This window comes from Oncorhynchus masou, chromosome 31 (genome assembly GCF_036934945.1).
Source record: "Oncorhynchus masou masou isolate Uvic2021 chromosome 31, UVic_Omas_1.1, whole genome shotgun sequence".
In the NCBI taxonomy this organism is placed as follows: domain Eukaryota; kingdom Metazoa; phylum Chordata; class Actinopteri; order Salmoniformes; family Salmonidae; genus Oncorhynchus; species Oncorhynchus masou.
In genome coordinates, this window is record NC_088242.1 from 68,641,128 (window position 1) to 68,785,306 (window position 144,179).

Consider the following 144,179-nt stretch of genomic DNA (forward strand, 5'->3'; position numbering starts at 1 on the left):
GTCCAGTTTGCTGCTCAGTCTTTGAGGACGTCCAGTTTGCTGCTCAGTCTTTGAGGACGTCCAGTTTGCTCCTCAGTCTTTGAGGACGTCCAGTTTGCTGCTCAGTCTTTGAGGACATCCAGTTTGCTGCTCAGTCTTTGAGGACGTCCAGTTTTCTGCACAGTCTTTGAGGACGTCCAGTTTGCTCCTCAGTCTTCTGCTCAGGGGACGTCCAGTTTGCTGCTCAGTCTTTGAGGACGTCCAGTTTGCTGCTCAGTCTTTGAGGACGTCCAGTTTTCTGCTCAGTCTTTGAGGACGTCCAGTTTGCTGCTAAAGTATTTTGTAATATTGCAATAACTGTTATAACATCCATGATGCAGTTTATAACCTGATCTTTAATTCTGATGTTATCAAAGAGATTCTTGGGGCTCCAGTATTTACTCATTAATGAATTACTATGTGACAGTGGTTTCTAAACAAATCTACAAAGAAAATACTTCTATACTAAAGATCCTGCATAGCTATGCTTTGCAGGTTAGATTGTATCTAGCCCTAAACCTTCCACAGGTCTGTGTACCAGTCTGTTTCTGCTCTTGTGTCACTGGCTTGTTTAGTCATGTAGCTAGCCATGTTTGTCTCTGCTTTAGGCCAGGCAACAATGTAGCCATGTAGTGACATAGACACGTATCCATGCAGCCATGTAGCTGAGTAGCGACATAGTCATGTAGCCACATAGATTGTAACAATGTAGCCATGCAGTGGAACTGGACACAGAAACCAGGCTAATCTTCCAAAGGATGCTAACTAACCCAGTTTTAGCTCTAAAACCAACCACAATACCAATGATCTTTTTCTGTACTGAAATTCCAAATACTGTACTACATGGCAGTTATGTACATATTGTTGTTTTGTTCCTTTTCCTCAGTTTATCATTTAACTGTAAGATGTAAATATTGTTTTTTATTGTTCCCGGAGGCTGTTGCCATAGTGATAACCAAAATATACCTGTGTTGTGCACCTGTCCCAGTCTCTTGCTGAAAAAAATATATGATGAATATTAATGACCTCGCATGAACTGCTGCTAACGCTGGGATGGGTATGGAGAGGGTATATGTGTGTGTGTGTAGGATATATAATGTTTATTACCTACTTGTGTATGCATATTTGATGCTGTGGGTTTACAGGGAGGAGGTTTAAGGAGGGGGGATAGTAGGATGTAATGTCATGCACTGGAGTATCAGCGATCCTGGGGGAGGGGTCAGGGAGAGAGAGTAGAGAGGGGGGGAGAGACCAAAAGGGTTATAATGTCATTGGCATTGTTGTGTATGTAGGCTCATTTAGATTTAAATTGGTTCTGTGTGAGCAGAGGAGAAAAGCCAGTTCATGTTTATTCATGAGTCTCTTGGCTCAGCCACCAGTTAAAGACACAGGACTCTGTTTTCACTGATAACACCCCCACTCCAGCCTCAACCCCCGCACAAGCAGATTATTTTTCATGATTTATCTGTAAGTGTATGTGTTTTTGTTTGTGTATTTCACATTATCAAGGTATCAGGTTTTTATTCATCTCTAGGGATCCCAGTACAGTCACTGTCCTGATGGTGAGCTGATTGATGGAATACTACACTGCAATAGGAATACTACACTGCAATGGTGTACAGTATTAATAGTACACACACACACACACACACACACACACACACACACACACACACACACACACACACACACACACACACACACACACACACACACACACACACACACACACACACACACACACACACACACACACACAGTGGATGTCATTGAGGGAGAGTTTACTCAGAACTTCAACAGGTATAGAGTAGTGTTTATTAGAAGATGTGCTCTATATCCATCTTCTTGAGGATTTCATAATGGTCGCTAGGCGAGAGAGATTGCCTGGTAACAGTCTATTTACAATGTGAATGTTCTGAAACAAAACCACATTCTCTCCACAACATCTGAAGGCTATATATTGTAAGAGTGGCAGAAATGTCTGCTTTACAGGAGCATCTTAAAGGTGTAGTTCACATAGATAGAATTACACATATGTATCTACCTACCAACAGTTGAAGTCGGAAGTTTACATACACTTAGGTCGAAGTCATTAAAACTTGTTTTTCAACTACTCCACACATTTCTTGTTAACAAACTATGGTTTTGGCAAGTCGGTTAGGACATCTACTTTGTCCATGACACAAGTCATTTTTCCAACAGTTTTTTACAGACAGATTATTTCCCTTATAATTCACTGTATCATAATTCCAGTGGGTCAGACGTTTACATACTCTAAGTTTTCTGTGCCTTTAAACAGCTTGGAAAATTCCAGAAAATGATGTCATAGCTTTAGAAGCTTTTGTTGGGCTAATTGACATCATTCGAGTCAATTGGAGGTGTACCTGTGGATATATTTCAAGGCTGACCTTCAAACTCAGTGCCTCTTTGCTTGACATCCTGGGAAAATCAAAAGAAATCAGACAAGACCTCAGAATTGTTTTTAGACCTCCACAAGTCTGGTTCATCCTTGGGAGACATTTCCAAACGCCTGAAGGTACCATGTTCATCTGTACAGACAATAGTACACAACTATAAACACCATGGGACCATGCAGCCGTCAAACCGCTCAGGAAGGAGACTCGTTCTGTGTCCTAGAGATGAACATATTTTGGTGCGAGAAGTGCAAATCAATCCCAGAACAACAGCAAAGGACCTTGTGAAGATGCTGGAGGAAACAGGTACAAAAGTATCAATATCCACAGTAAAACAAGTCCCATATCGATGCTTTGTTGCAATATAGGAAGCCGATTCTAGATTTAATTTTTGATTGGAGATGCTTAATGTGAGTCTGGAAGGAGAGTTTACAGTCTAACCAGATACCTAGGTATGCTGGACGGGCGGGCTGGTGCGGGCAGTGATCGATTGAAGAATATGCATTTAGTTTTACTTGCATGTAAGAGCAGTTGGAGGCCACGGAAGGAGAGTTGTATGGCATTGAAGTTCGTCTGGAGGTTAGTTAACACAGTGTCCAAAGAGGTGCCAGAAGTATACAGAATGGTGTTGTCTGCGTAGAGGTGGATCAGAGAATCACCAGCAGCAAGAGCGACATCATTGATGTATACAGAGAAGAGAGTCGGCCCGAGAATTGAACCCTGTGGTAACCCCCATAGAGACTGCCAGAGGTCCGGACAACAGGCCCTCCGATTTGACACACTGAACTCTATTAGAGAAGTTGTTGGTAAACCAGGCAAGGCAATCATTTGAGAAACCAAGGCTGTCGAGTCTGCTAATAAGAATGTGTTGTTTGACAGAGTCGAAAGCCTTGGCCAGGTCGATGAATATGGCTGCACAGTAATGTCTCTTATTGATGGCGGTTATAATATCGTATAGGACCTTGAGCGTGGCTGAAGTGCACCCATGACCAGTTCTGAAACCAGATTGCATAGCGGAGAAGGTATGGTGGGATTCTAAATGGTCAGTAATCTGTTTAGAAATACCGGGTAGGATAGATATAGGTCTGTAGAAGTTTGGGTCTAGAGTGTCACAACCTTTGAAGAGGGAGATGACCGCAGCAGCTTTCCAGTCTTTAGGAATCTCAGACGATATGAAAGAAAGGTTAAACAGGCTAGTAATAGGGGTGGCAGCAATTTCGGCAGATCATTTTAGACAGAGAGGTTCCAGATTGTCTAGCCCGGCTGATTTGTAGGGGTCCAGATTTTGCAGCTCTTTCAGAACATCAGCTATCTGGATTTGGGTGAAGGAGAAATGGTGGGGGCTTGGGCGGGTTGCTGTGGAGGGTGCCGGGCAGTTGACCGGGGTAGGGTTAGCCAGGTGGAAAGCATGGCCAGCCGTAGAGAAATGCTTATTGAAATTCTCAATTATAGTGGATTTATCGGTGGTAACAGTGTTTCCTAGCCTCAGAGCAGTGGGCAGCTGGGAGGAGGTGCTCTTATTCTCCATGGACTTTACAGTGTCCCAGAACATTTTGGAGTTTATGTTACAGGCCACAAATTTCTGTTTGAAAAAGCTAGCCTTAGCTTTCCTAACTGCCTGTGTATATTTGTTCCTAACTTCCCTGAAACGTTGCATATCACGGGGGCTATTCGATGCTAATGCATTGAGTAATGATGAGAGAGATATAGTCTCTAGAGACGTTTAAACCAGGTGATGTCATTGCATATGTAGGAGGTGGAACAACATGGTTGGTTAAGGCATATTGAGCAGGGCTAGAGGCTCTACAGTGAAATAAGACAGTAATCACTAACCAGGACAGTAATGGATGAGGCATATTGATATTAAAGAGAGGCATGTGTCGCCAAGTGATCATATTGGTCCAGTGAGTGGTTGGGCTGGCTGGGGAAATGGCGATTCAGACATTTAGCAGGCCGGGGCTAACAAGCTAGCAGTTCGTAGGCCGGGGATAAACAAGCTAGCAGTTAGCAGACCGGGGCTAGCAAGCTAGTAGGAGGGCGTTTGTGGGACATTGCGATGGAGGTAAGTCTGTTTTTGCATCCTCGTGTGGTGACGTCAATAGGCCAGTCATGGATTAGTAGGGTTCCAAGTAGCTCTAGGTAGCTAGCAGGCCTAGCAGGTTAGCAAATGGGCCTTCAGCGGACGTCGCGCCTGAGGGGCCTGTTGGAATCCTCGGGCAGATTGTGTCGGCATTCCAGTTGTAGAGGATCGGCGGGGTTCCGTGCCCCATACCGGCAGTAGAAGGGGTCCGGATATTGTGATATTCGGTGGTAGCCCAGGTACCCTAGCCGGGCTAGCTTCAGGCTAATTGCTGCTTGCTCCGGAATGGAAACGCTAGCCAGGAGTAGTCACCTGGGATTGCGGTTAGCTAGTTGCGAAGATCCAGATGAAAAGGTTCAGAGTTTGCGGTAGGAATCCGGGGATATGATTGGTCCGTTATGCTCTGGTTTGAGTCACGTTGTACGAACTGGCGAGAGCTTTCTGAGCTAAAGGTTAGCTGATGACCGCTAGCAGTGGTTTGCTGACTGATAGTTGGTAGCTAGTTGGCTGTCTAGCTTCAGATGAGGCGATTCCAGATCCGAAGTAAATAGAAATACTTTAGAAAAAACAGATCCACGCCACATTGGGTGAGGCGGGTTACAGGAGAGTATTTAGAAGTTGAGGTTTAGGAAAATATTTTAAAAAGATATGCGAAGAAAATATATAAAAAGATACATACAAGGGACACGACAGGACAACGACAAAGTTGTCTGACTGCTACGCCATCTTGTGTGTTTTTGTTCTACTTTACTTTTTACTTTTTTTATTGAAGAGGACTGGGGAGAGGAATTTTCCTGTCTTCTGTTCTATCTTCCACTATTACACACCTCTTCTTTCTCCTTTCCTTCATCCTCCATTCTTTATCCTTTTATCTATCCTCCATTTTATCACACACACCTCCTTTTTGTTTTCTCAAGCCTCAATACTATCTTCCTTCATTCCCTTTTCCTCTACTATCCTCTTTCTCTTCCCCACCACGCATTCCTTCTCTCAAAGCATCCAGAAGGGGATGGTCTCTCATCTCCAACCTGTCTGTTCTGTTCTCCTCACCTCTATTCTCATTTCTTCTCTGCCCTCTCTCCATTTCTGCTCTATAAACATCCCTGCAGTGGTCCACAAAACCAACAACTGAGTGTTTGATCAGGCACTGGAATATGAACACTGAATTATCTACCCAACCTCCACTGTGTGTTTCTGAGTATATATCTTAATGTTCTGCTATTCATGTAGATGGCAGTGTGGGGCTATGCGGTTGCTATAGGGCTAGGTGGTCCCATCAAGCACACATCACAGCTAGATTTCGTCTGTGATACCTGCCAATGAAGTGACGTGGTCTCCCAGAGGAGAGAGACGAGAGATCGAGAGAGGGAGAAGGAAGGAGAGAGGAGAGGGGGAGAGAGAGGGAGAAGGAAGGAGAGGGAGAAGGAAGGGGAGAGAGAGGAGAGTGGGAAAAGGAAGGAGAGAGGAGAGGGGGAGAGAGGGAGAAGGAAGGAGCAGGAGAAGGAAGGGGAGAGAGAGAGGGAATGTGTGTGTGTGTGAGAGAGAGAGAGAGTGAATGATTTATGAGTTGCATATATCTATTCCAGTCTATTCCGTTATGTTTCTCCTCAATTGAGTTTTGAATCTCTTTCCATTCATTCTCCTGGAGATGTTATGGTTATATAGGAGTCTGCATGTGTGTGTTAAGGAGACAGACCTGTGGCCACGTGCCTTGTATGCAGGACAAAGACAAAGACTACAGAGTAACACTATTGTCTGCTCCTTTACTCTCTCTCTCTCTCTCCCTTCCTTGTCTTTTGCTCAAATCAAAGTTTATTGGTCATGTGCACAGATTTGCAGATGGTTCAGCAAAATGCTTGCGTTTCTAGTTCCAACCGTGCAGTAATAATACCTAGCAATACAAAACAATGCACACATATTCAAAAAAGTAAAAAGAAAGTAAAAAGAAATTAAGAAAGTTTGGACACACCTCATCATGCAAGTGTTTTTCTTTATTTTGACTTTGTTCTACATTTTAGAATAATAGTGAAGACATCAAAACTATGAAAGAACACATATGGAATCATGTAGTAACCAAATAAGTGTTAAATAAATCAAAATATTTTTGAGGTTCTTTGAAGTAGTCACCCTTTTCCTTGATGACAGCTTTGCACACTATTGGCATTCTCTCAACCAGCTTCATGAGGATGTCACCTGGAATGCATTTCAATTAACAGGTGTGCCTTGTTAAAAGTTAATTTGTGGAATTTTTTTCCTTCTTAATGCGTTTGAGCCAATCAGTTGTGTTGTGACAAGGTAGGGTTGGTATACAGAAGATAGCCCTATTTGGTAAAACACCAAGTCCATATTATGGAAAGAACAGCTTAAATAAGCAAAGCGAAACTACAGTCTATCATTACTTTAAGACATGAAGGTCAGTCTATGCAGAAAAGTGCAGTTGCAAAAAGCATTGAGTGCTATGATGAAACTGGCTCTCATGAGGACCGTCACAGGAAAGGAAGACTCAGAGTTACCTCTGTTGCAGAGGATAAGTTCATCAGTTACCAGCCTCAGAAATTGCAGCCCAAATAAATGCTTCACAGAGTTCAAGTAACAGACACATCTCGACATCAGCTGTTCAGAGGAGACTGTGTGAGACTATGTGAATCAGGCCTTCATGGTTGAATAGCTGCAAAGAAACCACGACTTCAGGACACCAATAAGAAGAAGAGACTTGCTTGGGCCAAGAAACACAGGCAATGGTCATTAGACCGGTGGAAATATGTTATTTTGTCTGATGAGTGCAAATTTGATATTTTTGGTTCCATCCACTGTCTTTGTGAGATGCAGAGTATGTGAACGGATGATCTCCGCATGTGTGGTTCCCACCGGGAAACATAAAGGTGGTGTGATGGTGCTTTGCTGGTGATTTATTTAGAATTCAAGGCACACTTAACCAGCATGGCTACCACAGCATTCTGCAGTGATACACCATCCCACCTGGTTTGCGCTTAGTGGGATTATCATTTGTTTTTCAACAGGACAATGACCCTATTTGACCAGGAAGGAGTGTAATGGAGTGCTGCATCAGATGACCCGATCTCAACCCAATTGAGATGGTTTGGGATGAGTTGGACTGCAGAGTGAAGGAAAAGTAGACAACAAGTGCTCAGCATATGTGGGAACTCCTTCGAGACTGTTGGCATTGCATTCCAGGTGAAGCTGGTTGAGTGAATGCCCAGTGTGCAAAGCTGTCATCAAGGCAAATATAAAATATATTTTGATTTGTTTAACACTTTTTTGGTTACTACATGATTCCTTATGTGTTATTTCATAGTTTTGATATCTTCACTATTATTCTACAATGTAGAAAATAGTCAAAATAAAGAAAACCATTGAATGAGTAGGTATGTCCAAACTTTTGTTTGGTACTGTATATGAACACCTGCTCTTTCCATGACATAGACTGACCAGGTGAGAGCTATGATCCCTTATTGATGTCAGTATAGATGAAGGGGAGGAGACAGGTTAAAGAATGATTTTTAAGCCTTGAGACAATCGACGCATGAATTGTCTATGTGTGCCATTCAGAGAGTGAATGGGCAAGACAAAAGACTTTGTGCCTTCGGGGTATGTAGTGGTTTCCAGGTTCACCGGTTTGTGTCATGAACTGCAATGCTGCTGGGTTTTTCACGCTCAACAGTTTCCTGTGTGTATCAAGCATGGCCCATCACCCAAAGGACATCCAGCCAACTTGACACTATTGTGGTAAGCATTGGAGTCAACATGGGCCAGCATCCCTGTGGAATGCTTTCAAAATGCTTTTTTTGGTGTGTATAGGGAGTATGGACAGTATATGAATAGAATAGGTGTGTACAGCAGTAGTTGTATAAGATGAGCCAGGACTAGAATACAATATATCCATATAAAGTGGATAAAACAGTATGTAACCATGAATAAAGGGACCAGTGTTCAATGTCTCTATGTACATAGGGCAGCAGTCACTAAGGCTCAGCCTAGAGTACCGGAAAGTGGCCGGCTAGTAACACTGACTAAGGCTCAGCCTAGAGTACCGGAAGGTGGCCGGCTAGTAACACTGACTAAGGCTCAGCCTAGAGTACCGGAAGGTGGCCGGCTAGTAACACTGACTAAGGCTCAGCCTAGAGTACCGGAAGGTGGCCGGCTAGTAACACTGACTAAGGCTCAGCCTAGAGTACCGGAAGGTGGCCGGCTAGTAACACTGACTAAGGCTCAGCCTAGAGTACCGGAAGGTGGCCGGCTAGTAACACTAAGGTTCAGCCTAGAGTACCGGAAGGTGGCCGGCTAGTAACACTGACTAAGGTTCAGGGCAAGTTACTGGGAGGAGGTCAGCTGGTGATGGATAAACTGTCTGATGGCCTGGAGATAAAAGCTGTTTATCAGTCATGGCTCGGGTTGCTGATGTCCTTGATGTTCTTCTTGGCCTTCCTGTGACACCGGGTGCTGTATATGTCCTGGAAGGCAGGCAGTGTGCCCTGATGATGCGTTGGGCTGACCACACCACCCTCTGGAGAGCCCTCATCTCTTCTCCTGGCACATCTTTTTCTCTCTTTGATCTCTTAGGTATACATTCAAAACAGATCTTTATTGATAGTATGTGACGGCAGACAGATGTGTTTAGGCTTATGGAAGATTGGTCCATTCACTGATCTGTCTGTTAGTGAGAGACAGCAAGAAGCCAGCTAATCTCACTGTTCTCTATTGATCACACACTTAGAGACTACATACTTTGTCTAAACACTATTGATCTCCCTCTCTCTCATATAGCATGAGGATCAAGAGAATAAATTAAGGGTATAAAAGACACTTGGTGGGAGAGGGATGATGATTTTATTTGTCTTTAGTCTGGAGAGGGAAGCTGTGAGTGTTTCTCAGGAGCACCATGAGCATAGGAAGTGAGACGAATGACTGTAATATTGTAGACTTGGGTGCCCTCTACTGGTCACAATGTTACATTGCATCACATCCGATGTAATTACAAAACAGTGTGGGATTGAGCTTGTGTAACTGGCTATCAGCTGTTGAGTAACTCATTCAAGTTGCAGCATACTCGATCCTCTCTGTCCCACTATCACCACTAATTGAAAACTATCGAAAAATGCAAAAGAAATCAACAACCTTTAACATTGTCTTCTCATGGATGATTACGACCTAATCTGGATTCTTTGGGGTATTTGGAATTTTAAGAGAGACTGACAGTTTCAGTAGGGAACTCCTCTCAGTTTTATTGCTTTTCCATCACCAGCAATAGACCATGCCTGTATCGGGTGGTGAGGACCCCATGTCCCAGGTTCGTCAGATGCTGAGAGAGTTGCTTGTGGGGAGAGAGAACGCCGAGGGCTTCTTCTGTCTGTGTGTGTCTGTACTGGGACACAACGATACACGGACACATTTCTTGCCGCTCATCCAGCTCCTAGCCACCGATCACAACAGGCTTCACACCACCCTCACCTCCATCTATTTGGAATACTTCTCCAAGGTACGACTGTTTGTATGTATATATGTGTATGTATGTATGTATGTATGTATGTATGTATGTATGTATGTATGTATATGTGTGTGTATATGTGTATGTGTGTGTGTGTGTGTGTGTAGTCCAGTCATATTCTAAAATTATTATAGATACTCTGTCTCAACACAATGACATTTGTTAGTTTGATAGTTGTGTGTGTTTTGTTAGTGTTGTAGGCCTAACCTACCCTACTGGAAAATCCAGTTTAGACCAGATCGGATTTTGAGCTGTTCACTGGCTTGAGCTGGTACAGCTGGATTTTCCAGCAGAGTTGTATTTGTCAAGAAGGTAATTCATGTTAGAAGTTCACTATTTTGAACCTCTAACACATTGTAAATTTGTATATATGACTAAAGCTGTATACATGACCATAACCGTCTGTTACAGGATGAGGATGATGAGTTGGCAGTAGCTCTGGCTCTGTCCCTATTAGAGGTCAAAGGGCAACAGCAGACCAATACCAAGCCCCTCTTCCCAGACCCTAAACTCCAGGGTCAAACAGACACCCAGGCTACGGCAACCTACAGACCCCAGAATAGCTCCATTCAGAGTCAGTCAGTTTCTCCTAATGGTAGCTCCAGCCAGCCTCCGCCAGCCCCTCTTCCCACGGGTGCGAGCTACGCCCAGCTAGCAGCAGTAGGAGGAAGGAGACAGACTCAGGCTCAACACCAAGACTCCACATCACCCAGAAGATCATCTGGACATGGCAGCTCTCCTCAGACAGAGAGACAGAGAGGCCCGACCCAGACCCAGAAACAGACAGACATAAAGTGGTCTAACGTCACTCAGGATGTGTGTGCCTCTATTGCCACTTTGACATCCAATCTCAACCAAACCAAAGATGACGTCACTGTGGTGGAGTGCAAAGTGGACCAATCTGAGAAGCCAAAGCGCTCAAAGAACAGACGTCAGCGGAGGAAGGGGTATGGCCAGCAGGTGGTAGGTATGCCTCGATGCCCCTCGGCTCCACCCCCTGTGCTGCTGTGGTTCCGCAGGGACCTGCGTCTCCATGACAACCCAGCTGTGATTGGCTCGTTGGAGGCTGGAGGGCCGGTCATCCCCGTCTTTATCTGGTGCCCAGAGGAGGAGGAGGGTCCCGGGGTAACCGTGGCTATGGGAGGGGCCTGTAAGTATAAACATATACATATGTCATTATTTCTTTACCTCGGCTTCTGTGTCTCCTGATCTGTGTCTAATCCTTCTCTGTCTCATACCAGGTAAATTCTGGCTGCACCAGGCCCTGTCCTGTCTCAGATCTGCTCTGGAACACATCGGCAGTCATCTTGTTTTCCTTCGGCCGGATGAGGAGAGAGAGGGGATTGGTTCTTCACTGCTTGCCCTGAGGAGTCTGGTGAGAGAGACGGGGGCTCAGACGGTGCTGGCTAGCGCCCTCTATGAGCCGTGGCTGAGAGAGCGGGACCAGGTCGTGGTGTCAGCGCTGCAGAAAGACAGGGTGGAGGTTAACATGGTCCACTCCTACTGTCTCAGAGACCCTTATACTGTTACTACTGAGGGGGTGGGACTCAGAGGTATGGTAATACTACTGTTACAACCACTACTACTGTTATTAACATTTAATATGACACAGCAGTAACTCTCTCTCACACACTTTCCCTCCCTCAGGTATTGGTTCTGTATCCCACTTCATGAGTTGCTGTCAGATGAACCCTGGCCCAGGGTTAGGGGTTCCCCTGGACCCCCCCATATCGCTCCCCTCACCCTCTGTCTGGCCCAGAGGCTGCCCTCTGGAGGGGCTAGGACTGGCACGAATGCCCTGCAGGAAGGATGGAACCACGGTCAGTATCCCCTTGGACTGGAGCACATGGGGGTCTGGGTTATTGTTGGTTGTATGTTAATGTGAGTGTCTGTTCCAGATTGACTGGGCGGCTAACATCAGGAGTTCATGGGACTTTAGTGAGGAGGGGGCCCAGTCACGTCTAGAGGCATTTCTAAATGATGGTGAGACACATATTTCCCTTTCTCTACTTGTACTCAGAATTAAACCACCCTACAGAATAGATATGTTATGTGTGTGTATGTATTCCAGGTGTGTACAGATATGAGAAGGAATCAGGGCGTGCGGATGCCCCCAACACCAGCTGTCTGTCTCCTTACCTGCACTTTGGCCAGCTGAGTGCTCGCTGGCTGCTGTGGGACACTAAAGGGGCGCGCTGCCGATCCCCCAAGTTCATACGAAAACTGGCCTGGAGGGACCTGGCCTACTGGCAGCTAACATTGTTCCCAGACCTGCCCTGGGAATCACTCAGACCACCATACAAGGCAAGGACAGGGTTAACACTAGCTCTAGCACTCTCTTCCTAGTTTGTATCCAATGAAAGCAGGACACTCACTCTCTTCTTGGTTTCTGTCCAATCAGGCCCTTCGGTGGAGCAATGAGAGGGGTCATCTGAAGGCGTGGCAGAAGGGCAGGACAGGTTATCCTCTAGTAGACGCTGCAATGAGACAGCTGTGGCTGACTGGATGGATGAACAACTATATGAGACACGTAGTGGCTTCTTTCCTCATAGCTTACCTCCATCTACCATGGCAGGAAGGATATCGCTGGTTCCAGGTGAGACTCACACACACACAGACATACACACCAGACTATAGAGCTTTGTCTGTTTAATGAAAATGTCTACTGCAGTGAATCGGCAGCTCTGGATGTTCAGCTTACTCGGGACCAGGCCCCTAGTCCCTGGGATTCGAAAGAGGAAGCGGCACCGAAAGGCAAGCGAGGCGGCATCCTGACAAAAATACGTTGGGCTGCAAATAGACCTACATTGCCCTCTGTTCTATTGGCGAACGTGCAGTCACTAGTGCAGTCACTAGTGCAGTCACGAGACTATTCTATCAACAGGAACTGAAAAACTGTAATATCCTATGTTTCTCAAAATCGTGGTTGAACGAGAACATGGATTATATACACTGAGTGTACAAAACATTAAGAACACCTGCTCTTTCCATGACGTAGACTGACCAGGTGAACCCAGGTGAAAGCTATGATCCCTTATTGATGTCACTTGTTAAATCCATCTTTTTTAATGCTTCGTTCAAAACAACTGGGAACTCAGAGCTGGGAAATTGCTGACTCCCGACTTCAGGGCAACTGGAAAATTGAGGGAAAAAAACTAGCTCCAACTGGGAAAATTAGTTGTGACCGGTCATCCAACTCAGAATCCCATGTGGGGAACTGGCCTCTTTCTAGAGCTCCGACTTTCTGACCTGAAGATCACTGACATCATGATCTAGTTTTTTTTCGAGATCCCAGTTGTCTTGAAAGCACCATAATACTGCACAAATGATCGAAATGACCGGCTACTTTGACACTGACAAACTGAGAATCTGAGATGAATCAATGAAAACGACCTTGTCTTGAATCCATCAATAGCCTAGGCCATGTTGTGTGGAGACACATTATTATAGGCTACAATATCAGGGAATTATAGTCCTAAAAAAGCTTTCCAGTTTCGCTGACTCACAATGATGCACAGTTCACTCACTGGTGAAGGACTATGTGCTCGTGCCTCTCTCGTTTTTTTGCTTTGGAAAACAATATTTGGAAGTTGATCAAATGTTTTGGTAGCCTAAAGCTGACATATTAGAGTATTCTCTTTTCAGCATTAGCCATTTGCTTTCCAACCTGTGTTTTCCTACGATTGTAGGCTATTTCAAATATTGAGAAAGGCCAGTTTTGTCTGCATGTTTCTTCACTGACATATTTGCCACTGTTCTCGACTGTAGGCTATGCCTTGTATTGGGCTACATTCCACAGCTTGGCTATTTTGAAAATAAACAATTTATCATCTGTGGCAAAGTGTGTAGGCTCTCTCATAGTGTAATAGGCTATTCTGAATTATTTCATTTCTTACTGAACAGAGCAGTAACTCTACCTTTGGTAAATGTATTAATTTCTCATGTGTGCCGCAGTTCCTCTCGAACCCTTTGCACAGCTATAATTTTATAAGGAAAAAAAGTATGAAGTGCAATGCTGGAGAGATGAGAGTTGCAGGCTCATGTCTATCAGAGCAGAGGGAGAGAGATCATAGAAAGTGAATCTCATTCTATTTCTGTGAGAGATAGGAGGGGGGGGGGGGCAGGAGAATTAACCAAGAGGCAACTCGAATTAATTTTGAACGCGTTCACTATAATTTTAACATTGCAAAAGTGAAAATTATTTTTCACACCACGTGAGGTAGCGTGGATCCGGCTCAAATTAAGCACTGCTCAGAGTACAGCTCGCTGGTTCTATGCTTTGTCAAGACCGGGTTGTAGACGAAAGGAGGAGGGGTGTGTCTTTTTGTTAACAGCTTATTTGCGATCTCTAATGTTAAGTCTCGAGTTGTTGCTCGCCCTAGTTAGAATACCTAATGATAAGCTGCAGACCATAATATTGACCATGATATTTATTTTTCATAGCTGTATATTTACCACCATAAACTGATGCTGGTAATAAGACCACACTCAACAAGCTGTATAGAGTCATAAGTAAACATCCACACTGAGCTAAAGGCTAGAGCTGCCGCTTTCAAGGAGCGGTACACCAATCCGGATGCTTATAAGAAATCCTGCTATGACCTCCAACAAGCCATCAAACAGGCAAATCATCAATACAGGACTGAGACCGATGCGTACCAGGCCGGCTCTGATGCTTGACGGATGTGGCAGGGCTTGCAAACGATCATGGATTACAATAGGAAACCCAGCAGCGAGCTGCCCAGCGACGCTAGCCTAACAGATGATCTAAGTGCCGTTTATGCTCACTTCGAGGCAAGCAACACTGAACCATGTATGAGAGCACTAGCTGTTCCGGACAACTGTGTGATCTCTCTCTCTGTAGCTGATGTAAGTGGGACCAGATGCGTGCTCTTCCCCCTTTAGGAGGCTTAAAAAATTTGGCACGGGCCCTCAGATCCTCAAAAAGTTCTCCAGCTACACAATTGAGATCATCTTGACTAACTGCATCACTGCTTGGTACGGCAACTGCAAGGCACCTGACCACAAGGCACTACAGATGGTGGTAAGTACAGCCCAGTACATCACTCGGGCCAAGCTCCCTGTCATCCAGGACCTCTATACCAGGAGGTGTCAGAGGAAGGCCCAGATAATGGTCAAAGACTCCAGCCACCCAAGTCATAGACTTTTTTTCTCTGCAAGCGGTACCAGTGCACCAAGTCTGGAACCAACAGGACCCTGAACAGTTTATAACCCCAAGCCATAAGACTGCTAAAAAAGACTGCAAAATAGCTGATCAAATGGCTACCCGGACTACCTGCATTGACCCTTTTTTGCACTAACTCTATGCACACACAGTGGACTCACTCACACTGACACCCCAACACACACACACACTACAAATGCCCACACATGGATACTGATGCCACGCACTCACCACACACTGCTGCTGCCTATTATCTATCCTGTTGCTTTGTCACTTTACCCCTACCTATATGTACATAGTGTCTACTGCAATAACCTCATACCCGTGGACCTCGACTCGATTCTGGTGCTAACTGTATATAGTCATGTTATTTTTACTTGTTATTGTTATTCACAGTGTCGCTATTTCTATAATTTAATTTTTTACTTTGTCTTTAACTCTGCATTGTTGGTAAAGGACCTTTAAGCAAGCATTTCATAGTTAGTCTACACCTGTTGTTTACAAAAGCATGTGACAAATAACATTTGATTTGATAATAACGTTGAACTGTGTGTGTGTAGGACACTCTTGTGGATGCTGACGTGGCCATAGATGCCATGATGTGGCAGAATGGAGGCATGTGTGGTCTCGACCACTGGAACTTTGTCATGCACCCTGTTGACGCAGCCATGACCTGTGACCCTTACGGAAGCTATGTCAGGAAGTGGTGCTCTGAGCTGGCGGTGCTGCCTGATGACCTCATACACAAACCCTGGAAGTGCCCAGCCTCCATGCTGCGCCGTGCCGGTGAGAGACAACAGAACCAGCCTTATCCTCCTAATCTTAACTTAAACCAGAATTTACCCGAACATTATTGTAATAATAATACCATAGCCTTACCCTTATCAAACTGTCGAGTTACCATAACCTTACAATAGCCATACTACTGTAGCTTTTACCACTAACCCAACTCTCATGTATAGACTTGTTGGTGTTTAACTCCCCATCTACACTTTAACTAAACCTCAGCACTCTCCCTCTAGGTGTAGTCCTAGGCCAGTCCTACCCAGAGCGTGTGGTGACAGATCTGGAGGAGAGGAGGAGCCAGTCTTTGCAGGACGTGGCATTGGTGAGGCGGCGTTTTGGGGAGTACGTGGACCCCTGCTCGGGGTGCGACCTGGTCCCCCTGCCCCCCCGCCTGGTCTCGGAGGCCATGGGTGTACGTCAACTCACTGCTTCTAATCGTATTGTCTCATGAGTGGTCCTCAGTACTGTCTTTCCTGTTTGATTTCTTTCTTTGGCCACATGACTTTTGTCTGCCTTGAGACAATTTTTTTATATACAAATGTCACACTGTGAACTAAATTGAGTGAGTGACAGCTTCTCTCCCTTTGTCAGGGAGGTATGGTCAACACAGGTGGGCAGTTCCTCCTGCCTGTTATCACCCGTATGGAGTTCAAGCACCAATCAGACGATCCAGACGCGGACGCTGACTCTAACCCCTATAACGCCGTTCTGAAGGGCTACGTGAGCCGCAGGCGGAATGAGACCATCGCCTTCCTGAACCAGACAGACTTCACAGCCAGCGTGATAAACGAGGGAGCAGAGAGGAGGGAAAGACAGGAGCAAGACCAGAGGAGGATGGAGGGACTTCCACGCCCCCTTGCAGTTGAACGAAGGGGAAAGAGGACCCCCGCTGCCAAGGACAGCTTCTCCACAGTGCCTGGGGGAGTGGCTACTTCTCACAGATGACCATAAGGATAGGGGCTAAAGGTTCGATAGAGCCACTGTGGTGCCCAATGGCCTTTCCTCAATTGATTTGCTTAACTTCTGCATCCTTCCTCACCTACTTTTGAAAATGGTTAAAGGTAAATCAAGGAGACACGGAAGTGAGGGAACGTGGACTAAAACGTGCTTGTATCAATTGTCTCTCCTTCATTCACATGTCATCAGGCAAATTGTTTACAGTGGATCACAAAAAATAAATGTGTAAAGTGATCAAAACAAATTAAGTTAGTTGTGCAAGACATTTTCTTGAAACAATATGCTACTTACCATTTTTAAACGTATGCATGCTTTTCTGCTCCGACAAAACAAAAGCTGATTCAACTGGGGTGTGGCAGATTTAAAACTCCAGTAGGATACATGACTATCCCCCATTATTATTTTTTATTTCACCTTTATTTAACCAGGTAGGTCGGTTGAGAACAAGTTCTCATTTATAACTGTGACTTGGCCAAGATAAAGCAAAGCAGTGCGACACAAACAACAGAGTTACACATTGAATAAACAAACATGCAGTCAATAATACAATAGAAAAAGTCTACATAGTGTGTGTGTAAATGAGGTAGGATAAGGGAGGTAAGGCAATAAATAGGCCATAGTGGTGAAATAATTAATATAGCAATTAAACACTGGAGTAATGGATGTGCAGAAGATGAATGTGCAAGTAGAGATACTGGGGTGCAAAGGAATAACTATGGGAATGAGGTAGTTGGGTGGGCTATGTACAGGTGCAATGATCAGTAAGCTGCTCTGGCAGCTGATGCTTAAAGTTAGTGAGGGAGATGTAAGACTCCAGTTTCAGTGATGTTTGCAATTCGTTCCAGTCATTAGCAGCAGAGAACTGGAAAGAAAGACGGCTAAAGGAGGAGTTGGCTTTGGGCATTGACCAGTGAAATATACCTGCTGGAGCGTGTGCTATGGGTGGGTGTTGCTATGGTGACCAGTGAGCTGAGATAAGGCAGGGCTTTGCCTAGCAAAGACAGATTACCTGGAGCCATTGGGATATGAAGCGAGGGCCACCCAACGGGGGCATACAGGTCGCAGTGGTGGGTAGTATATGGGGCTTTGGTGACAACACGGATGGCACTGTGATAGACTGCATCCAATTTGCTGAGTAGAGTGTTTGAGGCTATTTTGTAAATGACATCGCCGAAGTCAAGGATCAGTAGGATAGTCAGTTTTACGAGGGTGTTTGGCAGCATGAGTGAAGGACGCTTTGTTGCGAAATAGGAAGCCAATTCAAGATTTAATTTTGGATTGGAGATGGCTAATGTGAGTCTGGAAGGAGAGTTTACAGTCTAACCAGATTTGACACACTGAACTCTGAGTAGTAGTTGGTGAACCAGGCGAGGCAGTCATTTGAGAAACCAAGGGTGTTGAGTCTGCCGATTAAGAATGTGGTCATTGACAGAGTCGAAAGCCTTGGCCAGGTCGATGAAGACGGCTGCACAGTATCGTCTTTTATCAATGGCAGTTATGAAATTGTTTAGGACCTTGAGCATGGCTGAGGTGCACCCATGACCAGCACGGAAACCAGATTGCCTAGCGGAGAAGGTATGGTGGGATTCGAAATGGTTGGTGATCTGTTTGTTAACTTGGCTTTCAAAGATTTTAGAAAAGATTGGGCAGGATGGATATAGGTCTATAACCGTTTGGGTAAAAAGTGTCTCCCCCTTTGCAGTGGGGGATGACTGAGGCAGCTTTCCAATCTTTAGGGATCTCAGACGATACGAAAGAGAGGTTGAACAGGCTAGTAATACGGGGTGCGGCGGATCATTTTAGAAAAAGGGTCCAGATTGTCCGGTCCAGCTGATTTGCAGCCCTTTCAAAACATCAGCTATCTGGATTTGGGTGAAGGAGAAATGGGGGAGGCTTGGGCAAGTTGCTGTGGGAGGGGGTGCAGAGCTGTTGACCGGGGTAGGGGTAGCCAGGTAGAAAGCATGGCCAGCCGTAGAAAAATGCTTAATAAAATTCTCAATTATCGTAGATTTATCCGTGGTGACAGTGTTTCTTAGCCTCAGTGCAGTGGGCAGCTGGGAGGAGGTGCTCTTATTCTCCATGGACTTTAGTGTCCCAGAACTTTTTGGAGTTTGTGCTACAGAATGCAAATTTCTGTTTGAAAAAGCTAGCCTTAGCTTTCCTAACTGCCTGTGTATATTGGTTCCTAACGTCCCTGAAAAGTTCCATATTGCGGGTGCTATTCAATGCTAATGCAGTATGCCACATGACATTTTTGTGCTGGTCAAGGTCACTCAGGTCTGGAGTGAACCAAGGGCTATATCTATTTTCACTTCTACTTTTAAAGAATCACGAGGCATCCTCTACTGGCGGGATTAGGTCAATATCCTTCCAGGATATCCGGGCCAGGTCGATTAGAAAGGCCTGGTCGCAGAAGTGTTTTACGGAGCGCTTGACAGTGATGGGTGGTCTTTTAACCGCGGACCCATTACGGACGCAGGCAATGAGGCAGTGATCGCTGAGATTCTGGTTGAAGACAGCAGAGGTGTATTTAGAGGGCAGATTGGTCAGGATAATACCTATGAGGGTGCCCTTGTTTACGGATTTAGGGATGTACCTGGTAGGTTCCTTGATAATTTGTGTGATATTGAGGGCATCTATCTTAGATTGTAAGACAGCCAGGTTATTAATCATATCCCAGTTTAGGTCACCTAACAGCACAAACTCTGAAGATATGTGAAGTGATTGCCCCCCATCTATGGTGTCCAGGGCACAGCTGGGGGCTGAGGGGGGTCTATAAACAAGCAGCAACAGTGAGAGACTCATTTCTGGAAAGGTAGATTTTTAAAAGTAGAAGCTCGAACTGCTTGGGCACAGACCTGGATAGCATGATAGAACTCTGCGGTAGATTGTAACCCCACCCCCTTTGGCAGAATATGTTGTAGTTGGGGGTGGAAATGTCAGAATTTTTGGTGGCCTTCCTAAGCCAGGATTCAGACACGGCTAGGACATCAGGGTTGGTGGAGTTTGCGAAAGCCGTTTTATTCACTAACTTAGGGAGGATGAAAGGTGACTATAGAGGAGGGGAGGACACTTCCATTCACCTACTAACAAATTGACATCTTATCAGTTTAGTGGCCTTTTCACGTTTGGGAAAAAGTCCGTTGGAAGACTGTCCTTCCCGCCTCGATAGCCGCCTGTTGGTGAGGAAGCACAAGTGTATCCTACCTCGGAAGAGTTTTGATATCTGCCTGTCCCCCTTTGAATAGGATAATGTATTGTCAGAGGAGGAACGCATGCACACATTTAAAAACTATATGCTACTTATCCTTTTATCTATAAAATGTCTTGCACAACTTTTATCACTTTACACATTTTAGGATCCACTTCTGTAAACATAATTTGCCTAATGGCGTGCGAGTGGAGAAGCTTCTCATTTCATACTAGCACATTCTTCCAGACGCCTCTCCTTGATTACTGACTTTAAAAAAAAAGAAGAGGCGAGCGAGGATGGAAGCGAGGACGCAGGAGTTAAGCAAACCTAATTGAGAAAAGGCCCAGGTCACAGAAGGTAGAGGATAGATTTTTACCAAATGAGAAAATGCCAAAGACTACCTTGGTAGTTACAAAACTGTTTCAAAATGGGTGCATGTTCCAGGTCAAGCAATCATGCTGCAACATGTCAGGAACCACATTATGGGTTATGCTGTAACAGGAACAAACTGATGTTTACACAAATTTATTTGAGTCATTTACCAAAGCTATTTATAATAACATTCTGTAATTGAGGCTGAAGGGGGGGGGGGGGGGGTAAAAGTTGAAAAGATACAGTACTAATACATTCAAAGTAAACACACACGTGTACGTTTTATTTTTAAGTCTCCTCTCGATAGTGCCAGTACATGCAGAGGCGCAACATACAGTAGAAACCAGCCTGCACTAGATCCAAAGTGCTTTATTGTTAGTCCCTTCCCGCTAATCCCCTAGCACACGGACTGATACAGCTGTATTTGATAGAGTGAAATTGAGGACTATTTTACCCAGAGTAGTATTCACAATCTTAAGTTCCTCATACCCTGTGCTCGGGGCAGGCCTTGAGCGCCAGAGAGATTGAGGATGAATCTTAAAAGCCTTTTCCTCAATTCCTCAAAACAGAGTGAAACCCTCTGATTTGTTTTATTAAGGAGGCAGAGAGCAGACAAAAGGAATCAAGGAAAAGACTTGAGATTCTTCCATAGGTTGCATCAGGACTCATACAGTATCACTCATCCACACTGTACATGTCACAGGTGTAAGACACTTGTCCTCAGCATCTCCATTAAGTCAGTCATTACCAGTACAACAAAGACTCTCAACACTCAGAGCACAATAACACTGGCAGGTCAATACGGATGAGCTCTGCAGTCTCTCTGGCATCTGTTGGTTCCCCGGTGTAGTGTCATGGCACAACTGGTGCACTTCCTCTACTAGTGATTGACAGGCAGGTGAGGGGGTGGTAAGAGTTGGGGCTAGGCTGTGCTAGTCCTCTATGGATCGGATGTATCTCTCATAAGCCTTCTCATCCATCAGAGCATCTAGCTCCTTAGGGTTGGCAATGGTCATCTTCATCAGCCAACCTGTCCCAGCAGGGGTTACATGTCAGATGTTAGCCTAGACATCGGCCCTGTTTGAATATTCCTTCTTTCCTTAAAATGGTCACTGATGTGTGTGTGCACGTGTAGACTCGAGTATGCATGCATGTCTGCAGGTGTAGAGTGTGTATGTATGCTCACCGTCTTTGTAGCAGGACTTGTTGACAAGGCTGGGGTTGTCTGCAAGGAGTGTGTTGACCTCTGTGACTTCCCCGGTTAGAGGAGAGTACAACTCACTAGCTGCCTTCACACTCTCCAATGCTCCAAACTCATCTAAAAATTGACAGCGATGGGTCACGTCATGAACAGGTCTTGGGGAAGGGTGACTAGTATAACCCTAGAGGACCAGCGGTTGCGTTACCCTCCTCACAAGTCTGTATGGTAGTAATTGCTCCTTACCAGTCTGCGCCAGCTGCGTGCCAACCTCTGGTAGTCCACAGTACACCACATCTCCTAGAGCCTCCTGCATGACAGATTTAGATAATGCGAAATTAACCAAATGTGTCACTTCATGATCCGTGTGCCACAACACACTTCAACATTGGGTAGTTAAGACCACAGGTCCCAATGCGGCTCATACGAACCAGTGGGAGCATAGTCTCGTGATAACAACTCACCTGAGCAAATTTGCTGATGCCAACCGTTCCTACCTCTCCCTCTACTCGTATCCATTCGTGTTTGTCTGTGAATTTAAGAGCTGCGGAATTCAGGAGAAAAGTAAAATGAGTTCGAGTACACAAACCGAAAAACAGTTATAGCTACACGCTTAACTAGCTACGTTACGGTCGTGCTATGCGTTCTTGCTATGAACCACCTGTGTTACGAGGTCCACAAGCCAAGTAACGTTACCTGATGAGAGTCGGGTGGTAGTGGACAAAGTCCGTAGTAAGTATGCCCTGGATACCAGCCCAGAGGGAGGTAGCTGTGCCAAACGATAGAGCAAGGCAGAGGTAAAGTTGGAAGACAAGCAACGTTGCATCACACATGTAGCCATTGTCGTCGCGTTTTGACGACTGCAGTGACTGTCGCCTTTTTTAGACGTCATCATCTCAGACGCCACTCGGGGCGCGTTCAGCAGGCACAACGTTATGAAACGTTAGAGTTACAAATACCTTGTGGCATGTTTTATGTAAAACAAACATGCATTTTTGACATGTGGAATACAGATAGGCATACATCCAGAGGCATACATCCAGAGAATAACATATTCATGTTTTTTTTTTCAATATGGACAATGGGAATAGAACATACAAAGTTGTTGATTCGAATAGAGAGGCTTCAGGCTACCAAATAAAATGTTATTGGTCACATACAAATATTGTAGCGTAATTAGGTGATAGTGGGGTAAGCCAAGACAATTTTTACATTCAGCATCACTCTGTCAAGGGAATATAGTATTCTTACTAACAAAGATATCTATATATATTTAACAATGTTGTATATCCCTGAAAATAATCAAAATCCATGTAAACAACAGATTTGAAAACATAGCTTGTCCCAAAAAAAGTGGTCTCTTGGCACAACTTGCCCCGGGTATAGGGTAAGTTTAGCCCTTATCGTGACTCTCAGTTCCATTATACTAACTTTTGCCAGGTCGCAATTGTAAATGAGAACTTGTTCTCAACTTGCCTACCTGGTTAAATAAAGGTGAAATAAAAATAAAAACTACCACAGTATGAGTCATAATACCCATAAAACCTAGTGGTCAAACAGTAAAATGGTTCCAATTGTTTTTCCCATAGGGGATTTTGGATGAAGGCTTACCCTGGTGTGACTTTTTGATAACTGTGTAAATCTCTCTAGGACAAGGTGACTTTTATCAATATATTCGCTGGTATTTAACACCCCCCCAATGAAAGACTAATTAGCTGCTAATGCGGCTATCACAAAGAGCTACAAATGCCATGATGATCTGGAAGAGGCTGCCGAATCGAGGCAAAGGTAAGAATCTCTGTATTAACTAACTAAATGTAGTAGTGAATAAATTGGCTACATTTCTTTAAATGGACAATTGTGTAAACTTTCTTGTGCAAGTTTATATGGACACAATACCTGTTAACAAACGTGTCAGCTTGAAATGACTTACAGGAACTTGCAGGGATTTGTAGTTTTGGATGTCTACTTTGATGCTAATCAATAAATATATTGATGAAAGTCACCTTGTCCGATAGAGACTTATATGGTTATAAAAACGTCATGCCAGGGTAAGCCTACATGAAACACAGCCCTTATTTTAAATGTTTCTAAAATTCCCTATGGAAAAATGAATGGTGGAAAAAAAAATTGGAACCATTTCCTTGTTTGACTGCTAGGTTTTATGGGTGTTATCATACCTCCACTGTGGGGATCTACGAGACATACAATGTTAGTCATTGGATGAAGACATCTACTATAGGGGGGAGTTTTGTTGAGATCCCTGAAGCTCTGTATGAATATTAACATGTATCACTTGCAGTGCAGTTTATCTTACATATCAGCATTAAAGAAAATAAGGTTAAATTGATACACACCTTGATAGGGTAAGTGTTTCAAAACAGCCATATCTCCATGTTACAGTGCTTGTTTATGGAAAACAGACGACCACCTGTGCTAATTACTTAACAAGCTTGCTCTGAACACCTGTGTGTAAGTGTAACTTGGGAAGTGTAGTTTCCTTAGATGGAGGCACCCATAGTTGAATGGGTCTGTGCAAAAACTGCTACAGTAAGGGTATCTTTTTTATTTTAATGATTATTTCTTCGGATGAAAGATATGGGCCATATGTTTCAAAAGCTGCATCGCAAGCGATGATTATTTATGATTCTAGACGTTAAAACACAGCGTCGGGCGACGCTAACAGCTGAGACCTGTAGCGAGAAAGCAGAATGCCGCATAGGGTTTTCAAGAAATACAGGGTAAGTTAAGCCGCCTACACAGTTCTGTACTGAATGAAATATTACCACTACCTTTTTAAAACCATGTCTATCTTTATTTCCCAAACACTATAATATTTTTTTTGTCTTCATCATTTTAAGCATCTTTTAACACCAGTGTGACAGGTTTAACACCTAACAAAACACCTTTAAAAAAAACAACACTTTTAACATAGGCCAGGCCCTGATGTTACCTCATATCCCAGCCATAATGCCTTGTGTTACCCCTGGGAAGAAAACACTTCAATTTGTTCAGTTTGCCATTGGCTCAACTTACCCAAAGGCAAGCCCTTGGACTATATTAGCCCAAACAGCTATAAGGATGTGCTTTCATGCTAGGTTTAGGGCCTCATATTGAAGCTAATAGAGACTGAGGAAATGATGACCTCTTCCTAAATATTTGGTCAAATTATTAATTTTGTTTATGGTTTCCTAAATTTACCCTTTAGGCTCAATTTACCCCACTCTCCCCTACAGGGCATACAGAAAGAGAGTATACAAGAGAGAGAGAGAGAGAGAGAGAGACTGTAAGTGAGTATTGAAGAGGCTTTTTAGGTCCAATCCCTCAGTAATTGTCACAAGCAGTCATCTGCAGATGATGTTCCTGAGAGCGTCCCTAGCAACCCAGTTACCCTCCGCTCAGTCAATGGGTTCAGAGCAGCACAGAGTTTAGTTTAGCTAACCTGCCTACACAAAGCTGTTAGAGACTGGTAACACACACTCCCCTCACCATGGCGATACTGGGAAGGGAAAGTGTGTCATCTCGCCACCCCCAACCGTTCCCTCCGCCCCCTCTATCACTCCACTCTCATTCCCTCTCTCCTCCCTCCACTCCACCTAGTTGCCCCCTCCTGCTTTAATTCCTCCAATCCTCTTTGTAGGACTGACGTCTGCTACAGTCACAAACAGAGCTAAGACAAGACAAGAGAGGAGAGTGGAGGAAAAAGAGTCTGGTAGTCTCAGAAACAAACTGCTCTCTGTCTCTCACACTTCCACTAGCTCAGCTCCCAGGGCTCTCCAATACTCAGGGGTGGTGCTTTACCCTCACAGCATCCTCTCCTCGCTCCTTGTTGGGGCTCACCTCACTGCCTGAGGCCGGGGAACATCCAGGGGACATCTAGGTGACACTCACTCAGCCTCACCCAGGACCTGGGACTTCAGCTCCAGCTCGGCTCTCTAAAACCGGCTCCTCCTCAAAGGCCTTCTGAGCCTGCAACGTGACCCACCCTTCTTCTGTCTGACTGAGAGAGAGCGAGGGAACTGTCATTCTATCTCAGGAACATCAGGGTTTCCAATCTCAGGCCTCAACTCCCATGCACTGTATCTGCAGAGAAGCTAGAAGACAGGAGAATACCCTAAAGACAGAGGCCGGATGATTTCAATTTGTCCTACTGATATCGTCATAAGAGATAAGACACAGCAGTGAGAGTGTGTGTCTGTATTTCTTATAACGAGTGTGACACAGACCACTCTCTGTCAGCTGTGTGTTAGAGAAAGAACACACACTGGGGAAGACTTTTTTCTTGTGGCATTTGATGTGCAGATGTGTGTGTGTGTGTGTGTGTGTGTGACATGTCAGGTGTGTGACTCATTGTAGTTGTCAGGCATTGAATGTGCATTTGAGACGTGAGTGTGGCCTTAAGTGTGTGAGAGGCTTCGGTTTCCTCTGGATTTCTCTGGGATGGAGGGTCAAGGCTACGACCGGTTTGGCGAAGGTGAGCGTGACACCTACCAGATCGACTACCGCCGTATTGTTGGTGATACCGAGCCCGCTAGGCCGCGTCTCTTGCCCCTCGAAGGGGAACACACACACGCCAACACCCATGGAGCCTACACACACACCAACCCTCACGGCCACGAGACGGCCGCGCAGAGATACAGCGCCACACGCATCCAAGCCGGATATGAACCTGAGAGGTGAGTCAGACACACACACACACAGGTGAGAAACAAAACCACTATACTGTGCCAGTCATAATCAGCTAACCTCCAATTGCCCTAACAATCAGGAACGAAGTCCTTACAGGGTCCCAGAAGCCACTAGCCTAGTGAATTACTGGCTTTCATCCACATGAACTACAGTAACTGCCAAAATATTAATCTGCCAGGCAAGGTTTTTTCATTGAGGTGGTTAGTGAGCTTTATAAATCCCAGTTAGCTGCTACCCAGGAGACAGTGATGTAACTAAAGCTTCTTACCTGCTGCATGACCATCACACAGACTGAGTTTCCATTGACAGGGTTATAGAGTCTGTAGGTTGGCCAACACATTCAGACTACAGAGCCAATGTATTTATGTAATCAAGAGGTAAACAACCACACTGAAGGTAAACTTGTGATGTTGTCCTACATCCATCCATAATCATAAGGTGCTGAAGAAAGACCACTACATTCAGTGTATTCCCTTGTATCACGTCAAAACAAGAAACGGTAGGTTACAGCCAGCTCTCCACAACAGTGATGTGGTCAAAAGAAAAATAGGTGGGTAAACTCTGACCACTTGTCGCAGTGAAAAAAGTAACGCTCCCTATACTTTCAATGTATTTTTAGGCAAAGGTGGATAAACTGTTGAGCAACAACAACAAAAAATGTAGTTTACTTACGATCATGTATTCTACCCAGGCGCTCTTTGAATTTTCACACACAGTCATGAAGATGAAACATGGAGATATGGTATTATGGGGGATTATATCATTAAATATGTCCATGTTTAATCTGCAGGTTGAAAACTACAAATCCTGCATTAGAGTCTAGATTCTAGAAGCTCTTCGCCCTCCATTATGGTCAACAGGGTTATGCCTATGGACAGTATATGGGAGAGAGGAAAGAATGTAAGTGTGTGTGTGTGTGTTTCAGCATGGCTGACTATCTGATCAGTGGAGGGACAGGGTACGTGCCTGAAGATGGACTCACGGCTCAGCAGCTCTTCTCTATCGGGGACGGACTCACATACAAGTAATATTTTGTATACATTCTACCAGAGTTAGAGAGCAGCATTTCCAATGATATTGATTGAAATTGCTATAATTGTGCAATTTAAAGTTATGAAAGAGGGAGTCAATGAAGAGGCCTTCAGCCTGTAGCCACACCCTCAACAGGTGCGTGGCGCTATCTATGACAGCGGTGCTGAAACAGCATTGTTGGTGAGTGCTGCTCGCTGTGCTGTCCATGTTGCTGATTGCTGAATTGTTTACTTATGTGGCAACTACAGAACTATAACAGATGTGCTCACAGTTCCCGATAACTCAGAGAGCTCTAAAACGCATGTATAAGACCCTGCCGCCAGGTTGACTGTTGTGGTCATATAATTTGGCAAACTTCAGAGCCAGACATCATGTTGCTGCCCCGAGAGTAAAAACAAACACTCACTGACTGCTGAGATGATATGGTGAGACCAGACCAGTAGAATAAGGATCATTATGCATCCTTACTTTTGTGCTCATTCTAATATTATCTGCCCTAATGGAGGTTTACACAGAGAGACAATCAAATCATCACATCCAGTACAGTGGGAGTATTATAAAGAGGCTTTATCTCCAATACACACTGTGTGAGGGTGTATGTGTGATATGCAGAGTGGTTAAGGGTGTAGGGATGTGATGCTGTGCTGGTTAGGGTTCAGACAGAGGACTGGTGATGGGAGGCAAGGAGTGGGGAGAGTTTACCAATCAGTTTTCTCACTGTTTGGCAAAAGAACTTGTCTGACCTTACAATGTTTTCTCTCTCCCCTCCCTCTCTTTCTACAGTGATTTCCTGATTCTTCCTGGTTTCATAGACTTTAACTCTGATGACGTGGTGAGTTTGTTTGACCTTTTCATTGCTAATAACAACAAAGCTACATATACCATATTATAGCCGTGCTACAGCTTTAGTCAACTCCATTGCTGTTGTCTGGAACATACAAATACATATGATATCATAACCAGACTTACATAGAAGTCGTGTGTGTGCAGCAACTTCTCTCATGTGGTTCTCTGTCTCTCTGAGGACTGGAGGTTGCTGAGTGTTTCTCTCAGTTGAATAACGTGTACACACACACGCACACACACACACTTGAGACCTCAAAGGGATTCTCCGCTTCTGTGCCTGTGCAAACATGCCCAGGGCAAAACACACACACACCGTGGATAGATGGCAGCATCCATGCAAAACTGAAAGAGCGAACCACCACATTTTACCACGTTAAGGTAACTGGGAACATGGACGAGTACAAACATCCCAGCTATTCCCTCAGTAAGGAAATCAAACAGACAAAATGTCAGTACAGAGGTAAAGTGGAGTTGCAATTCTATTTTGTAGAGACTCCAGACAATCACGGATTATAAAGGGAAAACAAGCCACGTCGCGGACACCGACACCTTGCTCCCGGACAGGTTCAACACAATCAAGGATAACACAGTGCCGTCGCTCACGAGGACGTGATTTAGACATTTAAGTGTGTTAACCCTCACAAGGCTGCCTGCCCAGACAGCATCACTAGCCGTGACCTTAGAGCATGTGCAGATCAGCTGGCTGGAGTGTTTACGGACCTGTTCAATCTCTCCCTAGCCCAGTCTGTTGTCCACACTTGCTTCAAGATGTCCAAATTGTTTCTGCATACTGCCTCAACAGATACACTGGCGACGCAATCACCATCGCACTTCACACTGCCCTTCCCAATCAGGACAAGAGGAATACCTATGTAAGAATGTTTCTCATTGACTACAGCTCAGCCTTCAACACCATAGGGCCCTTTTAGCTCATCATTAAGCTCGGGGCCCTGGGTCAGAAACCCCACTCTGTGCAACTGGGTCCTGGACTTCCTGACAGGCCGACCCCGAGTGGTGATGGTAGGCAACAACATGTCCGCTACACAGATCCTCAACACGAGGGCCCCAAAAGAGTGGGTGCTCAGCCCCTTCCTGTACTTCCTGTCTACCCATGACCGCGTGGCCACGGCCGTCTCCAACTCGGTCATCAAGTTTGCAGACGACACAACAGTAGTAGCCTGATTACAGCCTACAGGGAGGAGGTGAGGACCCTGGTGGAGTGGTGCCAGGAAATAACCTCTCCCTCAACTTCAACAAAATGAACGAGCTGATCTTGGATTTCAGGAGACCACAGAGGGAGCACGCCCACATCCACATCGACAGGGCCGCAGTGGAAAGGGTGAAAAGATTGAAGTTCCTTGGCGTGCACATAACTGACAACCTGAAATGATCCATCCACACTAACAGTGTAGTGAAAAAGGTGCAACAGTGCCTTTTCAACCTCAGGAAGCTGAAGAAATTAGTCTTGGCCTCTAAGACCCTCACAAACTTCTAGATGCACCATTGAGAGCATCCTGTCAAACTGTATCACCGTGTGGTACGGCAACTGCACCGTCAGCAACCGCATGGCTCTCCAGACAGTGATGCGGTCAGCCCAACGGTACACCGGGGGTACACTGCCTGCCCTCTAGGACAGGTATTCCCCAGGGGTATGCACAATGCCGTCGGGGTGATTCACATTTTTTTTTTAAAGTTTTTTTTTTTCTCACCTGAGTAGCCTCGTTTCACTGCCAAAAATAAAATGAAACCATCTAGTGTTCAGCGAAATAACAAAGACAATGCCAAATACAGGTAGCCTAGTCAAATAATTAACATCCAATCACATTAACCGTTACTCTCTCATAGAGATTCCACTAACGGTTCATATGTAGCCAAACGTAGCTGCTGCTCATTCCGTTCACTCAAAAAAGTATAAATGGTTAAAAAAAGTAAGGCCCGCGTCCATAGAGACACATACCAGCTCTAATGGTAGTACTGCTACTACCAGCAGTACTACACCTGCACCTGTCGACGGCACAAGTTGTTCTGCTTCCACGAGCACATCCAATGCTAGCAAGTAATTCTACATTTGTTGTTAGCCCAGCTAGCATGGACACTGGCTACATCAGATTCACAACTGTCAAAGAGCTACTGCCCCCTTACCCGGGAAAGCACTGAACAACAGACAGAGACGTTGGACCATCGAAGAGGCGCAAATATGATGAGAACTACATTGATTTTTGGTTCACTTATATTGGGAGTAGTGCCTTTCCTCAGCCACAGTGTGTTATATGTGAAAAGATTCTCATAACTCAATGAAACCTTCACTCTTGCAAAGACTTTTAGAAACAAAACATGCCAATTTCAAAAACAAGCCGTGGGAGATTTTGAGCGAGAATTAAGAATTTGAGTAGTAAGACATGAATAAAAGCAACATATACCATTAATTAGAAGAAGCTAGAAGCATTTTATATGGTGCGCTACCGAGTGGCTAGGACAGGCAAGCCCCATACTACTGTGGAGGACTTAATTCTTCCTGCTGCCGCAGATATGGCTGGGACAATGCTGGGGGAAAGGCCAAAAAAACTATACAGACAATTCCTTCATCAAACAACACTGTTTCATAACGCATCAGTGACATGGCAGGAGATGTTTTGAAAAACAATTACTGCTTTGCATACAAGCCAGTGAAATCCATGCGTTACAGCTGGATGAGTCAAAGGAATTCTTGAAAGATGTTTTGGACACTACAGTGAAAATGGTTAACTTTGTTAATTAAAGCAAGGCCCCTGAACTCTCATATATTTTCTGCACTATGCAATGATATGGGCAGCGATCATGTAACGCTTTTACAACATACAGAAGTGGGCTGGTTATCAAGGGGCAAAGTTGACACGTTTTTTTTTAAATTAAGAAATGAGCTTAAAGTTCTTTACTGACCATAATTTTCACTCGTCTGACCCCATGCGTGATAACAAGTGTCTCACACAACTGGCCATCTGGGTGATGTTTTTTCTCAAATGAATGATCTGAATCTAGGATTACAGGGACTCTCCGCAACTATATTCAATATGTTACTCAATGTGCAATGATTAAGAAGTTGGAGCTCTTCTGTCTGTATTAACAAGGACAACACACAGGTCTTTCCATCATTGTAGGATTTTTTTGTGCGCAAATGAACTCAAGCTTACGGACAATGTCATGTGATATAGCGAAGCACCTGAGTGAGTTTGGTGCGCAATTACGCAGGTACTTTCCCTAAACGGATGACACAAACAACTGGATTTGTTATACCTTTCATGCCCTGCCTCCAGTCCACTTACCGATATCTGAATGCGAGCCTCATTGAAATTGCAACAAGCGGTTCTGTGAAAATTGAATTTAATCAGAAGCCACTGCCAGACTTCTGGATTGGGCTGCGCTCATAGTATCCTGGCTTGGCAAATCGCGCTGTTAAGATACTGATGCCCTTTGCAACCACATACCTATGTGAGAGTGGATTCTCGGCCCTCACTAGCATGAACAACTAAATACAGGCACAGACTGTGTGAAAAATGATATAAAACTGAGACTTTCCAATACAACCCAACATTGCAGAGTTATGTGCATCCTTTCAAGTACACCCTTCTCATTAACCTGTGATGAGTTATTCACAATTTTCGATTAACAAATAAAGTTTTATGTAATATGGCTAAATAAAGAGCAAAATTATTGATTATTATTATATTGTTATTTGTGCCCTGGTCCTATAAGAGCTCTTTGTCACTTCCCACCATCTGGTTTGTGACAAACTCATTCTAATATTTAATAAATGTGTAGTGTGTGTGTGGCAGGCTTACAATGATGGCAAAAAACAACATTTGAGAGTGCACTGGTCCTGGTGCGAGAGGGGGTACGCAGCTGGAGGTTGAATGTTTGAAGGGGTACGGGACTATAAAACGTTTGGGAATCACTGCTTTAAGACCTCTACAGCACCCGGTGTCACAGGAAGGCCAAGAAGATCATCAAGTACCTCAGCCACCAGAGCCACGGCATGTTCACCCTGCTACCATCTAGAAGGCAGAGACGGTACAGGTGCATAAAAGCTGGGACAGAGAGACTGAAAAACAGTTTCTATCTCCAGGACACTGTTAAATAGTCACCACTATCTGGTCTCTGCCCAGTCACTTTTTAATAAGATTTACATACTGTTTTACCCACTTCATATGTATATACTGTATTCTAATGAATGATCAATCTATATAACTACTGCTGTACACACCTTTTCTATTCATATACTGTCCATACTGTTTATACACACCATCATATGCGTATATACTTACATTCCGGACTCTGACATTGCTCGTTCAAATATTTCTATATTTCTTAAATCCTTTATTTATTTTGGGGGGGGGATTTGCGTGTATTGTTTTGTACTGCTCTGTTGGAGCTAGGAACATAAGAATTTTCTCTACACTTGCAATAACATCTGCAAAATATGTGTTCTCGACCAATAGAATTTGATTTGAACAACACTGATGAGAACAACAACACTAGTCCCTCATGGCTGCGAGTCAGATTCATGTCCTGTGTAATTGCTTTAGTAGGCTACAGGTGCTGGTGTTTTTAGCTTGTTTGTTCTTTACTGCCAGAAGGGTATATCCCCTGTGGTATTTGACTGTATAATCAGGAATTAACAGGGACAGCTCATGTCCATGGTGCCACCTAATGGCAATGAGGTATTGCATGTTCTGATTGGTCTTGCCTCAGTCACAGATATTTGGTTGACAGGGTGCTATTATTTTTGTAGTTACATTTTTTTCCATCCCTGTAATGTGATATTAGTGTGACGTCTACTTCCTGTTCCCAGGACCTGACTTCAGCTCTGACCAGGAAGATCACCCTGAAGACTCCTCTAATCTCGTCTCCCATGGATACAGTCACTGAGTCCTCCATGGCCATCGCTATGGCTGTGAGTATAGAGCCACTCCTCACCTTCTCACCCAGCCAACACCAATAAGACAAGGCCACAAATCTGTCACAACACTTCATATACTAGTGGTATTTCTGGTTGTGGGTTTTTATGTATTGAGCCCCCCACAAATGTGTGATAATACCTGGACTCTGGTATATTGAAGTCTCATTGGGCAAACATCGTGTTTGGCTAACCCTGATTGGTCAGTTCACTGTTTGTCGTAGCTCATGGGCGGGATCGGGATCATGCACCATAACTGTACTCCAGAGTTCCAAGCCAACGAGGTCCGCTTGGTCAAGGTAAGATGGAGGCTAGCGGTTGGACAACCTACAGATCTATATTGATTTACAAATATATTGATATACCACTACATCAACAGTATAAAGTCTCATGTCAAATTGCATTGTGACAATATAACAGTATGTGAATACACTCAAACCTCCTGGTCCATTTGCTGAGTAATGTTTCTTACATTATTTATTTGTCAGAAATTTGAGCAGGGTTTCATCACAGACCCGGTGGTAATGAGTCCTCACCACACGGTGGGAGACGTGTTCGAAGCCAAGGTCCGCCACGGCTTCTCTGGCATCCCCGTCACAGAGACGGGAAAGATGGGAAGCAAGCTGGTGGGTATCGTCACCTCCCGAGACATCGACTTCCTTTCCGAGAAAGACCATGACAAACCCCTGGAAGAGGTGTGTGTTTGTGCTTGACATGTTTTAAATGACATGTTTGTTTGGACATACAGTCATTACAATTGTCAACACATATATTGTTAACTGGGTGACTTGTCGTATTGAATACTATTCCTGCGAGGTTTACATGTATGGTTGATTCTTGCAGGCCATGACAAAGAGGGAAGATTTAGTGGTTGCACCAGCTGGTGTAACACTGAAAGAAGCCAACGATATCCTGCAGCGCAGCAAGAAAGGTACCATATGGTAGTAACACAATGTTCTGTAGAGACTCTTTACACAGACAGGACATGATCAAATATCTATCTCTGTTTGGTAAATTAAATAATTTTTAGAGAAGTTCTCCTTTTGTGTACTCTGTCTCTCTTAGGTAAGCTGCCCATAGTGAATGACAGTGATGAGCTGGTGGCCATCATAGCGAGGACAGACCTGAAGAAGAACAGAGACTACCCTCTGGCCTCTAAAGACTCCAGGAAGCAGCTGTTGTGTGGAGCTGCCATTGGAACCAGAGAGGAGGACAAGTACAGACTGGACCTGCTGATGCAGGCTGGTGTCGACATGGTGGTGCTGGTGGGTCTGGGGAAGGAGTTGGGTTATTATATTGTATTTTTGCGTTCCACTCCTCTCTAACCCATGTCTGTTTACCATGTAGGACTCCTCCCAGGGGAACTCTGTCTATCAGATCAACATGATCAACTACATCAAACAGAAATACCCTGAACTACAGGTGGTGGGAGGAAACGGTGAGTCTGCTCTCCTCTACCTTCTCTAGCAATGCCTCTCACGTTAATCTCTCTTGCATTTTCACTCTCTCTCTCTCTCTCTCTTTCTCCCCATCCTCTATTTTCATTCTCTGTAGTGGTGACTGCAGCACAGGCTAAGAATCTCATAGATGCGGGTGTGGATGCTCTGAGGGTGGGGATGGGCTGTGGCTCCATCTGCATCACCCAGGAAGGTACGGAGAGACAGAGCAGAATAGCAAATGGGGAGGGAGAAGGAGAGGGAGGGAGGTGAGTAGTTTGACTGTTTAGATAACAATACAAACTATTTGTGAATTGCTGACATGTTGCTTTGTGCCAGTGATGGCATGTGGGCGTCCCCAGGGTACATCAGTGTACAAGGTGGCAGAGTATGCCAGGCGTTTCGGTGTGCCTGTCATCGCAGATGGAGGCATCCAGACCGTTGGACACGTGGTCAAAGCTCTCGCTCTCGGGGCATCCACAGGTGCGTGTGTGTGTGTTGAACCCACCCAGCATATTTAACCTTTTTTCCATAAACAGGAAAATCCACATCATAGGCTACTATTGATGGTCAGACTTTTACCTCCTTTCACTTCTGACACCTGACCTCTGTGCCCTCAGTGATGATGGGGTCATTGCTCGCGGCTACCACGGAGGCCCCGGGGGAGTATTTCTTCTCGGACGGCGTGCGACTAAAGAAGTATCGCGGGATGGGCTCCCTTGACGCCATGGAGAAGAACAGCAGCAGCCAGAAACGCTACTTCAGGTCGAGAGAGGGAGACAGATTGTTTTGTTTATTTTCAGTAATAGGGCTAAGGAGAGAGATGTGTGTAACTCCACAGTGAGGGGGATGTGTGTGTGTGTCTCGACAGTGAGGGGGACAAGGTGAAGGTGGCTCAGGGTGTGTCAGGGTCGGTCCAGGATAAAGGCTCCATCCATAAATTTGCCCCCTATCTCATTGCTGGCATACAACATGGCTGCCAAGACATCGGAGCCAAGAGCCTCTGCATACTGCGGTTTGTCTATGAACAGATGTTAGACTGTGTTATTGTATTCCACTTCTTTGATATGATCTGTGTGTCTCTGTTCCATTTTTTGTTATGTATTGTTGTATGTTATTCCAGGTCCATGATGTACTCTGGGGAGCTGAAGTTTGAGAAGAGGACCATGTCAGCTCAGGTTGAGGGGGGAGTACACGGGCTGCACTCGTAAGTCTGGTATCGCTTACACAGTCTTTCCTCTGGAATTCCTTATAGATCTTGTGCTCCTCTCCTCTGTGATCGACTAACCTGTCCTTTTGTCTCATGTTCTGTGCCGGTGTCCGACGTGTCCTTTAACTTTGCTCTGGGTGGTAGTGTGTGTGTGTGTGTTTGTTCTCACCAGTGGCGTCCGTATCTCCTTGAATACATGTTGTTTAGGAGTTGCTACTTAAACCGGGGATTGGCAGTCTTACCATACGAGGTCCATTGTGGGTGCAGGCTTTCGCTCCAGCCAAAGCAGTAACAGCAGATGCAAGTAATTACGTTTTGACTATGATTGGTTAATTTATTGTGCTAGAATTGTAACCGCTTTAGCTGGGGCCTAATCCTGCACCCACACTGGCCATTTGCGGATATACAGTGCATTCGGAAAGTATTCGAACCCCTTCCAGGTTTCCAAATTGTATCACATTTCAGCCTTATACTAAAATGTATTAAATAAAAAATGTTCCTCATCAATCTACACAAAATACCCCATAATGACAAAGTGAAAACAGGTTTTTAGACATTTTTGCAAATGTATTAAAAATGTAAAACAGATAACTTATGTAAATAAGTATTCAGACCCTTTGCTATGAGACTTGAAATTGAGCTCAGGTGCATCCTGTTTCCATTGATCTTTGAGATGTTTCTACAACTTGATTGGAGACCACCTGTGGTAAATTCAATTGATTGGAGATGATTTGGAAATGCAAACACCTGTCTATATAAGGTCCCACAGTTGACTGTGCATGTCAGAGCAAAATCCAAGCCATGAGGTCAAAGGAATTGTCCCTAGAGCTCTGAGACAGGATTGTGTCGAGGCACAGATCTGGTGAAGAGTACCAAAAATTGTCTGCAGCATTGAAGGTCCACAAGAACACAGTCGCCTCCATCATTCTTAAATGGAAGAATTTTGGAACCACCAAGACTCTTCCTAGAGCTGTCTGCCCGGTTGAACTGAACAATCAGGGGAGAAGAGCCTTGGTCAAGGAGGTGACCAAAAACCTGATGGTCACTCTGACAGAGCTCCAGAGTTCCTCTGTGGAGATGGTTGTCCTTCTGGAAATTTCTCCATATCTGCAGCACTCCACCAATCAGGCCTTTATGATAGAGTGGCCAGACAGAAGCCACACCTCAGTAAACGGCACATGACAGCCCGCTTGGAGTTTGCCAAAAAGCATCTAAAAACTCTCAGACCATGAGAAACAAGATTCTCTGGACTGATGAAACCAAGATTAAACTCTTTCGCCTGAATGCCAAGCGTCACGTCTTGAGGAAACCTGACAACATCCCTACGGTGAAGCATGGTGGTGATAGCATCATGCTGTGTGTTTTAATTCAGTGGCAGGGAATGGGAGACTAGTCAGGATCGAGGGAAAGATGGAACGGAGCAAATTAGAGAGATGCTTGATGAAAATCTGTTCCAGAGCGCTAAGGACCTAAGACTAGGGTGAAGGTGCACCTTCCAATAGGACAACAACCCTAAGCACACAGCCAAGACAAAGCACGTGTGTCCTTGAGTGGCCCAGTCAGAGCCATCTCTGGAGAGACCTGGAAATAACTGTGCAGCGACGCTCGACATCCAACCTGATGGAGGTTGAGAGGATCTGTAGAGAAGAATGGGAGAAACTCCCCAAATACAGGTGTGCCATGGCTTGTAGCATCATTCCCAAGAAGACTCGAGGCTATAATCGCTGCCAAAGGTGTTTCGACAAAGTACTAAGTAAAGCATCTGAATATTTATGTAAATGTGATATTTCCGTTTTTTTATATTTTTAATACATTTTAAAACATTCTCAAAACCTGTTTTTGCTTTGTCATTATGGGGTATTGTGTGTAGATTGTAGAATGTAATCTATTTTAGAGTAAGTCTGTAATGTGGAAAAAGTCAGGGTCTGAGTACATTCCCAATGCACTGTAATTGCCTACCCCTGAGTATAACAGTAGTACTGAAGGAAGTTAAGTCAAAATGTCTTCTCTCTTTCTCTTACTCATGCTCTCATCATAGATATTCTTTTGTGCCATGTAAGTACATTCCCCCTGTGCTCACAACCTTTCCTACTGCAATTTTCTCTTTGTTATCTTTTTGTTTTCAGGAAGACTCAGGGTTAGAAGTACAGATAAGGACTTTTTAAAGCCCTAACAACTTGATAAAACCCTCAATCTAGTATATCTAGTCTAATATGAGTTTCAATGAGACTTGACTTGCATTCCTGATTGTTGTCTGTGTGTTGTCCTTCTGTAGTTATGAGAAGCGGCTATACTGAGGGAGGAGCGAGAAGAAGCACACGAGCAGCTCCCAGCGTACCCCCACCAGCAGCCACCAGGCACAACAGATACATGTGACCTACCTATGTGACCTACCTACAACCACTACTCAATTCAACCATCACATAACCTTTTGGCTATACATAAGACCGCTGACTCCTCTCTTCTCCTCCCACCCACTATCTCTCTCTTTCTCTGTGTTGTGGAAGATGCTTTTGAGGGACCATAAAGTCACCTCTGACTTGATTGATGTTACGACATAATCTATGGTCACATGTACCTGTGTCATGGCACAGAGCCATCAGGCTGTATAAGGTATGTAGCACATGTAGAACTGTGAATACTGTGAACTACTTTACATACCCTGGAACTCTTTATACCAGTTTTGGTTGATCATGGTCCTATGTCTCAGATGTATTTGAATGTACAGTAGTGTTGATGACCATGTGGAATAGCCTAGAGGTCTGTTAGTGTTGCTCTACTGTAGAGGACCAAAGCCACAGTAGGCGTTAGCCTTCAATCAGGGATAACCACAGCGCCTTAAGACTACACATGGAGTCTATACTGTGGATAGTGCTGGAATCTGTTTGTTTTTCATTGGATTCTCATCAGTTTGAAGAAAAAAAAAGAAAGAGAACCACCATTTTTTTTTCGTGTTAAGTTCACTAAGATTTGGGATGTGTTTTCATTCATGTTATGTGTGTTTTCTGATGACAGGGTGATTGTACAGTGACTTTGGCCTAGTCTGTGGTGTTAATAATATGATACGATGGATTTGAGTGCATTCGGAAAGTATTCAGACCCCTTCACTTTCTCCACATTACGTTGCGTTACAGCCTTATTCTAAAATTGATTAAATTGTTTTTTCTCCCTCATCAATCTACATGCAATAGCCCATAATGACAAAGCAAAAACATTTTTTTGTGTGCAAATGTACATACAGTTGAAGTTGGAAGTTTACATGCACCTTAGCCAAATACATTTAAACTCAGTTTTTCACAATTCCTGATATTTAATCCTAGTAAAAATTCCCTGTCTTAGGTCAGTTAGGATCACCACCTCATTTTAAGTAAGTGAAATGTCAGAATGATAGTAGAGTGATTTATTTCAGATTTTATTTCTTTCATCACATTCCCAGTGGGTCAGAAGTTTACATACTAATTGAGTGTATTTGGTAGCATTACCTTTAAATTGTTTAACTTGGGTCAAATGTTTCGGGTAGCTTTCCACAAGCTTCCCCCAATAAGTTGGGTGAATTTTGGCCCATTCCTCCTGAAAGAGCTGGTGTAACTGAGTCAGGTTTGTAGGCCTAATTGCTCGCACACACTTTTTCAGTTCTGCCCACAAATTTTCTATAGGATTGAGGTCGGGGATTTGTGATGGCCACTCCGATACCTTGACTTTGTTGTCCTTAAGCCATTTTGTCACAACTTTGGAAGTATGCTTGGGGTCATTGTCCATTTGTAAGACCCATTTGTGATCACGCTTTAACTTCCTGACTGATGTCTTGAGATGATGCTTCAATATATCCACAATTTTCCTCACTCATGATGCCATCTATTTTGTGAAGTGCACCAGTCCCTCCTGCAACAAAGCACCCCCACAACATGAGGCTGCCACCCCCGTTCTTCGCGGTTGGGAGGGTGTTCTTTGGCTTTCAAGCCTCCCCCTTTTTCCTCCAAACATAACGATGGTCATTATGACCAAACAGTTCTATTTTTGTTTCATCAGACCAGAGGATATTTCTCCAAAAAGTACGATCTTTGTCCCCATGTGCAGTTGCAAACCGTATTCTGTTTTTTTTTTATGGCGGTTTTGGAGCAGTGGCTTCTTCTTTGCTGAGCTGCCTTTCAGGGTATGTCAATATAGGACTTGTTTTACTGTGGATATATATACTTTTGTACCTGTTTCCTCCAGCATCTTCACAAGGTCCTTTGCTGTTGTTCTGGAATTGATTTGCACTTTTCGCACCAAAGTACGTTCATCTCTAGGAGACGTTTCTGTCATGAGTGGTATGACGGCTGCGTGGTCGTATAGTGTTTATACTTGTGTACTATTATTTGTACAGATGAACGTGGTACCTTCAGGCATTTGGGGAAAATAATTCTGAGGTCTTGGCTGATTTCTTTTGATTTTCCCATGATGTCAAGCAAAAAGGCACTGAGTTTGAAGATATGCCTTGAAATACATCCACAGGTACACCTCCAATTGACTCAAATGATGTCAATTAGCTTATCAGAAGCTTCTAAAGCCATGACATCATTTTCTGGAATTTTCCAAGCTGTTTAAAGGCACAGTCAACTTAGTGTATGTAAACTTCTGACCCACTGGAATTGTGATACAGTGAAATAGTCTGTCTGGTAACAATTGTTGGAACACTTGGTGTCATGCACAAAGTAGATGTTCTAACTGAATTGCCAAAACTATAGTTTGTTAACAAGAAATTTTGTGGAGTGGTTGAAAAAATGAGTTTTAATGACTCCAACCTAAGTATATGTAAACATCCGACTTCAACTGTATATAAAAAACATTATACCTTTACATAAGTATTCAGACCCTTTACTCAGTACTTTGAAGCCCCTATGGCAGCGATTTCAGCCTTGTCTTTTGCATGACGCTACATGCTTGGCACATCTGTATTTGGGGGTTTTTCTCATTCTTCTTTCACTCTCAAGCTCTGTCAGGTTGGATGGGGAGCGTCGCTGCACAGCTATTTTCAGATCTATCCAGAGATTTTAGATTTGGTTCAAGTCCGGGCTCTGGCTGGGCCACTTCTGCGTTGTCTTGGCTGTGCGCTTAGGGTCATTGTCCTGTTGGAAGGTGAACCTTCACCCCAGTCTGAGGTCCTGAGTGCTCTGGAACAGGTTTTCATCAAGCATCTCTCTGTACATTGCTTGGTTCATCTTTCCCTTGATTCTGACTAGTCTCCCAGTCTCTGCCGCTGAAAAACATCCCCACAGCATTGTGCTACCACCGTAGGGATGGTGCCAGGTTTCCTCCAGACATGCAGCTTGGCATTCAGGCCAAATAGTTCAATCTTGGTTTCATCAGACAATAGAATCTTGTTTGTCATGGTCTGAGAGTCCTTTAGGTACCTTTTTGGCAAACTCGCTGAGGAGTGTCTTCCGTCTGGAAGCCACTCTACCATAAAGGCCTGATAACTAAAGGTAAAGTACATTTTAAAAATGGATGGAGTGCTGCAGAGATGGTTGTCTTTCTGGAAGGTTCTCCCAACTCCACAGATTAACTCTGGAGCTCGGAGTCTACTGTGTTCTTGGGGACCTTCAATGCTGCAGAATTTTTGTTGGGTAGCCTTCCCCAGATCTGTGCCTCGACACAATCGTGTCTCAAAGCTATATGAACAATTATTTTGACCTCATTGCTTTGACATGCACTGTCAACTGTGGGACCTTTTATATTGATATGTGTGTGGCTTTCCAAATCATGTCCAATCAGTGGTGGAAAAAGTGCCCAACTTTCATAATTGATTAAAAGTAAAGATACCCTTTTAAAAGAAAATGACTCAAGTGAAAGTCACCCAGTAGAATACTACATGAGTAAAAGTCTAAAAGTATTTGGTTTGAAATGTACTTAAGTATCAAAAGTATAAATCATTAAACATGTCTTATATTAAGCAAACTAGACGACACGATTTTCCTGTTTTTTATTTAATTTAAATTAACGGATTGCCAGGAGCACAGTTCAACACTCAGACATGATTACAAATAAAGCATTTGTGTTAAGTGAGCAGAGGCAGTAGGGATGACCAGGGATGGTCTCTTGATAAGTGCGTGAATTAAGACACTTTTCCTGTCCTGCTAAACATTCAAAATGTATGGGGTTCTTTTGGGTGTCAGAGAAAATGTATGGAGTAAAAAGTACATTTTCTTTAAGAATGTAGTGGAGTAAAAGTTGTCAAAAATATAAATAGTCAAGTACAGCTATCCCAAAAAACTACTTAAGTAGTACTTTTAAAGATTTTTACTTAAGTACTTTACACCACTGCAATCATTTGAATTTACCACAGGTGGACTCCAAGTTGTAGAAACATCTCAAGGATGATCAATAGAAATAGGATGCACCTGCGCTCAATTTGGAGTCTCATAGTAAATGGTTTAAATACTTATAAAAATAAGGCATTTCTCTTTATTTAAAAAAATACATTTAGAAATTTTGCAAAGACCTATTTTCACTGTCATTATGGGGTATTGTGTAGATTTGAGGGGAAAAAATGAATGTAATACATTTTAGATTAAGGTTGTAACATAACAATATTTGGAAAAAGTCAAATGGGCTGAATACTTTCCGAATGGACTGTACACGTTGGCCACAATATAATACTGTATACCTAGTCATATATGATACTGATGTCTGGTTTCCCAGACACAGGTTAAGCCTAGTCCTGGACTAAAAAGCATGCTCAATGGAGAATCTGTGTTTGGGAAACCAACCTTTTAAATATCTTGTTTACCAGGGTGAATGTACTGCTAATACCCTGTGGCAGTGAGTGAAGAAATTAGTTTTTTACTGATGAATAGTTTTACTGATGACACAGATGATTTAATTTCCTCAATTTCCTTCCTGTAGAAGACGTGCAGCTAGTTTGTAACAGTATAACTGTCAGTTAAATTAGTGACCCATCCGCAATGACAGAACTTCTCCCAGTTTGTTGTGTTTAATCTTTGTGTGAAGTGAACATTAAGTGATGAAAGTTGCACAAAAGTTGTTTTTGATTTCTCCAGAGGATATACTACAAATCAGGATCAAAGCCAGAAATAATGGCTGAATTTCTTGTTCATTAAGAACTAAACTTTTTAGATATGTTTTTGAGTCAATTATACCATGTCAATTTGTAAAACATGTAACTAAATGTTCTGAAATAACTTACTTAAGTTAGCTGGCTAACTCTTTGATCATGCTTTTTATTTTACACCTCTGTTGATTTCAACCTCATACTTTAATTCCTTAATGCTGTACCATGCTATTGCATGAACCAGAATAAAGAAGTTAACTTAAATATAATATCTACTATTCTCCTTATTTGGTGTATGTACAGTATCTGCTATGTTGTGGTTACACTCCCAAAACGGTATGTTGAGCAGGATACATGATATCATTACATCAGCTGCTGCCCATAATGTCATTCCTGACATAGTTATATTATCCTTTTTCCACACCAGCAGAGGGCAATGTGATCTTTGTTTTTCTCACACACTCCCTTCTAACCCTTTCCTCATTATTTCACTCATTTCCTCCTCTCTCCATTTGTCTCATCCAAAGTTGTCAAAGGCTGTTTTAATTGCAACATAAACCACACTCAAGGCTTACACTACAGAGTTGTGGCTAGACGAACTGAGATTTCATTCATGTGTAAAGTATTGCTGCTGACTACAGAACAAACAAGTAGTTCAACTGAAACAACTCTCTCTGTGATCGGGCCTATAGATCATGACAATGTATACAGTCTGAGTCCATAAAGATCTAACTAGTGTCACCCATACTGAATTTATTGTACAGTTGCGGCCAAATATATTGGCACCTTTTGTAGCCCTTTCCTGCAGTCAATAACCAAAGTGCCCTCTAGCCTCATGGGTGGAATGTTTTTGTGATTTTTCAACAACGAAAATCTGGTGATTCTGTGTCAAACTGTTTAGTTATATTTCAGTCTTCTGTGATGCATATTAAGTGTAGTATTGGGATGCGAACTCAACATGGAATACATTTCAACTCTATATCTGACATGGTCAACAGGCATCTTTTCTTTTTGAAACCCATAACCATGTGTGTGTGGTATATACTTTTGTTTCAAAGTGGATTTGTTCAAGCCTACCAAGAATCACCATGTGTGACCCTGATTTAACCCACTGCAGTAAAATGTTAAATAATTCCTATTTCTTTTCAAATAAATTGAAATTGAAAAAAAACGTATTGGATTTTCCTCATTACAGAACCTATTTTATTTTTGTAAACATAAGTTCACAATTTTAATTGAGAAAATAAAGACAAACGTCATGAAGAAAATGATTGCCATCCCCGGAGCTAGTACTTGGTTGCACAGCCTTTTGACAAGATAACTGCAGAATAGCACGTGTAGTCAATCAATGAGCTTGCTGCACCTTTTCTACTGGCAATGTGGCTCCCTTTTCAGCAGCAAATTGCTTAAATTGTTCTGTTTTAAGGGGTGCCTTCCACCAACTGCTGTTTTCAGCTTTTGCCATAGGTTATGGATGGGATTCAGATCTGGACTATGCTGCTCACTCCAGAACAGCATCTGTTCTTGAACCAGGGTCTTTTTATTTTATGTGTGTTGGGGTCGCTGCTGGGAGACCCACAACCTTCAACGGAGACACTGGGTTGAACATTGGATCCAAAACACCTGATAATCTGATTTCGTGATGGGCCGCAGGTAGCCTAGTGGTTAGAGAGTTGGGCCAGTAACCGAAAGGTTACTAGATTGAATCCCCGAGCTAACAAGGTAAAAATCTGTTGTTTTGTACCTGAACAAGGCAGTTAACCCGCTGTTCCCTGGTAGGCAGTCATTGTAAATAAGAATTTGTTCTTAACTGACTTGCCTGGTTCAATAAAAAAATCTAATAAAAAAATGCCTTTCACACAGAATCCAAAACCAAAAACTAAGGCATTTGTCATTATTTTCTCCATTCAAATGATAAACTTAAGTATACTCAAATGTGGTTCTGCAATGCTGAAAATCCAATAAAAAGGTGTGGAGACAAGTTATTCAAGTTATTCTTATTTTAGAAGAAATAGGGAAATATTTAAGAAAAGTGCAAGGGTGCCAATATATTTGTCCGCAACTGTGTGTTCGTATTACTAGAGAAAAAATGATTCTTTCAAACATCATAAACCCAATTTGTTTATCATACCTAGTCTACGATGCATGACATACCAGTAGAACTCTTTTCCATGTACATTGTATTTACAATAAAACATTTACTGAGTATACCAAACATTAGGAACACCTTCCTAATATTGTGTTACACCCTCCACTTTTGCCCTCAGAAATTCCTTAATTTGTCAGGGCATGGACTCTATAAGGAGTCGAAAGCATTCCACAGGGTGATGGAACGTTCTTGACACACACAGGAAACTGTTGAGCATGAAAAACCCAACAGGGTTAGAGTTCTTGACACAAACTGGTGCGCCTGGCACCTACTACAGTACCCCATTCAAAGGTACTTAAATATCTTGCCATTCACCCTCTGAATGGCACATATCCATGTCTTAATTGTCTCAAGGCTTAAAAATCTTTCTTTAACCGGTCTCCTCCCATTCATCAACACTGACTGAAGTGGATTTAACAAATGACATCAATAAGGGAACATAACTTTAACTTGGATTCACCTGGTCAGTCTGTCATGGAAAGAGCAGGTGTCCTTACGTTTAGTATACTCTGTATATTTTACACAGTCTTCAATGATATATACACAGTATGACACCGCGTTACAGATTGTAGAGAAAGGGTTTGAAATATCCGAGGTTGAGCTGTTTTTCAATTAAATTAAAAACGTTGAGTGAGATCTTTGCTTTGGTATCGGGTTCCATTGCTGCATTTGACACTTGAACACTAGTATAACTCCTAGTTTATACTGCTGATGTGACATAAACAGGTACAGTTGTATTGCTTGGTGGTAGGACACCCGTTATAAGTTCTTTATGAACTGTTTATTAAAAAGCAACTATAATGTATGAGTTACACTTTATGTTCCCTCTCCCCCAGTAGATGGCACTAAAGCATAACGTGATCTTGCATATTGGTATGGTTATCATCAACACTACACTGACATTTCGTATTCAAAGTTCTTCAAATCAGTTCTACTTTGGTTGTTTCAGTAAGTTCATTGTTCATTTAGCACATTTTGGAACTAACTGTACAGTTATATACAGCTTATAACTAATCAAACATAACTATCTATACGTCTATTTTCTATGTGTAGAATCCCCATAAAACGGCAACTGATAGTTAGTTCTACCTCTGTGCACTTCTGTTGGAGCAGTGAAAAAGCTGCTTGATCTGAATGCTAACATCACTCAAACACTAAGTGTAGCGTATTAGTTAAGTCCTTAGCTCTCACGAGAGGTCAATATATGATCTCTGTGCATTATACATGTCATATCCTTACGACCTTGTGGCATATAGATGACGCATGGTTCAAACCCTGTAGCATCTGCCTACAGGTCAATAGTGTCACTGCACAGGCTAAGAGCATCGATCTGTCGGCACACGTTGACGAATTCCGCTTGTACGGCCGTATCCCGTTCTAGCAACCTGCTTTCACTCAGGTCCTCTCTGCCCTCCAGCCGCCCCTCCCCCCGACTGTCCTGAGAGGCCGAGCTGAGGGTGCGGTAACGTCTGTGATAGGTAAGGTGGGGGAGTGTCCTGGGCAGGCTGCTCTGGGAAGGCTGCCCTCTGGTGGTGTGGGGGTGTGACCATGCCCCTCCTGTCCCTGAGCTGGAGAACAGACCCTGGGAAGACCCACTCAGCGACTCCTGGCACAGATAGCTGGAGTTACTACCTCTCCACCAGCACTCAGGCGGACAGCAGGGATCGCTGTGGCCTGGGAGAATGCATCCCGGCTGGGGAGGCCGTGTAGGAGACATATCCACATCTCCACAGGAAGAAGTCCGGTAGAGGGGACTGTCAGCTGAGTTGTTTTCAGGCCATGAGGCACTCTGGCTGTGGTGGGAGCCAGGGGAGTTCAAGGAGAGGCTGGAAGAGGCGTGGAACAGCCTGGAGGGGCTGAAAAGGCTGTGAGGGAACAGGATCTCGCTGTACAGGGCCTGGTCTATGCTGCGGGACAGGTCAATGGGAGAGGGGGGGTGCAGGTCCACTGTGGAGTCAGTGTCCAGACATAGACTACCCTGGGAGGAGCCCTGGGACTCAACCCCAGCTTGAAGTCTCCCTGGTGGGCTTGGAGGATCAGGGAGGTTGGGGTGTCTGGAGGTTTTGGTCTGGCCAGGGTGGGATTTGGGGTTAGGGTTAGGATGCAGGTTCAGTCCATTTGAAGAGGATTCCATTAGTGTGTAGAGGGGGAGGGCTTCGGACTGGTGCTTCCTGATGACATCACACACCACCTGCTTCTCTTTCTGCCCAAGGGACCAGGGGTAGTGAGGTGGGAGGATGGGAGAGAGGGGAAGTGGGTGGCTAGGCCCTCCTGCCGGGGAGGCACAGGGCAGCCGTGCCCAGGACCCCTGACAGGTGTTGGTGTTGAGTTTAGTCCGGGAGGAGGAGTTAGAGTTGGAGCAACAGAAGAGGAGGGGCAGAGTGCCAATGATTGACAGGGACAGACACACCCCCACCTCACAGAGCCTGCAGCCCAGGTGGTATGCCCACCAAGGCCAGGGCTGGAACCCTGCCCCAGCACTCACCCCTCCGAGCCCTAATGCATGTAACATCCCATACAGCTGAAGCCCCCCACACCCTAACAGGCACAGAGCCCCTCCCACTCCAGCCCTTGCTGCCCTTCTCCACTCCTCAGCCTCAGCGAATGGGCACCGGGACAGCCGCCCCACCATAACTGGTGAACCTGTTACCTCTCCCTCGCCGTCACTCAGCCGTTGGATGTGTTTGGCGTCTTGTCGTACATGGCAGTAGAAGAGGAGGAAGGAGCAGGGGAGGAGGAGGCAGAGGAGGATGAACATTCCCTGGGGGAGCAGGAGGAGGACAGGGAGGCTGGGGAAGACATGGAATAGAGCTATGGAGCCCAGGAAGGCCCCGAAGTGTATCAGGGAGAGGAAGAACAAGAGACAAGGCCTGGGCAGGGTGGAGAGAGGGAGGGAGAGAGAGAGGGAAAAATGAAGGGAGAGGTGCATGCGAGAGCGGAGGGAGAGGAGGAGGAAGCAGACGGAGAAGGCAGAGGTGAGGCAGGGGAAGGGTAGTTCAGAGAGGAGGAGAAAGCCCAGAGCAGGCAGGTGGTCCTGGTGACTATAAGCATCATACAGGAGAGAGAATGCTCTAGTGCCTCCGGTGGCCAGGAGGAACAGGTGCAGCAGGGTAAAGTAGGGGCTTCCTGGGGGGCAGCGCAGGGGCAAACCTAACAGGCAGAGTACAGATATCAGACCTAATGCAGTGAACACAGATCCCAGACCGTAGATGTGGGCCTCCCAGGCAAAGCCCCAGGTGGCCAGAGCTGAGTTCCAATCAGAATACAGAGGTACAAAGAGAGGAGGGGTTAGAGACATAAAGGGGCGCTGGGATTGATTGGAGATGATATCATCGGGGTAAAAGGGGCTCCAGGATTGATCAGTTGTGTTGCAGGGTGTGGTTCTGGTGTCAAGGCTGCAGTCGACGAGAGCCGACTCATTGGTGGCCGACTTTGGCCACCCCTCCTCTGGAAACACACCTGCAAAAACAGAAACAAAGATTCTTGAAACTGATGCCCAAATCAACCACTTGCCCCTGGAATTTCATTGGGTGAAATATCAGGGAGAGGGAGAGAGAGAGAGCGAGAGAGCTAATCCATTATAAAAGTACATTCTTGTAACTGGGGATCTCTAACTGGGTCAGAGAGAGAGAGAGAGCCCGGGGAGAGAGAGAGAAAGGGTGGGAGGGAGGGACAGAGAGCAAGAGAGGGAGAGAGAGACTGTGTTCAAATGAGGTAGTATTGACCCCATTGCTGTTCTCATTTGTGTAACTATTTATAATCACAAGCACACTCTTATAACTAACATTACATCAATAATAACATAATATTGTTGGTGCATGTACCTACAGTGGCAAGAAAAAGTATGTGAACCCTTTGGAGTTACTTGGATTTCTGCATAAATTGGTCATCAAATTTAATCTGATATTCATCTAAGTCACAACAATAGACAAATATAGTGTGCTTAAACTAATAACACACAAATTATTGTATTTTTCTTGTCTATACTGAATACATCATTTACACATTCACAGTGTAGGTTGGAAAAAGTATGTGAACCCCTGGGCTAATTGAAGTCAGGAGTCAGCTGACCTGGAGTCCAACCAATAAGACGCGATTGGAGATGTTGGTTAGAGCTGCCTTGCCCTATAAAAAACACTCACAAAATTTGAGTTTGCTATTCACAAGAAGTATTGCCTGATGTGAACCATGCCTCGAACAAAAGAGATCTCAGAAGACCTAAGATTAATTGTTGACTTGCATAAAGCTCAAAAGGGTTACAAAATTATCTATAAAAGCCTTGATGTTCATCAGTTCACGGAAAGACAAATTGTCTATAAATGGAGAAAGTTCAGCACTGTTGCTACTCTCCCTAGGAGTGGCCGTCCTGCAAAGATGACTGCAAGAGCACAGTGCAGAATGCTTAATGAGGTTAAGAAGAATCCTAGAGTGTCAGCTAAAGACTTACAGACATCTCTGGAACATGCTAACATGTCTGTTGATGAGTCTAAGATATGTAAAACACTAAACAAGAATGGTGTTCATGGGAGTACACCCCAGAAGAAGCCACTGCTGTCCAAAAAAACATTGCTGCACACCTGAAGTTTGCAAAGGTGCACCTGGATGTTCCACAGCGCTACTGGCAAAATATTATGTGGACAGATGAAACTACAGTTGAGTTCTTTGGAAGGAACACACAACACTATGTGTGGAGAAAAAAAGGCACAGAACACCAACATCAAAACCTCATCCCAACTGTAAAGTATGGTGGCGGGAGCATCATGGTTTGGGGCAGCTTTGCTGCCTCAGGGCCTGGACAGCTTGCTATCATCGATGGAAAAAAGGATTTCCCAAGTTTATCAAGACATTTTGCAGGAGATTGTTAGGCTATCTGTCTGCCAATTGAAACTCAACAGAGGTTGGATGATGCAGCAGGACAATGACCCAAAACACTGATGCAACAGAAGAAAATACGCCTTCTGGAGTGGCCCAGTCAGAGTCCTGACTTCAGCCCGATTGAGATTGAGATGCTGTAGCATGACCTCGAGACAGCAGTTCACACCAGACATCCCAAGAATATTGCTGAACTGAAACAGTTTTGTAAAGTGGAATGGTCCAAAATTCCTCCTGATCATTGTGCAGGTCAGATCCGCAACTACAGAAAATGTTTGGTTGAGGTTATTGCTGCCAAAGGAGGGTAAACCAGTTATTAAAACAAAGGGTTCACATTCTTTTTCCAGCCTGCACTGTGAATGTTTACATGGTGTGTTCAATAAAGACATGAAAACGTATAATTGTTTGTGTGTTGTTAGTTTAAGCAGACTGTGTTTGTCTATAGTTGTGACCTAGATGAAGATCAGATCAAATTTTATGGCCAATTTATTCCGAAATCTAGGTATTTCCAAAGGGTTCACATACTTTATCTTGCTACTTTATTCTATACTGTATGTCTGTCCCCTATGATTACATAACATCTGAATAATGTAGACAAGTTCATTCTCTATGTGCCTGCCTACTGCCTACTGAGCTCTACAACAAGACCTTCTCTGGTCTCTTCTCTTCGTGTGTGTGTGTGTGAGTGTGTGAGTGTGTGTGTGTAAGTGTGTGTGTGTGAGGGAGAGAGAGAGCGAGATGTGAGACACAGAGCTAACCCAGTTCTGTCTCCCTCCCTCTTAGACCTTTTACTACCCTCTACCTATGCTCTCTACCCCTCCCTAGCTGGAGAGGCAAGAGGCTTCTACAATGTCCTATATAAAACCACCAGTCCACTGTGTTTCTCATTCACATCTCATTTACTGTCCTCGGTAACACATTAACAGTCTCCCTCAGCGTAGCTATTTAAGAAGATAGGACAGCAAGGGAGAGAAATAAAGTGTCTGTGACAGAGTAGAAAAGAAGAGGAGAGTGAGAGGTGGTAGCGATGGATGGAAGACGGAGGGGAGAGATGAAGGGGAGATTGAGGGAGGAGAGAAGGAGGATTGATGGAGTGGGAGAGATGGAGATGAGAGAAGGAGAGGAGAGAATGAGAGGGGAGAGAGAGGGAGAGGCGTGACGTAAACCGCCCTGTGAATATAAAACAACTGTGTTTGCCAGCAGAATACATATCACACATACACAGAGCAGGCACAGAGCAGACATAGAGCAGGCACAGAGCAGACATAGAGCAGGCACAGAGCAGACATAGAGCAGACACAGAGCAGACATAGAGCAGACATGGAGAAGGCACAGAGCAGACATAGAGCAGACACAGAGCAGGCACAGAGCAGACATAGAGCAGGCACAGAGCAGACACAGAGCAGGCACAGAGCAGACATAGAGCAGGCACAGAGCAGACATAGAGCAGGCACAGAGCAGACATAGAGCAGACACAGAGCAGACATAGAGCAGGCACAGAGCAGACATAGAGCAGACATAGAGAAGGCACAGAGCAGACATAGAGCAGAAACATAGAGGAGGCACAGAGCAGACATAGACAGAGAGCAGACAGGCACAGAGCAGGCACCGAGCAGACACAGAGCAGACATAGAGCAGACATAGAGAAGGCACGGAGCAGACATAGAGCAGACAGAGAAGACAAGTCACCTTCCAACACACACTTCAATAGCAAACACACACACTACTAATAGTACTACAACTACAACTGCTACAGGGGCATGTAAACACCAAACACACATTGTACTTCATGATATCAGAGGTAGGATGTCATGAACAGAAAATACATAAGGGGTTACTCTCATCACACTGCCACAGTAAATCAGTACATTCCCCACCAGTATTTTACAAAATCGAAAATAGGTCAATTCTGCCAAATATCCTATAAATACTAGTGGAGACTATTCTTACCAACACCCTGCGGGTGTTGTAAAAGTGGACATATCACTCTGACATGGAGGTGAAGGGATGGGGGTTGGATACTCTTACTTGTGTCTGTTCCTGTTTCCTCTGTGAAGTCCTGTAACTCATCTCCAATCCCTTCCACCATGATATCTCCCTCCAGTATGTCTCTCTGTTGAGTGGCTGAGAAGTCCAGAGCTAACAACTCTCTGTTTGTGGCCTGGGCTCTGGGTTGGTGTTGGTCTGAGTCAGTTGTAGACCCTAGCTGTGCATTCACTGGGGCTGGTGATGTAGGTCTAGTGAGTGGATTAAAGCCTTGGGTCTCTGTGTAGTCACTGATAGTTCCCCGAAACTCGTCTTTGTTGTCCTTTTTCTCAGTTTCCTCGCGTGCCAATGTGGAGTCTTTCAGCCCTGGAAACGAGTCCAGAGAGTCGGCCATTCTGGCTCCAGCGGTGGGGACTACAGGAGCCCAGGAGGGCCATACAGTGCTGTGTGAGGCCAGTACTGGGTCATCGATCTGTGTGTCTGTATATGGGTGTGATGGTGCCTTTGTGGCACCCTCTGGGGCCAAGGTAAAGGCTTGAAGATGGAGGAGAGGAGCAAGGGAGAGGAGGAGAGAGGTCCACATCACAGCAGCCATGATGGAGACCCTATAGTGTAATATTCTCTTTGAAGTCACATGATGCAGGTAAACATTGCTGTCCAATCACATGATTCCCAACGAACACTTTTTTCACCTCAACGCCACATACTTAAGAATAGGCTCACCTGCAGAACACAGACAACACACACCTCAAAGTCAAATAAAACCACATATTTGTCACATGCTTCGTAAACAATAGGTGTAGACCAACAGTGAAATGCTTACTTATGGGCCCTTCCCAACAGTGCAGAGAGAAAGAAAATAGAGAAATAATAGAAAAGTAATAACATGTAATAATAAAAGTAATAATAAATACACAAAGAGTAACGCTAACTTGGCTATATACATGGGGTACCAGTACTGAGTCGATGTGTAGAGGTACGAAGTAATTGAAGAAGATATGTATATATACAGTGCCTTGCGAAAGTATTCGGCCCCCTTGAACTTTGCGACCTTTTGCCACATTTCAGGCTTCAAACATAAAGATATAAAACTGTATTTCTTTGTGAAGAATCAACAACAAGTGGGACACAATCATGAAGTGGAACGACATTTATTGGATATTTCAAACTTTTTTAACAAATCAAAAACTGAAAAATTGAGCGTGCAAAATTATTCAGCCCCCTTAAGTTAATACTTTGTAGCGCCACCTTTTGCTGCGATTACAGCTGTAAGTCGCTTGGGGTATGTCTCTACCAGTTTTGCACATCGAGAGACTGAAATGTTTTCACATCCCTCCTTGCAAAACAGCTCGAGCTCAGTGAGGTTGGATGGAGAGCATTTGTGAACAGCAGTTTTCAGGTCTTTCCACAGATTCTCGATTGGATTCAGGTCTGGACTTTGACTTGGCCATTCTAACACCTGGATATGTTTATTGTTGAACCATTCCATTGTATATTTTGCTTTATGTTTTGGATCATTGTCTTGTTGGAAGACAAATCTCCGTCCCAGTCTCAGGTCTTTTGCAGACTCCATCAGGTTTTCTTCCAGAATGGTCCTGTATTTGGCTCCATCCATCTTCCCATCAATTTTAACCATCTTCCCTGTCCCTGCTGAAGAGAAACAGGCCCAAACCATGATGCTGCCACCACCATGTTTGACAGTGGGGATGGTGTGGTCAGGGTGATGAGCTGTGTTGCTTTTACGCCAAACATAATGTTTTGCATTGTTGCCAAAAAGTTCAATTTTTGTTTCATCTGACCAGAGCATCTTCTTCCACATGTTTGGTGTGTCTCCCAGGTGGCTTGTGGCAAACTTTAAACTACACTTTTATGGATATCTTTAAGAAATGGCTTTCTTCTTGCCACTCTTCCATAAAGGCCAGATTTGTGCAATATATGACTGATTGTTGTCCTATGGACAGAGTCTCCCACCTCAGCTGTAGATCTCTGCAGTTCATCCAGAGTGATCATGGGCCTCTTGGCTGCATCTCTGATCAGTCTTCTCCTTGTATGAGCTGAAAGTTTAGAGGGATGGCCAGGTCTTGGTAGATTTGCAGTGGTCTGATACTCCTTCCATTTCAATATTATCGCTTGCACAGTGCTCCTTGGGATGTTTAAAGCTTGGGAAATCTTTTTGTATCCAAATCTGGCTTTAAACTTCTTCACAACAGTATCTTGGACCTGCCTGGTGTGTTCCTTGTTCTTCATGATGCTCTCTGCGCTTTTAACGGACCTCTGAGACTATCACAGTGCAGGTGCATTTATACGGAGACTTGATTACACACAGGTGGATTGTATTTATCATCATTAGTCATTTAGGTCAACATCGGATCATTCAGAGATCCTCACTGAACTTCTGGAGAGAGTTTGCTGCACTGAAAGTAAAGGGGCTGAATAATTTTGCACGCCCAATTTTTCAGTTTTTGATTTGTTAAAAAAGTTTGAAATATCCAATAAATGTCGTTCCACTTCATGATTGTGTCCCACTTGTTGTTGATTCTTCACTAAAAAATACAGTTTTATGTCTTTATGTTTGAATCCTGAAATGTGGCAAAAGGTCGCAAAGTTCAAGGGGGCCGAATACTTTCGCAAGGCACTGTAACTAGGAATAAAGGGACTACATAACATGATAGATAATAAACAGTAGCAGCTGTGTATGTGATGAGTCAAAAAACTTAGTGCAAATAGGGTCAATGCAGATAGTCCGGGTGACTATTGGTTAACTATCTAACTAACTATTTAGAAATCTTATGGCTTGGGGGTAGAAGCTGATCAGGGTCCTGCTGGTTCCAGACTTGGTGCATTGGTACCACTTGCTGTGTGGTAGAAGAGAGAACAGTCTATGACTTGGGTGCCTGGAGTCTTAAAAAATGTTTAGGGCCTTCCTCGCAGTCAGCATACAAAGAAACTATAGCAGTGTCCTCTCCTCCTCCACTAGAAAAAACAAACCCTCCCATGTATGCATGCATACCTACTTTTGATTTTTTTCCTGCCTATCTCTGCCAATGTACTCAGAAAGTAGCACAGCACTCACCATAGATATGCACAGCAACACCAACCACTTTAAGCTATCCCTCTCCATCATTCTCTCTTCTTTGTCTCTTCACAAGTCCCCCACCCCTGCCTCAGTCTTCTAGACCCTCTTATTGTTCAGACAGCAGACAAATAGCACACATTTGTAGTACTTACTATGCTGCATCCTTCTGCTATCCATCAGACAGGACAGGTTCCAGCTCAGCCAAGCAACAACAATCCCCTCTGTCCCACACCACACTGCTGCTGCCTCCGCTGCTGCTACATAGATCCCTCCGTCTGTCTGTGTGTGTGAGAGTGTGAGTTACAGGCTCACTCCTCTTCTCAGTATCACTCACATACTCTCCCCCTCTCTCTCCATCCCTCCCTCGTTCAGTATCTCTCTTTTTCTGATGTGTGCCGGGAATGCATGGTTCCCGTGGATACACCTCACTGTGTAAATGATTTATCAGTGCGGTCTGGTCGTACACACACACGTCAGTGAGAATAAATCATTCATTGGAGGATGGCACTGTGCATATAGAATTAACTATCAGATCAATACAGTGTATTGGATGTAATTTGCGGCTTGAGTTTAAACCAACCCTCTCCGTGATACTTTACATAAAAGCAATAGTCAGTGTAAAAGTGACTACAAATTAAAAGCACATCACAAATGATGGTACACACATCACAAGGAATTTGTAACTTCCTTGTGAGCCTAGCACGCACAACTGGTGTTTTATATTGTTATGGGGTGTGTGTCCTCTGCCCTCTGTCATCACACCATCTATCTATCTCTCGTTCTCGCTCATACGTATACATACCCACTTCTCTCTGTCTTTATTTCTTGTTATCTGTCTCCTTCTACTCAACATGTTGATGTCATCAGACTCTGATAGGTATAGCACTGCATCTCCCTGGGGGGTAAAGTCCAGGCTCATGTCCTCATGTAATTCCTCTGTGAATACTTGAAAATAAACACTGATCCACATACTGTACTGTGTTAATCTGTGTACATCTTCAATCTGTACTCTGACTGACCAGAGTTGAATAGGATGATATGGGCCATTGTACTGTATCTACAGCACATTATAGATCTGCTCTGCTAGTATACGACTGACTGGGGGTTGGATTATGGGTGAGCGTCATTGATTACAGCAGTGCATTCACAGAGCATGAACCAATGCATCTACCCACTGTCTATACAATATCATAGAGCAATAACAAAGCTGCATTGAGATATATTATTCCAGGATGTTCTTTTTTTTTAATACTGACCAAAAATAAATTGGATTTAGAGCAATGATGAATGGATCGTCTTCAGCCTCAATATCTCCTCCATCTCTCCTGTCTGTTGGTCAGACTATCAGGCAGGTTTGCGCTGATGGAACAGAAAGCTCTTATTTATTCCTGTAGATACTGTAGAGCAGCTCGTCCCTGACCTATTTATATACCTGGGGAAGATCAAACAGACACACAGGCCGGCAGGAGGACAGCCATCGGTGTAGAATGAGATAGTTTGGTCTCAGGATTGAGGCATTATCTGTCCCTGGGAAACAGCAGAGTTAATGATCCATAACCAGAAAGAGGCCCAATAATTGATCAATGATAGATCAATAACAGTAAACAGGACCTGCTCACAGTGGGGTAAGCCTAGGGGTGGAGGGTCACAGAGTACAGGGTAGTCACCTGGGGTGAAAAACTTACCAGGCATTAAACCAGGGGTGTTCTGTACCACTCAAAACTGTGTTAGCCAGCTGAGCTGAAGCTCTGGGACCAAACACCGGTCTTCAGGTTTCACACAACAGTTGGCCAGCCCTGCTGTAGGGGGTTAGGAGAGCCACACCAGAGCCGACTGACACTCGTAGTGATGACCGCACAGGAAGCACCAACCAGCCGGAACTAAGGGTTTCAGGAGAGGAACAATGACTGACCAAACACATGACCTCAGCGTTGGGCATGGCCAACCCCTCCTATATTTACCTACACACACATAAAAAAGGAGAATACACACAAGCTTGCACAGGAACACACACTTCATGCGCATGCAAACCACGCACACACATACACACACCACGTGTACACGCACATGCACACATGCGCACAGACATCAAGCACACCACGCCTGAGCGCGCATACACTGTCTGCCTGCATGGCTGCTGAGTCAGGCCTGACAGGGGATGAGTTGTCCAAATTGGGGGCCCAATGTGTTCTATGTGTGTGAGTCAGAAAGGCAGCATGATTTGCATGTCAGAGAGATACAGGCCAGCTCATATCTGGCAATGAGAATTACAGCAAAAGCTGCAGAGCATACTGTAACAGCCATACTGAATGAATTAAATTCTCTTCAAACACATGGTTGTTTCAAATATGAGAAAATAACACACATTAAAATGATTGAGGATAAAAACATAATAAATAATTACAAACGTTATGTATTTCCATTTGGGTCCTCAACTTTCAAGTTCTTCAATTCTGAATTCACAAATGAAAAGTTACAATAATGTATTCATCTACAGATTTCTCCTTGAAAAAAGCACAGCCTTCCAATTTTCTTAAGGAATTAAAAAGATACACGCGTTTTCGCTCACTCCGAAAAATAATTCGGTTTTACAGTAAAGGGCTGGTTAAAAATACAAGGGACGATCACTGAACTGTTGACGACACTCTAAAATGAAACCTTTATAAAATCTTCAGAATTAAGTGATGAAACCTTATTCAATGAAATAAAATGGTCTTTGTTATAAGAATTAGAGTGCTCAAACGTATTTATTTAGCTCGTTCTTTAGATGACCTAAGGATCATCGCCCCCATATGTAGGAACGATTTCACCGGCTTGGGACACGAGTACAGTGTTGCCAACTCATTTTCAGGGTAAGTTGCTTGAGGCAGGTTGATTTGTTGCTAAATGACGTTGTGATATCATTGCGTGATAACGTAAAAATGCGTCATAACGTTGAATACACAATAACGTTATTGGAATTGACTGGCCAGCTCGGCTGACATTTGTTCAGGCACAGATTCCCACTCTTTTCTGTACAATTTTGGTTGCGACATGTTGATTGATGTTGTAAGTTCTGTTCAAGATCAAACATTCGTGACCAACTATATTCATTGGGTTTGGCTCGTCGAACTCGTACTACTGCTGCTGCTGCAGTCAGCCAACAATGATTTGCTGAAATTGCTGCTGCCTATGCACGAGCTGCGCGCATGCTGCAGACGTCACTCACAACGCACTTTTGCAGCCAGGCACGTGTGTTGTGACTGAGTGTGTGACAGAGAACATCGTTTTTGTGTCATTTAGAGGGAAATTGCGTGCATTTTAGCGTTTGAGTCACTTTTCAAAAGTTGCTAAAAGTTCCAAATAAATGTTTAAAGTAGCTACATTTGTTGCTAGGTGCTATTTGAAAAAAGAGGTTGCCAGGGTAGTCTGAAAAGTTGCTAAATCTAGCAACAAAATTGCTAAATTGGCATCACTGCATGAGTACCGTCTCTAATGAGTACTTCGTGGACGTTGGGGCGGAGCGACATGGCTCACGTTGAAGAGTTACGGTTCTTCTAGCATCAATATGTCATGCTGGCATCACGAGCGTGGATTTTTTTTCTTCAAACTAAGAGTCCCCCTGCAAAGACATGCTAAACTTTGCACTCTCGTGCAGTGTTTCCCATCCCCGGTCCTCGAGTACCACCAACAGCACACATTTTCATTGTAGCCCTGGACAAACACGCCTCATTCAACTCATTGAGGGCCTGATGATTAGTTGACAAGTTGAGTCAGGCGTGCTTGTCCAGGGTTACAATAAATAAAGTGAACTGTTTGGGGTACCGAAGGAACAGGGTTAGGAAACTGTTTTTCCCAACATTGCAACTGCCTTTGAAAAAATAAATACATAATTTGATGTATTATTTATACCAGCATTTATTTTCTAACTTTACACAGATACTGGTATGTTGAAAGGTATTGTGTAGGCTATATTTAAAGAAAAACGTTTAATAAAATACAAATATATGTTGTTGGAATTACTCAATAGGGTCTGCTAAACTTAAATTTGTCTGGTGACTCCTTACTCCACCCACTCCATTCACTATATTGCAATACACAGTATATATAGGATACTTATAGTATTGGGTGGTAGAGAAAAAAACCTTTACTACCTGTGTCATATAGACTGGGGTGGGAAATACTCAGTTGGGTCTCTACTAACCAAATATGGTTAGTTTTGGAGGGGGATTGTGTCGCCCGGTCTGCTGCTGGCTTTTCATCTGCTAAACACATGTATGTGACAAATACAATTTGAATTGCTGGCTTTTCATTCTGCCCCCTCCATAGCCCCTCCATAGCCCCCAATGCAATGCACTGTAATAGACTGTACATGCTAAACATTCTGGCTTGTAGAGATAACTTTTATACCTGTCTCAGCTGAGACTGAGAATTTCCCACCCCACTTTAGCTGAGACAGGTAGAAAAGTTCTACAAGCCCAAATGTATCCTATGTACAGTCTATTACAGTGTAATGCATTGGCGGCTGTGGCCCTGTGACAGTCTCCCCCCCCCCCCCTCTCCTTCCAGTTCTCTGCTGCCAATGACTGGAACGAACAACAAAAAGCACTGAAACTGGAAACACTTATCTCCCTCACTAGCTTTAAGCACCAACTGTCAGAGCAGCTCACAGATTACTGCACCTGTACATAGCCCACCTATATTTTAGCCCAAACAACTACCTCTTTCCCTACTGTAGTTAATTTATTTATTTTGCTCCTTTGCATCCCATTATTTTTATTTCTACTTTGCACATTCTTCCATTGCAAATCTACCATTCCAGTGTTTTACTTGCTATATTGTATTTACTTTGCCACCATGGCCTTTTTTTGCCTTTACCTCCCTTATCTCACCTCATTTGCTCACATCGTATATAGACTTGTTTATACTGTATTATTGACTGTATGTTTGTTTTGCTCCATGTGTAACTCTGTCGTTGTATGTGTCGAACTGCTTTGCTTTATCTTGGCCAGATCGCAATTGTAAATGGGAACTTGTTCTCAACTTGCCTACCTGGTTTAAATAAAGGTGAAAAAAAAGTAACCATATTTGGTTATTAGAGACCCTACTGACTATTTCCCACCCCACTTTAGCTGAGACAGGTGAAAAAGTTATCTCTACAGCCCAATATTCTCAACATACCAGTGTCAATGTAGTATTTTTTGATTATTGGTCTTTAAAAAAAAGTGATTGGAATTGTTTACTTGCGGTAAAATAGCTAGTTAACGCTATGCCAGTTTTGACAGATCATCATGTTTTGAGTTATTGAATTAATCTTGCCCACTAATTGCCCGTTAATATGCCTTTTCAAAATGTGAAATGATGACCAATTAACCTAGCAGCTTTTTTATTGATATTTTCAGTGTGCAAAATCCTATGTTGCCCGAAAATCTGAAAACGTTAGTTGAAAATTGTGTTTTATTGAGACGGCACACATTTTCCCAACGGACTGCCATTAAAGCTAGTTAAGGAGGAAAAGTATGCTTTTGCAACCTGAATGGATGATACTTTAAGTACGAGCCGGTCCACGGGGGACACAAGTATGTTACCAGCTGGGCATATCAAACCAAGACGATAGTGCAGATATAGCGGCCACCATCGGCTTCCTAGGCTAGTTACACAGTCTGAAACTAAGCACTACAAAAACGTGGAAAGTTAATTTACAAGCCAGAATATTGAGTAAAAATACATTTTACTCTACCGCATGTCTGTGCGGTTGGTCCTTCTGCTGGTGGAAATTGGAGACAAAATATCTGCAGGAAAGTAGCTATTATTTACGATTACTTTTTAGAGCGCTGGTACTGCTGTTGACCTTTTTATCATCTGGCACATTGAGTACAAAATGAACACCTGCACGATCACGGTTAGTATGTATGCATTGCGTGGATGTACTGTACTTCTGTCTTGTGCATATGTCTTAGTTGATGAGTTAACAAATCGTGATAGCCACACAGGGACTCACGGTTTGAAGTCTGTTTAATAAAATGTTCCTGTGGGTATACATTTCCACCTGCAGAAGGACCAACTGTCCAGACTACCTGTAGAGTAAATTTACATTTTTGTTATTTAACTACTGGCTTCCAGCAGACTGTTCGTTTTTTTTTTTTGCAATCCCATTTCCAGCAACACGAGTGTGGCAATACAGCGTTGCTAAAAGAACACACTGCATGTTTGCACATGCAGTGTGCCCTTTGGAAAGTCAGGGGTCCAACTGCTACAGCTCGAACAACCTCATAGTTGTCAATAGGCTAGCTTGCAATTAATTAATACATAAATAACTGAATGAATGAATGACTATGGTCAAATTACACTACAATAGAAGTACTAGCTATCTATAATGTTGCATCATGTTTATACAGCAAATCTGTCTACAAAATATAATTTTTCAATTTCTCATTATTTTCCCCTTCCATACCAACACCTTTACCACAGTTGCCTTATTGTACTGCCAGCGCCCCCGACAGGCTTCCTAACTCAACGCTCACTGTCAAACCTTGCTGTCACCATGCTATTCCGTGGGATCACAGCTCACCGCATCAGCAAGACCATCATCTTTTACCTGAACGAGACGGCATCACCTAAACCTTCACCTGGGCCTCCCATTGGGCCTCCCCTTGGCCCTTTGTCTGCCCTGAACGATGCAGCATGTACCCCCACCAACCCTTACCCCAGGCCCAACCAAGCCCCTGCTGCTAATGCTTCCCTGGTTGGGGTCGCGACCCCAGGCTGTGGCCAAGTACTGTGAGATCTACTTCCGTACAGGCTTCGACGTGCTCATAGTGGAGAGCGAGGTGAGGAATGGATAAAAGTTTAAAGAGGAAACGTCATACTCTCTCTGCTCTCCTTTCTGTCTAAAACAACTCCGATCCCCCCTCTGCTCTAGGTAAGTCAGTTTCTGTGGCCTGGTTGGGGTCTAGACTATGGAGCAAGGGTACTGGATGTCCTACAGAGTGACCGCTTTGTGTCACGCCCCTGACTCTTGCACGCCTTTTCCATAGGAGGATACACCTTCACCCAGTTGCTGGTGCACATATCCCAAGACACACAGAAGTACCACAGCTTCATTAAGAGGATCAAAGGCCACATGTATGACAGCCTAGTACTGTCTAGTACAGCCTGGTTAGGGGTTAATAAGTTAACCAGTGAGCTGACATTGTCCTCTCTCCTAAGGCCATTTAAACCTTGTGTGTGTATTTGATTATCTCCTCAGGTCTAAGTAAAAACTTATTCCCCCGGCTGGAGAGCCTGGTTAAATGAGCCAGCATACTCTTCAAATGCCACACGGTCGACTACTTCAACACTGGCATCAACGTCTGGCATCTTCAGGAACAACCCTGTCGCCCTTGTCTTCTTCTGCCAGAATGACACGCTGTGTGACCCTGAGGTCATGGAGGAGATCATCACCTACTGGAGGAAACGAGGGATGGAGGTGACGGGACATGAAGTGGGAGGAGTCAACACATGCAGGCCACCTGGGATGACACCCCCAGGAGTACCTGTTCACCTTAGAGACCTTCCTCCAGAGTCTCAGTATGGTCCCTCTCAAGGCCAAGATGTGACCCCAGGCAGGACTCACCCAACTGTGGTCCGGTCCAGAAACAATCCGTATTCCCACCCACTACCCCTTAGGCCCTCAGCATGGCCCCCATCAAGGCCAAGTTACCACAGGACACAGCTATGGTCCAGTCCAGAAATAGCCTCTAGCCCAGTGGTATTCAATGCTTTTCAGCTGGGACCCATTTTTTTTCAGCCAGAACTTCTGGGGACCCCATTTTTGGAGTGCAAATTTCTCCCTACCCCACCGCAAATCGAATGACACAACCTTAAAATCGGTAAAGTGCGCCGAATACAACAGGTGTAGACCTTACAGTGAAATGCTTACTTACAGGCTCTAACCAATAGTGCAAAAAAGGTGTTAGGTAAGTAAGGAAATAAAACAACAGTAAAAAGTCAGGCTATATACAGTAGCGAGGCTATAAAAGTAGTGAGGCTACATACAGACACCGGTTAGTCAGGCTGATTGAGGTAGTATGTACATGTAGATATGGTTAAAGTGACTATGCATATACGATGAACAGAGAGTAGCAGTAGCCTAAAAGAGGGGTTGGCGGGTAGAGAGAACAGTCTATGACTGGGGTGGCTGGGGTCTTTGACAATTTGGGGCCTTCCTCTGACACCGCCTGGTGTAGAGGTCCTGGATGGCAGGCAGCTTAGCACCAGGATCCAGTTGCAGAGGGAGGTGTTCAGTCTCAGGATCCTTGGCTTAGTGATGAGCTTTGAGGGTACTATGGTGTTGAACGCTGAGCTGTAGTCAGTGAATAGCATTCTCACACAAGTGTTCCTTTGTCCAGGTGGGAAAGGGTCAAGGATAAGGGTGTTGATGTGAGCCATTACCAGCCTTTCAAAGCACTTCATAGCTATGGATGTGAGTGCTACGCGTCTGTAGTCGTTTAGGCAGGTTGCCTTTGTGTTGGCCCCGCAGCCTATGGGTAGCGGGAAACAATGCAGATAGCCCGGTTAGCGGGAAACAATGCAGATGCAGAGCAGTCCAGGATCCTTGGCTTAGTTAGAGCTGTAGTCAGTGAATAGCATTCTGCGCGATTGCATCATCTGTGGAGCACTGGTGAGCCATTACCAGCCTTTCAAAGCACTTCATAGCGTGCCCACAGGGACTATGGTTGAAAGATCAGACATGTTGAACATGTCATCAGTTGGTGTATGTGTATGTTGATCTGTTTAAACGCTTTGCTTGTTTGATGGTCACTGGGCAGCTCACAGCTGTGCTTCCCTTTGTAGTCTGTAATAGTTTGCAGTCCCTGCCACATAAGATGCAATAGCCCTGTAGGATTTCTTGCATAGCAGGATTTCTGTCCGGGTTAGAGTCCCGCACCCTGAAAGAGGCAGCTCTACCCTTTAGCTCAGTGCGAATGTTGCCTGTAATCCATGGCTTTTGGTTGGGGGTATGTACGCACAGTCACTGTGGGGACGACGCCCTCGATGCACTTATTGATAAAGCCAGTGACTGATGTGGTGTACTCCTCAATGCCATCGGAAGAATCCCGGAACATGTTCCAGTCTGTGATAGCAATACATTCCTATAGTTTAGCATCTGCTTCATCTGACCACTTTTTTATAGACTCTGGTGCTTCCTGCTTTAATTTTTGCTTGTAAGCAGGAATCAGGAGGATAGATTTGTGGTCAGATTTACCAAATGGAGGGCGAGGGAGAGGTTTGTATGCATCTCTGTGTGTGGAGTACAGGTGATCTAGAATTTCTTTCCCTCTGGTTGCACATTTAACATATTGATAGAAATTTGGTAGAACGGATTTAAGTTTCCCTGTATTAAAGTCTCAGGCCACTAGGAGCGCTGCCTCTTTGAGTGGTTTCCTGTTTGCTTATTTCCTTATACAGCTGACTGAGTGCGGTGTCAGTGCCAGCATCTGTCTGTGGTGGTAAATAAACAGCCACGAAAAGTATAGCTGAAAACTCTTTAGGCAAGTAGTGTGGCCTGTAATTTATCACAATATACTCTACTTCAGGCGAGCAAAATCTAGAGACTTCCTTAGATTTCGTGCACCAGCTGTTGTTTACAAATATGCACAGACCACCCCCCCTCGTCTTACTGGAGTGTGCTGTTCAATCTTGCCGGTGCAGCATATATCCCGCTAGCTGAATATCCATGCAGTCATTCAGCCACGATTCAGTGACTCATTATTACAGTTTTTGATGTCCCATTGGTAGGATATTCGTGATCGTACCTCGTCTAATTTATTGTCCAATGATTGCACATTGGCGAGTAGTATTGACTGTTGCGGCAGCTTTCCCAGTCGTCTTCGCTGGGTCCTGACCAGGCATCCTGCTCTTTGTCCTCTGTACCTGCGTCGCTTCCTCTTGCAAATAACGGGGATGTCGGTCCTGTGGGGTGTTTGGAGAATGTCTTGTGCGTCGTCTTTGTTGTGGAAAAAATCTTTGTCTAATCTGAGGTCAGTGATCTCTGTCCTAATATCCAGAAGCTCTTTTTTGCGGTAAGATACGGTTGCAGAAACATGATGTACAAAATAAGTTACAAACAATTGGTTAGGCGCCTGTAAAACTGCTGCCATTTCTTCCGGCGCCATTTTTTGTTGACGCTGAAACTGGTGTTTTGCCGGTACTTTTTAGTGAATCTGCCAGTTGAGGACTTGTGAGACATCTGTTTCTCAAACTAGACACTCTACTGTACTTGTCCCCTTGCTCAATTGTGCACCGGGCCTCCCACTCCTCTTTCTATTCTGGTTAGAGCCAGTTTGCACTGTTCTGTACGAGATCTTCAGTTTCTTGACAATTTTTCACATGGACTAGCCTTCATTCCTTAGAACAATAATAGACTGATGAGTTTCAGAAGAAAGTGCTTTGTTTCTGGCCATTTTGAGCCTGTAATCGAACCCACAAATGCTGATGCTCCAGATACTCAACTAGACTAAATAATGCCAGTTTTATTGCTTCTTTAATCAGAAAAACAGTTTTCAGCTGTGCTAACATAATTGCATGAGGGTTTTCTAATGATCAATTAGCCTTTTAAAATTATAAACTTGGGTTAGCTAACTCAACGTGCTATTGGAACACTGGAGTGATGGTTGATGTTGATGGGCCTCTGTACGCCTTTGTAGATATTCCATAAAAATCTGCCGTTTCCAGCTACAATAGTCATTTACAACATTAACCATGTCTACACTGTATTTCTGATCAATTTGATGTTATTTTAATGGACAGAAAATGTGCTTTTCTTTCAAAAATAAGGACATTTCTAACTGACCCCAAACATTTGAATGGTCGTATATTTTATTAAAATGGTGAACCCACTGCAGTTCCCCCATGACCCCGCTTAGGTTCATGACCCTGACTTTGAATACCATTTCCCTAGCCCTTACCCCGTAGTTACTCAGGCCCCCCTCAACACCAAGATGTGACAGTTTGCACTGCACTTATCTACAAGGACATGTTTGAGCACTGTAGGTATAGTGGGGATTTGTCTACACTTTTACATATTCTCAAAGAACGTCCTACCACAGTAACTCTTAACCTGACCTACTTCCCATTTCTATTATAATAAATTAGATACTTGCTTAGTATACTTTTGGCAGAATAAGTAATTGTTTCGGAATTGCACCAGAAATGTCATGTAATATGTGATATAGCTTCTGCACTGTGAATGCATTGCGTAGGTTACGTGGTACTCTGAATACCTCAACAGCACCATTCCATGGTGACAATCTCTATTATGTTAAATTAATAGTATAGTGCAAAGTGTATTGTGAAATTAGTTTATTATCATAAAAGTGTTTGTCTGTCATATATGTGATTGCATAGATAATTTTCAACATATACAATCTTCATGAATTTTTATTAAAATAAATTGTCAAGACATACTGCAACTCTTCAATGCAATGTTTTCAAACAGAAGTGCCATTTTCCCGTAACTGGTAAACACATGAATTGAGATGAATTTGTCAGTTTACATGAGTTTAATTTTCAAATATTTACACTGGAAAGGATGCCAATTCTAAAATCTTCTATGTACAAAGATCTTTTCATGATTTGATTCCTAGATTTAGTGAAATGTTTTTTGTCATCTGTCATCTGCCAGTACCACCCTGACCACTTGTGTTAGCTATTTTCATGCGTTCTATTTTTTGGAGATCATTGTTAAAATAACATTAACGTTGGACTTTGTTTGACTCTGGTTGGTGGAAACATGCAAGTTTGTTTAGATGGATGGCTCAAAAGCCTGCACATACAGCTAATAGCTTTGCATGATACATGCACGGTCGCAGGAATGCACTGACTAGTTGGTTCGCTCACTGTCATAACGAAGAAGAAGAGTTGCCGGAAATCACGGATTGCAACTTCCTTTCAATTCCAAGATGGCTGCCACATTCGGAAAACGTGTGTTGACCATTTCAACAAATTAGCGTTTACCATGCTTTCATACAGTTTTCCTATTATTTTGATTAAATTGTCAATATATTGGAAGTAAAGACTATTTGTTTGGATAGTTTAGAGTTATCTGTGGCGAGTATACATTTGGGAGTGTTGGAAAGAAAGTAGCTAGCTAGTTTGTTAGCTTGCCAGTGTGTTCTATTGGTTGACTGGCTAACAAAAAGCAACAGTGATCAGAACAAGAAACGTAAGGTCTTAGCACAGAATAAGCCATGTCAGCCCTTACAATATTCGTCCGGAGTTTGCCAGCAGATGCATCTAACGACCGCCTGGAGGAGATATTCTCTGAGATTGGACCTGTGAAGCACTGCTTTGTTGTCAAGGAAAAAGGTAAGACGGCTACTAGCTAACGTTAGCTAATTTGGCTAATTTGTCATCTTTGTAAAACTGCTAATTACTTCAACTTCATCATGTCATGAAACTACAAGTAGCCAGACCCTGTCATGCATAATAATAATATTAAACAATATGTGTGAGAAGTTAAACAACAGTCTGGCATGTGGTCCTTTCAGGTGCAGAAAAATGTCGGGGGTTTGGGTATGTCACTTACTCCATGGAGGAGGATGCACAGCGCGCTGTGAGAGAGGTGAAAGACTATGATGGACAGAAGATAAACGTGTCGGTGGCCAAGAAGAAACTAAATGACAAGAAAAGGGGAACAACAGGTTTGTAAAACTTATGTGGATGCTTAGTTTGTTATTTAGGTACCTACGTAATTCATAACTCTTACATTTGTGATGGTGAAATTAGAGGTTCAAATATGTATTGTGGTCTTCTACACAGCCACGGCACCAAAAGATCCAGTACCACAAAAAGAACAGAAATCTGAAGGAGGCTTAAAGAAAAACAGAAGGAAAGCCAGACTGATCATCAGGAATCTCAGTTTCAAGGTATGAAATGCATAAACACTCACACAGGTAAACAATATTTATCTTTTTCCTCTGCTTTGTGTGAGGATGCTTTGTCTTCAGTTAAGAAAATATGTAAGCTGTTTTATTGTCACATACACCAGATGTGTTGTTTTACAGGGTCAGCCATAGTATTACGGCACACCTGGAGCAAATTAGGGTTAAGTGTCTTGCTCAAGGGCACCTCATCATTGTCGGTTCAGGTATTCGAACCAGCAATATTCCGGTTACTGACCCAGCGCTCTTAACCGCTAGGCTACCTGCCGCCTAGTTAGTTGTGAATGTTTGTCTCATGTTCACACAGTGCTCGAATGAGGATCTGAAGCAGACCTTTGCCAAGTTTGGGACAGTTCTGGAGGCCAACATCCCGCTCAAACCAGGTACAGACCTCACTTTGAGGCCCTCTGTAGCTCAGTCGGTAGTGCATGGCTCTTGTAAGGCCAGGATAGTGGGTTCTATTCCTGGGGCCATCTATACACAAAAAATGTATGCACGCATAACTGTAAGCCGCTTTGGATAAAAGCGTCTGCTAAATGGCACACATTCCATTACTTTGAGCGAATCACCACCCAACCACACTAAGCACGGTTGAGCCTTGGTTCAATCACCAGCCAACCACACTAAGCACTGTTGATTCTTGGTGCAGTCACCAGCCAACCACACTAAGCACTGTTGAGCCTTGGTTCAATCACCACCCAACCACACTAAGCATGGTTGATTCTTGGTTCAATCACCACCCAACCACACTAAGCACTGTTGCGCTAAGACAACTTTAATGTCAATAACATGTTTTCTATCTGGTGGCTGACCATTCCTCACTCTGTTCATCTTCAGATGGGAAGATGAGGGGCTTTGCGTTTGTCCAGTTTAAGAACGTCTTAGAGGCAGGAAAAGCCTTGAACGCCATAAACCTGAAAAAGATCAAAGGTGAGACACCTTAACCTGCTGTGTGTGTTTGTATGTGTGAGAGATGGACACCTTTTTCTGCCCTGTGAATATCTCGCATAAAGATGTGGAGCATCTCAACAGTCTACTGTAGCTTCCTCTACTCTGATCAAGTCATTCTATCCTTTACAGGAAGGCAGGTAGCTGTGGATTGGGCTGTGGCTAAAGACAAGTTTGTCGCTACTCAGCCAGGAGCTAAGAAAGAGGAAAAGGTTGCAGCAGAGAAAGTGGCACCTGAAAGTGACTCTGAAGAGGAGGAGAAGGTGGAGGAAGAGGAGGAGGAGAAGAAGAAACCAGAAGCACATTCAAAGAACAAGTATGAGCTTTTGCAGTCTTAATCTGTATTTCTGCATGTCCTCAGTTTATTGAATTAAAGTGAATGATGCGCTGTAAATATTTAGACCAGTGTGTCAAACGTGTTCCATGGAGGGCCTAGTGTCTGCAGATTTTTATTTTTCCTTTCAATTAAGCCCTACAAAACCAGGTGTGGGGAGTTCCTTACGAGTGAGTTACCTTAATTCATCAATCAAGTACAAGGGCGGAGCGAAAACCCACAGCCATTCGCCCTCCGTGGAATGAGTTTGACACTTGTGATTGAGACCTACTCTACATTAAATGTCTGAATTGGTATTCTTTGGCTTGACTTTGTCCTTTGGTTCTGAGGACTGTAGTACTTCAGCCAAGTTCTTGTTGAACTGTTGTTTAACTGTCCTCTCTACAGAGTCAGCTCTAAGCCAGCTCAGCAGCCAGACAGCCCATCAGAGCACGAGAGCGAAGAGGACGATGAAGAGGATCATGAGGAGGATGAAGATTCAGAGTCTCAGAAGTCAGATTGCGATGAAACAAGTGACCTTGGGTCTGATGACGATGATGATGAAGAAGATGAGGATTCTGGTATGAATCGGTTGTCTTTTCTTGTGATTAAAGTGTGTATGCTCCACCTTGCCCTCCGTTTGAACCCCTTTGACTATTCCCCCTCTGTCTCTCTGATCCTCTCTCGGTCTCTCTCTTTGACTTTCTAGATAGTGCAGCCAACAGGAAGCCCCTCCCATCAGATATTAATCAGGGCAAAACCATCTTCATCAGGAACCTGTCGTTTGATACGGAGGAGGAAGGCTTAGAGGAGGTGTTACTGCAGTATGGAGAACTGAAGTACATCAAGATCTGCCTACACCCAGACACTGAACACTCTAAAGGTATAGTCCTTGTGCCAACACAACATCCTTCTCTCTCTCTATCGCTGACACACTCCCTCTTAAAGTTAACCAATGCAATGAAGTGATTCCAGTCAGAAGATAGAGGTCTATATGTTAACATTGAATCATGATTGTGTTGGTTGGCAATGGTTGTTGACTGTTGTGTTTGGTCAGGTATTGCATTTGCTCAGTTCAAGTCTAAAGAAGCAGCAGAGAAATGCATTGCTGATGCAGAGGACGAGTCAGAGGTGAGACGGAATAGAATGTTAAAGTACTAATGTATTCTCTACGTACATCTCTTCTGATGAGTTTTGAATTTATGTTATCTATGTTTGGGGGCAACATGTTTGTATGTCTGTCTCAGAGCGGGGGTATCCGTGTGGATGGTAGGAAGCTGAACATTGTAGCGGCGGTGAGCAGAGAGGACGCTGTCAAACTAAAAGACAAGAAGATTAAAACTCATACAGGGACCAGGAACCTCTACCTGGCTAGAGAGGGATGTAAGTTACTTCTCACCTCCCTTTTCCTCTCCTCTCCCCACCCCTCCATCTCATCCCTCTCTCTCTCTCTTTCAGTGATACGGTCAGGAACAAAGGCAGCTGAGGGTGTTCCAGCAGCAGACATGGCCAAGAGGACCCGAGTGAGTACTTCCGGTTTTTCAACCAATCAAAGCATCAGTGTTGTCTTACAACCAATCAGAACACATTGTGTTGGTAACTGAGGGCTTGTGTCCTCAGTGTGTGTTTGTTTGAGGAAGGCCAGAGTGTGTACATTTGTTAACGCTCCCCTCTCCCGTCTTAGTTTGAGGACCTGAAGCTGACCAAGCTACGGGACATTAATGTGTTTGTGTCTAAGACCCGTTTGTGTGTCCACAACCTGCCCAAATTTGTAGACGTCAAACAACTACGAAAACTCTGCCTGAAAGCTGCAGGGGGTGGCAAAGTGGTCCGCATTACCGAGGTAAGAAACTGCTACCACATTTCCATAGACTTTAATCAGATGGAAACAGCTATGTCATTAGGTCCTCTCATCTCTCCAGGTGATCTGTTAGTGACCACATGGTAGCACTATTGTCCTATAAAGTTTCCTGCCCATGTTGAATGGCCTTTAATTTCTCTTTACAATCTCTCTCCAATTTTCTCTCCCTTTCTCTTCTTTCTGTGTCTACCATTTGCCTCTTCTCTCTTATTTTCCTCACCATCTTCATCTGTATCCACCACCACCCAGTGCAGGGTGATGTATGATAAGAAGCCGGAGCGTGGTCAGGTGTTAGGCCGGTCACTAGGTTACGGCTTCGTTCAGTTCCAAGAACATGAACACGCTCTGAAGACACTACGATACCTCAACAACAACCCTGACATCTACGGAAACACCAAGGTGTGTGTGGCGCTGTGTCATTGTTGATCTGTGTGTTATGCATACACGAGTCCAGAGCACGTCTTTAACCTTATCCTGGACAGAATGCAGCTGTGTTTGAGAATGTAAATCCCAGGTTATGTTTCTGAATGTTGTCTTTGACTTTCAGTTGATGTCAGTACCTGCAGTAATTTATATCGGAACACATTGGATATGGACTCAAACATTGTAGTCATCAATATTGAAGAGAATGTTGAATTACCCATACTCATGTTTGGTTTGGCAACCTATAGCATCTGATCAATATTGACAGTTTTCTTGCTAAATGATGAGAATGTGTTATTGAAAAGACTATTTGTAGGTTGTTATTAAAAAAAAAATTCTTGTGTGATTTACTGTGTGGTATCTGTCTACAGAGGCCCATCGCTGAGTTCTCTCTTGAAGATGGAAAGAAGCTGAAGATGAAAGAAATGCGACAACAACAAGTCAAGGTGTGTCTCTCTTCTGTGTGTGTGTGTGTGATGATTAAAATGAAGAGTAACAATTCTCTCCATGGTTACCAGGAGCGTTTCAAGGGGCGGGGCCCTCAGGGAGGAGTGACGCCGCAGTCTGGAGGCAAGACTGGACCTCAGAGGTTTGGGTCTAAACCCCAGGGTGCCATGGTAACAAAGGAGGGGCCAGCGAAGACGCAGACACAGTCGTTACCATCCGGACAGGACAGAAAGGATGGAGGTATGACGCTGTACATTTCTGCCCTAACCCTTAATATAAAACAAACAGCTCATCAATTCTGGTGGAAGTGCTATTTTCCCTCCTTTTTCTGTTTTTGTTTTTGTTTTTTTTTGTTGTTTCTGACATTTTTCTCGCTTTTCTTTCCCTCTCGTCTAGTACCTCCCCCCCAGCCACAGGCCCAGACTCTGTTCCAGACCCAGCCACAGGACCAGAAGCAGGGCCGGCAGTATGCAGGCTTCCAGACCACCCCGGTTCTAGAACATGTAGAACTGGAGGATGGAAAGAAAAGACGGAAGGTTCTAGCCCTACCTTCTCACCGTGGCCCAAAGATCAGGTAACACACAAATACAGTTGAAGTCGGAATTTTGCATACACTTAGGTTGGTTAAAATACATTTTTCAACCACTCCACAAATTTCTTGTTAACAAACTATAGTTTTGTCAAGTCGGTTAGGACATCTACTTTGTGCATGACACAAGTAATATTTCCAACAATTGTTTACAGACAAATTATTTCACTTATAATTCATGGCATCACAATTCCAGTGGGTCAGAAGTTTACATACACTAAGTTGACTGTGCCTTTAAACAGCTTGGAAAATTCCAGAAAATGATGTCATGGCTTTAGAAGCTTCTAGTGGGCTAATTGACATAATTTGAGTCAATTGGAGGTGTACCCGTGGATGTATTTCAAGGCCTACTTTCAAACTCAGTGCCTCTGCTTGACATCTTGGGAAAATCAAAAGAAATCAGCCAAGACCTCAGAAAAATAATAGCCAAGTCTGGTTCATCCTTGGGAGCAATTTCCAAAAGCCTGAAGGTACCATACCACGTTCACCTGTACAAACAATAGTACGTACGCAAGTATAAACATCATGGGACCTGTCATACCGCTCAGGAAGGAGACGTGTTCTGTCTGCTCGAGATGAACAAACTTTGGTGCGAAAAGTGCAAATCAATTCCAGAACAACAGCAAAGGACCTTGTGAAGATACTGGAGGAAACGGGTACAAAAGTATCTATATCCACAGTAAAACAAGTCCCATACCGACAAACCTGAAAGGCCGCTCAGCAAGAAAGAAGCCACTGCTCCAAAACCGCCATAAAAAGCCAGACTATGGTTTGCAACTGCACATGGGGACAAATATCGTACTTTTTGGAGAAATGTCCTCTGTTGTGAAAAAAATAGAACTGTTTGGCCATAATAACCATCATTATGTTTGGAGGAAAAGGGGGAGGCTTGCAAGCCGAAGAACACCATCCCAACTGTGAAACGCGGGGTGGCAGCAGCATGTTGTGGTGGTGCTTTGCTGCAGGAGGGACTGGTGCACTTCACAAAATAGATGGCATCATAAGTGAGGAAAATTGTGGATATATTGAAGCAACATCTCAAGACATCAGTCAGGAAGTTAAAGCTTGGTTGGAAATGGGTCTTCCAAGTGGACAATGACCCCAAGCATACTTCCAAAGTTGTGGCAAAATGGCTTAAGGACAACAAAGTCAATGTATTGGAGTGGCCATCACAAAGCCCTGACCTCAATCCTATAGAATATTTTTGGGCAGAACTGAAAAAGTGTGTGCAAGCAAGGAGGCCTACAAACCTGACTCAGTTACACCAGCTCTGTCAGTAGGAATAGGTCAAAATTCACCCAACTTATTGTGGGAAGCTTGTGGAAGGCTACCCGAAACGTTTGACCCAGGTAAAACAATTTAAAGGCAATGCTACCTTCTGACATGGAAAGTGATGAAAAAAATAAAAGCTGAAATAAATATTTCTCTACTATTATTCTGACATTTCACATTCTTAAAATTTAAGTGGTGATCCTAACTGACCTAAGACAGGGACGTTTTACTAGGATTATCAGGAATTGTCAGGAATTGTGAAACTGAGTTTAAATGTATTTGGCTACGGTGTATGTGAACGTCCGACTTAAACTCTACTTTACCTATCATAATGTAACACAAACTACATGGTAAAATTTTCATTGTGCAGGGCACGTGATAAGGGGAATCCGCAGCCTGCCCAGCCTAAGAAGCCCAAGAACCGGCCCAGCAGGAGAGAGCTACAGGGAGGAACGTCACTGGAGAAACCTACACAGCCCAGAACAAAGGTTACACTCGCACACACACACATTACCCATGTCTGCATGCCTTGGCCCCAAGAACAGGTAATACATTGAACTGTCTTCAATTGTTTTCCAGAGCGCAAAGGGGGCCAAGAAGCGGTTTAGGAACCAAGAGGATGACCGCTTTGATAACCTAGTTGAACAGTACAAGAGGAAACTGATGGGTGGCAACAAGACCACAAACATCAAGAAGAATAAATGGTTCAACAGTTAGTTGTGTGTGAGAGAGAGAGCGAGGCCATTTTTTTGGTATACCCCAATAACCTTTTCCTTATGTTGGTTTCTACATCATTGACATGTTGCAACAAGGGTATGATGGTTGGAATAACATTGAACTATGTATATTGGAGAGTCCGGCGTAGTACGCTGTCATATGTCTGTCCTCATGTTATACACAACGTGTGGTATGCCATCAGTGGTAAAGGAAAGCTAAGAGATGGAATATCGGAATATAATTAACTTCCTGAATTGACCCCGACTCTGACAGACTGCATCAGCTGGAAGCACATGTTAAATAATGTGTGTGTTCTTCACAACAGATGCTGATGCTTTACTCTTTACTGTGTTTTATGTTCATGTTAACTATTGGTCAATAATAATGCAAAGAATGTCAGAGCTTTCAAAAATGTAAATGAAATTTTTATTAAAGAACTTACAAAGACAGTTTGTTTAGTCTGTCTGTATTCATGTTAAATGGTCATCTGTGATTCAAGAACATTTTTCAAAGAATCAATACGTTTTGGGAACATCCACATTTAAAAAAAAAAAATAATAATAAAATTTAATAATGTTATTTGACCTTTTATTTAACCAGGTAGGCTAGTTGAGAACAAGTTCTCATTTGCAACTGTGACCTGGCCAAGATAAAGCAAAGCAGTTTGACACATACAACAGAGTTACACATGGTATAAACAAAACATACAGTGGAAAAATCTATATACAGCATGTGCAAATGAGGTTGGATAAGAGAGGTAAGACAATAAATAGGCCATGGTGGCGAAGTAATTACAATATAGCAATTAAACACTGGAATGGTAGAATGTGCAGAAAATGAATGTGCAAGTAGATCTACTGGGGTGCAAAGGAGCTAAATAAATACAGTATGGGGATGAGGTAGACTGGATGGGCTATATACAGATGAGCTATGTACAGGTGCAGTGATCTGATAGCTGGTGCTTAAAGCTAGTGGGAGGAGGTAAGAGTCTCCAGTTTTAGTGATTTTTGCAGTTCCAGTCACTGGCAGCAGAGAACTGGAAGGAGAGGCGGCCAAAGTAAGAATTGGCTTTAGGGGTGAGATATACCTGCTGGAGCGCGTGCTGCTATGGTGACCAGTGAGCTGAGATAAGGCGGGGCTTTACCTAGCAGAGACTTGTAGATGACCTGGAGCCAGTGGGTTTGGAGATGAGTATGAAGCGAGGGCCAGGCAACGAAAGCGTACAGGTTGCAGTGGTAGGAAGTATACGGGGCTTTGGTGACAAAACGGTTGGCACTGTGATAGACTGAATCCATAAACCCACGCAATGTTGATGTGTGTACTAAAACCCCGTACCTTTAAACATGAAACCCTCACTGAACCCTCTCTCTGGCTGGGACATAGAGACATCAACTTTTGACCTTTACTTATGTATCTTCTGGCGCCAACAGAGATGGCTTCCTCGCTTCGTGTTCCTAGGAAACTATGCAGTATTTTTTTTTTTTTATGTGTTATTTCTTACATTGTTACCTCAGGAAATCTTAGGTTTTATTACATACAGTAGGGAGGAACTATTGGATATAAGAGCAACGTCAACTCACCAACATTACGACCAGGAATACGACTTTCCTGAAGCAGATCCTCTGTTTGGTCCGCCACCCAGGACAATGGATCGGATCCCAGCCAGCGACCCAAAACAATGGCGCTGCAGACAGAGCGGTCTTCTGGTCAGGCTCTGTAGACGGGCGCACCGCTCCTGAGCATACTACTTGCCAATGTCCAGTCTCTTGACAACAAGGTAGACAAAATCCGAGCAAGGGTTGCCTTCCAGAGAGACATCAGAGACTGTAACGTTCTTTGTTTCACAGAAACATTGCTCACTCGAGACATGCTATCGGAGTCGGTACAGCCACCTGGTTTCTTCACGAATCACGCCGAAAGAAACAAGCATCTCTCTGGTAAGAATAAGGGCGGGGGTGTATGCCTTATGATAAACGAGACGTGGTGTGATCATAACAACATACAGGAACTCAAGTCCTTTGTTCACCTGACCTAGAATTCCTTACAATCAAATGCTGACCGCATTATCTACCATGAGATTTCTCTTCGTTCATAATCCCAGTCGTGTAGATTCCCCCCCAAGCAGACACATTTACAGCCCTGAAGGAACTTCCTTTGACTCTATGTAAACTGGAAACCACATATCCTGAGGCTGCATTTATTGTAGCTGTGGATTTTAACAAGGCTAATTTGAAAACAAGGCTCCCTAAATATCATCAGCATATCGATTGCGCGACCCGGGCTGGCAAAACCCTGGATCATTGTTAATTTATCTTCCACGACGCATATTAAGCCCTCCCCCACCCCCCTTTCAGAAAAGCTGACCACGACTCCACTTTGTTGCTCCCAGCCTATAGACAGAAACTAAAACAGGAATCACCTGTGCTCAGGTTCAATGCTGGTCCGACCAATCGGATTCCACACTTCAAGATTGCTTCGATCACGTGGACTGGGATATGTTCCGCATAGCGTCAAACAACAACATTGATGAATACGCTGATTCGGTGAGCGAGTTTATTAGCAAGTGCTTCGGTGATGTTGTACCCATAGCGTCTATTAAAACATTCCCCAACCAGAAACCGTGGATTGATGGCAGCATTCGGGCAAAACTGAAAGCGTGAACCACTGCTTTTAATCAGCGCAACGTGACCGGAAACATAAACGAATACAAACAGTGTAGCTATTCCCTCCGCAAGGCAATCAAACAAGCTTCAGTATAGCGTCAGCATAGAGACAAAGTAGAGTCACAATTCAACGGCTCAGACACAAGAGGTATGTGGCAGGGTCTACAGTCGATCATGGACTACAAAAGAAAAACCAGCCCTGTCACGGACCACAATGTCATGCTCCCAGACAAACTAAACAACTTCTTTGCTCGCTTTGAGGACAATACAGTGCCACTGGCACGGCCCACTTCCAAAACCTGCGGGCTCTCCTTCACTGCAGCCAATGTGAGTAAAACATCTAAACGTGTTAACCCTCGCAAGGCTGCAGGGCCAGGCGGCATCCCCAGCTGCGTCTTCAGAGCATGCGCAGACCAGCTGGCTGTTGTGTTTACGGACTTATTCAATCAAACCTTAACCCAGTCTGCTGTTCCCACATGCTTCAAGAGGGCCACCATTGTTCCTGTTCCCAAGAAAGTTAAGGTCACTGAGCTAAATGACTACCACCTCATAGCACTCACTTCCGTCATCATGAAGTGCTTTGAGAGACTAGTCACAGACCATATCACCTCCACCCTACCTGACACCCTAGACCCACTCCAATTTGCTTACCGCCCCAATAGGTCCACAGACAACGCAATCACACTGCACACTGCCCTAACCCATCTGGACAAGAGGAATACCTATGTAAGAATGCTGTTCATTGACTACAGCTCAGCATTTAACACCATAGCACCCTCCAAACTCAGCATTAAGCTCGAGACTCTGGGTCTCGACCCCGCCCTGTGCAACTGGGTCCTGGACTTCCTGATGTGCCGTCCGCAGGTGGTGAGGGTAGGTAACAACATCTCCACCCTGCTGATCCGCAACACTGGGGCACCACAAGGGTGCGTTCTCAGCCCTCTCCTGTACTCCCTGTACACCCATGACTGCGTGGCCATGCACGCCTCCAACTCAATCAAGTTTGCAGACGACACTACAGTGGTAGGCTTGATTACCAACAATGACGAGACGGCCTACAGGGAAGAGGTGAGGGCCCTCGGAGTGTGGTGTCAGGAAAATAACCTCACACTCAATGTCAACAAAGCAAAGGAGATGATCGTGGACTTCAGGAAACAGCAGAGGGAGCAGCCCCCTATCCACATTGACGGGACAGTAGTGGAGAAGGTGGGAAGTTTTTAGTTCCTCGGCATACACATCACAGACAAACTGAAATGGTCCACCCACACAGACAGCGTGGTGAAGAAGGCGCAGCAGCGCCTCTTCAACCTCAGGAGGCTGAAGAAATTCGGCTTGTCACCAAAAACACTCACAAACTTTTACAGATGCACAATCGAGAGCATCCTGTCGGGCTGTATCACCGCCTGGTACGGCAACTGCTCCGCCCACAACCGCAAGGCTCTCCAGAGGGTAGTGAGTTCTGCACAACGCATCACCGGGGGCAAACTACCTGCCCTCCAGGACACCTACACCACCTGATGTCATAGGAAGGCCATAAAGATCATCAAGGACAACAACCACCCGAGCCACTGCCCATTCACCCCGCTATCATCCAGAAGGCTAGGTCAGTACAGGTGCATCAAAGCGGGGACCGAGAGACTGAAAAACAGCTTCTATCTCAAGGCCATCAAACTGTTAAACAGCCATCAATGACATTAAGGGGCCGCTGCCAACATACTGACTCAACTCTAGCCACTTTAATAATGGAAAATTGATGTAATAAATGTTTCACTAGCCACTTTAAACAATGCCACTTTATATAATGTTTACATACCCTACATTACTCATCTCATATGTATATTCTGTACTCTATACCATCTACTGCATCTTGACAATGCCGTTCGGCCATCACTCATTCATATATTTTGATGTACATATTCTTATTCATTCCTTTACACTTGTGTGTATAAGGTAGTTGTTGTGAAATTGTTAGGTTAGATTACTTATTAGATATTACTGCACGTTCGGAACTAGAGGCACAAGCATTTCGCTACACTCGCATTAACATCTGCTAACCAGAGTGTTGGACTAGTAACCGAAAGGTTGCAAGTTCGAATCCCCAAGCTGACAAGGTATGAATCTGTCGTTCTGCCCCTGAACAGGCAGTTAACCCACTGTTCCTAGGCCGTCATTGAAAATAAGAATTTGTTCTTAACTGACTTGCCTAGTAAAAGAAAGGTAAAATAAAAAATAAAAATAAATTAGTTGCATTCTGGAGTCGAGCTTGAGAACACCTGTGTAAGCACCAGCTGGACCTCCATGTGGACAATCCTCCACGCTGGACATACTATGTCTGGACAGGGCTTGACATGAACTTTTTTTACTTGTCTGAAAGCTCAAGTCACCATGGGCCAAAAAGGTGACTGAAAATTGTGTTGAATGGTGCAACGAACCACTTCACAAAATAACATTATCACTGATACTGACAATGGAAGGCTCCTCTCTGATCCCATGTATCATACAGTATCTCCTGCCATTGTGGCACTTAATCCCCCACAAAGTAATATACTGCACTGATAAGCTACTGTATGAAACACGTTCAATGAACCAGGGATCAAATAGCTAAGGTAGGCGAGGTAGATCAGATCAAATTGTATGACCAATTAATGCAGGAATCCAGGTATTTCCATAGGGTTCACATACCTTTTCTTGCTACTGTATACAGGATGCTACCCTCCACAGCATACCTTCACTCCAGGTCAAAACTCCAAACATACAACCTAATTTTGGGCAAAATTACCTGGAATGATTAATACTACCAAGGACACCATCCAACCAGGAACTGAGAAAGACCAGACAGACCAGATACAACTTCAATTAGCACTGGTGTGAAGTGAGAGATGTCGAAGCCTTTTGAGCCCAACAAATGGCAGGCTACCCCACCCAAATCCAGTGTCCTTTAAGCCCCTTGCCGCTGTTCAGAGACCATCCACTGGCATTTTCTTCAAGAACTCTGCCTCCAGAAATAAAAGCTTCTCCCAAGAGGGTGTGACACCTACTCCTGCTGCACTGCTGCTTGGATTCCACCTGGCGATCTGTTCACCGTCTGCCCTGGTTGTCTACCCCTGCCTGGTACAGGTACCCCCACCACACTCACCCCTCTCTCTCCAGAGCTTTCTTTCGCCACCAGCACACAGGCACTGTTGGGGCGAGTGACTCTGAACTTACAATGGCTAGCCCCAAGTCGTTATGTATTTTTTCTTGTGCGTTTTGCTATTTGCCTCATGACTCCTGCATACTTTGACAATGAACTTTCAAACAGAGAATGTTTATAACCACACCCGGGACTCTGACTCTCTTGGTTACACAGACGTTTGTCCTCCCATCCTATTCTAACCACCTCTCGCCGGCTTTGTATTCATGTTACCTGATGAAATTGCTGTATAATATGATCTTGTTGCCATCTAATGCATATTCAAATGTCATAAATCAACACTGCGGAGCTCTCCCTGTTCTCTGCCGTGTCTTGATTGTATTCCTGTTGATGATATCTGGAAATGTGCATGTGCACGCTGGCCCATCTTCTGTTGCTAGCCCCAATTCTGACTTGTGTTCTGATATGTTTCACTGATTTCTCCTCTTGTAAAAGCCTGGGTTTTCTGCACGTTAATAATAGAAGCTTATTACCTCAAATGGATCAATTGAAAGTGTGGGTTCACAGCTCCAATCCAGATGTTTAGGTCATTACTGAGTGTTTGAATAATGATGTTAACCTTTCTGGTTACAACCTTTTTCTTCAAAACAGATCTTCCAAAGATGGAGGTGTGGCAATCTTTACCAAGGATCATATTCAGTGCTTGGTTTTCTTCAACAAGTCTGTCCCCAACAATTTGATTGGTTGGTTTTAAGCATTATACTTTCAAATAGCTATTTGTTGACTGTTGCTGGAGGTTATCATCCTCCATCAGCACCGGCCTGTACCCTACCTGCTCTAAGCTCTCTCCTGGCCTCTTACACTAAGTCTGAATTTTTCCTGCTAGGTGACCTAAACTGGGACATGCTTAAACCACCTGACCAAGTCCTAAAGCAATGGGAATCCCTAAAGGGAAGCAAAGTCGAGAGCTGCCCAGTGACACGAGCCTACGGGACGAGCTAAACTACTTCTATGTTCACTTCGAGGCAAATAACACTGAATCATGCATGAGAACACCAGCTGTACCGGACGACTGTGTGATCATGCTCTATGCAGCTGATGTGAGTAAGACCTTTAAACAGGTCAACATTCACAAGGCCGCAGGGCCATTTGGATTAACAGGACGTGTACTGTGAGCATGCGATGACCAACTGGCAAGTGTCTTCACTGACATTTCTAACCTCTCCCTGTCTGAGTCTGTAATACCAACATGTTTTAAGCAGACCACCATAGTCCCTGTGCCCAAGAACACTAAGGTAACCTGCCTAAATGACTACCGACCCGTAGTACTCCCTTCTGTAGCCACGAAGTGCTTTGAAAGGCTGGTCATGGCTCACATCAACACCATTATCCCAGATACCCTAGACCCACTCCAATTTGCATATTGCCCTAACATATCCACAGACGACGCAATCTCTATTGCACTCCACACTGCCTTTTCCCACTTGGACAAAAGGAACACCAATGTGAGAATGCTATTCATTGACGACAGCTCAGCGTTCAACCCCATAGTGCCCACAAAGCGCATCACTAAGCTAAGGACCCTGGGACTAAACACCTCCCTCTGCAACTGGATCCTGGACTTCCTGACAGGCCACCACCAGGTAGTAAGGATAGTTAACCACAAATCCGCCATGCTGATCCACAACACAGGGGTGCGTGCTCAGTACTCCCTCCTGTACTCCCTTTTCACTCATGACAGCACGGCCAAGCACAACTCCAACACCATCATTAAGTTTGCCGATGACACAACAGTGGTAGGCCTGATCACCGACAACGACGAGACAGCCTATAGGGAGGAGGTCAGAGACCTGGCCGTGTGGTTCCAGGAAACAACCTCTCCCTCAACGTGATCAAGACAAAGGAGATGACTGTGGACTACAGGAAAAGGAAATCCAAACAAGCCCCCATTCTCATCGATGGGGTTCTAGTAGAGCAGGTTGTGCGCTTCAAGTTCCTTCGTGTCCACATCGCCAACAAGCTAACATGGTCCAAGCAAACCAAGACAGTCGTGAAGAGGGCACGACAAAACCTATTCCTCCTCACGAGACTAAAAAGATTTGGCATGGGTCCTCAGATCCTCAAAAGGTTCTACAGTTGCACCATCAAGAGCATCCTGACTGGCTGCATCGCTGCCTGGTATGGCAACTGATCGGCCTCCAACCATAAGGCACTACAGAGGGAAGTGCATACGGCCCAGTACATCACTGGGGCCAAGCTTTCTGCCATCCAAGACCTCTATACCAGGCGGTGTCAGAGGAAGGCCCTAAAACTCCAGCCAACCTAGTCGTAGACTGTTCTCTCTGCTTCCGCACGATAAGCGGTACCGGAACGCGGTACCGGAAGTCTAGGTCCAAGAGGCTTCTAAACAGCATCTACCCCCAAGCCATAAGACTCCTGAACATCTAATCAAATGGCTACCCAGACTATTTGCATTTCCCCCTCCCCCCACACTCCTCCTTTACGCCTCTGCTACTCTTTGTTATTATCTATGCATTGTCACTTTAATAACTCTACCTATGTGCACATTATACCTCAATTACCTCAACTAACTGATGCCCCCGCACATGGACTCTGTACCGGTACCTCCTGGTATATAGTCTTGCTATTGTTATTTTACTGCTGCTCTTTAATTACTTGTTCCTTTTATTTCTTATTCTTATTCATATTTTTGTAACTGCATTGTTGGTTAGTGGCTTGTAAGTAAGCATTCCAATGTAAGGTCTGTTGTATTTGGCGCATGTGGCTAATAAAATGTGATTGGATTTGAAATCTTTCTCAGATTATTACCAATCCCACAAGGTATGACTCCAAACACCCAGAAAAGGCTACTCTCCTCAATGTTATCTTCACATATAATCCTGATCTGTATCAGTCTGGTGTTTTCTGTAATGGCCTTAGTGATAATGGCAGGTTTGTCATGCTATGGATAATGACAGGTTTGTGGGTGTACTATTTTTATATTTTAGTGCAGCATTTGATTTCGTGGATGATGAAATAATTTTGACAAAATTAATGCATTATGATTTTAAGGAGGTAGCATTGAATTGGGTACAGTCATATCTAACTGACAGGAAACAGTCCACCTATATCAATGGTTTATTTTCTTCCCCTCATGCTTTAAACTGTGGAATATTGCAGGGCAGTTGCCTTGGGCCACTTCTTTATTTAATATATACCAATGACCTTCCTTATGCCTTATCTGTAACTCAAGCTACTATATTTGTAGTTGATACTACAAGTTATACAGCAAGACAACAAGACAATTGGTTCAACAGGTACAGCAAGCTTTACAAGGAGATTTGGAGAATATCAGGGAGTTGGTTGCCGGAACAAACTTGTTTTAACTTCTTGTGGCTGCAGGGGCAGTATTGAGTAGCTTGGATGAAAGATGCTCAGAGGTGCCCAGAGTAAACGGCCTGCTCCTCAGTCCCAGTTGCTAATATATGCATATTAGTATTCATATTGTATTGAAAACACTCTGAAGTTTCTAAAACTGTTTGAATGATGTCTGTGAGTATAACAAAACTCATATGGCAGGCAAAAACCTGAGAAGAAATCCAAACATGAAGTGGAAATCTGAGGTTGGTCGATTTTCAACCCAGCCCCTATTGAATACACAGTGTGATATGGATAAAGTTGCACTTCCTATGGCTTCCACTAGATGTCAACCGTCTTCAGAAACTTGAATGATACTGTGTTGTGAGGCCGGATGGGAGCTGTTTGAGTCAGTGGTCTGGCAGAGAGCCAGGTCCTGGTCATGCGCATTTCACATGATAGTGACCTGTGTTCCATGACTTCTTTACAGACATAGGAATTCTCCGGTTGGAACTTCATTGAAGATTTTGGATAACAACATCCTAAACATTAATTCTATACTTAGTTTCTTTGACCTGTAATATAACTTTTTAAAGTTTTTGTCCGACGTTCAGATGGACCTGCACGAGCATTTGGATTTGTGTACTAAACGCGCTAACAAAAGTAGCTACTTGGACATAAATAATGGACATTATCGAACAAATCAAGCATTTATTGTGGAACTAGGATTCCTGGGAGTGCATTCTGATGAAGATCGTCAACGGTAAGGGAATATTAGGTAAGGGAATATGTGATTTCTGTTGACTCCAACATGGCAGAATATTTTTTTTATTTTCTGAGTGCCGTCTCAGATTATTGCATGGTTTGCTTTTTCCGTAAAGTTTTTTTGAAATCTGACACAGCTGTCTAACAATTGTATTTATCGACATTTATAATGAGTATTTCTGTAAAATGATGTGGCTCTCTGCAATATCACTGGATGTTTTTGGAACTAGTGAACGTAACGCTCCCAATGTATACTGAGATTTTTTTATATAAATATGAACTTTATCAAACAAAACATACATGTATTGTGTAACATGAAGTCCTATGAGTCACATCTGATGAAGATCATCAAAGGTTAGTGATTAATAATTTTATCTCTATTTGTGCTTTTTGTGACTCCTCTCTTTGGCTGGACAAATGGCTGATTTTTCCTGTGAGTTATTGGTGACCTAACATAATCATTTGTGGTGCTTTCGCTGTAAAGCCTATTTGAAATCGGACACTGTGGTGGGATTAACAACAAGATTACCTTTAAAACGGCATAAGATACATGTATGTTTGAGGAATTTTAATTATGAGATTTCTCTTGTTTTGAATTTGGCACCCTGCACTTTCACTGGCTGTTGTCATTACGATCACGTTAACGGGATTGCAGCCCTAAGAAGTTTAAACACCAAGAAAACCAAAGTTATGTTGGTCTGTTTCGCTAAGAAAATGTCAACACAACATGGGATACAATTAAGTATTGGGGGAGTACAATTTGTTTAATTTTATAGGTAGGCCAGTTGAGAACAAGTTCTCATTTACAACTGCGACCTGGCCAAGATAAAGCAAAGCAGTGCGACAAAAAACAACACAGAGTTACACATAGGATAAACAAAAGTATAGTCATTAACACAATATAAAAATCTATATAGAGTGTGTGCAAATGGAGTAAGGAGGTAAGGCAATAAATTGTCCATAGTAACGAAGTAGTTACAATTTAGCAAATGAACACTGAAGTGATATATGTGCAGATGATGATGTGCAAGTAGAAATACTATGGTGCAAAAGAGCAAAAAAGTTAATTAAAACAATATGGGGATGAGGTAGGTAGTTGGGTGAGCTATTTACAGATGGGCTCTGTACAGCTGCAGAGATCGGTAAGCTGCTCAGATAGCTGATGCTTAAAGTTAGTGAGGAAGATATAAGTCTCCAAATTTAGCGATTTTTGCAATTCATTCTAGTCATTGGCAGCAGAGAAGTGGGAGGAAAGGCGGCTAAAGTGGGTGTTGGCTTTTGGGATGACCAGTGAGATATACCTGCTGGAGCACGTGCTATGGGTGGGTGTTGTTATGGTGACCAGTGAGCTAAGATAAGGCGGCACTTTTCATAGCAAAGACTTATAGATGACCTGGAGCCAGTGGGTCTGGCGACGAATATGTAGCGAGGGCCAGCCGACGGCAGCATACAGGTCGCAGTGGTGGGTGGTATAAGGATATGGAGCTTTGGTGACAAAATGGATGGCACTGTGATAGACTGCATCCAGTTTGCTGGGTAGAGTGTTGGAGGCTATTTTTTTAAATGACATCGCCGAAGTCAAGGATCGGTAGGATAATCTGTTTAACAAGGGTATGTTTGGCAGTATTATTTAAGGAGGCTTTGTTGCGAAATAGGAAGCCGATTCTAGATTTAATTTTGGATTGCAGATTCTTAATATGAGTCTGGAAGGAGAATTTACAGTCTAGCCAGACACATATGTATTTGTCCACATATTCTAAGTTGTATGGCTTTGAAGCTTGTTTCAAGGTTTGTTAACACAGTGTCCAAAGAAGGGCCAGAAGTATAAAGAATGGTGTCATCTGCGTGGAGGTAGATCAAGGAATCACCCGCAGTAAGAGTGACATCATTGATATATACAGAGTCGGCCCGAGAATTGAACCCTGTGGCACCCCCATAGAGACTGCCAGAGGTCCGGACAACAGGCCCTTCGATTTGACACACTGAACTCTATCTGAGAAGTAGTTGGTGAACCCGGCGAAGCAGTCATTTGAGAAACCAAGGCTGTTGAGTCTGCTGATAAGAATACGGTGATTGACAGAGTCGAAAGCCTTGGCCAGGTTGAGGAAGACGGCTGCACAGTACTGTCTTTTATCAATGGCGGTTGTGATATCGTTTAGTACATTGAGCGTGGCTGAGGTGCACCCATGACTAGCTCGGGAACCGTATTGCACATCGGAGAAGGTATGGTGGGATTCAAAATGGTCAGTGATCTGTTTGTTAACTTGGCATTCGAAGACTTTAGAAAGGCAAGGCAGGATGGATATAGGTCTGAAACAGTTTGGGTCTAGAGGGTCTTCCCACTTTCGAAGAGGGGGGATGATCCCGGCAGCTTTCCAACCTTTAGCAATCTCGGACGATACGAAAGAGAGGTTGAACAGACTAGTAATAAGGGTTTCAACGATGGTGGCAGATAATTTTAGAAAGAGAGGGTCTAGATTGTTTAGCCTGGTTGATTTGTACGGGTCCAGGTTTTGCTCTTTCAGAACATCTGCTATCTGGATTTGGTTTAAGGAGATGCTGGGGAGGATTGGGCAAGTAGCTGCGGGGGATGCGGAGCTGTTGGCCGGGATAGGGGTAGCCAAGTCGTAGAGAAATGCTTATTGAAATTCTCGATTATCGTGGATTTATCAGTGGTGACAGTGTTTACAAGCCTCAGTGCCGTGGACAGCTGGGAGGAGGTGCTCTTATTATCCATGGACTGTACAGTGTCCCAGAACCTTTTGGAATTAGAGCTACAGGATGCAAATTTCTGTTTGAAAAGGCTAGCCTTTGCTTTCCTAACTGACTGTATATTGGTTCCTGACTTCCCTAAAACGTTGCATATCACGGGGACTATTTGATGCTAGTGCAGTATGCCACAGGATATTTTTGTGCTGGTCGAGGGCAGTCAGGTCTGGAGTGAACCAAGGGCTATATCTGTTCTACATTTTTTGAATGTGGCATGCTTATTTTAGATGGTGAGGAAATTACTTTTTAAGAACAATCAGGCATCCTCAACTGTTGGGTTGAGGTAAATATCCTTCCAGGATACCCGGGCCAGGTCGATTAGAAAGGCCTGCTCGCTGAAGTGTTTTAGGGAGCATTTGACAGTGATGAAGGGTGATTGTTTGACCGTGGACCCATAACGGATGCAGGCAATGAGGCAGTGATCTCTAAGATCCTGATTGAAAACAGCAGAGGTGTATTTGGAGGGCAAGTTGGTCAGGATAATATCTATGAGGGTGCCTATGTTTACAGATTTAGGGTACCTGGTAGGTTCCTTGATAATTTGTGTGAGATTGAGGGCATCAAGCTTAGATTATAGATTGTAGGATGGCCAGGTGTTAAGCATATCCCAGTTTAGGTCACCTAACAGAACGAACTCTGAAGATAGATCTCTGCAGTAGATTGCAACTCCTCCCCCTTTGGCAGTTCTATCTTGATGGAAAATGTTGTAGTTTGAGATGGAAATCTCAGAATGTTTGGTGGCCTTCCTAAACCAGGATTCAGTCACGGCTAGGACATCAGGGTTGGCGGAAAGCAGTGAGTAAAACAAACTTAGGGAGGAGGCTTCTGATGTTAACATGCATGAAACCAAGGCCTTTACGGTTTCAGAAGTCAACAAATGACAGCGCCTGGGGACACACAGGGCCTGGGTTAACCTCTACATCACCCGAGGAACAGAGGAGGAGTAGGATGAGGGTACGGCTAAAGGCTATAAAAACTGGTCGCCTAGTGCGTTGGGGACATAGAATAAAATAATCAGATTTCTGGGCGTGGTAGAATAGATTCAGGCATAATATACAGACGAGTATAGTAGGGTGCGGGTACAGTGGAGGGTAACCGAGGCATTGAGTGACGATAAGAGAGGTTGCATCTCTGGAGGCACTAGTTATGCTAGGTGAGGTCACCCCATGTGTGGGAGATGGGACAAAAGAAGTATCTGAGGCATGTTGAGTGGGGCTAGGGGCTCCGCAGTAAAATAAAACAATGATAACTACCCTAAACAACAGTATACAAGGCATATTGACATTAGATTAGAGAGAGACATAAAGCGAGGCATAAAGCAATCACAGGTGTTGATTGGGAGAGCTAGCTAAGACAACGGGTAAGACAGCAACAGCTAATCAGCTAAGACAACAACAACAGGTAAAATGGCGATGAATGGGCAGAGAGTGTCAGTTAACTACACACAGGGCCTGAGTTCGAGGCTGGGGCCGACAGATAAACAAAATAAACAAAATGGAGTACCGTGATTAATGAACAGTCCAGCAGGCATCAGCCATGTAGTCAGGTGGTCATAAGGTCCAGTGAAGCGAAATAGATTAAACAAGGAAGTCGTTACTACGCTAGCAAGCAGGGAGACATGGCATTCATAATGTTAGCAGGCAAGGGCTAGCAGAAGCGTCTTCATTGGCGTCCGACAAAGGCCGTTTGAGGGCACATCGGATGGAATTCCGTCGGCAGACCAGTCGTGATGGATCTGCGGGGCTCCATGTCGACAAAGGGTCCAGGCCAATGGCAAAAGAGGTAATGTAGTTGGAGTAATATCGTTTGCTAGCCGGGAGATGCGCCTGTTTGCTAGCCGGGAGATGCACTCAACTGGTGCTAGCTTCGGGACAAGGGCATTAGCCACTATAGCCACTGGGTAGCAGCTAGCTAGTTGCGATGATCCGATGCAAAGGTCCAGAGCTTACGGCAGGAATCCGGCGATGTAGTGGCTTCTAGTCGTGTTAGTGAAGAGTCCGGGAGGCATCAGCTGTGTAGCTGAGTGATCATAGGGTCCAATGAGCAGGCCGGGGGATGGGCCTGGTTCAATGGCTAGCTTCGGGGCTGGGCTGAGGATCTGGAATAACGGCCCAGTAATCTGGAGTAATGGTGGAGAAAAGCAGTCACAATATGCTCAGGGTTGATATCGCACTGTGCAGACTGGCATTGAAGAAGTGGCAGAAAACAAACTACTAGGAGTGCAGCTAGACAACTGCTTATAATGGTCGTCTCAAATAACTAATCTATGTAAAAACAATATATTAAAACAGCATGCATGATCAGAAGGATAGCTAAATATTAGGAGCCTGCAAATTGCACAGAACAAAGCAGCAAGGATTGTTTTAAGGTGGCGATATGGTTCTTCTGTTGTAGTCATGCGCAATGCTCTTGGTTGGTCATCAATTAACAAGATAATTGAAAAAAACATGCTCATTTTATTTCATAATATACACCATTTAAAATGGCCAAACTCTATTCACAACTGTATTCAGTCGGTAAGAGACAGACATTCAGTAAATACTAGGAATAGATTGTCCACCATCTATGTGTTATCCAGACAGAAAAGAGAAATAGGCCAAATACCATTTCGATGTAGAGCATAAAGAAATTGAATAATTTATCTGAGCAAACCAGAAACCTCTCAATATATAAATTTAAACAATACTTTAAAACAATTTAAATATAATACACAGAATTTTGTGTTGGACTATAGTAGATGAAGAATCAATATATTTTTAGTATTTATCGCGTCAATATGTTAGTGTATTATGTATTATGTTTGCAACAGTGTGTTTATATGTGAAAATGTGTTTGTATTGGAAATTGTATCTTAATGTTTAAGGACACTTGGAAGATATATCCAAATTTAAAATCAAAATCACTGTTTTACATCCTGTGTTCGTAATGGCTGCTCAGTGAAACGACCTGTCCTGATTTGTCATAGATGCTTGCTAAAAACCAAATCATGAGAGAGCAAACCACACACAAGTCAGAGTTATCATAACGTCCATCTTTAATTATATGAGCTTCACCATAGCCCTGTGACTCTCAGATCAATTCAGTGTCCATAAATTAATTCTCTGAGAGTGTCAACATAATGGCAACTGAGATACTTAATAGCAAAGACACACCAATCTAAACTCACATGACAAATAACAGATCTTAGGAACATTACACAAAGAATATTTTACCAGAAAAAGGAGTATCCCATAATTTATAGCATTAGCTCCTCACAACATATTGAACAGACATCCCTCTAAGTCCTCATGCTCAGAGATGTAGTCAGAAATAGAGAATAGGTCAGGAAAATCATTCATATTCCAAATCATAATTAACAACCCAACTATTTATCCAACCAAAATTTAGAATGACATTCCTCAGTGATTCAAATTGGTCTTATCACTCAAAGTAAAAACCCCAATTTAATAAAAACATGTTTTGACGTCCGGCTCTAGTTGGAAAGAGGAAACACCAGAAGCAGCCATAATTATTTAGCAATCTCAGATAGACCGTGCACGGTAACATAGCTCCCGTGAACATCTACAAAGAATCTAGTACCGCCTCCGTTTTGAAAAGCCCACCTTTGAGGGTGGGAACACAATTGAACAAGGAAGTAGGTCTCCCGTTGGGCTGTAGCCTTTATGAAGCCAGAGAATATGAGTCACCCTAAATATCATGTAACGTCGTGGCAGCTAGGAACTTCGTTGACACAAGTCCAATTTAGGACAACTATATCTACTCACTGCGAGCATGATCGTGCAATTGGCGAAAGACAAAGGCCACAATTATTGCTACAAAACATTAATCCATTCATTTTTAGATCAGAAAGTACACTCAATCAACCAATGGCATCACACACCTACTCATTCCAGGGTTTTTCTTTATTTGTACTATTTTCTAAATTGTAGCATAATAGTGAAGACGTCAAAACTATGACATAACACACATATATATGTATATTTTTTTTCTAACCTTTATTTTACTAGGCAAGTCAGTTAAGAACAAATTCTTATTTTCAATGACGGCATATGAACAGCGGGTTAACTGCCTGTTCAGGGGCAGAACGACAGATTTGTACCTTGTCAGCTCGGGGATTCGAACATGCAACCTTTCGGTTACTAGTCCAACGGATGGAGTTGGCATCACAGTGGTCAGCAGTGTCCAACGCTCTAACCACTAGGCTACCCTGCCGCCCCATATGGAATCATGTAGTAATCAAAAAAGTGTTAAACAAGTGTCAAAACATATTTGAGATTTGAGATTCTTCAAAGTAGTTACCTTGATGACATCTTTGCACACTCTTGGCATTCTCTCAACCAGCTTCATGAGGTAGTCACCTGGAATGCGTTTGAATTAACAGCTGTGCCTTGTTAAAAGTACATTTGTGGAATTTATTTCCTTCTTAATGCATTTGAGCCAATCAGTTGTGTTGTGACAAGGTAGGGTTGGTATACAGAAGATAGCCCTATTTGGTAACAGTCAATATTATGTCAAGAACAGTTCAAATAAGCAAAGAAAAACGACAGTGCATCATTACGTTAAGACATGAAGGTCAGTCAATAATACCCCCCGGGGGTGCTGGAGACTGTGACCAGGGCTGCTGTATTATTGTCACTGGGACCACCAGAGCTAAGTGACCCGAGTTCTGGGCACCATGACAGTGTCCCTCTGGCAGTGATTTAATCAGACACTGCTGACCACTGTGATGCCTACTCCCTCCAGTCATCAGACACTGATCTGCTCCCTCCTGTCTCCAATGGTGTAAAGTACTTAAGTAGTACTTTAAAGTATTTTTGACTTAAGTCATTTTTTGGTATCTGTACTTTACTTTACTATTTGTATTTTTGACAACTTTTACTTTTACTTAACTACTTTCCTAAAGAAAAGTATGTACTCTATACTCCATACATTTTCATTGACACCCAAAAGTACTCATTACATTTTGAATGCTTAGCAGGACAGAAAATGGTCCAATATTCACACACTTATCTAGAGAACATCCCTGGTCATCCCAACTGCCTCTGATCTGGCGGACTCACTAAACACAAATGCTTTGTTTTTAAATGATGTCTGAGTGTTGGACTGTGACCATGGCTGTCCGTAAATAAAAATAAAAATACAATTGTGCGATCTGGTTTGCTTAATATAAGGAATTTTAAATTATACGTACTTTCACTTCTGATACTTAAGTTCATTTTAGCAACTACCTTTACTTTTTAAACTTAAGTACAGTGGGGCAAAAAAGTATTTAGTCAGCCACCAATTGTGCAAGTTCTCCCACTTAAAAATATGAGAGAGGCCTGTAATTTTCATCATAGGTACACTTCAACTATGACAGATATAATGAGGAAAAAAAATCCAGAAAATCACATTGTAGGATTTTTTATGAATTTATATTCAAATTATGGTGGAAAATAAGTATTTGGTCACCTACAAACAAGCAAGATTTCTGGCTCTCGCAGACCTGTAACTTCTTCTTTAAGAGGCCCCTCTGTCCTCCACTTGTTACCTGTATTAATGGCACCCGTTTGAACTTGTTATCAGTATAAAATACACCTGGCCACAACCTCAAACAGTCACACTCCAAACTCCACTATGGCCAAGACCAAAGAGCTGTCAAAGGACACCAGAAACCAAATTGTAGACCTGCACCAGTCTGGGAAGACTGAATCTGCAATAGGTAAGCAGCTTGGTTTGAAGAAATCAACTGTGGGAGCAATTATTAGGAAATGGAAGACATACAAGACCACTGATAATCTCCCTCGATCTGGGGCTCCACGCAAGATCTCATCCCGTGGGGTCAAAATGATCACAAGAACGGTGAGCAAAAATCCCAGAACCACACGGGGGGACCTAGTGAATGACCTGCAGTGAGCTGGGACCAAAGTAACAAAGCCTACCATCAGTAACACACTACGCCGCCAGGGCCTCAAATCCTGCAGTGCCAGACGTGTCCCCCTGCTTAAGCCAGTACATGTCCAGGCCCGTCTGAAGTTTGCTAGAGAGCATTTGGATGATCCAGAAGAAGATTGGGAGAATGTCATATGGTCAGATGAAACCAAAATATAACTTTTTGGTAAAAACTCAACCCGTCGTGTTTGGAGGACAAAGAATGCTGAGTTGCATGCAAAGAACACCATACCTACTGTGAAGCATGGGGGTGGAAACATCATGCTTTGGGGCTGTTTTTCTGCAAAGGGACCAGGACGACTGATCTGTGTAAAGGAAAGAATGAATGGGGCCATGTATCGTGAGATTTTGAGTGAAAACCTCCTTCCATCAGCAAGGGCATTGAAGATGAAACGTGGCTGGGTCTTTCAGCATGCCAATGATCCCAAACACACTGCCCGGGCAACGAAGGAGTGGCTTCGTAAGAAGCATTTCAAGGTCCTGGAGTGGCCTAGCCAGTCTCCAGATCTCAACCCCATAGAAAATCTTTGGAGTGAGTTAAAAGTCCGTGTTGCCCAGCAACAGCCCCAAAACATCACTGCTCTAGAGGAGATCTGCATGGAGGAATGGGCCAAAATACCAGCAACAGTGTGTGAAAACCTTGTGAAGACTTACAGAAAACGTTTGACCTCTGTCATTGCCAACAAAGGGTATATAACAAAGTATTGAGATACACTTTTGTTATTGACCAAATACTTATTTTCCACCATAATTTGCAAATAAATTCATTAAAAGTCCTACAATGTGATTTTCTGGATTTTTTTCTCTCGTAATTTTGTCTGTCATAGTTGAAGTATACCTATGATGAAAATTACAGGCCTCTCTCATATTTTTAAGTGGGAGAACTTGCACAATTGGTGGCTGACTAAATACTTTTTTGAGTCATTTTCTATTGAAGTATCTTTACTTTTACTCAAGTGTGAGAATTGAGTACTTTTTCCACCACTGCCTGTCCCCATGTTTTGGGTGTTGCAGTAGATATTTACACTGTAATGACATTAACAGTCTCTCCCATGCCAGTCAATAAGACGCATACAACAATGAGATAGGGATCAGCCTAATGGTGACATACACTCGGGTACTTATTGTAGTCAACAGACACACACACACACACACACACACACACACACACACACACACACACACACACACACACACACACACACACACACACACACACACACACACACACACACACACACACACACACACACACACACACACACACAGAGCTAGTGGCTCAGTTTGACTCTGTAAATTTGAAGTTTGGTAATTAATAGAAATGGAGAGGAAAGTGGAGCGGATCAGGGAACACCCTACTTTTCAAACATGTAAATGTACCATCCATGGAGAGATGAGAAAGAGAGCCAGGAGGTATACACTAAATACACTAAATATATATGTGTGTGTGTATGTTTTCAAACTCCCGTCTCCTGTCCTGCTACCCAGACTACCAGGGGACTCTTGTGTAGAGGGGGAGGAGAGGTGAGTAAAGGGGAGGATGGGGGAGAGGTAAGAGTGAGTAAGAGATGAGTCAACTGCCCTCAGCTATAAGAGAAGACCTGATGTAGCCTGGGAGTGACACACACAGACCCTCAGAGGTAAGATACTCTCTCCACTGCACTTTCTCTATCACTCTCTCTACCTCTGTCATTATTTTTGTCACTATTACTCTCTCTCGCTCTCTCTTTGTTAGCATGTGCTACTGAAATAATATGTACAGACTTGAACAGGTGATGTAGTGAAACTTTATCTTGTCCGTAATGCATGGTTTGGTTTGATTGTCTTTCATGAAATGAGGTGCCTTTTTTAAAAGTAAACATTTAACTTTAGAAAGAACGTTTGAAAGGAAGCATGTGGAATATACAGCCAACCAAGTAGATCAGGTAGACTTGGTAGACTGGGTTCTGTCTGTTTTCAGTAGTATGGGTGTAGTACGGTGAATCTTATCTGTAGCCTATTTATCAGAGGGCAGGCTGTTCTCTCTTGGTAGGGGTTTCACCCCCAACACTCTGCCAAATATTGATTGGTCTAAAACAAATATTTATTCTCAACCAAAACATGCCATTGAAGTTTAAGACTTTAAAAATAAGCAAATGTATATGAACATTATGGAAGTGCATGAGTGTATGTGTTCTGTAACAGACAATAAAAGAACAACCTGAACTTATAGGATGTATCTCTGCCCTCCTACAGGAATACCTGTGCTATTTTTTATACATACACACTGACACCCGTACACACATTCACGCGCATACACCTGTTCATACAGACTACAGATATGGATTGTTCCATGGCCCTCCTGGTGTCCTCTCTACTGGCACTTTTCAGCATGGGGGCAGGAGCTTCACTGTCGTTGGACATAGTGAGAACCAAGGTCAAATTCCTTGCTCAGACCATGGTGTACAGGACACAGATGGAAATCAAAAAGGTAATCAATCCATCGATCAATTAGTCAGTCAATCAATCAATCAATCAATCAATCAATCAATCAATCAATCAGTGTACTGACTAATGCAATCTTTGGCTTGTTGATAAATGTGACTTGTAAAACAATATTTAGTCTGCATAAATCTTATTTTATTCACATCTTTCTCTCTCCCTCCCTCCCTCCCTCCCTCCCTCCCTCCCTCCCTCCCTCCCTCCCTCCCTCCCTCCCTCCCTCCCTCCCTCCCTCCCTCCCTCCCTCCCTCCCTCCCTCCCTCCCTCCCTCCCTCCCTCCAGCTCCCTTCCTCTTCTAACCTGGTAATTGACGGCCTGGAATTGTTTTTCCCGCCAGCTGCAGGAGACCAGCCTATAGAAGGCCTGCCTTCCATAGTAGAGACCATGGGGTTCTACCAGGAACTGCTGATCTCCCTAGACATGGCGGACCTCAAACAGCTGGTGGAAGATGCCTCCACCATGCGGGGTCAGCTGGAGAACTGGATGACGTCGCGCTGCCCAGGTCACCAGCAGAAACAGACAGGAGAGGGTGGGTTGGAGGAGCCTCTGAAGGACAGTGTCAGAAAGTTTGGTCTTAGTGTGAGTCCAGTGGCACTAAACAGACTCAAGGGCTACCTCGATCGGCTACTGCTGAACCTGGATCAGCTCAGGTACTGCTGATCAACTGTTACTGACAAAGATCATCACTGAGTGACTGAACTCAGGTCAGTTTGTGCCATTCTGAACAACTGTTACTGATTATGACTGTCACTTAGTTACTGAACTTAGATCAACTCGTGATCTGCTGAAAACCTAGAATGAGTTGAAGCAAGACTGGACAGTCATACTGTAAGTCTTAAGATTATTCTGGGTGTACTTCAGATCACAGTCACTATCAGTCACTAAGTTATGACATTTTATAGTGTATTTTATTCAGACAAGGATTCTAGCTTGAGGTATTTATTTCTATGAGGAAGAGGAAAAGAAGCAGCTCTATTTTTTAGCATTATTTGTACCTCTGTCAGTCAGTGATGCAGGGAAATTGTTTACTAAGCACTGAATCAGCTGAGTAATGCAAAATGTACCCACACGTGCATACACACACACATGCTTAGTAATTCTGCTTGCTCCAGAAGACTGTTGTGGAGTGATGTCATGCTCACAGAGAGGGTTTCCTGAAATCCAAGACAGCCCCATGAAACCAGATGTTTTGATGTTAGAGCAGCGACAGAGAGTGAAGGTGGGGGAGAGAGAAGGGGGCAAGATGTACATTCCTCTACAGCAGAGGCCTGTTCAGGAGGGTATACCGTTACAGTGCATTCAGATAGAAATACATTGTATAGGACAGATATGATTGTCCATCTCTTAGAGGAGTAATTTCAGCTCTATTTCATTACATTTCTATCAGCAACGTTCTGAAGATGACACCTCACTGACCACATCCCAACTCAAATCAAATTAAATTTTATTTGTCATAACAGGTGTTTACTTACAGTGAAATGCTTAAAAATGGTTTCCTTTTATATTTTTCTGTCTTTATCAGTCTTTTGTAAGCAAATTAATAATTTGATACAAGTATTGACTAGGCTATTGAGTGGGTGAGAGGAACAGGTCAAGACCTACAGCAAACATTACAAATAGTCTATCAACATTTTTATTTATTTTTTGAATATATTTTTTTCACCTTTATTTAACTAGGTAGGCTAGTTGAGAACAGGTTCTCATTTATAACTGCGACCTGGCCAAGATAAAGCATAGCAGTGTGAACAGATAATAACACAGAGTTACACATGGAGTAAATATTAAACAAGTCAATAACAGTATATAAAAAATAAAAAAATTAATCTATACACATTGTGTGCAAAAGGCATAAGGTAGGTGAATAATTACAATTTAGCAGGTTAACACTGGAGTGATAAATGATCAGATGGTCATGTGCAGGTAGAGATAGTGGTGTACAAAAGAGCAGAAAAGTAAATAAATAAAAACAGTATGGGGATGAGGTAGGTAAATTGGGTGGGCTATTTACCGATGGACTATGTACAGCTGCAGCGATCGGTTAGCTGCTCAGATAGCAGATGTTTAAAGTTGGTGAGGGAGATAAAAGTCTCCAACTTCAGTGATTTTTGCAATTCGTTCCAGTCACAGGCAGCAGAGAACTGGAAGGACAGGTGGCCAAATGAGGTGTTGGCTTTCGGGATGATCAGTGAGATACACCTGCTGGAGCGCGTGCTAGGGGTGGGTGTTGCCATCGTGATTAGTGAACTGAGATAAGGCGGAGCTTTACCTAGCATGGACTTGTAGATAACCTGGAGCCAGTGGGTCTGGCACCGAATATGTAGCGAGGGCCAGCCGACTAGAGCATACAGGTCGCAGTGGTGGGTGGTATAAGGTGCTTTAGTATCAAAACGGATGGCACTGTGATAAACTGCATCCAGTTTGCTGAGTAGAGTATTGGAAGCTATTTTGTAGATGACATCGCCAAAGTCGAGGATCGGTAGGATAGTTTTACTAGGGTAAGTTTGGCGGCGTGAGTGAATGAGGCTTTGTTGCGAAATAGAAAGCCGATTCTAGATTTGATTTTGGATTGGAGGTGTTTGATATGAGTCTGGAAGAAGAGTTTACAGTCTAGCCAGACACCTAGGTACTTATAGATGTCCACATATTCTAGGTCGGAAACATCCAGGGTGGTAATGCTAGTCGGGCGTGCGGGTGCAGGCAGCGAACGGTTGAAAAGCATGCATTTGATTTTACTAGTGTTTAAAAACAGTTGGAGGCCCCGGAAGGAGTGTTGTATGGCATTGAAGCTCGTTTGGAGGTTAGATAGCACAGTGTCCAAGGAAGGGCCAGAAGTATACAGAATGGTGTTGTCTGCGTAGAGGTGGATCAGGGAATCGCCCGCAGCAAGAGCAACATAATTGATATATACAGAGAAAAGAGTTGGCCTGAGAATTGAACCCTGTGGCACCCCCATAGAGACTGCCAGAGGACCGGACAACATGCCCTCCGATTTGACACACTGAACTCTGTCTGCAAAGTAGTTGGTGAACCAGGCAAGGCAGTCATTAGAAAAGCAGAGGCTACTGAGTCTGCCGATAAGATTATGGTGATTGACAGAGTCGAAAGCCTTGGCCAGGTCGATGAAGACGGCTGCACAGTACTGTCTTTTATCGATGGCGGATATGATATCGTTTAGTACCTTGAGCGTGGCTGAGGTGCACCCGTGACCGGCTCGGAAACCAGATTGCACAGCGGAGAAGGTACGGTGGGATTCGAGATGGTCAGTGATCTGTTTGTTGACTTGGCTTTCGAAGACCTTAAATAGGCAGGGCAGGATGGATATAGGTCTGTAACAGTTTGGGTCCAGATTGTCTCCCCCTTTGAAGAGGGGGATGACCGCAGCAGCATTCCAATCCCTGGGGATCTCAGACGACATGAAAGAGTGGTTGAACATGCTGGTAATAGGGGTTGCGACAATGGCGGCGGATAGTTTCAGAAATAGAGGGTCCAGATTGTCAAGCCCAGCTGATTTGTATGGGTCCAGGTTTTGCAGCTCTTTCAGAACATCTGCTATATGTGGGTGTGTGATGGTGTTTCTACAATCCCAAATTTCTAGAAACTGTAAAAACACATCAGAGCTTCGAAATATTACCTTGATCACAGATGACCATTTGATTGACACACCAACACCTATACACCGGGTTAGGGTAGCATAATTCTAGGGAACTATCAATAAATTCCCTGTTTTCCCAGAAATCCTGGTTGGAGGCTTTCCTGCTCATCACTTCCTGATCCAGGATCCTCCAAACAGTTTTTCGGGAAAACCAGGGAATTTATTTGAAAGTTCCAGACTAACTAGATAGCCAATTCCAAAAATATTGTCTATTCAGCTATTAACATGTATTAATGTCATTGTCACGTCCGGCTGAAACTAGCCCACTCAGTCTCAGATCAGAATTAGACGTTCATCCATGTTCCTCAAACATCACATTTTGAAGTTGCTGCAAACATCAAATTTAGAAGTGTTTAAGGTTAAGTTTAGGCATTAACACCATAGTACCCTCCAAACTCGTCATCAAGCTTGAGACCCTGGGTCTCGACCCCGCCCTGTGCAACTGGATACTGGACTTCCTGACGGGCCGCCCCCAGGTGGTGAGGGTCGGTAACAACATCTCCACCCCGCTGATCCTCAACACTGGGGCCCCACAAGGGTGCGTTCTGAGCCCTCTCCTGTACTCCCTGTTCACCCACAACTGCGTGGCCACGCACGCCTCAACTCAATCATCAAATTTTGCGGACGACACAACAGTGGTAGGCTTGATTACCAACAACAACGAGACAGCCTACAGGGAGGAGGTGAGGGCCCTCGGAGTGTGGTGTCAGGAAAATAACCTCACACTCAACGTCAACAAAACTAAGGAGATGATTGTGGACTTCAGGAAACAGCAGAGGGAACACCCCCCTATTCACATCGATGGGACAGTAGTGGAGAGGGTAGTGAGTTTTAAGTTCCTCGGCGTACACATCACAGACAAACCGAATTGGTCCACCCACACAGACAGCATCGTGAAGAAGGTGCAGCAGTGCCTCTTCAACCTCAGGAGGCTGAAGAAATTCGGCTTGTACCCAAAAGCACTCACAAACTTCTACAGATGCACAATTGAGAGCATTCTGGCGGGCTGTATCACCACCTGGTACGGCATCTGCTCCGCCCACAACTGTAAGGCTCTCCAGAGGGTAGTGAGGTCTGCACATTGCATCACCGGGGGCAAACTACCTGCCCTCCAGGACACCTACACCACCCGATGTCACAGGAAGGCCATAAAGATCATCAAGGACAACAACCACCCGAGCCACTGCCTGTTCACCCCGCTATCATCCCGAAGGCGAGGTCAGTACAGGTGCATCAAAGCTGGGACCGAGAGACTGAAAAACAGCTTCTATCTCAAGGCCATCAAACTGTTAAACAGCCACCACTAACATTGAGTGGCTGCTGCCAACACACTGACTCAACTCCTGCCTCTTTAATAATGAGAATTGATGGGAATTGATGTAAAATATATCACTAGCCACTTTAAACAATGCTACTTAATATAGTGTATACATACCCTACATTATTAATCTCATATGTATACGTATATACTGTACTCTATATCATCTACTGCATCTTTATGTAATACATGTATCACTAGCCACTTTAAACTATGCCACTTTGTTTACATACCCTACATTACTCATCTCATATGTATATACTGTACTCGATAACATCTACTGCATCTTGCCTATGCCGCTCTGTACCATCACTCACTCATATATCTTATGTACATATTCGTTATCCCTTTACACTTGTGTGTATAAGGTAGTAGTTTTGGAATTGTTAGTTAGATTACTTGTTAGTTATTACTGCATTGTCGGAACTAGAAGCACAAGCATTTCGCTACACTCGCATTACCATCTGCTAACCATGTGTATGTGACAAATACATTTGATTTGATTTGATTTGATTTTTGACCTGGCTGAATGTCTGATGTCCTAAAATAACTTGTGTATAATCACAAATGGCCAACACACAGATATGGGTGCACAGTTGATAAAACCAGTTCTGCATACTCCAGTTGTAAACAGTCTCTCAAGCGTATAGAATTGACAGGGTTCCTCCTCTATTCAATTTTTTTTTATTTTTAAATTTAACAAGGCAAGTCAGTTAAGAACAAATTCTTATTTACAATGACGGCCTACCAAAAGGCAAAAGGCCTCCTGTGGGGACAGGTGCTGGTATTAAAAAAAATAAAAAAATGGAATAAAAAAATAGGACAAAACACATATCACGCAAGAGAGACAACACAACACTACATAAAGAGAGACCTAAGACAACAACATAGCATGGCAGCAACACATGACAACACAGCATGATAGCAACACAACATGACAACAACATGGTAGCAACACAACATGGCAGCAGCACATTGTGGTAGCAGCACAAAACATGGTACAAACATTATTGGGCACAGACAACAGCACAAAGGGCAAGAAGGTAGAGACAACAATACATCACGTAAAGCAGCCACAACTGTCAGTAAGAGTGTCCATGATTGTCCATGATTGAGTCTTTGAATGAAGAGATTGAGATAAAACTGTCCAGTTTGAGTGTTTGTTGCAGCTCCTTCCAGTTGCTAGCTGTAGCGAACTGAAAAGACGAGCAACCTAGGGATGTGTGTGCTTTGAGGACCTTTAACAGAATGTGACTGGTAGAACGGGTGTTGTATGTGAAGGATGAGGGCTGCAGTAGATATCTCAGATAGGGGGGGAGTGAGGCCTAAGAGGGTTTTATAAATAAGCATCAACCTGTGGGGTATACAACGGGTACGGGTATACAGAGATGACCAGTTTACAGAAGATTATAGAGTGCAGTGATGTAAGGAGCACTGGTGGCAAATCTGATGGCCGAATGGTAAAGAACGCTCGAGAGCACCTTTACCTGCTGATCTATAAATTACGTCTTAGTAATCTAGCATGGGTAGGATGGTCATCTGAATCAGGGTTAGTTTGGCATCTGGGGTGAAAGAAGAGTGATTACGATGAAGGAAACCAAGTCTAGATTTAACTTCAGCCTGCAGCTTTGATATGTGCTGATAGAAGGACAGTGTACCATCTAGCCATGCTCCCAAGTACTTGTATGAGGTGACTACCTCAAGCTCTAAACCCTCAGATGTAGTAATCACACCTGTGGGGAGAGGGGCATTCTTGTTACCAAACCACATGACCTTTGTTCTGGAGGCGTTCAGAACAAGGTTAAGGGCAGAGAAAGCTTATTGGACACTAAGAAAGCTTTGTTGTAGAGCGTTTTACACAAAATCCGGGGAGGGGCCAGCTGAGTAGAAGACTGGATCATCTGTATGAATGGATGAGAGAGCTTCCTACTGCCTGAGCTATGTTGTTGATGTAAATTGAGAAGAACGCAGGGCCTAGGATCGAGCCTTGGGGTACACCCTTGGTGACAGGCAGTGGCTGAGGCATCAGAAATTCTGACTTTATTACACTCTTTGAGAGAGGTAGTTAACAAACCAGGTCCAAGACCCTTCAGAGACCCCAATACTCCTTAGTCGCTCCACAAGAATGGAATGGTCTACTGTATCAAAAGCTTTGGCCAAGTCAATAAAAATAGCAGAACAACATTGCTTAGAATCAAGGGCAATGGTGACATTATTGAGGACATTTAAGGTTGCAGTGATACATCCATAACCTGAGTGGAAACCAGATTTCATACCAGAGAGAATACTGTAGACATCAAGAAAGTTTTTCCAACACTTTTGATAAACAGGGCAAAATAGAAATAGGCCTATAGCAGTTAGGATCAGCTTGATCTCCCCCTTTAAATAAAGGATGAACCGTTCTGCCTTCCAAGCAATGGGAACCTCCCCAGAGAGGAGAGACAGGTTAAAAAGGTCAGAGGTAGGCTTGGCGATTATAGGGGCAGCAACCTTAAAGAAGAACTGGTCTAAACCATCTGACCCAGGTGTTTTTTTGGGGTCAAGTTTAAGGAGCTCCTTTAGCACCTCAGACTCAGTGACCGATTGCAGGGAGAAACTTTGTAACAGGGCAGGGGCAAAAGAAGGATGAGCACCGGGGCTAGTCGCATTAGAAGGGGTGGGAGATAATGAAACTTTGGACGGGCAAGGAGGCATGGCTTAGTCCAATAGGAATCCTGACTTAATGATGTGGTGATTAAAAAGCTCATCAACTTTAAGGGACATGGCAGCTGTGAGGAGGAGGGTTTATTCTCCAGGTCTTTAATTGTTTTCCAGAACTTCTTGGGGTTAGACCCACTGAGAGAGAACTGCTGCTTAATAAATCCTCTTGAAGCTAGGGGGCACTATTTTTATTTTTGGAAAAATAACGTTCCCAAACTAAACGGCCTATTTCTCAGGACCAGATGCTAGAATATGCATATAATTGACAGCTTATGATAGAAAACACTCTAAAGTTTCCAAAACTGTAAAAATATTGTCTGTCAGTATAATAGAACTGATATTGTAGGCGAAAGCCTGAGAAAAATCCAATCAGGAAGTGACTCTTATTTTGAAAGCTCTTTGTTCCTATGCATCCCCAATGACCATTGAAAGGGATATCAACCAGATTCCTTTTTCTGTGGCTTCCCTAAGGTGTCTACAGCCTTTAGACGTAGTTTCAGGCCTTTATTTTGAAGAATGAGCATAAACGTCCACATTGCGTCAGTGGTCAGTTGTTGGCTCTCAGTGTGATTTTTGCGCAAAACAGAGAGTTAGCCATTTTTCCTCTGACAGACTGAATAAGTGAAGGGGTAAAATTTTATACGAATGGGGTTTAAGGCAGACAACGCTGTCATAAGTCTACATGGCATGTGACATAAACATGACTAGATATTTATATACACTGCTCAAAAAAATAAAGGGAACACTTAAACAACACAATGTAACTCCAAGTCAATCACACTTCTGTGAAATCAAACTGTCCACTTAGGAAGCAACACTGATTGACAATAAATTTCACATGCTGTTGTGCAAATGGAATAGACAACAGGTGGAAATTATAGGCAATTAGCAAGACACCCCCAATAAAGGAGTGGTTCTGCAGGTGGTGACCACAGACCACTTCTCAGTTCCTATGCTTCCTGGCTGATGTTTTGGTCACTTTTGAATGCTGGCGGTGCTTTCACTCTAGTGGTAGCATGAGACGGAGTCTACAACCCACACAAGTGGCTCAGGTAGTGCAGCTCATCCAGGATGGCACATCAATGCGAGCTGTGGCAAGAAGGTTTGCTGTGTCTGTCAGCGTAGTGTCCAGAGCATGGAGGCGCTAACAAGAGACAGGCCAGTACATCAGGAGACGTGGAGGAGGCCGTAGGAGGGCAACAACCCAGCAGCAGGACCGCTACCTCCGCCTTTGTGCAAGGAGGAGCAGGAGGAGCACAGCCAGAGCCCTGCAAAATGACCTCCAGCAGGCCACAAATGTGCATGTGTCTGCTCTAACGGTCAGAAACAGACTCCATGAGGGTGGTATGAGGGCCCGGCATCCACAGGTGGCATTTGCCAGAAAACACCAAGATTGGCAAATTCGCCACTGGCGGCCTGTGCTCTTCACAGATGAAAGCAGGTTCACACTGAGCACATGTGACAGACGTGACATAGTCTGGAGACGCCGTGGAAAACGTTCTGCTGCCTGCCACATCCTCCAGCATGACCGGATTGGCGGTGATCAGTCATGGTGTGGGGTGGCATTTCTTTGGGGGGCTGCACAGCCCTCCATGTGCTCGCCAGAGGTAGCCTGACTGCCATTAGGTACCGAGATGAGATCCTCAGACCCCTTGTGAGACCATATGCTGGTGCGGTTGGCCCTGGGTTCCTCCTAATGCAAGACAATGCTAGACCTCATATGGCTGGAGTGTGTCAGCAGTTCCTGCAAGAGGAAGGCATTGATGCTATGGACTGGCCCGCCCGTTCCCCAGACCTGAATCCAATTGAGCACATCTGGGACATCATGTCTCGCTCCATCCACCAACGCCACGTTGCACCACAGACTGTCCAGGAGTTGGCAGATGCTTTAGTCCAGGTCTGGGAGGAGATCCCTCAGGAGACGATCCGCCACCTCATCAGGAGCATGCCCAGGCATTGTAGGGAGGTCATACAAGCAAGTGGAGGCCACACACACTACTGAGCCTCATTTTGACTTGTTCTAAGGACATTACATCAAAGTTGGATCAGCCTGTAGTGTGGTTTTACACTTTAATTTTGAGTGTCACTCCAAATCCAGACCTCCATGGGTTGATAAATTTGATTTCCATTGATAATTTTTGTGTGATTTTGTTGTCAGCACATTCAACTATGTAAAGAAAAAAGTATTTAATGAGAATATTTCATTCATTCAGATCTATTTATTTTATCTTTATTTAACCAGGCAAGTCAGTTAAGAACAAATTCTTATTTTCAATGACGGCCTGGGAACAGTGAGTTACTAGTCCAACGCTCTAACCACTAGGCTACCCTAATTTTATTTTAGTGTTTCCTTTATTTTTTGAGCAGTGTATAAAGCACTATCACCTCTTGAGAAAACAAAATCACTAATACACAAGCTTAGTGCTCCTCAAACTTTTCCTACCCTCACAGTCTGTGGAGGAGAGGGGCCTTTAGTATACTCTTCTAGCCTATTCACTCCATTGTTGACAGTGCTTGTCTACTCAACAGCACAACTGTAGGTGCTCATACACAACAGTACATGGCTAGTCTTTTTACAAGTCATACCCCCTTCAAACTTTTCACCCCTTTTTCTAACAGTCCATCTCAATGTTCCATTTTTGACTCTGAGTATAACAAAACACATACCGGTCTACTTTACCCTCTTTTGTTTACAGATGAACATGGTTTATTGTATGGTTACACATCCTCATGATCTGTCTCCATGTCTTACACATCCTTATGATCAGTCTTCATGTCTTTCCAGGAACACCTGCAGTACAAACACATGTTCTTCAAGAGGTCAAAGCAGTGGGTGGGAGAGGCTTGCTCCCCAAACCTAACATCCCTTCTAATATTGTTACAGCACTAATGCCTGCTAACCAGCTGCCATTGCCCAACACAAGAACAGTTTCACCAGCTTAAGAACATTCAGGACCCTGCCTGGAACATTCAGTCAATATGGTTCTAAGCAGACAGATGGAATTGTTTTAAGATGGTCATACTATGGATCATTTAGCTATTTGACTTAGAATTTTAAGATACCTTAAGTTATAAAAAAGTAGATATATGAACAAATAATTTGGTAAATTTTGAATTTGGCCTTTACTACTATAGCCCAGAGAAACGCATTGAATAACACATTAATAAATGGCAAAAAAGACAGTCAAAAAATAAATCACAAGAAAGGTTTTGAAGTGTTTGTGCTATATCTAGGAGATGCTGTATAAGACAGCTCAGGAAATATAATAGGTATTATTTTTTTTACACATATGCATCTCATAATATTTGAATAAAGTATGTACATAAAACCTACTAAACACATCTGTAAAACCACAATGAGGACATCAACCAACCAAACACGTTTTCATAAATCGTTGGGTACAGCGCAAGAAAAACATCAGAGTAATCTAAAATAGGGGCATAATTCATGTTCAAATTTACAACATAACATACATAGGCATTTCATCATTAAGACCTTTAGGAAATAATGTCTGGAGGGTGAAAATCCCAAAACATTCTCTTTTGCTCAGAATATTAATTATATCACCTCCCCAGTCTGATATTTTAACTTTCTCATGACTTTTTCCACATTTTGTCGCGTTACAGTATTATTCTAAAATTGATTAAATTGATTTCCCCCCCATCAATCTACACACAATATCCCATAATGACAAAGCAAAAACAGGTTTTTAGAAATTTGACCAAATATCTGAAAAAATAAATGGAAATATCACATTTACATCAGTATTCAGACCCTTTACTCAGTACCTTGTTGAAGCACCTTTTGCGGCGATTACAGCCTCCGAGTCTTCTTGGGTATGACGCTACAAGCTCGGCTCACCTGTACTTGGGGAATTTCTCACATTCTTTTCTGCAGATCCTCTCAAGCTCTGTCAGGTTGGATGGGTGGCATCACTGCACAACTATTTTCTTGTCTCTCCAGAGATGTTTGATCATGTTGAAGTCCAGGCTCTGGTTGGACCACTGAAGAACATTTAGAGACTTGTCCCGAAGCCACTCATACATTGTCTTGGCTGTGTACTTAGGGTTGTTGTCCCGAAGGAAGGTGAACCTTCACCCCAGTCTGAGATCCTGAGCGTTCCAGAGTGCTCTTCATCAAGGATCTCTCTGTACTATGCTTTGTTCAGCTTTCCCCCAATCCTGACTAGTCTCTTAGTCCCTGCTGCTGAGAAACATTCCCACAGCACATTTCTGCCACCACCATGCTTCACCGTAGGGATGGTGACAGGTTTCCTCTAGACATGACGATTGACATTCAGACCAAAGAGTTCAATCTTGGTTTCATCAGACCAGAGAATCTTGTTTCTCATGGTCTAAGTTCTTTAGGTCCCTTTTGGCAAACTCTAAGCAGGCTGTCATGTGGCTTTTACAGAGGAGTGGCTTCTGTCTGGCCACTCTACCATAAAGGCCTGAAGGGTTGTCCGTCTGGAAGGTTCTCCCATCTCTACAGAGAAACTCTGGAGCTCTGTCAGAGTGACCATCACGTTCTTGGTCACCTCCCTGGTCAAGGCCCTTCTCCCCCGATTGCCCAGTTTGGCCGGGAGGCCCACTCTAGAAGAGTGTTGGTGGTTCCAAAGTTATTTTATTTAAGAATGATAGAGGCCATCGTGTTCTTGGGGACCTTCAATGCTGAATTTGTTTTTGAGTACCCTTCCCCAGATCTCCGCCTCAACACAATCCTGCCTCAGAGCACTACGGACAATTCCTTCCACCTCATGGCTTGGTTTTTGCTCTGACATCGACTGTCAACTGTGGGACCTTATATAGACAGGTGTGTGCCATTCCAAATCATGTCAAATCAATTGAATTTACCACAGATGGACTCCAATCAAGTTGTAGAAACATCTCAAGGATGATCAATGGAAACAGGATGCACCTGATCAATATCAAAGGGTCTGAATACTTATGTAAAATAAGATATTTCTGTTTTAATTTTCAATAAATTTGCAAACATTTCTAAAATACTGTTTTTGCTTTGTTATTATGGGGTATTGTGTGTAGATTGATGAGATTTTTTTTAATTTTTAGAATAAGGCTGTAACGTAACAAAATATGGAAAAAGTAACGGGGTCTGAATACTTTTCGAATGCACTGTAGGTTGTCGCAGGTCTGTGGAGATCTTCACAATTACTATAATCATTTGCGCAGAATCTTGAACAGCATTGATCACTTACTTAATCCAACTGCTCTTAATTGATAATCACCTAACCATTTGGTAAACCTATATATTTTAAACTGGTTTGTCTACTACAAATTTTGAGAACATCATCATGAAAATGCATGTCTGTAAAGTAGAAACATATAAAGTATGATATTTATACTGCAATGTACTATTTTACGTTTAATCCAAAGAAACAAAAGGTTTGGTATGTAACCCCAGTGGAAATCAAACCCACAACTCTGGTGTTGCTAGTGCCATGCTCTTATGAACTGAGCCATGAACAGGAACACTATAATACACAAGTACAATACAATACTGTAACACATAATACATATGATTACAATACTGGTGATCTATTTGCATTTACCCCCTCCTTTTTTTTACGCTGCTGCTACTCGCTGTTTAATATCTATTTATAGTCGCTTTACTCCTATCTACATGTACATACCTCAATTACCTTGACTAACCTGTACCCTGCACATTGACTCTGTACCGGTACCCCCTGTATATAGCTTCATTATTGTTATTTTATTGTTGCTCTTTTATTTTTTACTGTAGATTATTTAGTAAATATTTATCTTAAAACTGCATTGTTGGTTAAGGGCTTGTAAGTAAGCATTTTACGGTAAGATCTACATCTTTTGTATTCGGCATATGTGACAAATAACATTTAATTTAGGGCTCCCGAGTGGCGCAGTGGTCTAAGGCACTACATCTCAGTGCAAGTAGGAATCACTACAGAGACCCTGGTTTAAATCCAGGCTGTATCACAACTGGCCATGATTGGGAGTTCCATAGGGCGGCGCACAATTGGCCCAGCATCTTCCGGGTTTGGCCGGTGCAGGCCGTCATTGTAAATATGAATTTGTTCTTAACTGACTTGCCTGGTTAAATAAAAAAGATTTATGATTGCCATCCCCATGAGCGTACCACCTCCTTTAGGCCATGGATGAGGCATGCAATGACATTAATCCAGACCTATGTTAGCCATGGATTCGCCACACCAAAAGGTTTTCCCCACAAGGATATTTAAAGAAATGTTGATGATATCCTGTGGCCAAACGCTCAAGACAAGCATGATGCAAATTAGTGCCTGCTAAACATTATTTCATTTATTTGAATTTGTTTCATTTGATTACAGTACAACTACACTGAGTGTACAAAACATTAGGAACATTATTTTTGAATTGAGTTGATGATCCCTGCGCTAGTGAGTGACGCTCATAATCCGGAATGACCTATCAAACCACCAAAACACTTAGTGCTGTCTGGACAACACTGTGGTATGTGCCTAAACACCAAAACAGTCATTACTATTGTGTCAGAGCAGAATAAACATGATTATTCTGGCAATGGACCCAACTTTACCAGTGTGAACTGCACATTAAGAAAATAATTAGAGAAACAGAATGGATATAAGAGCTTTTTGTTTTGTTTTATTGAAACTCCAGAGTACAGCACAATACAAAGACAGCTGACTGGGTGGGGGAAGGGTTGCAGACTGTGATCTCACCAATCAATCAAATGAAATATATACCTCTCCTTACAGCAATCCTGATACACACACTCACACACGTTGGTTTGACAAAGCTGTACTGATGGCTCTTTTCAAGACAAACTGGTCCGCAGATTTCCAGGGAGAAGATACAACAGCATATTGTTGCTCTGCAGGACTGTTAGGTTTCCAGATCCTGACTTGTTAAACTTGTGAGGTCACTCCACTTCAATGGAACATTATACAGGTTCCAGGAACTGCATGCAGGGGTTGTGTAAGAGGGCTATGGAACATGTGTGTGTGTGTGTGTGTGTGTGTGTGTGTGTGTGTGTGTGTGTGTGTGTACATGCTTGTATGCATAGGTGTTACTCTGCAGTCACATCCATGACTTTCCCAACGTAGAATTATTTAACGTTCAAAAACAGATATTCTGCTGCCATCTACTGGACTAGAACAGAGTTGTTGAGACCTTAGCACAGGTGTTAGGCAGCTATTGGTCAGATCAGGTTCAGAAGTGGGCAACTGGTTGTCTGGACTGGAGCCACAGGTAACATACTTGCAAACATTACAACAAGTTTAAGTAAAAAAATATCTCTTTCTCAAAATGCGCATCAGACTATAAAAATCGGTCAGTTTAAGATAGATATCTGCATCTATCGGGGACCCAGATGCAGACTGTCAAAGTAACAATATTTATTGAAGCAACATGGGCAGGCAAAGACAGGTCAAGGCAGGCAGGGGTCGAAAATCCAGGGTAAGGCAAAGGTAAAGGAGGCCAGGCAGACTCAGGGTCAGGGACAGGCAGAGTTCAGTAATCCAGAGGTGGAGCAAAGGTACAGGACGGCAGGCAGGCAGAGAGGTCAGGCGGGCGGGTACAGAGTCAGGACAGGCAAAGGTCAAAAACCAGGAGGACGAGGAAAGGGAGGCTGGGAAACGAAAGGAGCTGGACAGGAAAAACGCTGGTAAGCTTGAACGAACAAGACGAACAAGACGAACAGGCAACAAACAGACAGAACACAGGTATAAATAGGAGATAATGGGGAAGATGGGCGACACCTGGAGGGGGGTGGAGACAAGCACATTTGAAACATCAGGGTATGACAGTACCCCCGCTCTAGGGACGCCACCCGAAATTCCACCTGGGAGGATACCTGGTTGACTGGGCTGGCAGCAGTGAAAGTTGGCGATGAGTGCCGGGTCCAAGATGTCTTTAGCGGGAACCCAGCACCTCTCCTCCGGGCCATAACCCTCCCAGTCAACCAGGTACTGGAAACCCCTGCCACGTGGTCGAACCCTCAGAAGGCGTCTCACCGTGTATGCTTGCTGTCCCTCGATGACATGGGGGGAGGGATGGACCTAGAAACAGAAGACAAGGTGCAGTCAGACGTGGTTTTGACTCTAGACAGAAAAGGTAGGAAAATAAGGAGGGTACAGGGCAACAGAGGACGAACAACAGAGGGGCTACTGATCTTGGAGTGGGAGGGACAGGGCTCGGCTTCCGGGGCCTGAAGTGGAACGACATTTATTGGATATTTCAAACTTTAACAACTAAAAAATCTGAAAAATTGGGCGTGCAAAATTATTCAGCCCCCTTAAGTTAATACTTTGTAGCGTCACCTTTTGCTGCGATTACAGCTGTAAGTCGCTTGGGGTATGTCTCTATCAGTTTTGCACATCGAGAGACTGAAATTTTTTCCCATTCCTCCTTGCAAAACAGCTCGAGCTCAGTGAGGTTGGATGGAGAGCATTTGTGAACAGCAGTTTTCAGGTCTTTCCACAGATTCTCGATTGGATTCAGGTCTGGACTTTGACTTGGCCATTCTAACACCTGGATATGTTTATTTTTGAACCATTCCATTGTAGATTGCCTTGGGGACAAACAAAAACAGGGCCTCCTTTAGGGTCCGGTCCTTGAGGTTCGGTATCCTGGCACAATCTTAGGATCCTCCACTGGACAGGGCATCCGGTTTGAGATCGGAGCCACTGGAATCGATTACTTTATGTTTTGGATCATTGTCTGGTTGGAAGACAAATCTCCGTCCCAGTCTCAGGTCTTTTGCAGACTCCATCAGGTTTTCTTCCAGAATGGTCCTGTATTTGGCTCCATCCATCCATCTTCCCATCAATTTTAACCATCTTCCCTGTCCCTGCTGAAGAAAAGCAGGCCCAAACCATGATGCTGCCACCACCATGTTTGACAGTGGGGATGGTGTGGTCAGGGTGATGGGCTGTGTTGCTTTTACGCCAAACATAACGCTTTGCATTGTTGCCAAAAAGTTCAATTTTGGTTTCATCTGGTTTCACCAGAGCACCATCTAGCACATGTTTGGTGTGTCTCCCAGGTGGCTTGTGGCAAACTTTAAACGATACTTTTTATGGATATCTTTAAGAAATGGCTTTCTTCTTGCCACTCTTCCATAAAGGCCAGATTTGTGCAATATACGACTGATTGTTGTCCTATGGACAGAGTCTCCCACCTCAGCTGTAGATCTCTGCAGTTCATCCAGAGTGATCATGGGCCTCTTGGCTGCATCTCTGATCAGTCTTCTCCTTGTATGAGCTGAAAGTTTAGAGGGACAGCCAGGTCTTGGTAGATTTGCAGTGGTTTGAAACTCCATCCATTTCAATGTTATCGCATACACAGTGCTCATTGGGATGTTTAAAGCTTGGGAAATCTTTTTGTATCCAAATCCGGCTTTAAACTTCTTCACAACAGTATCTCGGACCTGCCTGGTGTGTTCCTTGTTCTTCATGATGCTCTCTGCGCTTTTAACGGACCTCTGAGACTATCACTGTGCAGGTGCATTTATACGGAGACTTGATTACACACAGGTGGATTGTATTTATCATCATTAGTCATTTACGTCAACATTGGATCATTCAGAGATCCTCACTAAACTTCTGGAGAGAGTTTGCTGCACTGAAAGTAAAGGGGCTGAATAATTTTGCACGCCCAATTTTTCAGTTTTTGATTTGTTAAAAAAGTTTGAAATATCCAATAAATGTCGTTCCACTTCATGATTGTGTCCCACTTGTTGTTGATTCTTCACAAAGAAATACAGTTTTATATCTTTATGTTTGAAGCCTGAAATGTGGCAAAATTCAAGGGGGCCGAATACTTTCGCAAGGCACTGTAACTTTTATTTTTATATATTTTATTTGACCTTTATTTAAAGTCAGTTTAGAACAAATTCTTATTTTCAATGATGGCCTAGGAACAGTGGGTTAACTGCCTGTTCAGGGGCAGAACGACAGATTTGTACCTTGTCAGAACTTGCAACCTTCCAGTTACTAGTCCAACGCTCTAACCACTAGGCTACCCTGCCACTTTAGGCAATGAGTGTCAGGACGGGCTCCAGCCCACAGTGGCACCAGTAGCCCAGTCAATGGAGGGATTGTGTCGCTGGAGCCAAGAAAATCCCAATACCACGGGGACCTGCAGAGACTCAACCATCAGGAATTGGATAGCCTCCCCTACACTCGTAGGCTGATGTGGGTGGTCCGGTGGGTTACCTGGCCTATAGAGCGCCTGTCCAGCGCTCTAACACCCATGGGAATGGAGAGGGGTTGAGTGGGATGCCCAGCTCAGACGCCAGGGTAATGTCTATGAGACTCACATCAGCCACCGAGTCGATGAGTGCCTGGAGAGACGTGGACTGGTCGCCCCACAGAAGAGTGGCATAGAGAGGGGGGCGAATAAGGTGAGAAGAACAATTATCTTTCAGACCCACCAGTGTACTCACAATAACGAATGAGCTAGCTCTCCTGAGGGGACAAGTAGACTCAAAATGACCGCCAGTATCGTAATACAGGAAACTCTGGGTCTCAAGTCTGCATACGCGTTCAGAAAAACGCTGGTAAGCTTGAACGAACAAGATGAACTGACAACAAACAGACAGAGAACACAGATTTAAATACACAGGTGATAATAGGGAAGATGGGCGACACCTGGATGGGGGTGGAGACCAGCACAATGACAGGTGAAACAGATCAGTGCGTGACAGCATCTGCTGTGAAAGGTGACAGAGTGAGAGCAATGTTTGTCAGACCAAGAAACATCCCGAGAATCGGTCTTCTCACAAAATCATCTGTATCGTCCAAACAGTTTGGGCTACACACTAATATGACCACCCCCCCCGCCACTATCTTTTGTTCCATGTAGTGAATGTTTTTTGGGGGACTCTCTGTTGTTCCATGTAGATAATCTGTTCATCTACGTTTGTATGGGCTAATAGCAGTAAGGCCCAAAGTATTTTGAATCCAATTTGTTTTTACATGTTTTATTGATACTTCAAGGGATCTTACAATTCAAAATCAAATAGCAAGATGATCCTTGGTATGACCTTAAAACCATTCCATGTAGCTTAGTAAAAACCCCTCCCACGGCTTAGACAGGGTTTAGACTGTAATGGGTTAACAGAAATCCAACGGCACGTTCTGATAATCAAAGCAACTAGATCACATTTGTTTGACTGACTGGTCAAATAGCTCTCAATGTAGTGTACCCAGCTCCACTTAATTGTTGCAGACTAAGGCAAGGGTATGAATCTCACATGAGTTGTTTTTCCCTTTGAAATGTAGAATTACATTGATTGTGTAGTGTGTTGATAAGAGAAATTCAGACAAAACATTGTTTTCCTTAACAAAATGCTTGACCCGAGGGGGGCTAGATCCCACGGTTAATGTGCATTGATACTGGTAATTAACCCAAGACACACCACCGGTGTCATTTCCAATGGAAGGAAATTAAGCATAGTGGGCAGAAAAAGCAAGGAGGAGGACAGAGCCCAGCACGAGCTAACAAGATCTTACTGGTGCGTTTTAGCATGTACAGTGTATTCAGACCCTTTCCCCTTTTTACGTTACAGCTTTATTCTGAAAAGGATTTCCTCGTCGATCTTCATATAATACCCCATAATGACGAAGCGAAAACAGGTTTTTAGAGATTTTTGCAAATGTATTAAAAATAAAAAACAGAAATAACTTATTTACATACGTTTTCAGACCCTTTGCTAAGAGACTCAAAATTGAGCTCAGGTGCATCCTTGAGATGTTTCTATAACTTGATTGGAGTCCACCTGCGGTAAATTAAATTGATTGGACATGATTTGGAAAGGCACACATCGGTCTGAATAAGGTCCCACATTGGACAGTGCATGTCAGAGCAAACACCAAGCCACGAGGTTGAAAGAATTGTTCATAGAGCTCCGAGACAGGATTGTGTCGACACACAGATCTGGGGAAGGCTACCAAAAAATGCCCCCAAGAACACAGTGGCCATCATTCTTAAATGGAAGAAGTTTGGAACCACCAAGACTCTTCCTAGAGCTGGCCTTGGTCAGGGAGGTGACCAAGAAACTGACAGTCACTCTGATAGAGCTCCAGAGTTCCTCTGTGGAGATGGGAGAACCTTCCAGAAGGACAACCATCTCTGCAGCACTCCACCAATCAGGCAGATTGAACTATTTGGCGTGAATGCCAACCGTCACGTCTGGATGAAACCTGGCACCATCCCTACAGTGAAGCATGGAGGTGGCAGTCTCATATTGTAGTAATTTTTTTCAGCGGCAGGGACTTGGAGACGAGTCAGGATTGAGGGAAACGGCGCAAGGTACAGAGAGATCCTTGATGAAAATCTGCTCCAGAGGGCTTAGGACGTCAGACTGGGGCGAAGGTTCACCTTTCAACAGGACAATGACCCTAAGCACACAGCCAAGACAGCGCAGGAGTGGCTTCGGGACAAGTCTCTGAATGTCCTTGAGTGGCCCAGCCAGAGCCTGGCCTTGAAACCCATCGGACATCTCTGGAGAGACCTGAAAATAGCTGTACAGCGACGCTCCCCATCCAATCTGACAGAGCTTGAGAGTATCTGCAGCGAAGAATGGGAGAAACTCCCAAAATACAGGTGTGCCAAGCTTGTACAGTCATACCCAAGAAGACCTGAGGCTGTAATCACTGCCAAAGGTGCTTCAACAAAGTACTGAGTAAAGAGTCTGAATACTTATGTAAATGTGATATTTCATATAAAAATAAAAATCTCTAAAATCCTGTTTTTGGTTTGTCATAATGGGGTATTGTGTGTAGATTAATGAGGAAAAAACAATTTAATCAATTTTAGAATAAGAAGTTGTCAAAGAGCCTGATCTAGACTTGGTGCTCTGGTACCGCTTACTGTGTGGTAGCAGAGAGAACAGTCTATGACTCGGGTGGCTGAAGAATTTTGTTAGGCCTTTGCTCTGACACCGCCTGGTATAGAGGTCCTGGTTGGCAGGAAGTTTGGCCCCAGTGATGTACTGGGCCGTAGGCAATACCCTCTGTAGTGCATTGCGGTTGGATGCCTAACAGTTGCCATATAAGGCCGTGTTGCAATCAGTCAGAATGCTCTTGATGGTTCATTTGTCGAACTTTTTGACGACCTGAGGACCCATGCCAAATCTTTTCAGTATCCTGAGGAGGAATAAGCAATGTTGTGCCCTCTTCATGACTGTCTTGGTGTTTTTGGACCATGATAGTTTGTTGGTGATGCGTCCACTACAGCCTCGTCGATGTGAATTGGGGCGTGCTCGACTCTCCTTTTCCTGTATTCCACGATGAGCTCCTTGGTCTTGCTCACATTGAGGGTGAGGTTGTTGTCCTGGCACCACACTGTCAGGCCTCTAACTTCCTCCATATAGGCTGTCTCATCGTTGTCGGTGATCAGGCCTACCACCGTTATGTCTTCAGCAAACTTAATGGTGTTGGAGTCGTGTTTGGCCATGCAGTCATGAGTGAACAGGGAGTACAAGAGGGGACTAAGCACGCACCCCTGAGGGGCCACCGTCTTGAGGAACAGAGTGGCAGATGTTTTGTTGACTACCCTTACCACCTTGGGGTGGCCCGTCAGGAAGTCCAGGATTCAGAGGGAGGCGTTTAGTCTCAGTGTCCATAGATTAGTGATGAGCTTTGAAGGCACTATTGTGTTTAACGCTGAGCTGTAGTCAATGAACAGCATTTTCACATAGGTGTTCCTTTTGTCCAGGTGGGAAAGGGCAGTGTGGAGTGCAATAGAGATTGCCCCATCTGTGCAAGTGTGCAAGTGTTGGAGCAGTATGCGATTGTAGTGGGGTCTAGGGTTTCTGCAATGATGGTGTTGATGTGAGCATGACCAGCCTTTCAAAGCAATTCATGGCTACAGATGTGAATGCTATGGTTGGTAGTCATTTAGGCAGGTTACCTTGCCGTTCTTGGGCATAGGGACTATGGTGGTCTGCTTGAAAGATATGACAGACTTGGTCAGGGATAGTTTGAAAATGTCAGTGAACACACTTCACAGTTGGTCAGAGCATGCTCTGAGTACATGTCCTGGCAATTTGTCTGGCCTTGTGATTGTTGACCTGCTTAAAGGTCTTACTCACATCAGCTATGGAGCGCCTGATCACACAGTTGTCCAGATCACCTCGTGCTCTCATTGCATGCTTCTGTGTTACTTGCCTCGAAGTGCGCATAGAAGTAATTTAGCTCATCTGGCAGGCTTATGTCACTGGGCAGCTCGAGGCTGGGCTTCCCTTTGCAATCCATAATAGTTTGTAAGCCCTGCCACATGCGGCAAGCATCAGAGCCGGTGTAGTAGGATTCAATCTTAGTCCTCTATTGACGCTTTGCCTGTTTGATGGTTCATCGCAGGGCATAACGGGATTTCTTGTAAACGTCCGGATTATTGTCCCTTTCCTTAAAAAAAGGCAGCTTTAGCCTTTAGCTCATTGCGAATATTGCCTGTAATCCATGGCTTCTGGTTGAGATTTGTACTTACGGTCACTGTGGGGACGATGTCATTGATGCACTTATTGATGAAGCCTTTGACTGATGTGGTATACTCCTCAATGCCGTCAGATAAATTCCAGAACATATTCAAGCCTGTGCTAGCAAAACAGTCCTGTAGCTTAGCATCTGCATCATCTGACGTCTTCCTTATTGAGCTAGTCACTGGTACTTCTTGCTTTAGTATTTGTTTGTAAGCCAGATCACGGGGATAGAGTTATGGTCAGATTTGCCAAATGGAGGGCGAGGGAGAACGTGTCTCTGTGTGTGGAGTAAAGGTGGTCTAGATTTTTTTTTCTCTGGTTGCACGTGTGACATGCTGGTAGAAACTAGGTAAAATGAATGTAAGTTTCCTGCATTAAAGTCCCACTAGGAGCGTCGCTTCTGGCTAAGCATTTTCTTGTTTGCTTATGACCTTATACAACTCAATGAGTGTGCTCTTATTGCCAGCATCGGTTTGTGGTAGTAAATAGACAGCTATGAAAAATATAGATGAAAACCCTCTTAGTAAATAGTGTGGTCTACAGTTTATCATGACGTAATCTGTTGTTATAGCTGTTATTGACAAATAGACACAGACCACCACCCCTCATCTTACCGGTGGTAGTTGTTCTGTCTTGCAGATGCACGCCAACTGTATATTGTCCATGTCGTCATTCAGCCATGACTCGGTGAAAAATAAGATACACTGCATGACCAAAAGTATGTGGACATCTGCTCGTCGAACATCTCATTCCAAAATCATGGGCATTAATATGGAGTTTGTCCCCCTTTGCTGATTTAATATTCTCCACTCTTCTGGGAAGACTTTCCACAAGATGTTGGAACATTGCTGCGGGGACTTGCTTCCATTTATTAACAAGAGCATTAGTAAGGTCAGGCACTGATGTTGGGTGATTAGACCTGGAGCGCAGTTGGTGTTCCAATTCATCCCAAAGGTGTTTGATGGTGTTGAGGTCAGGGCTCTGTTCTGGTCAGTCAAGTTTCTCGACACACCATTTCTGTATGTACCTTGCTTTGTGCACAGGGAAAGGGCTTCCGCCAAAGTGATCTAGAATGTCATTGTATGCTGTAGTGTTAAGATTTCCCTTCACTGGAACTAAGGGACCTAGCTCGACCATGAAAACAGCCCCAGAACATTGTTTGGCACTATGCATTGGGGTCGGTAGCATTCTCCTGGCATCCACCAAATCCAGATTCATCTGTTGGACTGCCAGACGGTGAAGCGTGTTTCATCACTCCAGAGAACGCGTTTCCACTGCTCCAGAGTCGAATGGCAGCGAACTTTACACCCCTCCAGTCTATGCTTGTTATTGCACATGGTGATCTTAGGCTTGTGTGCAGCTTCTCGGCCATGGAAACCCATTTCATGAACCTCCGACGAACAGTTCTTGTGCTGATGTTGGTTCCAGAGGAAGTTTGGAACTTGGTAGTGAGGACAGACGATTGTTAAGCACTACATGGTTTATCACTTGTTATGTGAGCTTGTGTGGCCTAACACTTTGCGGCTTAGCCGTTGTTGCCTCTAAACGTTTCCTCTTCACAATAACAGCACTTACAGTTGACCGGGGCAGCTCTTGCAGGGCATACATTTTATGAACTGACTTGTTGGAAAGGTGGCATCCTATGAAGGTGCCATGTTGAAAGTCACGGAGCTCTTCAGTAAGGCCAATCTACAGCCAATGTTGTAATCTATGGAGATTGCATGGCTGTGTGCTCAGGTTCTATATACCCGTCAGCAACATGTGTAACTGAAATAGCCGAATCCACTAATTTAAGAGGCTGTCCACATACTTTTGTATATGTCGTGTATTACAGTTGTTAATGTCCCGTTGGTAGGATAGTCTCGAACGGAGCTCATCCAGTTTATTCTCCAATGTTTGCTTTTTGGCCAATAGGACGGATGGTAGAGGTAGGTTACCCACTTACTGACGAATTCTCACAAGGCCCCTGGTTCGGTGCCCCATGTGTTGGTGCCTCCTCTTCATGCGAACGATGGGTATTTGGGCCTGGTCCGGGAGCGGCAGTAAATCCTTTGCATCCGACTCATTAAAGAAAAAATCTTTGTCCAGATGGAGTAATCGCTATTCTGATATCCAGAAGTTATTTTCGGTCATAAGAGACGCTAGAAGAAACATTATGTACAAAATAAGTAACATTCATTCCCTCAATGTGATACTGGGCTTCACTGAGCCCAGGAACGAGCGAGGCCAAACAGGTGCTGTACCACCTTCAGGGAAGAGAAGTAATAACCAGGTGTTGGAACCAAAATGAAAGTTCTGTACCAGTTCGAACCCCCCAAAAATAACAGTTTATATCGTTCCTTTCTGTTTCTTTTAAAACCTCTGAAATATTTATATATATTTTTTACATTTAGCTCGACATTAAGCGACTTCACCAATGGATAGAGCACCTTGTATGGAACGGAAAGCTGTGTAAATGCATTGGACAGAAATGTGTAGTGTAGGGTGCAATATGCGACTGAAATTTGGCAGGTGAGGAGAGCGCTGGGCATGAAGCACTAGGCATCTTGTTGTTATGACATGCACTATCTGATTTAGACCCACAGAATTATACCTATGGAGGAGCGACTTCTATGACTGAACTTTGAATGTCTTTGAACTTCAGAGAGTTGTCTTAACTAATGTTGGACCAGACCATTTTTAATCCGAGCCTAGAGGAAAGTCTTTGTCCTCAGGCCTGGAGGGAAGCCACAGTAATTACGTAACCCAAGACTGGTAAAGCGGCCTTTACTGGTTCTAACAGCAGACCTATAAGCTTGCTGCCAGCTCTTAGCAAACTTGGAAAAAAAATGGTGTTTGACCAAATACAATGCTATTTCTCTGTAAGCAAATTAACAACAGACTTTCAGTATGCTTATAGAGAAGGGCACTCAACACTGACACAAATGACTGATGATCGTTTGAAATAAATTGCTTTTAAGAAGATTGTTGGAGCTGTACTGTTAGATGTCAGTGCAGCCTTTGCTATTATTGATCATAACCTGTTGTTGAAAAAAACGTATTATGGCTTGTGTTATGGCTTTTCAACCTCTGCCATAGCGTGGATTCAGAGCTATCTTTCTAATACAACTTAAAGGGTATTATTTAATGGAAGCTTCTTTAATGTCAAACATGTAAAGTTTGGTATACTGCAGGGCAGCTCTCTAGGCCCTCTACTCTTTTCTATTTTTACCAATGACTTGCCGCTGGCATTAAACAAAGTATGTGTGTCCATGAATGCTGATGATTCAACCATATACCTATCAGCAACCACAGCTAATGAAGTCTCTGAAACCCTTAACAAAGAGTTGCAGTCTGTTTTGGAATTGGTGGCCAGTTATAAACTGGTCATGAACATCTCTGAAACTAAGATCATTATATTTGGTACAAATCATTCCTCAGCTGAATCTGGTAATGAATGGTGTGGCTGTTGAACAAGTTGAGGAGACAAAATTATTTGGCCTTACCTTATATTGTAAACTGTCATGGTTAAAACATATAGATTCAATGGTTGTAAAGATGGGAGAGGTCAGGCTGTAATAAAGAGATGCTCTGTTTTTTTAAAACCACACTCCAAAAAGCAAGTTCTGCAGGCTCTAATTTGGTCTAATCTTGATTATTGTCCAGTCGTCCAAGATGCAGCTGACCCAGAACAAAGCGGCACGTTTTACTCTTAATTGTAATCAGAAGGCTGATATAAATATTATGCATGCCAGTCTCTCTTGGCAAAGAGTTGAGGAGAGACGGGCTGCATCACTTCTTCTTTTTACAAGAAACATGAATTTGTTGAAAATCCTAAATTATTTGCATAGTCAATTTACACACAGCTCCGACACACACTTATCCCACCAGACATGCCACCAGGGGTCTTTTCACAGTCCCCAAATCCAGAACAAATTCAAGAAGGCATACAGTATTATATAGATCCCTTATTGCATGGAACTTCCTTCCATCTCATATTGCTCAAATAAACAGCAAACCTGGTTTCAAAAACCAGATAAAGCAACACCTCGCAGCACAATGCATCTCCCCTATTTGACCTCAATATGTTGTGTGTATGCATTGACATGTAGGCTACTTGTGCCTTTTGAAGAAATATACTGTATGTAGTTCTGTCCTTGACCTGTTCTTGTCTGTTGATGTTCTGTATTTTGTTTCATGTTGTGTATGGACCCCAGGAAGAGTAGCTGCTGCTTTTGCAACAGCCAATGGGGGTCCTAATAAAATACCAAAAAAACTAACCCTTGATCACGTCTGGTTCTGTTCCTCTGAAAGTTGTGTTATTTTCCGGTTTTCTGTTCTGTTCCCTCAACCGGTTCCAACCCCTAGCCATAACGTGACGTTCTTTTTCAGTCTGTCAACTTCGGTACAACATACTATGGGAAAATATAATTGTCCCAAGCCAACCCCAATGGATACTAAATGAAATGGCCCATGGAAGCCCACCCAGATATGACAGTCTAGGTATTGCACACGGCGCGCTGTCCATTGACTTTCCCCTGTCCCAGCCGTAAGCACACTGTGTGCTATACCGGGAGCAGTGACATCCTAGCAATAAAACCTCACAAAAGTGTGCAGTGATGTCCAACTCGCCGCAGCACAAATATCTCTTAAAAGTCAACTCTTTAAACAATGCCCAAGACTCTGCAAAACCCCGAGTGGAGATGGAATTTACACCACAAGGTAACCCTTGCCCCTTGCTGCTATATGCCTCCGCAATCCAGTGGGAGAAACGCTGCTTAGAGAGCGCCCTGCCACCACCTGGATTAGCAAAACAGACAAAATGTTGGTCACATAACCGGATATCCTGGATCCATTCAATGTACGCGTGTAAAGCTTGCACTGGACACAGGGCATGTAACCTCTGTTGCTCTTCAGAAGCAAAAGGAGGAGGAAAAAAGGTAAATAGATCAAAAACGAAGGAACTGCAGGACATAGTAATGAATGACTTTCTGGACGAAAGCCGCATCTGGACACAACGTCACCTTAGAGTCGCCTGGAGTGAACTGAATCTAGGAAGGGCGTATGGAGGTCCCCAACACACTGAGCCAAGGCCAAAGCCCTGGCCGGGGAGGTTTTGTAGGAGAGGACTGATTCAAATCACCGAACTCCTGAGGTTCAAAGGGGGCCGCACACAGTGCCTCCAAAACCAGAGGCAAGCCCCATGTGGGATCAATAGGTTTAGAGACACTCTTATCCAGAGCGTCTTAGGCCGGGATTCAAATGGATCTCGCTTTATCGACAATGCACCTTTAATGTTCCCATGTTCGTGGACACCACATTTACGGTAAATGCTGCATATGACGGTTCAATCGATCAAATAGAATCCTGGCCTTATAGTCAGTGCATTTAACTGCGGTAGCTAAACAATCACATATCACAGTCATAGAAATGAAAAAGTGTCTGTGACCATTACTGACAATGTTGTCGTAGTTAAATTGTTCTGTTTGATGTGTCAGAAAGCTTTGAACATGATCATTGCCAGTTCTGAAGCTTTTGAAAAGGCTAACATAATTACAAGTGACAAGATGGGAGCAATATTCCATACTCCAATTTCCATTTTGCTATTTTAGTTGGAAGTAAAACTTTTGAACCTGACATAATGCTTTCTTCATTGACAAGTAGATCTAAGTGAAATTATGTACAGTTGAAATTTGGCTGTCGAAACAATAACAAAAAAATATGTCTTTTAAACATTCACTTAGAACTGAAAATGAATGTGACTTCAACTTCATACAAAGACATGTTTTCAATGTCTTTCAATGTAATTTTGCTAACTGGGACACACACACACCTGTGCCTTTGCATTCGATAACATTGTAGAGAATGGTTTGTGATGCTGGTGTCAACTGCAGATGCTTTTTGGGGTAAGGGCTTCCTGGGTTGAGGTTTGTTAACAGCAAGCCCAGACCGCAAAAAGACCTGAAGAGGACAAAGGGGTCAACGTCAACATCAAGGTCACGGTCACATTTGCATATGGTCAGACAGTCCTCTCAGCACCTGAAACATATAAACACACACATGTAAGACCTTAAAAACACACGTGTGAATATGAATGAATGACATTTCATGCCGGGTAGTTTGACCCATTCCTTACAGGATTCCTTACACTATTGATTTCCAGCCATAGACTTCCAGCAGAGGACCTGATTCAATAAAGCTCAGTATGTTTAGTCAAACAAGTTATATGTATAGTGCTTATTTAAAATGAATGCACATGAACACTGGAGTTGACGAAAAGTTTAAATTTTTAGCACAGACCAGCTGGCCAGACACTAAACCTGACCATACTGAGGCTAAATCAAAACTGAGTGTAGATCAGCATTAGGCTTGACAGCAAGATTAACAGATCCAGATCAGTAGGATGGCTTGCTTACTTTGTTGAACACCCATACAACTGTTTGTGGTTAATAAATAAAGTGAAACTCACAATTCATTACTTAGAAAAATCATATTTTAAAATATCTCAAAATCTGTGATTTTGGGTCAGAGTAAAGTGAGCTGGCCAACCGACTGACGGTTTTTTGGGAAACACTCCCTTCGTCCAGTGGTTATGGCCTATCTACCGGATAGGAGGGCACGAGGACAGCACGGTAGCTGTCCATAGTGCTGAAATCAAAGTAGCGCTAGTCCTGCGGTGAACGCCCAACATCTCTTTCTCCCTCTCGCGTCTTCTCTCTCTCTCGCTCGCTGTCACGCACGCACACATACACACACGGAGCACTACAACCGGAGAAACAAAACTAATGGTTACTATTGTCTCACACTCTATTTTGCATGTGTTTGTATGCGTGCAGAGAACGGTGAACGACTGGTCACATGCTTTTTTATGTCGTGGAAAGAGGTTGCGATATGAGTCAATGTCCTGTAGTTGTCTACATTAGTCCATGTTTTACACCACCCAGACACCCATTCTCTGTTGGAAAAGAGATATAAAAAACAATTACACTAATCTAACCCAAAGATAAAAACATCCTTATTGATAAAATAAAATACACATTTTAACAGGATCACCAAGCTCACCAAGCTCAAACATATGATTGGATATGTCTAAATAAAAACGAGACCCACAGGCGGTTGGCTATAAGTCAAAGTGTTTTTACAGAACACACACATGCAACATTTGTCACACGATTTAACGTTGCATATTGTAGCAACCGTGGCGCGCACGCACAGGGCTAAGCAGGATAGCATAATTGCTATTCTTACATACATCGCGCGTGCCAATATGATGCAAATTAATAAAAACAACTGTTAATTCAGTGTTGTCAAAATAACTTCATAAAGAGGGAGGAAAGAGCACTGCGGGAATGTCTGTTCTTCATGAATAAAATGATAGACGGGTGAAACGCGAGATGAGAGAGGGTATGAGATGATGAGAGGAGAAGTGGAAAGATTGAGGGAGAGGAGAGGCAGAGAATTGTGTTTGTTACCTTTCGCCGAGTGTAGACGCATGGTCTCTGTACTGTTTCAGATTAATCTCCTGAGAGGAAAATCAAGATGTTCGTAACTCTGTCCCTCCTCAGGAACATAACCGAGGGTTTGAACCACGTCTTGTCTCCCAGTGAAAAACAAGAATGAAGAATGCACAAGGGTTTGATAAAAAACGTGATCCAAATAATATGAGGCTGAAAGCGTTATTCCCGAATATGGTTAGAGGTAGGTATTGATCCTGAGCGCTGTGGATATGAAGAAATCGCCTCCAACGGACGCATCCCAGCCACACTATTCGTTTGGCCACATGATGCCTTTGCCAAATTTTTCATTTTGCATGAATGAATGAGCAGCGTCTATTTTCGTTGCAGTTTCGAAAATAGCACATTTACTTCCATCGTTGCCCTATTTTCACATAGTTTATGTAGTTAAAACAATACTGCAAACGAAAACCCAAATGGAACCCACCACCACTCATTCCTCCAGTCAGTAGGCGATTGACCCGCATTGACGTCATTGCGTCATTAGGTCTACCCTGGAAACACGGGGCTCCTATAAATAGAACACATAAATTAAGCCGCGCGCAGGGTTGGCTTGTTGAGGAGTGACTATTTGTATCGAACCCATAACCCCATCCTCTGATTCCTGAGAAATATTACCGCCTCTCAAGGACGAACTGATCACGACTCACGGCTATTTTTAGAAACGGGGAGAGAGAGGGGGGCGAGAGAGAGAGAGCTTCGTTTGTCTTCCTCCCCGCCCCGCTCCCCATCTCTCCTCTGGCGGCAAAACAGAAACAGCGCCACGGGGATATAAATAGTACTAAGCCGCCATCCAGCCAGTCAGTGGGGGGAGAGGGGACCCTGTAGCTGATACAAAGTAGCCCTATCCCGGCAACGGAGTCCTGAGCAGCCCGCTGTAGTATGGTCTCAGAGAGGGAGACTACATGGATGGCCAACCCTGCTCCTGGAGAGCTATCCTCCTGTCGGATTTTGTACCAGCCCTGTTTTTCTGCTAATCAGCTGCGCATCGGGGACTTGGTTAACTGAATCATGTGTGTTTTAGTAGTACTGGATTAAAAGCCTGTAGGCAAAGCAGTTCTCCAGGAAGCAGGTTGGCCACCTTTGCATTGTTACAACACTTCATGGAATAATCTCATTCTCTAATGTCCGACTTTCTTTATTATGTTCCAGGGCCGTTCATTCATCCATCCATTCATTCTTCCATTCATTCCAAAAACTGATGAAACAACATCTCCCATATTGGAACCAGATATTGTGTATTAGGAAAGTATATTCGGAAAGTATTCAGACCCCTTGACTTTTTCCACATTTTGTTACGTTACAGACGTATTATAAAATGTATTAAAACAATGTTTTCCCTTATTAATCTACACACAATAGCCCATAATGACAAAGCACAAACATGATTTTTGAGATTTTTGCAAATGTATTAAATATAAAAAACAGAAATTATTCAGACCCTTTACTATAAGACTCGAAATTGAGTTCAGGTGCATCCTGTTTTCATTTATGATCCTTGAGGTGTTTCTACAACTTGATTGGAGTCCACCTGTGGTAAATTCAATTGATTGGACATGATTTGGGAAGGCACACACCTGTCTGTATAAGGTCCCACAGTTGACAGTGCATTTCAGAGCAAGAAATCAAGCCAGGAGGTCAAAGGAATTATCCGTAGAGCTCCGAGACAGGATTGTGTCGAGGCACAGATCTGTGGAATGGTACCAAAAATGTTACAAGACCATGGTGTTCTGCAGCATTGAATGCACTATTGTAAAGTGGCTGTTCCACTGGATGTCAGAAGGTGAATTCACCAATTTGTAAGTCGCTCTGGATAAGAGCGTCTGCTAAATGACTTAAATGTAAAAAATGTAAATGTTCTGCAGCATTGAAGGTCCCCAAGAACACAGTGGCCTCCATCATTCTTAAATGGAAGAAGTTTGGAACCACCAAGACTCTTCTTAGAGCTGGCCGCCCAGCCAAATTGAGCAATTGGCAGAAAAGGGCCTCGGTCAGGGAAGAAACCAAGAAACCTATGGTCCCTCTGACAGAGCTCTAGAGTTCCTCTGTGGAGATGGGAGAGCCTTCCAGACGACAACCATCTCTGCAGTACTCCACCAATCAGGCCTTTATGGTAGAGTGGTCAGACTGAAGCCACTCCTCAGTGAAAGGCACATGATATAAAAAGCAAGATGGCAGCCCTGCTTCTAGCTCCTAGGAAACTTTGCAGTATTTTTTTATGTGCTATTTCTGTGATTTTAATAATGTTTACATATTTTGCATTACTCATCTCATACAGTGCCTTGCGAAAGTATTCGGCCCCCTTGAACTTTGCGACCTTTTGCCACATTTCAGGCTTCAAACATAAAGATATAAAACTGTATTTCTTTGTGAAGAATCAACAACAAGTGGGACACAATCATGAAGTGGAACGACATTTATTGGATATTTCAAACTTTTTTAACAAATCAAAAACTGAAAAATTGGGCGTGCAAAATTATTCAGCCCCCTTAAGTTACAGTTTTTTTCGATTGCTAAACGACAGTGGACACAACTGGAGTCACATGTGCAAAACTCTAACTACAGTCTGCACAGCAGCAGTTCATGTGGACCAAACTCTAGCTCGTTTTTCATTGCTTGAACACAGTTTTCAAAACTCTACACACTTATCCCATGACTTTAACCACAACCTGCACAACACTGTGGATTTACAGCACTTTGTTCAAATGCTAACACACTGCTGTCTAAACTGTGAACCACACATTCAAAACGGAATAGATTTCAGCCTTGTGCCTTTCAAACACTGCTGATTGCAATTTCAGCTGAAAGGCTAAGCAGGTGTCTTGTTTTAGACTTGTTAGTGAACACACACATATTGCAGTATATATAGGTAGAGCTCAGAAAGACTCATTTTGGAAATGGAACAAGGAAGATGGGTTCGTGGGGGGAGAAGGGTGGCAGGGAGAGGGCGGATGCGTGGAGGAAGACAAAGAAGACAAAGAGCTGTTATTTCAGATGAAATAAGGGCTACACTTATAGACCATGTCGTGAACCATGGTCTCTCATTGAGAGAGGCAGGGTTGAAGGTGCAACCCAATCTGCAAAGATCCACAGTGGCATCTGTAATGCGAATTTTCCATCATACAAACAGGTGAGAGTTACATCCTTACAGTAAATGAAAACATTACAGGAATCTATTTTGTAATGCAATTATAGAATATTTACACAGATATATATTACAGTAAGTTTGACTGTAAAATATATTTTTACAACAGGACCCAAAGGCCCCCAACAGGGGGAAGAGGAAAAATATGTTCAGATGCGGAAGAAAATGCTATTGTTGTCAACAATGCAATAAAACTGCGGGAGATTCAAGATAGAGTGCTGGCTGATAATAATATATTTGAAAATGTTAATTCTGTCAGCACAACAACTATTGCTTGAGTCCTAAAGAAACACCAAGTTACAATGAAACAGTTATACACTGTACCGTTCGAGAGAAACAGTGAACGGGTAAAAGAACAAAGATACCAATATGTCCAGGTAAGACGTCTGAGGTTACGTACACAGCTATACAAAATATTTACAGTAAAAAAAAAACACTAGCATTTCTACAGTAAAACTGTGCACTTACTGTTTATCAGAGAGTAATGGAGGTGGAAGCACTGGAAAGACCACATTCATTTGTATTTATCGATGAAGCTGGATTTAACCTTGCCAAAACACGGCGCAGAGGAAGGAATGTTATAGATCAAAGGGCCACTGTGGAGGTTCCAGGCCAAAGGGGGAAATATCACCATGTGTGCTGCAATGGCCAATGATGGTTTGCTTCTCAACACACCACTCATTGGCCCATACAACACAGAAAGGCTTATAGCTTTCCTAGAACAGCTCTATGCTCAGCTAGTGCCAGCAGAACAGGGGGAGCCAGTAAGAAACCCCCAAGTTTTTGTCATAGTTTGCGATAACGTTGCTTTTCACCACTCTGCAGCTGTCACAGATTGGTTTGCAGCACATCACAGATTTATGGTCTTATACCTGCCTGCATATTCACCCTTCCTCAACCCAATAGAGGAGTTTTTCTCTGCCTGGAGGTGGAAAGTGTTTGGTCACCACCCACATGACCAAATGTCTCTTTTGGAAGCCATGCGTGCAGGATGTGAGGACACGAGTCCAGAGGACTGCCAGGGATGGATAAGGCACTCCAGAAGGTTCTTCCCCAGGTGCATGGCAAGAGAAAACATTAGATGTGATGTTGAAGAAAACCTGTGGCCTGATGCTAGAGAGAGGCAGGATTAGCCCCTCAATTATTTGTTCGAATTACAGTATGTACTTTTAGTTTCTACCTTTTTTTCTCATTACTGTAATTCCGTAAATTACTACAGACTAATTTTCATTTACCTTAAAGAATTGTTATGTTCTAAAAATTTTAATAAATCATGTGAAAGAATGTCACTCTTTTCTTTGAAGAAAAAATTACTTTGTATGAAGTCACTGAAATTGTTCAAACTGTAAAGATGAAAAGTTTGTATTTTCTGTATTGGTGTTTGATGCTAGTGTTTTTACTCTCAGTGTGTTCTGAGTGACAGTGTGTGTTATCTCAGTGAGGTTTGTGCATAGTGTTTGGCTGCGCTGAGCGTGTTTTGAGCCATGTGTTAAGAGTTGTGTTGCTTGGAATGAGTTTTGCAGGTGATGTGAACTGTTTAGCTCAGGTGACTGTTGGTATTGCAGACTGTAGTTAGAGTTTTGCACATGTGACTCCAGTTGTGCCCAATGTCGTTTAGCAATCGAAAAAAACTGTAATACTTTGTAGCGCCACCTTTTGCTGCGATTACAGCTGTAAGTCGCTTGGGGTATGTCTCTATCAGTTTTGCACATCGAGAGACTGACATTCTTTCCCATTCCTCCTTGCAAAACAACTCGAGCTCAGTGAGGTTGGATGGAGAGCATTTGTGAACAGCAGTTTTCAGGTCTTTCCACAGATTCTCGATTGGATTCAGGTCTGGACTTTGACTTGGCCATTCTAACACCTGGATATGTTTATTTTTGAACCATTCCATTGTAGATTTTGCTTTATGTTTTGGATCATTGTCTTGTTGGAAGACAAATCTCCATCCCAGTCTCAGGTCTTTTGCAGACTCCATCAGGTTAACTTCCAGAATGGTCCTGTATTTGGCTCCATCCATCTTCCCATCAATTTTAACCATCTTCCCTGTCCCTGCTGAAGAAAAGCAGGCCCAAACCATTATGCTGCCACCACCATGTTTGACAGTGGAGATGGTGTGTTCAGGGTGATGAGCTGTGTTGCTTTTACGCCAAACATAACGTTTTGCATTTTTGCCAAAAAGTTCAATTTTGGTTTCATCTGACCAGAGCACCTTCTTCCACATGTTTGGTGTGTCTCCCAGGTGGCTTGTGGCAAACTTTAAACGACACTTTTTATGGATATCTTTAAGAAATGGCTTTCTTCTTGCCACTCTTCCATAAAGGCCAGATTTGTGCAATATACGACTGATTGTTGTCCTATGGACAGAGTCTCCCACCTCAGCTGTAGATCTCTGCAGTTCATCCAGAGTGATCATGGGCCTCTTGGCTGCATCTCTGATCAGTCTTCTCCTTGTATGAGCTGAAAGTTTAGAGGGACGGCCAGGTCTTGGTAGATTTGCAGTGGTCTGATACTCCTTCCATTTCAATATTATCGCTTGCACAGTGTTCCTTGGGATGTTTAAAGCTTGGGAAATCTTTTTGTATCCAAATCCGGCTTTAAACTTCTTCACAACAGTATCTCGGACCTGCCTGGTGTGTTCCTTGTTCTTCATGATGCTCTCTGCGCTTTTAACGGACCTCTGAGACTATCACAGTGCAGGTGCATTTATACAGAGACTTGATTACACACAGGTGGATTGTATTTATCATCATTAGTCATTTAGGTCAACATTGGATCATTCAGAGATCCTCACTGAACTTCTGGAGAGAGTTTGCTGCACTGAAAGTAAAGGGGCTGAATAATTTTGCACGCCCAATTTTTCAGTTTTTGTTTTGTTAAAAAAGTTTGAAATATCCAATAAATGTCGTTCCACTTCATGATTGTGTCCCACTTGTTGTTGATTCTTCACAAAAAAATACAGTTTTATATCTTTATGTTTGAAGCCTGAAATGTGGCAAAAGGTCGCAAAGTTTAAGGGGGCCGAATACTTTCGCAAGGCACTGTATGTACATACTGTATTCTATTATTTTCTATTGTATCTTAGTCTATGCCTCTCTGACATTGCTCATCCAAATATTTCTATATTCTTAATTCCATTCCTTTACTTTAGATGTGTGTCTATTGTGTGTATTGTTGTGAAATTGTTAGATATAACTTGTTAGATATAACTGCACTGTTGGAGCTAGAAACATAAGCATTTCGCTACACCTGCAATAACATCTGCTAAACATGTGTATGTGACCAATAACATTTTATTTTATTTGTTTTGACAGCCCGCATGGAGTTTGCCAAAAGGCACCTAAAGGACTCTCAGACCATGAGAAACAAGATTCTCTGGTCTGATGAAACCAAGATTGAACTCTTTGGCCTGAATACCAACCTTCACATCCTGGTGCTGGCAGCATCATGCTGTGGTGATGTTTTTCAGCACTAGGGTCTAGGAGACTAGTCAGAATCGAGGGAAAGATGAACGGAGCAAGGTACCTTGATGAAAATCTGCCCCCGAGCGCTCAGGACCTCAGATTGGGGCGAAGGATCACCTTCCAACAGGACAACGGCCCAAAGCACACAGTCAAGACAACGCAGGAGTGGTTTCAGGACAAGTCTCTGTATGTCCTTGAGTGGCCCAGCCAGAGCCCAGACTTGAAACCCATCAAACATCTCTGGAGAGACCTGAAAATAGCTGTACAGTGACGCTCCCCATCCAACCTGACAGAGCTTGAGAGGATCTGCAGCGAAGAATGGGAGAAACTCCCCAAATACAGGTTTGCCAAACTTGTAGGGTGATAGCCTAGAAGACTCGAGGCTGTAATCACTGCCAAAGGTGCTTCAACAAAGTACCGAGTAAAGGATCTGAATACTTATGTAAATGTGATATTTCAGTTTTTATTTTATTTTTATAAATTTGCAAACAACATTTCTAAAAAACTGGTTTTGCTTTGTCATTATTGGGTATTGTGTGTAGATTGATGAGGTGGAAAAAAACAATTTAATCACATTTCGAACAAGGCTGTAGTGTAAAAAAATGTGGAAAAAGTCAAGGTGTCTGAAAACTTTCCGAAGGGACTGCATGTATTTATATGTAGTCTGTGTGCCGTTTGTTTTTAATTGATGTAGTTCTGTCCTTAAGCTGTTCTTGTCTATTAATGTTCCGTATTATGTCATGTTTCATGTTTTGTGTGGACCCCAGGAAGAGTAGCTGCTGCTTTCGCAACAGCTAACGGGGATACTAATAAAATACCTAGTACAGTGTGTTAGTGTCACAAAACAGCTAATGCCAGTTGAGGTCCACATTACAGAGACCATGTCAATACTATGACACTGAGTATAGGAGAAGCTTCATGTCTAAATGCTCAGAGAAGCCCATTCTCTTATGGACTACAAGAGATGCCGAATCTGCAGGCACCAGATTACATTTGGAGCTGGTAAAATGTGAAAGCTATACCGTCCATTAGGGGCAAAGTGAGCGCCTATTACCATCTAGTAGGCTTGCGGCTTGCTAGGGCGTTGTGGATGGGGATGGTGGATGGGTGTTGAAGCCACATGTTTAAAGCCTGTACCAAACCTTACCTACCATGAATTAATGCCTAAACTTAAGTTCAGCCTATCCATAACCTTAACCCTAACCATTCTGAATTAATGCATGCATTTAAGTTGAACTTTTGTGGATTTTGACTGATAGCTAAGATACGGCACCACATGGCGCAATTAAAACGTCAAGCCATGCCGTAATTATGTGACAGCTAAAATATGGCACCACATGGCATAATTAAAAAGTCAAGACATGGCGTCATTCAGAAGAGAGCTGCTCTTTAACTACTGATGCCACCTACTGGTGCTTTGGGATAACTACATTAAATACAGAGCAACTAGTGGCATGACGCTCTGAGGTAAGGTGCAGACATATCTGAGCAGCTGGGGGAGCAGGAGAGGGGGTGTGAGGAGGCAGACCTGTTGAAGTTCTCTGACTGTATCCTGAAAACAGAATACAGATTGTGTGTGTATGTGTGACGACGATGAGGCAGACTACCAATAGGGAGGTCAGAGACCTAACTGAGTGGGTATCTGGACAACAACCTCTCCCTCAACATCAGCAAGACAAAGGAGCTGATTGTGGACTACAGGAAACGGAGGGGCGAGCATGCCCCCATCCACATTGATGGGGCTGTAGTGGAGTGGGTCGATAGCTTCAAGTTCCTGGGTGTACTCATCACTAAGGAATTAACAAGGTCCACACACACCCACACAGATGTGAAGAGGGCACAAGGCTGACAGTCCCCTCAGAAGGCTGACAAGATTTGGCATGGATCCTCAAAAAGTTTTACATCTCCACCATGAAGAACATCTTGACTGGCTCCATCACTGCTTTGTATGACAACTCCAAGGCACCTGACCACCAGGTGGTGTCAGAGGAATGCCCCAAAAATTGTCAAAGACTCCAGCCACCCAAGCTATAGACTGTTCTCTCTGCGTCTGCACGACAAGAGGAGCCAGTGCACCATGTCTGGAACCAACAGGAGCCTGAACAGCTTCTACCCCCAAACCATAAGACTGCTAAACAAGATTGCTAAACAGCTAATCAAATGGCAACCCGCTGCTGCTACTGCCTGTTATCTATCCTGTTGCCTAGTCACTTTAACCCTACCTATATGTACAGTATATATGTAGCTACCTCAATTACCTTGTACCCCTGCATATCGACTCGGTACTGGTAACTGTTATTTTTACTCGTCATTGTTAGTTGTTATTCACTGTGTATTTATTCCTCGTGTCACAATTTCTATTTTTGCATTGTTGAAAAAGAACTCGTAAGTAAGCATTTCACTGTTAGTCTACAACTGCTGTTTTACGAAGCATGTGACAAATATAATTTGATTTGATTTTGTGTCCATATATACCAGGATCAAGGCGGCAGCTCTCTGTTTGATTCTATTAACCATTGAAAATGTCTGTCAATCAGAACTCTGAGACACAGTGAACACAGAGGAGCAGAGGACAGTGAAACAGCACCACATGACATTCTCCTGTGACCATGTGGACTCATGCAGCACAGGGAAAGGCACTTTTGGAGGAAGATAATGTTACTTTTGGAACTCAAAGTTGGGTCATTTAGCAGCGAGCCTAATTGTGTTTTTAATGTCTTCATTTTGGTTTCATATGGTGCAGCTATAACAGAGGGATTTCTGGGGAGGCATCAGGTAGAAAATAGCAACGGCCATATCCTCCCCCCATCCCATCTCCTCCATCCCCAGACATAGAAATAAAGAGCAGCCCCTGGCAGTCATTACGGGTCCTGACGGTAAGCAGTTTCATCCCAGGCCATAGTAAATCACAGCCACTGGAGACATCCCAGCTGTGATGGCTTTATGTGCTGTTTTATCTCCACATATATCTGATTTATAATTTCCTTGATCTTGGCAGAGGAAAAGAACCAACATCTTCACCTGGTGACATCGTGCTCTGGTAAATACTTTATTTGTTTGTATTTGAAATTGTGTTTTTGTTGACTGGGGGATAAATGTGGCAATATTGCGATATTTATATAGATTCTCTCCCTACGTCTTTGTCTGTCATCCCCTCCTCTTCTCTCTCTCACTGTTATTTTAGTTTTGAGCGATGTTGAAGGAGGTCCTTTCGGTTTGAAAACCATATAAGCATCTTTTCCTGTTTCCTCATGTTTTCCTACAGTGCTGATCCTGCCCTGTCATCCTGTGACTCAGTGGGTGCTTGCGTGCGCACACACACAACAACACACACACACAGTATTGGTTGGGTAAGCTTATAGGCCCACTGAGAAGTTTAGCTCTGTGGGTAATGTATCAGTTCTTTCTCAAGGTCACCATTACTGTGTAATATCTCCCAAACATCATCAATAAAAGCAAGACACCAGATACATTTTTGGAAATACATTTTTTTAAATAAATTTCTAAGAGAAAAATATTATACCAATCTTGAATTCCCTACAAGAAAAGTCACATAGACAGTAAATATACAGTAAGGTTGACCTACCACATTGTTGTAACGGCTTCACCTTCTGTTGCCCTCCAGTACAGTCTGTGTTCAGTAGCTGATTGTTAATGATATAGATCTGTTAGGATGACAAGCTGTTGTGGAGGTCCTAAAGGCTGCTTATTGGAATATTAGTCAGCTGTTTAACCATCCAGAGTCATACAGCCTTCTGTGGCCAAGAGGCTCTACTACAGCATACCTGTTGTCTCTCTCTGCAGCTTTGTCTCCACCTGCATATATCCAACAAAGAATCAGTGCTACAGTGTCTACTCACGTTTCCTGCTTTCTCCTGGTTTTACTATTGCTCAGGTTCTATATCACACCTTGGGTCTGGCATAAAGCTAGTGATTTCTTTGGTTGATCGTTGTTATTTCTAAGGTTTTTGCCCTAATTTGTTATGTTAAAGCCCCTACATTATATAAACCTTGCTCTTGGTGTTAACACAAGGACAGTCCAGCATTTCTTTATCCCCTTGTTCTCTCCTTCCACTCTTACCTCCCTCACTAACCCTCTTCACTCTGTCTTGTGTCGTGCTGAGTGTGTATATCGGTCTTTCTAACAGGCTTGTAACAGCTCCACTGGGCGAAATAGACTGCTACTTTTACAATTAGACACAGACTCACATATCACTGCATATTACAGAGAGGAGGAATACTGTAGCCTGAAGACAGGATTACACTGAGCATGCAATACGCACGCACACGCACACACGCAGACATACACTCAGAGACACACACGCAGAGACACACACACACACACACACACACACACACACACACACACACACACACACACACACACACACACACACACACACACACACACACACACACACACACACACACACACACACACACACACACACACACACACACACACACACACACACACACACACACACACACACACACACACACACACAATTCAGAAAATTACCAGAACTCTCAGTCTACTGGAAACCCTGTAGGCCTATGGGGATTTGGGCCGTGACTGAATTAAAAACAGAATTTACCCTTAATGGAGAAGTTTACTTTTTTACAACCAAATCTGTACTGTGAAAGTAAATGGTATGTTATGGAAAATAACATCATTTTGGAACATGTGACATGTTTCTACATGTGTACATTCATGTCATCACATGTTATCACATTAACTTCACATAAGATCACGCAATCACATGAAAACATGTGTTTTTGGAAAACTTCACGTGTTCACATGTGAAATTCATGTGTTTTTTTCCGTAAGGGAAAGGTCCAGTTTTTTTGTGATTTTGCTTGTTTCTGAGAAGTGTATCCCAACCAGCGATACACTTCCTCATCTTCGTTGTGAAGTATGGGGAGCCGTAAAACCATGAACAAAGGCTCCAAAAACAACGAGATACATTATTTTAGAAACTGAAATACTCACAGTATGGAGACGCAGTTCTACAGATGTTGTTTACATGAAATTAAGTGATTCTTTATCCCCAACATTATATTCTATTTTGTGAGACTCAAACGGTTTCCCCTATCCAGTTCCATTCTCTGTTTAGCCTGTAGCTAGAATGGACTGAGAGGTGTCGCAAAAGTTGCAACAAATTGGAATATAACGTTTTTTATTTATCTGTTATTTTACCAGGTAAGTTGACTGAGAACACATTCTCATTTGCAGCAACGACCTGGGGAATAGTTACAGGGGAGAGGAGGGAATGAATGAACCAATTGTAAAATGGGGATTATTAGGTGACCGTGAATGTTTGAGGGCCAAATTGGGAATTTAGCCAGGATAACGGAGTTAACACCCCTACTCTTACGATAAGTGCCATGGGATCTTTAATGACCTCAGAGAGTCGGGACACCCGTTTAACGTCCCACCCGAAAGACGGCGCCCTATATAGGGCAGTGTCCCCAATCGCTGCCCTGGGGCATTGGGATATTCATTTAGACCAGAGGAAAGAGTGCCTCCTACTGGCCCTCCAACACCACCATCCATCACGGATAAAGTTCAGAGTAACACAATTTCATGTGTGCAACATTTAAAAGGAAGTATTTTGGGTGTTTTTGGAGCCTTTGTTCATGTTTATCAGCGGCCCCAAAACTGCAGAACGAGCAATGAGGAAGTGTATCGCGAGCAACCCAATCTCCAAATAAAATGTCAACTCATCGCGTGACTGCAGCAACAGAATTACACATGACTTACATTTGAATAACTATCTGTCAGTCAAACTTTGCAAAAGTGAAACTAAAACTTGATTTTCGAATCTTTAAGCTTAGGGCTAAGGTTAGAGAAAGGGTTAAACTTAAGTCTAGGCATTAATTCCGAGCATGCCACAACTAGATGGTAATAGGTGCTCACTATGTCTTTAGTGGACGGTATAGCTCTGCAAATGGCAAAAAAAGTGTCTGCACCGTTCTATCACACGCAATTTACATCCAAAATAGAGATTTGGTTGTAATAAAGTTAACTTCTCCTGTAATGACACTTTCTTAGGTTGGTTTCATTAGAACAGCCCGGGTGTGAAAAAAAGTACTACATTTTCATACTTGAGTAAAGGTACCTTAAAAAATGACTCAAGTAAAAGTGAAGGTCACCCTGTAAAATACTACTTGAGTAAAAGTCTAAAAGTATTTGGTTTTAAATATACTTGAGAATCAAAAGAAAATGGAGTTTCTAAAATGTCCTTAAAAGTAAAAGTATAAACCATTTTGAATTTCTTATATTACAGTTTTTTTTTTACAATCGCTAGGACCCATTTCTCAGTCCTTAGGTCACTTTTTCAAAACTCTTCTCACAGTGAGCACAAGAGCAGTCTATGTGGGTTAAACTGTGGATAATTTTTCATTGCTTTGGTACAACATGCATTCAATAACGACATCTTTCAAATTTCATGAATTTTTGTCTCGCTCAGACACAAGGTCCACCAAAACTCTATATACCTACAGGCCAATTTGCACATGTTTACATACTCTTTTCAAAACTGTTAAACGTAAGTTATTAAAAACCTAACATAACACAAAATTGAATAAGACATTCTACATTTCTACAGTAATACCGTATTGAAATATATTCCAAATCAAATAAATGTAATACTATCAAAACAATTAGATCAACCACAGCTGACTCCCATTGTAGCTGAACACCTACCCAGGTGTTAGTCTTTCAATTTCATTACCATCTATACAAAAGGGGACATCTTAGGAAAAATGCTGTACTGTAATGTAAACATGGACCCAGCTAGAGATAGAGAGGTGTCTGACAGAGGAAGAAGAGGGGCTGGGAGAGGGAGAGGAGTACGTATGCGTGGTGGAAGAAGACTGAGGAAGATCAAGAGCTGTATTCTCAGATGAGATTAGGGCTACTTTAAGTGATCATGTAATAAATCATGGTATGTCAATGAGAGTGACTGGTCTGAGAGTGCAGCCAAATCTGCAACGCTCAACAGTGGCATGTATTGTGAGAAATTTTCGGCATAACAACAGGTAAGATGTGCATTCTGCAAGGACATCTGACTGAACTGTACATTACAGAAGTCAATTGAGCAAAGCCTCCAAACCCACTTGTGTGTAATTATTATTTTTTTCTGCTTAGGGCCCAACGGTTACCTCCCACAGGCGGGAGAGGTAGGATTTTCACTGTTGTGCAGGAAACTGCAATCGTTGATATAGTCATCAGAAACAATGGCAGAAAACTCAGAGATTCGGGACAGACTGTTGGCAGACAGCATTACATTTGGAAGTATTCACAATGTAAGCATAACAACTATTTCTAGAGTCCTGAAATAACATCAAGTCAGGATGAAGCAGTTTTACACTGTCCCCTTTGAGAGGAACTCTGAACGAGTCAAGCAACTCAGGAACCAATATGTCACAGTAAGATTACTATAACATACAAAACTGGTTTTGAGCAAAACCAAACAGGGCAGAGGCACACAATGGCATGTTTTTAGGTATAATGTAAACTACCGTAATAGCCTAACTCTTATGTTGCCTTGTGGATTTATTTTAGAGAGTCATGGAGATTGAAGCCAGGCAAACACCCCACATATTCATCCTTGTAGATGAGGCTGGTTTCAACTTGGCCAAAACAGCGGCAGTAGGGATGACCAGGGATGTTTTCTTGATAAGTGTGTGATTTGGACCATTTTCCTGTCAAAATGTAATGAGTATGTAGTGAATGTAGTGAAGTAAAATGAAAAGGTGTCCAAAAAAAGTACAGATACCCCCCCAAAAATACGTAGTACTTTAAAGTTTTTTTTACTTAAGTATTTTACACCACTGGAACAGCCCAGGGCAGAATGTATTAAATAGGAACTTAATTCATTACCTGGAAAGAAGAGGCCAATTGAGTTAATTGTTTCAGGATTTAATTAGTATGTAGAACAGCTATTGATTTCTGCTTAATGAGAATGTCTAACTGGCTCAGGGGAGTAATTACGGATAAGGAGAATCCAGTGATCACGCACGCACGCACGCACACACACACACACACACACACACACACACACACACACACACACACACACACACACACACACACACACACACACACACACACACACACACACACACACACACACACACACACACACACACACACACACACACACACACACACACACACACACACACACACACACACACACACACACACACACACACACACATGCCTAAATAACAAACGCACACAATGTTATATCCCCAGTGAAACCAGTGACATCGATGGGCTCTCCAGTTTCACATTATCCTGTAACAAATAATAAGTTGCATCATGTAGGCCTAGCAGACAAACTCAAATGTTTATTGAAGCACTGAAAGAACAGTAAATATTCTCTGTGCATGAAACCAATAAACCTCCAGGACAGCCACTGTCGAGACCACAGAGAGGGGATATACAATTAATGTATCTTGATTTTATATAAATCCCCTGAGTGATACTGATAATAAAGCATTTGTGTAAAACACTGGATTAACACTATACAGTGCTTTCTAAGACCCAACAACACAAAAGTAGAACAAATACAGTTTAAAGAGGAAGAAAAGGAAATCTCTCTCTCCATTATTTATTTCGCTCCCTTTTCTCTATTTGGGATGACCTGCAGAGTAAATGCCAGTATGATCCTTTCTCATACTCCAACCATGCGGCAGGTAGTGGTGTAAAGTATTTAAGTAGAAATACTTTCAAGTACTACTTAATTTGTTTTTTTGGTGTATCTGTACTTTACTATTTATATTTTGGACAACTTTTACTTTACTTCACTACATTCCTGAAGAAAATGATGTACTTTGTACTCCATACATTTTTCCTGACACCCAAATGTACTCGTTACATTTTGAATGCTTAGCAGGCCATGAAAATGGTCCAATTCATGTACTTTTCAAGAGAACAACCCCGGTCATTCCGACTGCCTCTGATCTGGCGGACTTGCTAAACACAAATGCTTCATTTGTAAATGATGTCTGAGTGTTGGAGTGTGCCCATGGCAATCCGTATTACAATTTTGTTTTTAAATGGTGCCGTCTTGTTTGATTAACATAAGGAATTTGAAATGATTTATACTTTTACTTTTGATACTTAAATATATTTGAGCAATTACATATACTTTTGATAATTAAGTATATTTAAAACAAAATACTTTTAGACTTTAAATCAACTAGTATCACTTTCACTTTTGCCACTGCCGGGTGTGTGTATGTGTGTGAGCAGCAGGAGCCAGTTCAATGTTATCAGTCCTCCTGAGGTAGAGAGAGAGATTGAGAGAAGGAGCGCAAGAGCGAGAGAGAATGTGAGAGCATGAGATAGAATGCAAAAGATACAGTTGCAGGCAGAGTCCTGGGTGGGGCAGCAGAGAAACAGCCTTTGTCTCCATGTCAGCGCTGTGACAGCTGGTAATGCTGCTGTGTCCAGACATACACAGAAACACACATATGTACACACAGACTCACGCACGGAAGCACCCACACGTGCATGCCGTGCTTGACAGACTTGCTCTGAGTGACTCAACATTTGAGAGAGAGAGGGTATTCTGTCCTTTGTAGAGAGTGAATGTAGTACCACTACCACTTGCTATAAGGGTCCAGACTTGCAAAGCCTGTATTGCAGTTGAAAACAGACCAAAGGGTCACATTTATTTTGAAGTTCTGAACGTTGCAGTTAGAAAAGCGCACACACACACACACACACACACACACACACACACACACACACACACACACACACACACACACACACACACACACACACACACACACACACACACACACACACACACACACACACACACACACACAGACTAAACACACACTTTGTGGGCAGGTGATCAAGAGCACCTGCAGTGCTGACATTAACATGATAAATACGAGTGGCTCAGTTTGACTCTGTAAATTTGAAGTTTGGTAATTAATAGAAATGGAGAGGAAAACACTGAATGTTTAAATATGACTAGAATAATGTCACACTGCTGGTGCTCCCTACTAATGCATTATAGATGAACATCTGTGTCTTCCATTTGCATGTTGAGGTTGTATTTCAGATCACATTTTGTCACATTGCCCAAGTATATGTTTAAATTAGTCTGCAGGGAATATATATGACAATGAACCTCTTGCTCTAACCCTTATTCTAAACCTAACCCTAGCCATAATCCAAACCTTAACCTTAATCATTACTTTAACCCTGATTAGCTGAAATAAATGATCTCAGAATTTTCCATACGCCCAAAAAGCATACACTCAAATTCTGTGCACAAATTTGTTTACATCCCTGTCTTACGGTGAAGCATGGTGGTGGCAGCATCATGCTGTGGGGATGTTATTCAGCGGCAGGGACTTGGAGACTAGTCAAGATTGAGGAAAGATGAACGGAGCAAAGTACAGAGAAATCCCTCCTTAGGACCATCTGCCAGAATGCCCAGAATATATTCTATAAATTAGGATAGGAGACGGTGTCAGACACATGCCGGAACCAACACTATGAACTATGCAAATGTAAAATGTCTTTTAGCAGTATATTAGGGATCTAACGGGACTGCCCCGGAGAGCTCCTGACAGACGTTCACTATGGTTCATCAAGTTAACTGTTAATAAAGAAGGATTAATTTAAGATTAATTTCCAGTGTCCCATGTGTAGAATTTCCACAAAAATTTGGTGTCAGGAATTGGATGACTGATTCTGCCTGTGGAGATTTCCATTGGGGGTCTGCGAGGAAAACTGGTGGCAAATTATATGAAGCATGAGGGAAATTCACATCTGTCCAAAAGTTGACGTTGACCCACCCAGACCAGACCCTTACTGTGAGCTGCCCAGGAGGAGACACATCATCTGCAAACAATCGAAGGACATGGCGACTGAATTTCAGTAAGTCAATTTGTATAAAAATAGAAACAATTGTGAATAAACCAATAAAACTAAACATAAAAATGGAATTGAATGTGGATGTGAAAGTTGTGTGAGTGTGGAAAGTATTAACCTGATTTGAATTGGGATAATAAAACAATTGAAATTTGGATGCAAAATTATTTTAACCTAGATAGGAAGAAATATTTGGATAATAAGCTGATTCTATATGTATAGAAAGATACATATATTGCATAGCAAGTAACGACAGAGAATCGTTGAGGATGTACATGGTAATAAGGGAGATTACCGAGTGTGTTTGGGAATAGTACTAAGTGAATATGGATGTGAGAGTTGTGTGAGTGTGGAAAGACGCGCTAAGATGATTGAATTTAAGATATTAAGCTGATTGTGGATGTGGATAGTAAGAGGATTGAAATTTGGATATTAAGCTGATTGAAATGTGTATAATAAGAGGATTGAAATTTGGATATTAAACTGATTGAAATTTGTATAATACGAGATTGAAATGCAGAATACAGTACTGAGTGAATGAGAGCTGTTAGGGGACTGGCTCCGGTGTGAAAGGAAAAAATGGGAGATTACTGAATGCGTGTCTGAATGGATACCCCAACCAGTTCTGTGAGCTGAGATTTTGATCTATAACGTTATCTACGGTTATTATACATGTACAGGAAGTAGCGGCAAGCTGGCCTTCGGAGAAGGCTAGTGAGGGGGCAAAGAGACCCCATTGACAATTGTCTGAGAACCACTGGAGGCCTCAATGACAATTGTCTGTAGGCATTAATAAGATAAGTGTTTACGTGGTCGGAGTACCACTGCAACCGTTGAAGATACATATGATAAATACCTAAGAAGTGTCTATGTGTGTTTGCAGCCACTACTAATAGCACGGGGTGTTATAATATATGATACATATGGTATCTACGTTGTCTGGGAACCACTGATGATAGCACGGGGTGTTATAATATATGATACATATGGTATCTACGTTGTCTGGGAACCACTGATGATAGCACGGGGTGTTATAATATATGATACATATGGTATCTACGTTGTCTGGGAACCACTGATGATAGAACCACTGATGATAGGGTGTTATAATATATGATACATATGGTATCTACGTTGTCTGGGAACCACTGAACCACTGATGATAGCACGGGGTGTTATTATACATGATACATATGGTATCTACGTTGTCTGGGAACCACTGATGATAGCACGGGGTGTTATAATATATGATACATATGGTATCTACGTTGTCTGGGAACCACTGATGATAGCACGGGGTGTTATAATATATGATACATATGGTATCTACGTTGTCTGGAAACCACTGATGATAGCATGGGGTGTTATTATACATGATACATATGGTATCTACGTTGTCTGGGAACCACTGATGATAGCACGGGTTGTTATTATACATGATACATATGGTATCTAC

At 43.4% G+C, this 144,179-nt stretch overlaps 5 protein-coding genes and 1 pseudogene across 7 annotated transcripts; 4 read left to right on the plus strand and 2 right to left on the minus strand.

The window, feature by feature from the left end:
* Positions 1-9,771: 9,771 nt before the first annotated feature.
* On the plus strand, positions 9,772-17,194 carry si:ch1073-390k14.1 (deoxyribodipyrimidine photo-lyase). Its single transcript, XM_064951781.1, has 10 exons — positions 9,772-10,009; positions 10,430-11,168; positions 11,260-11,571; positions 11,666-11,838; positions 11,917-12,001; positions 12,090-12,322; positions 12,420-12,614; positions 15,764-15,989; positions 16,226-16,401; positions 16,581-17,194. Exons 1-10 carry the CDS (start codon positions 9,785-9,787, stop codon positions 16,932-16,934), a joined length of 2,718 nt encoding a protein of 905 aa, XP_064807853.1. The 5' UTR covers positions 9,772-9,784; the 3' UTR covers positions 16,935-17,194.
* A 3,572-nt stretch (positions 17,195-20,766) lies between these two features.
* On the minus strand, positions 20,767-22,583 carry LOC135524335 (glycine cleavage system H protein, mitochondrial-like). The gene is made up of 5 exons (XM_064951793.1): positions 22,406-22,583; positions 22,174-22,253; positions 21,956-22,019; positions 21,698-21,829; positions 20,767-21,541 (listed from the first exon to the last, which is right to left on the minus strand). Exons 1-5 carry the CDS (start codon positions 22,548-22,550, stop codon positions 21,444-21,446), a joined length of 519 nt encoding a protein of 172 aa, XP_064807865.1. The 5' UTR covers positions 22,551-22,583; the 3' UTR covers positions 20,767-21,443.
* A 732-nt stretch (positions 22,584-23,315) lies between these two features.
* Positions 23,316-43,175, plus strand: LOC135524328 (inosine-5'-monophosphate dehydrogenase 1b). 3 transcript variants are annotated; one of them, XM_064951784.1, is made up of 17 exons: positions 23,316-24,450; positions 24,946-26,385; positions 27,324-27,422; positions 28,214-28,262; positions 33,105-33,206; positions 33,434-33,508; positions 33,698-33,904; positions 34,053-34,140; positions 34,275-34,474; positions 34,557-34,647; positions 34,764-34,859; positions 34,985-35,128; positions 35,266-35,410; positions 35,517-35,660; positions 35,769-35,852; positions 36,063-36,159; positions 38,131-38,220. In XM_064951784.1, the coding sequence occupies exons 2-16, from the start codon at positions 26,150-26,152 to the stop codon at positions 36,145-36,147; spliced, it is 1,845 nt and encodes a 614-aa protein (XP_064807856.1). In that variant the 5' UTR covers positions 23,316-24,450; positions 24,946-26,149; the 3' UTR covers positions 36,148-36,159; positions 38,131-38,220. The 3 variants fall into 3 exon arrangements, with proteins under 3 accessions (XP_064807856.1, XP_064807855.1, XP_064807857.1); XM_064951783.1 differs by having other exon boundaries at positions 23,316-26,385; XM_064951785.1 differs by lacking the exon at positions 36,063-36,159 and having other exon boundaries at positions 23,317-26,385; positions 38,131-43,175.
* A 913-nt stretch (positions 43,176-44,088) lies between these two features.
* LOC135524324 (proline-rich transmembrane protein 4-like) lies at positions 44,089-55,326 on the minus strand. The gene is made up of 3 exons (XM_064951780.1): positions 55,142-55,326; positions 51,956-52,636; positions 44,089-48,514 (listed from the first exon to the last, which is right to left on the minus strand). Exons 2-3 carry the CDS (start codon positions 52,506-52,508, stop codon positions 46,344-46,346), a joined length of 2,724 nt encoding a protein of 907 aa, XP_064807852.1. The 5' UTR covers positions 52,509-52,636; positions 55,142-55,326; the 3' UTR covers positions 44,089-46,343.
* Positions 55,327-60,504: 5,178 nt separating this feature from the next.
* On the plus strand, positions 60,505-62,639 carry LOC135524997 (uncharacterized; annotated as a pseudogene).
* Positions 62,640-66,878: 4,239 nt separating this feature from the next.
* Positions 66,879-74,910, plus strand: rbm28 (RNA binding motif protein 28). Its single transcript, XM_064951782.1, has 18 exons — positions 66,879-67,316; positions 67,499-67,651; positions 67,770-67,876; positions 68,199-68,274; positions 68,729-68,821; positions 68,972-69,155; positions 69,561-69,733; positions 69,862-70,035; positions 70,210-70,283; positions 70,400-70,535; positions 70,611-70,675; positions 70,837-70,995; positions 71,263-71,412; positions 71,808-71,882; positions 71,955-72,123; positions 72,280-72,457; positions 74,115-74,232; positions 74,324-74,910. Exons 1-18 carry the CDS (start codon positions 67,199-67,201, stop codon positions 74,459-74,461), a joined length of 2,340 nt encoding a protein of 779 aa, XP_064807854.1. The 5' UTR covers positions 66,879-67,198; the 3' UTR covers positions 74,462-74,910.
* The last annotated feature ends 69,269 nt before the right edge of the window (positions 74,911-144,179 follow it).

Bases quoted from the DNA above. Each gene is read 5' to 3' on its own strand.
- si:ch1073-390k14.1 (XM_064951781.1), top strand. From the start codon at position 9,785: ATGCCTGTATCGGGTGGTGAGGACCCCATGTCCCAGGTTCGTCAGATG. The intron at 11,169-11,259 runs GTAAGTATAAAC...GTCTCATACCAG, and splicing joins CGTGGCTATGGGAGGGGCCT to GTAAATTCTGGCTGCACCAG. The intron at 11,839-11,916 runs GTCAGTATCCCC...TGTCTGTTCCAG, and splicing joins GCAGGAAGGATGGAACCACG to ATTGACTGGGCGGCTAACAT.
- rbm28 (XM_064951782.1), top strand. From the start codon at position 67,199: ATGTCAGCCCTTACAATATTCGTCCGGAGTTTGCCAGCAGATGCATCT. The intron at 67,877-68,198 runs GTATGAAATGCA...ATGTTCACACAG, and splicing joins TCAGGAATCTCAGTTTCAAG to TGCTCGAATGAGGATCTGAA. The intron at 74,233-74,323 runs GTTACACTCGCA...ATTGTTTTCCAG, and splicing joins CTACACAGCCCAGAACAAAG to AGCGCAAAGGGGGCCAAGAA.
- LOC135524328 (XM_064951783.1), top strand. From the start codon at position 26,150: ATGGAGGGTCAAGGCTACGACCGGTTTGGCGAAGGTGAGCGTGACACC. The intron at 27,423-28,213 runs GTAATATTTTGT...CTCTTTCTACAG, and splicing joins GGGGACGGACTCACATACAA to TGATTTCCTGATTCTTCCTG. The intron at 35,129-35,265 runs GTGCGTGTGTGT...CTGTGCCCTCAG, and splicing joins CGCTCTCGGGGCATCCACAG to TGATGATGGGGTCATTGCTC.
- LOC135524335 (XM_064951793.1), bottom strand. From the start codon at position 22,550: ATGGCTACATGTGTGATGCAACGTTGCTTGTCTTCCAACTTTACCTCT. The intron at 22,020-22,173 runs GTGAGTTGTTAT...TCTGTCATGCAG, and splicing joins GCATCAGCAAATTTGCTCAG to GAGGCTCTAGGAGATGTGGT. The intron at 21,830-21,955 runs GTAAGGAGCAAT...GTCAATTTTTAG, and splicing joins CACGCAGCTGGCGCAGACTG to ATGAGTTTGGAGCATTGGAG.
- LOC135524324 (XM_064951780.1), bottom strand. From the start codon at position 52,508: ATGGCTGCTGTGATGTGGACCTCTCTCCTCCTCTCCCTTGCTCCTCTC. The intron at 48,515-51,955 runs GTAAGAGTATCC...CTGTTTTTGCAG, and splicing joins GGAAACAGGAACAGACACAA to GTGTGTTTCCAGAGGAGGGG.